Below are 144,179 nucleotides of genomic sequence, written 5' to 3'. Positions count from 1 at the left end.
TGAGGGTCTAAAGGATGCCTGTACCCTTTTTCTTAAGCATACTCCCTCACAGTGTCAGAGCCACCATAAGGCTCAGATTTGGACTGAGCCTTAGACAACTTTGGGAACCAAAGTTTGAAAGGGTCAAATAATTGGCCTGTGAGGGTCTAAAGGATGCCTGTACCCTTTTTCTTAAGCATACTCCCTCACAGTGTCAGGGCCACCTTAAAACCCATAGTCCCGGCCAAAGGGGAAGTGACATGCGAGGAGTGCAGTCAGGTGGGCATGGTCCAGAAGTATAAAAGCCCAGGGCACAGCTGACAGCTAGATTGAGGGGGCCCAGAGGAAAGCAGTGACACCTGATTGCATGTGTCTCTACCACATATCTGTGACTGTGATAGGTAGGCCAAATTCAGAATCTTGGACCCCTACCTGACACTTCATATAAATATTATTTGGTTTACCTTTTGAAATAAAGAGATAGGCCAAACAGGATTGCACTCTGGGCTCCTGCAGTGATGTACCCCAGCATACCAAAAACCGAAAGAAATGTGCCCCAGGGAGGCGATTGCAGTGGTGGCAGAGAGAAGCCCCCCAGGAGTCCCTGGTGTAGCCTCAGGTCAGTTCCTCTGTGGGCTATGACTCTGTTTTCCATACTGGCAGGCCCAGGGCAAGCCCACGTATCCTGCACAGGCCTGAGAACCCACCTTCACTTTAAGGAACATAAAAGTTTCAATGAAGAGTCTTTATTTAAAATACTATATTGCAACAGTAGCAGTCCTTAAAAAAAAAAAAAAAAGTCCTGCTAGATTAAGGGCCTGATTCACTGAGCTTTTCCCTACAGATACAGAATGAGAAATAAGCCTGTCCTGAGCAGCTCCTAAATATGAAAAAGTTGTACTCAGTGCCAAATGAGGTGTCTTTGCTGTTTAACAGCTGTAGGGTAACAGACTAGATGAATCGCTTTAGGAGATACAGGCACATACTCTGACTGAAATGTATTCTCTAAGCAATAGGGATGAAAGCTAAAGTAGAAAATAAATGGGAGAGAAATATTAGAGTGTTGAATATACTTCCCAGGGTAGTGCTGGAGGCAAACACAGGAGTGGAATTCTTGAAAACCTGGGCCAGGCACAGAGGATCTTTAGCTGTGGGAAGTGAGAGGTAAATCCTGAGATAAAGGGGAAAGTGAAATGGGACTTGATTTACCGCCTTTCTAAAGTTTTAGCAACTACATTCAAAGTGGTTTACATATGTTCAGGTACTTATTTTGTACCAGGGGCAATGGAGGGTTAAGTGACTTGCCCAGAGTCACAAGGAGCTGCAGTGGGAAATGAACCCAGTTCCCCAGGATCGAAGTCCGTGGCACTGACCACTAGGCACTCATTCCACCAATAAGAGCCAACCTCATCAGTGATGTCACAATGGCTTGATTGCCCGATACTTGGCTCACTTCTGATATTGTGATGTCATAAGGGAAAGGGGGAAAGGGAAATGGGACTTGATATACCGTCTTTCTGAGGTTTTTGCAACTACATTCAAAGTGGTTTACATATGTTCAGGTACTTATTTTGTACCAGGGGCAATGGAGGGTTAAGTGACTTGCCCAGAGTCACAAGGAGCTGCAGTGGGAAATGAACCCAGTTCCCCAGGATCGAAGTCCGTGGCACTGACCACTAGGCACTCATTCCACCAATAAGAGCCAACCTCATCAGTGATGTCACAATGGCTTGATTGCCCGATACTTGGCTCACTTCTGATATTGTGATGTCATAAGGGAAAGGGGAAAAAGGGAAATGGGACTTGATATACCGTCTTTCTGAGGTTTTTGCAACTACATTCAAAGCGGTTTACATATATTCAGGTACTTATTTTGTACCAGGGGCAATGGAGGGCTAAGTGACTTGCCCAGGGTCACAAGGAGCTGCAGTGGGAATTGAGCTCAGTTCCCCAGGATCGGCACCTGGCCAATTAAATGCCCCATAACCGGCTATCCGCCGATTTTCAGCCCCACTTTAGCGGCAATATGATTATATTGGGCCTGTGTGAATATGTGGGATATGTTTGGGCAGTTAGAAGATAACCAGCTAAGTCTGACTATCAACATAGCCGGTATCTTCTAAACAGCCAAAAATAAACCGGATATTCAATGCTGGTCACCAGAATGGCAGGGCATTGAATATCCAGGTTTAGCAGTGTCACGTCTGTGGCTGTGACCACCCTCAGACCTTATTTCTGGCTTCTGCCTATCCTTTCTGGAGTAGTTTTCCTTCTGTGTGCTGGCTGCTTCCAGCATGGCTCTAATTACTCCACTCTACTCTACGCCTGGAATAAACTTCCTGAGCCCCTATGTCTTGCCCCATCCTTGGCCACCTTTAAATCTAGACTGAAAGCCCACCTCTTTAACATTGCTTTTGACTCGCAACCACTTGTAACCACTCGCCTCCACCTACCCTCCTCTCGTCCTTCCTGTACACATTAATTGATTTGTTTGCTTTATTTTTTGTCTATTAGATTGCAAGCTCTTTGAGCAGGGACTGTCTTTCTTCTATGTTTGTGCAGCGCTGCGTACGCCTTGTAGCGCTATAGAAATGCTAAATAGTAGTAGTAGTAGTCTACTGCACCTGGGGGTGCTGCCTGAGTTAGCTCTACCTCTGTCTCCAGCCTGGCTCTCTTTGCTCCTCTGTGCTGCACCTAGGTATTCTAAGTCTCTCTATGTTCTGTGTGTGCTCTGCCTGCTCCTTGGTTTGTGCTCCTCCCACCCGCTGGTGGCCAGAGCCAGTGGTTGCCATAGTTTGTCTTGCTGTTCCTACCCGTTCCAGACTTTAGCCTAGTCCGGTCCGGTTCTTCCAGGCTGCCGGACTTGTCTCTCTTGTTTTGTGCCTGGACAGCCTTCCTAGTTGCTTACTGATGGCTGCAGCTGCTCCTCAGGTGTTGAAGGGCTTTATTAATCACTTAGAGACTGCAGCCTTGGCCTTTGCATCGTCTAAGGTCCCTGGTATGTTAGAGTGCTCTGTGCACTGCTACCTTATCCAGTTCAGTGTGAGTTTCTAGCTTGTGAGTGACTAGTTAGCTTGGGCATAGCTTTGCTTGTTAGCTTGTGTACAGCTTTACTAGATCTCCTGTGTTTTGCTTAGTGTGAGTTTCTAGCTTGTGACTAGTTAGCCTGGGCATAGCTTTCTTGTTAGCTTGTGTACAGCTTTACTAGTGTTCTTGTGTTTAGCTTTCTGGTTTTCCCGTGTGTGTTTTCCTTTGCTTCTGGAGCTTCAGCCCTAGTCCTGTCCGCTGCTAGTACTCCTTGCTACTGGAGCTACTACTACTATTAAACATTTCTATAGCGCTACTAGACTTACGCAGCGCTGTACAAATTAACATGAAAGACAGTCCCTGCTCAACAGAGCTTACAATCTAAATTGGACAGACGAACAGACAGTTAGGGATGCAGTGGTAGGGGTGATGTGAGGGTGCCGAGCTCCAGCCATAGTCTTGCTGCTTGACCTGACCATTGCCTGAATCTGACTACTCTCTGCCTGTTGTCTTGACCTGACTACTGCCTGTACCCAGATATTCTCTGCCTGCTGCCTGACCCGACTACTGCCTGAACCCCGATATTTGCTGCCTGCTGCCTGACCCGACTACTGCCTGAACCCGGATATTCTCTGCCTGTGGCCAGACCTGACTATTGCCGAAACCCGGACATTCCCTGCCTGTCTGCCTTGCTTTCGCCTAGGTGCCTGGGGGCACGTCTGTATCCTGATTGCTGTTATTCCTGCTTGCTAGTTCCGGTTTTCCTGTAAGCCCTGCCGGCTGCCCGAACCTGAGGGCTCAACCCTTGGGGAATGGTGGCTAAGCGTAGGTGAAGCCTAGGTCCAGTGTGTTCCAGTCCAGCGGGTTTTGGTCCCGTGGGTTCCAGTCCAGTGGGCTCCACTCCAGTGTGTACCAGTCCAGTGGGTTCCAGTCCAGTGCGCACCCGTCCGGTGCGTTCCAGTCCTGTGTATTCCAGTGCAGAACTCCAGTCCAGGGTTCCGGTCCAGCCTTGCCTCGTCTCTGCTTTGAAGGTGACCTTGCCTGCCACTGCCGCTCCACGGTAGTGGTCCAAGGGCTCAGAAACCCAGTGCTTCCAGGGAAGAAGCCTGACAAGCAGTGACCATTGGAGTTAGCCAGGCTAACTCCCGTGGTCAGAATATTGGCCCCAAAAGATCCTTAAATGTGGGTGGAGTGAGGGGTAAAGCCTAGGATAAGTGCAGAGGAACTTGAGCTGTGGGAGGTGAAGTTAAAACAGGAAATTAGTTGTAAGGGCTTCTATATAGAAAAAGTAACCTAGCAGTTAGAGGCAGGGCCACTGAGGGGTGGGGGAAGATTCCTCAGACCTGGCCTTCAAGGGGTCTGTCTCTCTCCTGCTTTTGTGTGTCAGGACCCGGGTGATTACGTTAATGCGATAACCCAGGTCCCAGCACACAGGAGCAGGAGAGTGACAGACTGAGAGAGAAGCAGATACAGGAAGGTAAGGGTTCGGGGGCAGCAATTGGCCAAGTGGGGGGGCAGGGGCAGTAGCGACCCGAGTGTGGGGGTAGGGTGCGGAGGAAGCACCAGCTGCGGCGGCCCTTTCCCGGGCCCTGCTCTGTCTCTTGGTGGTCCTAGTTAGAGGGCGGGGGGGGGGGGGGGGGGGGGGGGGGGGGGGGGGGGGTGAGGCCAAGAACCATGGAAGTCTGGATTTGAGTCTCATTAACACTCCTTGTGACCTTGAGCAAATCATGTCACCCTGCATTACCTCAGGTCCAAACTTATAAGCTCATTTACTAACCTATATTAATATGTTTTTTCATTATTCTCAGTAGGGTCTATTTACTTTCCAAAAAATACAACTTGTGGTCATGCAGGTCAATAATAAGGCCCTTAGTGTGTGAGAAAGAAATCCCAACTCTGCCTGAGTATAGCTCACCTTGATCTACCAGTGAGAGGGTGTGAGTTAAATCCAAATAAATAGTAACTCTATGCCTCTTAATCTGTGCCTCAATGTGACCAGCAGACTGAGGGGAGAGGGAGCAGAAGACGGAGAAATTTCTCACCACTGAACAATGATTTATTTAGATTTACCTTTTTCAGTAGTGGCTCAAGGTGAGTTACATTCAGGTACACTAGGTGGTTAATGTTAATGAAAGGTGAGCATAAGATTCCTAGATGCTTTTCCACTAGAACTCATCTTCTCACGAGTGTCACTCTCTGTGCCCTCATTTAAAAAGATTTTTACCAAATCTGTATAGAAATCATCATTAGGGAATCACACCTTCCATTTACAGCAAAGAAAAGGCTCCCTCACAGGCCTACGTGGTTCGGTTTATAGGACACACAATCTGAAGAAAAATCAGGTCATGTTTTTGTAATGAAATTTACAGAGTTTTACCGGGGACCAGAAACTTGATGCCTGTACCAAAATCAAAACCTAGCCCAATAAAACACTTTGTTTGCCCTCTGGCGTTCAGATGGTGAAATAAAGCCTGATAAGTTTATTTAAAATCTATTATCAGATCGCGAAAGTGTGAGACTGTAGACAGAGAGAGAAATCAGCAATTTGACATTTCCAGCCCAGAGGTTAGGGGCACTGCAATACTTTGCCCACTGTTCTAGAACAAGAAAGGTAAAAATCAGTTTTCATCGCCTCTGTAATCTGCTGGGCCTCTTCACTCGCCTCTATTGGCTCTTAAAATAAGGGACAAAACACAGCCATTTTGTCAGATGGCAGAGAGCAAAACTCTTGAACCCAGAATGAACTTGTACAATTGCATAATTGGACGTCAGCTTTTAAATATTATATTTTGTTTCATAATGAGAGCAATTTGCAAAGTCCTTTACTTTGAGCTCATTGAAAATTACTGCTCACCATCCCTGTGGGTAAAAGTTTCCATCCCTTTTTGGGTTTATCTACCTATTAGATCTTATTCCAGTCACTTTTCAGCTGGCGGCATCAGCAGGTTTTTGAATATCTGACTCTCATCAGACATGTGCTGGCCGCTGGAACTTACGCAGGTCCTGGCTAAATATCAGCTAAGATAGGGGTGATAGTATCTGAGGATCTGAAGGCGACGAAACAGTGTGACAAGGCGGTGGCCGTAGCCAGAAGGTTGCTAGGCTGTATAGAGAGAGGTGTGATCAGCAGAAGAAAGGAAGTGTTGATGCCCCTGTACAAGTCGTTGGTGAGGCCCTACCCTGGAGTATTGTGTTCAGTTTTGGAGGCCGTACCTTGCAAAGGATGTTAAAAAAATGGAAGCGGTGCAAAGAAAAGCTACGAGAATGGTATGGGATTTGCGTTCCAAGACGTATGAAGAGAGACTTGCTGACCTGAACATGTATACCCTGGAGGAAAGGAGGAACAGGGGTGATATGATACAGACGTTTAAATATTTGAAAGGTATTAATCCGCAAACGAATCTTTTCCAGAGATGGGAAGGTGGTAGAACGAGAGGACATGAAATGAGATTGAAGGGGGGCAGACTCAAGAAAAATGTCAGGAAGTATTTTTTTCACGGAGAGGGTGGTGGATGCTTGGAATGCCCTCCCGCGGGAGGTGGTGGAGATGAAAACAGTAACGGAATTCAAACATGCGTGGGATGTGTATAAAGGAATCCTGTGCAGTAGGAATGGATCCTCAGAAGCTTAGCCAAAATTGGATGGCGGAGCAGGTGGGGGAAGAGAGGTTGGTAGTTGGGAGGCGAGGATAGTGGAGGGCAGACCTATACGGTCCGTGCCAGAGCCGGTGATGGGAGGCGGGACTGGTGGTTGGGAGGCGGGAAATACTGCTGGGCAGACTTGTACAGTCTGTGCCCTGAAAAAGGCAAGTACAAATCAAGGTAAGGTATACACATATGAGTTTATCTTGTTGGGCAGACTGGATGGACCATGTAGGTCTTTTTCTGCTGTCATCTACTATGTTACTATGTAAGATCTGCATAAGAGAATTAGTCATTTTCTCCCCCACTACCTTGATTCCAATCCTGTTCCCCCCCCCCCCCACACACACACATGAACCACCTCCTTTAAACAGTTCCTGACCCCCCCCCCCAATAGCAGAAGCTCCTCCCAGTAAACCAGAACTGCCCCTCAATGATCCAGATGTAGCGCCCCCCCCCCCCCCCCCCAGGGCCTACCTTGGTGGTTTAGTGGCTCCAGTTGTAAAATGGCTGCCATGAGCTCTAGCAATATTCTTGAGGTACTACCACTAGAGGTCAGCCTTCCATATATGGAGGAGCCTACAGGTGGGTAGTTGAGGGGGATTTGGAAAGGAGGGGGGGTCAGTTCTCAGGGTCCCAGGAAGGGGGATCTGCTATTGGGGAAGGTGCCAGGAGGGGGAGCACTCAAGGTTGGTGGGGGTGAGGTTGGGTCATGTTGGTAGAGTCGGGAAGGGGTCAGACTTTGTTGGGGCAGGAGGGAGAGGAGTTCAACCACACCTTTGGCCACTGCCCAGAAGCTAAGCGGGCACTCGCTGATATTCAGTGCCTGTATCTGCATAGCTAAGTGTAGATAGTTAGCATTGCTTTTTGTGCAGTTCTGTTGATCTGCTTAATTATACTAAATACTGCCGGCACCTGCATAACCATTGCCTCCTTCTTGACTCCGCCCCCCAGAATGCTCCACCCCTGCCCAGAGTAGTGTTGGCCAGCTAGTGCCAATGTTCAGTGGCACTGCTCGGTTAGGTGCCACTGAATGTTAGCCACTGGCCCACAGAGTGAGATTTAAGTGGCAGGAGCCTGTCCAGCCTGCTTAAATTACTTTGAATGTGAGCCTCGGTTAAAGCCTGAATGAAACCAGGATCCTCGGTTTCTGCTGAAATAGAATCTGTGGCCGAAATTGGACACTTTGGTTTCAGAAGCACTATACAGCAACATTCCACATGCAGATGGCATAGCTGCATGTGGGAGACTCCTAAGAACATCCACACTGGACCATCAATACTCACCAGAAACTATTACAAAATTAATCAAATTTATTTTAACTCACAACTACTTCCGCTTTAACAATGATATCTATGGGCACTGCGATGGGCACCAGGACAGCACCCCAATATGCCAACCTTTTTATGGCTGAGCTGGAAGAGACATTTCTGAATACACACCAGACCAAACCTCTAAAATACTACCGGTACATCGATGACATTTTTATGATTTGGACGGAGGGTGGAGAAACTCTGAAACAATTTTATTCTGCCTTCAATACATACCATCCTACAATCAGATTCAAAATTGACTACTCCCCAGAAAAAGTCAATTTTTTGGACACCACGGTCTCAATCAGTGATGGCTGTATACAAACATCTATATACAAGAAACCCACAGACAGATGTAGCTACCTCCACAACTCCAGCTTCCATCCTTCACATACAAAAAGATCCATCATTTACAGCCAAGCCACAAGATACCACCGTATCTGCTCTGACCCAGGGCACAGAGACAGACACCTTAAAAGCCTGACTGAATCCTTCAAACAGAAGGGCTACAACCCCAAAATAATCTCCAAGAATATTACCTCCTCCCTCAAAACACCCAGGAAGAATCTACTACAGTACAAGGAGAAAAAAGCCACAGACAGAATCCCCCTTGTAGTGACATACAATCCAGCGCTGGAAAAACTGAGGAAAATCATAAGAGATCTACAACCTCTACTCCAGGAGGATGAATTACTGAAAGAGATATTCCCATCCCCACCAGTACTGGCCTTCCGACAGCCACCCAACTTAAAACACAAGCTAATCAGAAGTAAACTTCCATCACAGACTGAAAAGGAACAGAAGGGCACACTTCCCTGTAATTTATCCAGTTGCAAACTATGCCAAAACATTTCACAGGACCCCACAGTCATCCACAAAGGAAAGATATTCAACATAAAGGAATCTTTCACTTGCTCATCTTCCAATGTGGTATATATCATTCAGTATAAAAAATGTAACGAAGGATGCTATATTGGAGAAACAGGCCAGATGCTTAAGACAAGATTCAATTTACATAGACATCACATGAACAATACTGGTGCCAGTAGGGCTCCCACCCCTGTTGGTCAGCATTTTACAGGACCAGGACACTGTACCAGTGATTTCACAGTGAGAATCCTGAAAGGTAACTTTAAAACCATACAAGAACGTAAAACCTTTGAAGTCAGAATGATTGAATATTTTAACACCCAACAGAAAGGACTTAACAAGGATCTGGGTTTCCTAGCCCATTATAAACCATAAAGCTGTAATTCTCTGTTGATCACCCCTTCCCTCACCCATCCTGTTAGAATATCAAAGATATGCTTTGATGTCCCCATGCATACCTCCTACCCACCCCCACCCTCCCACCCTGTCAGACTGTCATAGTAATGCTTGAATGTTTTCACTTATATACACTGTCAGCTAGCACATTTGCTTATTTCCAATCTGACGAAGAAGGGCAACCTTCGAAAGCTAATCAAGAAATGTATTAAGTTATGTCCAATAAAAAAGGTATCATCTTATTTTCTTTTCCATGTTTTATTTTGTTTGATTTCTATTGATAACCTTAAGAGTGGACTAACATGGCTACCACACTCCTCTACTTAGGAGAAACCAAAAATGAAGCTGCCTTCTCCCAACAGCTTCCACTCCCTCCCACACCTAACCAAAAAAAAAAAGCAATCTCCTGAGCTCATTCCCCCCTGGCAGCAGCCCCCTTTCTGAATCCCCACCCCGGAGGCTGTCCCATCCCGAGTCTACCCCCAGAAGTGGTCCCCTCCTGGGCTTACGTTGTCATTGGTGGGTAGTGGGTGCAGGAGCTGGTTCCAATCTCAAAATGGCTACCAGGACTTCCAGTGGAAATTTCATGGGGCTGCTGTGGAGGTCCTGGCCGCTATGTTGACCGAGCAGCGGCACCGAGCAGGAATGAGTTGGGTTTGTTCCTGCCCACGAAGAGGCCACTAGACCACCACAGCTTCTTTTGGTGGGCCCAAAGAGGATGGGGGAGGGGCAGAGAGTGACCAAGGTGGGGGTGAAGGGAAGGGGGAGAGTTTCAGTTTCATCCAAAAATGCACTGGCATTTTCTGCTGCAATCCAAACCAAGATTTTGGGCTGGTTTTGGTGCTGAATCTGAAACTGAACCCAAAATTCGGTTGACCTCTAGGCTCATTGTTATTGTATTTTAACAGGCTTATTTTCGAAAGAGAAGGACACCAATCTTTCAACACAAATTGGAAGATGGGCGTCCTTCTCCCAGGGTCACCCAAATCGGCATTATCGAAAGCCGATTTTGGGCGTCCCCAACTGCTTTCTGTCGCAGGGACGACCAAAGTTCCAGGGGGCGTGTCTGAGGCGTAGCGAAGGTGGGACTTGGGCGTGCCTAACACATGGGAAACCCACATGCTAACAGAAGCATCAGCCACATTTTAATGCAGCTTAGTAAAAAGGCCCCTTAATGTTATATGTGCACGAAAAATGTTCTGGCGAGCGCAAGTCCCGACGTTAGTAAAGCCCACATGTTCTCATGACCTAAAAGCCAACAAATGATATATTCTGAAAATAAAATGAAATAAAGAAAATCAGTGAAAAAGAAACAAAAAAGGAAATCAACATGTTCCAACAATCTTAACATCTAAAAACAAAGAAAAACTACAGCTCCCAGCATCCCTGTCAGTGTTGTCTAAAAATGGAAACTGTGCAGGAAGAGAGGAAACGTCCGGGATCACAAGGTATTAGGAACTGCTTCCCCAGAATCTTCTCTAGAGGTGCAGGATCCCTTTTAAATGGGTTAGAAATGAGGGTGCAGCCTTTTCTCTACACCCTGGTAGATGTTAAGGGCTTTTTATTGGGGTGAATTTCCTGGTATTGTACATACTGCTTAGACAAAATCCTGCCCAGTATCCTGGTCAGTTCTGTGGTGAGAGACCTCTGTGGCCAGGTCAGCAAGAGTAAGTCATTTGGTGTTTCAGGGAAGATCAGAAGGCAGGGCAGGGGAGAAGCAGGCAGGAAGGCAGAAATCTGTGGGATTTGTTTCTGTAACTTATTCAGGAAGAAAAACAAAGTGCTGTGCCCGGAATCAGAGGGTCTGGCGCCTGTGTGTGAAATCTGCATGGTGCACTGCACTCTGAAAACTTGGACAAGCACCCCTGATAAGAGCATTGATTAGCTTGGCATGATTTTCTCTCTCCTGATGCATGTTTGTACCTCATCAGTATCTTCTGTAAATGTGCTCTATAAGGTTCCTGTCCTGGATCGAAATTGCCCCACAATACCAGCAGGTGGCACCAGCTCCCTAACGAATAAGAAAACCAGGGTCCCTGGCAATCTTATCTATACAATGAGGGGGAGAGAGAGGGAAAGAGGGGTGGGGTTCCACTGAATTGCATTTCATCATTTAATAATGCTTAAAAATAAACCCACATTTCTGGGAACCACCTTAGCCTCAGCCCTGGCAACTGATCATCCTGGTGCCAAGGTGCGATTATAGAATTCTAGCGCAAGCAGGGCATTTCTGCATCTGCAGTTAGGCTCTAGTAATTACACTAACCTCCAAATTCTATTTATCGCGCTTTAAGTTCTGTGCGCTAATTTGGCCGCATGGTCAAATTGTGCACGCAACTTAATTTATTAACAAGCCAATCAGTGCTGATAATTGGTACTTAGCGGCAGTGGCGTAGGAAGGGGGGGGCGGTGGGGCGGTCCGCCCCGGGTGCAAGCGCTGGGGGGGGGGGGGGGGGGGGGGGTCAGCTCACTGGTTCCCTGCTCTTTCTGCCCCGGAACAGGTTACTTCCTGTTCCGGGGCAGAGAAAGCAGGGAAGCAGCAGAGCCGATGCAGCTCCCAGTGACGTGCACTGGGGGCGGATCGGCCCTCCCGCCTGCCCCCCGCTGAAAGGTAGGGTGCGTTTCGGGGGGGGGTGCACTCTGGAGGGGGGGCGCCGTGCCCTGCACCCGGGGGGGGTGCGTAGCGGCGACCCGCCCCGGGTGTCAGGCACCCTCGCTACGGCACTGCTTAGCAGCACTAATTGGCTTTAATTAGAATTAATACGCTTAACTTTCTAGATGTATTCTATAACACGGTGGGCAGACAGGAAAAGGAAGTGGGAAATAGACCAGACTGTCCAGGAACAGATGGTAAAACGTTTATTTGGAAGGGCAGGTAGGGTGCAACGAAGGTTTTTTGAGGAGTGGGTGCAACTACAGCATGTCTGACGGCATCAGGAACCGTTGCAGTGGAAAGGGAAAGATTGAGGATGACAGTAGGGGGAGATAGTGCTGAGCAGATGGGTGGGAATAGGATCAGAGGAACAGGTAGTCAGTTTGGAGGAGGAAAGAAAACTTAAGTAAATAACTTCTCACTGCCGCTACAAAACTAGCATTCTGTGCAAAAGCACAGTTCATTTGCCTGTCAACATTATTTGATCGAAACTTTCAACAAACTGCCTCGTGAAATAAGTGGGTTTTCAATTGTTTCATGAAGAAGGAGAGATTATTGTCGTAATCCTAGAAGACCTACTATAAAAAAAAGCATCCATGAGCAATCTTTCTCTAGTCGAACTTGATGGAATGAGGGAACATCTAATAAGCAACTTTCCTTGTGACCTTAGATTTCTAGCAGGATGATAAACTTTTAAGCCCTTTGAAATAACTAACGGGGCATCATTTGACTTTAAATAGCAATAGAAGCATTTTAAACTTAATTTGCCAGGCACTAGGACAGTGATGGGCAACCTTTTGAGCTTGGTGTGTCAAAATTCGCTAAAAAACCGAGCATAACTCGGGTGGTGTGTCACTTCGAGAAAAAAAAAACATAATTTCGCGATATTTATAGTTTAAATAACAAAAACGTATAATTGTAATATATAACTGTATTTAATAAACCAAAAACTAATTATTTAACTTACCTGCCGCTATTTCTAATGGCGGGAAACGGCACCCATGATTTATTCTCCCTTTTTGTTTTCCCTCTCTCATAACAAATTGCTACAAACAAGTAGTGAAAGGAGCATTATAAAAGCAATGAAAAGTGATTTCTTAGCTGGACCGGTATTTTTAGGAACTTCCCAAACAAGTGTGGAGCAGGAGCAGGAGCAGCAGTCAGTGTCCAAGCACAGCTGAGCTAAGGCTGCAACAGGATCACAGAGAGGAAGAAAGCAGCCGCTGACCCGACTTTATTTGTCTGAAGAGAGCAGCAGCTGCCTGGGTTACTCGCACTCAGCACTCAGGTTCGACATTTAATCACAATTGCCTCGAGCCTCAGGCAGTTTTTTCACCTGGCTGAGCTACAACTGCAGTGAGCTGTGATTGGTTGTAGGGAGCCTGTCTGGTGCCTAAAAGGGCACTCCTAATTGGATGATTCTGACGAAGAGGACTGCTGGTTACCAAGGCTGCGAGGTGGGGTGGAGCAGGGGGGTTCCGACTCGGAGGGGGGTTCTGGAGCTGCGATAAGACCACCAACGCCCCTGTCGCCCCTGCCTAAGACCGGCCCTGGCAGTAAGAGCAGGTAGGCTGGGTTCTGTTTGCTGCCAGCTTTCAACCCGCGTGTCATCCAAAATGGCTACGCATGTCAGTGCTGACACGCGTGTCATAGGTTCGCCATCATGGCACTAGGAAGTCAATGAAGTTTGCTAAGCTGGGGAGTAATATGATCCAGCTTACTCATTCCTGCAATTACAAGAGCAGCAGAATTTTGGATTACCTGCAAAGCCCTCAAATATGGCTGGGGAAGACCACAAGAAAAGGGCATTGCGGTAGCACGAAAGTCCCAATTAGTGACGTCAATCACACGTCAGCACTCTGATTCCATAACTTCATGTGCACAGTTGACACATAGGGCCTGGATTCAGTAAATGGCGCTCAAAATTTGGCACTGAAAAAAAAATGAACGCTAAGCGTGATTATATTAAGGGCGTGTTCCCTTTATAGAATTGCGCTTGGCGCCATTTTGTACCTAACTTTAGGCACCAGACTTCTGCCTGCTGAAACCGGGTGTAAGTGCTGGCGGCCAAGTTAGGCGCGTGGAGGCCAAATTCTATAATTCTGCCCATAGCCACACCCCCTTTTGAGTTACGCGCTAGTCGGGTTAGGCATCAAGCTCTAAAGAATGCCTGCGCACATATTAATGAATGCCAATTAACCTCAATAAATGGTTGTTAGCATCCAGTTATCGATGTTAATTGGCTCATTAATCATTTTTTCCTGCGCAATATGGGCACCATATTATTTTTTGTTACATTTGTACCCCGCGCTTTTCCCACTCATGGCAGGCTCAATGCGGCTTACATGGGGCAATGGAGGGTTAAGTGACTTGCCCAGAGTCACAAGGAGCTGCCTGTGCCTGAGTGGGAATTGAACTCAGTTCCCCAGGACCAAAGTCCACCACCCTAACCACTAGGCCACTCCTCCACTGTTGCTACTATTTGAGATTCTACATGGAATGTTGCTATTCCACTAGCAACATTCCATGTAGAATCTCCAAGAGTAGCAACATTCCATGTAGAATCTCCAATAGTATCTATTTTATTTTTGTTACATTTGTACCTCGCGCTTTCCCACTCATGGCAGGCTCAATGCGGCTTACATGGGGCAATGGAGGGTTAAGTGACTTGCCCAGAGTCACAAGGAGCTGCCTGTGCCTGAAGTGGGAATCGAACTCAGTTCCCCAGGACCAAAGTCCACCACCCTAACCACTAGGCCACTCCTCCACAATGTAGAATTTGGGGGATATTGTTCTCTTTTGCCTGTTTTATAGATTCCCTTAAAGCGTCTAGTGTTCTAGAAGTTACTTGTGTATCTCTAGCGTTTAACTTTGCACACTTTACGCCACCTCCACCTGTTACGCTGGTTTTCTCTACGGGAAAGTGGGTGCCTGTGTTATTTTAAAGAACAGCTCTTAGGTGACCTCTAAGCATCTCTTTACAAGTGCACAGTCATAAGATTACCTCCTAAATTAACAAGTTATAGATTTAAAATTAGGCCTGTGAAATAGCAGGTCCAACTTTAAATGGACAGCGCCACTGACTTTATAAATACATTGAGATGCTGATGCCATCGCTTAGGTTTAAGGAAACAACAGGGCAGACGACCTGCAAAATCAGGACTATTTTCTTCAAATCCTTATTCTCTGTGAAGTCTAAAATAAAACAAGTCTGACACTGGCTGTGTTTCGCCCACGCAAGGGCTGAGTCGGGGCTAAATGATGCCAAGTGGTGCTTAAAAGTCACCTCACCAACAAGGCCAGAGCAGCTCTCTCCAAATGATGGCAGACTTCACACAGCAATTAACCTATCTGCGTTTAAAAAAGGTTTGCTCAAGTTCTTGGAGGAAAATTCCATATTCTGTTATTGAGATGGACATGGGGGAAGCCACTACTTGCTCCGAGATTGGTAGCATGGAATATTGCTATTATTTGGGTTTCTGCCAGGTACTTGTGACATAGATTGGCCACTGTTGGAAGCAGGATACTGGGCTAGATGGGCCAGTGGTCTGACCCAATACGGCTATTCTTTTGTTCTTATGTTCATACAAGCAGTAATAATTCCGACAGCACTGCTTGTTTTATTTTAGACTTCACAGAAAATAAAGATTTGAAGAAAATACTCCAGATTTGAATCTGCTTCTTTTTACCATCACTTATGAAAGGGAAAGGGGATGGGACTTGATATAGTGCCTTTCTGTGGTTACGATCAAAGAGGTTTACGTATTATGTGCAGGTACGTATTTTGTACCTGGGGCAATTGAGGGTTAAGTGACTTGTCCAGAGTCACAAGGAGCTACAGTGGGAACTGAACCCAGTTCCCCAGGATCAAAGTCTGCTGCACTAACCACTAGGCTGGGATTATGGAATCTTGCTATTCTTTGGGGTTCTACATGGAATGTTGCTACTCTTTGAGATTGTGCCTGGAGTCTTGTTAATGGGACTTGATACACTGCCTTTCTGTGGTTTTTGCAACTACATTCAAAGCGGTTTACATAGTACATACAGGTACTTATTTGTACCTGGGGCAGTGAAGGGTTAAGTGACTTGCCCAGAGCCACAAGGAGCTGCAGTGGGAATTGAACTCAGTTCTCCAGGATCAAAGTCCATTGCACTAACCACTAGGCTGAGATTATGGAATCTTGCTATTCTTTGGGGTTCTACATAGAATGTTGCTACTCTTTGAGATTGTGCCTGGAATCTTGTTAATGGGACTTGATACACTGCCTTTCTGTGGTTTTTGCAACTACATTGAAAGTGGTTTACATAGTATATACAGGTCCTTATTTGTACCTAGGGAAATGGAGGGTTAAGTGATTTGCCCAGAGTGACAAGGAGCTGCAGTGGGAATCAAGCCTAGTTCACCAGGATCAAAGTCCACTGCACTAACCACTAGGCTACTCCTCCACTAGCAACATTCCATGTAGAATCTCAAATAATAGCAACATTCCAGAATCTCAAATAGTGGCAACATTCCATGTAGCATCTTAAATAGTAGCAACATTCCATGTTACACTGCACTAACCACTAGACTACTCCTCTACTAGCAACATTCCATGTAGAATCTCAAATAATAGCAACATTCCAGAATCTCAAATAGTGGCAACATTCCATGTAGAATCTTAAATAGTAGCAACATTCCATGTTCCACTGCACTAACCACTAGGCTACTCCTCCACTAGCAACGTTCCATGTAGAATCTCAAATAGTGGCAACATTCCATGTAGAATCTCAAATAGTAGCAACATTCCATGTTCCACTACACTAGGCTACTCCTCCACTTCACTTAGGGTTTCACACTGACCATCAGGTGTTGGTGGCTTTCCTCATCCAGGCACACTGCTTTCCACTTGTTTTTCTTCTGTATCTCTACAGTTTGCAGCGGGTCATTGGAGGTTAAAGGATCCAGGATGCATTACCGAATACTTGCGGTGGTTCTTCTCTTTCTGAATGCCATGGTGTCCTCTGGACAGGAATACCCGTTCATGGACCCCTCACTACCCTGGAATGACAGAGTTAATGATCTGGTTAACAGACTGACCCTGGAAGAAATGGTTCTTCAGGTAAGCAGGTGCCTCCCTACCCCCTGCCAGCTTAAATGGGTGTTGCATCGGTAACTGTATTTATTCCACAGCAGAAACAACAAGAAATCACAGCATTTCTAAGAAATAATACAAAAGAGTACAGGAAAATTGGACCTCCCGGTGGACTATTATCCAGGATAGAACACAGGTGGTTGCATTTCCACTGTAGGGTTTTAGATTTTATATACCCCCGATAGAGACTTACACACATACAACCCCCACCCCCCAACCTCTTCTCATCACTTCTTGTTCTGGTGGTGAATCTCCTCACCAGCCACATACTGGAGATCACTGTCCCTTCCTCTTTAAGTTGAATGTACTAGATTATTAATTTCCTCTTCTTTTTCTTTTCCCTTTCATTGTTGATTTTAAAGATTGTACATTTTGAAACTTTATAATTTTGCAAAGTTGGAGAAAAGTCAAACTACATATCATAGAAAGCAAGGAAGCAGCTCTGAAAAATCACACGTATCAGAACTACCGTAATTCTGCTATGTGTACATTCAAAGCATTTTCAAAAGGGCTTGGAATCATTGGATTGAAAATGCACGGTACCTCTTGTACAAGTGTCAGGAACAAATAATATTAATGATCAATAACCTAGCTCTGATGTATCACAAAAAGCGCTATGTAGTCACAATACAAGCCACTGCTCTGTCCTCCAAGCCCCAGAAGAAAGAACTGTTAATAAATAAAGTTCTTAAATTCACAGATGGCCAGAGGAGGTGCAAAAAAGAATGGTCCTGCCCCTCCCATTCAGCGGCTAGGTATAAAACCCTATTCCTGGAACACGGAGTGTCTGAGGGGAGACGTAGGTGCCCCAGGATGGGCAACATCATTCCCACAAGCTCTAGGGCTAGCAGCTTCCTTCAGGTACTGTATCTTCTGTGTTCTTGTCTTTGTGGGAGCATCGCGTTGACCTGTTCAAGGCCAGCCCTTACCAATGAGTGACTGTGTTTTTCGCACATGGCCCTCTTTTTGGCCCTACTTTTTAGTCCCTACTGATTTATGCAAATGAGGCCCTGAGGTGAGTCTCTGCACATGGATCCGTAAGCTGACACTGGGCCTACTACAATGACCTGTAGGCTACAACAGTTTTCTGCCTCATGGTTGAATCTCATCCAGCAATGGCAATCATAAATATTCCAATGATCTAGGTAATAAATAGAAATAAAACAAAACATTGAAAAGAAAATAAGATGATACCTTTTTTATTAGACTAATTTAATACATTTTTGATTAGCTTTTGAAGGTAACCCTTCTTCTTCAGATCAGAACCCAATGATCTAGAAATGCAAGGTTGGCAGGAGCCAACCTCTGTAGGCCTTTGTTATCATTTGGGAGTTGTGCCAATGGAAATGGGCATGAGGGGCATTTTGTCTGCTCATGGCATTGGTTCACCATTTGATCAGAGCTCTGCAGAGGGCTTCTGATGTTCTAAATATATATTTTTAAAAACCTCAGCATCATTGATGTATTCATACAGATTTCTCCTGACCTTTTCTCTTCAGTCAATAACCGAGTTTAATTACAGTATGTAAACTGCCTTAGAAAGAGATGAATTGTGTATTACGTGCATGCTGAAATTTCAATCCTCAGTACCATGTAGCTACGTGTCCTTGGATACAGACTCCACGGCTAAAGCAGCATTTCTGTCTCTCCTCCCTTGTTATATTTGACCTGTCCCAGTTTTCACTCTCTTTCTCTTTCTTCCAGCACTGACCTGATCTACCGTGTTGCCAATGCCACAGCAACAGAGGTCCGAGCAAAACACAACTACTTCATATCCATTGGTAACTATGATGACCACACTGGCCTGAGCTGCTTCAGCCCTGTCATAAACATCATGAGACATCCACTCTGGGGGAGGAACCAGGTAGTGCTTATAGATAAGTATCTGGAGGTATCAGTTCTGTGGCATTTGGTTATCCAAATTCCTCAAGAACTTCTGTCTGCTTTCTTCTAAGGAGACCTTTGGTGAGGACCCTTTCTTGAGTGGAGCTCTTTCAACAGCCTTTGTAAAGGGACTTCAGGGAGATCACCCTCGATACATCAAAGCAAATGCTGGTTGCAAACATTTCGATGTCCATGGTGGGCCTGAGAATATACCTGTATCCAGATTCAGCTTTGATGCCAAGGTAAGAGCTTCAGCAACCATAGGGGACATCTAAAGAGTTAATGGAGAAAAAGAGAGAGCGAGACAGAGAGACAAAACCATAAGTCCTCAATCTTAGAATAGCTTAGCTCAAAATAATCCCTCCTCTCAGTACCCTTCTCCACCACTGCAAACTCCAGACTCCGCCCATTCTGCCTCACCTCACCCTATGCTTGGAATAAACTTCCTGAGCCCCTACGCCAAGCCTCCTCCCTACCCATCTTCAAATCCTTGCTCAAAGCCCACCTCTTCAATGTTGCTTTCGGCACCTAACCTTTATACCTTTCAGGAAATCTAGACTGCCCCAATTTGACTGCCCCTACTTGACTGACTGTACATTTGTCCATTAGATTATAAGCTCTTTGAGCAGGGACTGCCCTTCTATGTTAAATTGTACAGCGCTGCGTAACCCTAGTAGCGCTTTAGAAATGTTAAATAGTAGTAGTAGTAGTAAGTCCTCAATCTTAGGATAGCTTAGCTCAAAATAAAGCTTTTCTCAAGCTCCGATGGATCCCTCAACTCTCATAAATAGCAATAATAAAGTATTATCCCTGGTTTTTTGCTTTGCAATTAGGGATCTTTCATGTAAGTGATTTTTCAACACAAGTTCAATCTGTATGGTATCTTGTTTCATTTGAAGACTTTGAGTAAATGATTGCTTATTTTTATGTTTATTGCCAAACTTTCTATTCTGCCCAGTCTTGCTGACTGTGTGAGTGTTTGATGTGTATGTGTTGACCGTGTGCACTGAACGTATGAGTGCTTGGTACATGGTACAGAGTGAAGATCTGCCGTTCCTGTGCCTGCAGGTTGAGGAGAGGGATTGGAGAATGACCTTCCTCCCACAGTTCCAGGCCTGTGTCCGAGCTGGGACCTACAGTATAATGTGCAGCTACAACAGGTAGGGAGGATCCTTGGCTGAGGACAGCACACCTCAGGCAATTATGCCCCATGTTCTGCTGTATTCCGAAGACAAGATTACAGATTTCTCGTAAGAACAAAAGCCAAAACCTAGCTGCAGGCAGTCCAGGTCTTGATAGCAGTGCTAGATGGGAGAAGCACTGTGGAACAGGAGTGGCAGTGCTGGCTTCTGTGGGCACTACAGCACTTGGGACTTAGATTCAGTGACAACATCATGTCATTGTTTGCTTTCTTAGGCTGCTACTGTGGCCACCTTGGAGAGCTGTGTCTGAGCCATAATTAGAAAGAACATAGCTCATCTGTTCTTGGCTTTTGTTGATTTTGGCCCCTTATGACCAAAACTGAGCTTCTCATTTCCCCCCCCCAAACCCACCTCCCCGCTCCCCCCGTTTTCTATTTCTGTTAATGGCTCTCTCATTCTCCGTCTCCTCAGCTCGAAACCTTGGGGTCATCTTTGACTCTTCTCTCTCCTTCTCTGCTCATATCCAGCAGACCGCCAAGACCTGTCGTTTCTTTCTTTACAACATCCGTAAAATCCGCCCCTTTCTTTCCGAGCACTCTACCAAAACCCTCATCCACACCCTTGTCACCTCTCGCTTAGACTACTGCAATCTGCTTCTTGCTGGCCTCCCACTTAGTCACCTCTCCCCTCTCCAATCGGTTCAAAACTCTGCTGCCCGTCTCGTCTTCCGCCAGGGTCGCTTTACTCATACTACCCCTCTCCTCAAGACCCTTCACTGGCTCCCTATCCGTTTTCGCATCCTGTTCAAACTTCTTCTACTAACCTATAAATGTACTCACTCTGCTGCTCCCCAGTATCTCTCCACACTCGTCCATCCCTACACCCCTTCCCGTGCACTCCGCTCCATGGATAAATCCTTCTTATCTGTTCCCTTCTCCACCACTGCCAACTCCAGACTTCGCGCCTTCTGTCTCGCTGCACCCTACGCCTGGAATAAACTTCCTGAGCCCCTACGTCTTGCCCCATCCTTGGCCACCTTTAAATCTAGACTGAAAGCCCACCTCTTTAACATTGCTTTTGACTCGTAACCATTCGCCTCCACCTACCCTCCTCTCCTCCTTCCTGTACACATTAATTGATTTGATTTGCTTACTTTATTTTTTGTCTATTAGATTGTAAGCTCTTTGAGCAGGGACTGTCTTTCTTCTATGTTTGTGCAGCGCTGCGTATGCCTTGTAGCGCTATAGAAATGCTAAATAGTAGTAGTTATGGCTTGGCTAGCAAATGTCTGACAAAGTCACTACTTTGCCAAGGAAAAGGTGGGTATATGTTGGTATTACGTTTAGTTACCTTTCATTGTATCATGTTTTGGAGATCAGTTGTAAAGTTATGTAATCAAATAAATATTATTATTATTAGCTTATATTGTCTTGGGATAGTAAGAAGCTTCTTAGCTGCTTACATTTCATTGGCTAGGGACCTGCCAAGGCTGGGAAGCATGCCATGCTCTGTGGGTGATCTAATTTTTTTCCTGTATTAGGGTGAATGGTATTCCAGCCTGTATGAACAAGAAGCTGCTGACGGACATTCTACGAACAGAGTGGGGTTTCCCAGGCTATGTGGTGAGCGACGAAGGAGCGATAGAATTCATCTTAATGGAGCACAAATACACAAAGAGCTTCCTGGAAACAGCCATTGGTTAGTATGACAGCCAGAAGTACGCAGTAAGGGACAGAAAGTGACTGTGCATGGTCTGCACTGGACTTGTGATGAGTTTTGAAGCAGAGGCTCTTAAGCTGCAGTGACCCTGTTTTCTTCTCACCAGCTTCAGTATCTGCAGGATGCAACCTTGAACTGTCCTTCAGTCTGGCAGATAATGTCTTCATGAAAATCCAGGAAGCTGTAGCAGAGGGGAACATCAGTGTGCAGGTAACCACTGTCATTAGGACTGATTGGTAGCACCAGCCACCTTATGTAGACTCATAGACAACCCTCATTTCATGATGTTCATACAGAAACTCTTAGGGGTCCTTTTACAAAGGCGCACTGAAAAATGACTTGTGGTAGTGTAGGCGCGGGTTTTGGGAGCGCACCGATCCATTTTTTAGCACACCTGTAAAAAAGGCCTCTTTTTTTTTTTTTGCTGAAAATGGACGTGCGGCAAAATCAAAATTGCCACACATCCATTTTCGGTCTCAGACCTTACTGTCAGCCATTGACCTAGTGGTTAAGAATCTGGGCGGTAATGACCTTTGCACGTCAAATGCCACTTGGCACGCGTCTGTTACGTGCGCAAGAAAATAAAAAATATTTTTCAGACGCATGTAGTGCGGACGCGCGCCAAAATTGAAATTACCGCAAGGGCCATGTGGTAACTAGGTGGTAACTCCAATTTGGTGTGCGTGCTCTCAGCATTTTTTTATGGGACACTATTGGTTTTCAATTTCAATATGCCAGATCTATTTTTAGGGAAAGGAAAACAATGTTTGCACTTTTATATGACCTCCTGGTGACGTTCCAGTGGTGTCCTGGCTTTAAACCATTTCTTTGAGCAATCATTTTTATATGATCATAGCTTTACCCTTTCTTCTCACATTGCTTTGATATTGGATGTGAAGTCAGCTCCCCTGACCAATCCTGTAGGTCCCCAGGGTTTCTTTTTCTTGGAAATTGCTCAGTTTTCTTCAGTAAATCCAAGTGCCAGATGTTGAATACATTGTTCCAACAGCATGAATAGAGAAAGAAGGATCTGCTGAGCTAAGGGTTCAAGAGGAAATGGCTTGACACCAGGATACCCAAGGGAGGAAAATATAGCAGAACGTTTATTTAGTTAAATAATTTCAATCTCTCTCAACATCTAAAAATCATGGTGGGTAGCTTACAGTATACACATAGTGATATGAAAAATGTATCACAGACAAAAATCATAAAACAATAAACTCAGTCTTGTAATTTAAAATAACAACTATCAAGATAACACAATCAAAACAATAAAACAAATAGCATTCCCATTGAAAAGTGGGAAAATCTGATTTCATTTGTTTTAATCTAAAGTCTCTTCGGAAAGCTAATTTTTAAGTATCTTACACTAGACGATTTAACATGTTTGTCTTTAGTGGAAAATTATCTTCCAACACTGAGGCCAGCTAGACCTGGAAGCCACAAACACTGTTCAGTGCTGGTCAGTTTGCTTTGGGTGTTGATTCTATCTGTGATTGCAGCTGGTGAAGGAGCGAGTGAAGCCACTGTTCTACACACGAATGCGCCTGGGGGAGTTTGACCCACCCGACATGAACCCTTACAGCACCTATGACCAAAGCTTGGTACAGAGTGAGGAACACAGGACGTTGTCCTTGGAGGCTGCCATTCAGAGCTTTGTCCTACTGAAGAACCTCAAGGGCACTCTGCCCTTCAGCCTTGGAGACGTCACTGGCAGAAGAATTGCAGTAAGGCTTCCAGTTCTCCTAGTCATGTTGCCAACGTGTGTGGGCTCTAATTGCATAGCAGAGGACTGGCTGTGGGACTGCCATGGCTGGATAGGAACTAGGATTCGTCAATAAGTATGCTGACTCATTCAGGGATCGAATAATCACATACACCTCTCTTCCGCTTTCTGCAGGTTGTTGGCCCATTTGCTGATAATGCACACGTGCTCTTTGGGGACTATTCGCCTGTCCCTGATCCTCAATATGTTTCCACACCCAGGTATAGTATGAAGAAACAATGCACAAGATTTTCTCTTCTGCTTTGTCAATAGCGAAACTCTTTAGAACAGAGAACACTCCCCCCTCCCCCAGACCTTTGGCATTCATTGACTGTACTAGGTAAGGTTTTCAGGATGTCCCTACTTTATTATAACATTTATATCCCACAATATCCCAAACAGAGGTCAGGTTCAATGTGGCTTACAATCCCATTATAAGCAGCTACTATCTCTGTCCCTAGGGGACTCACAATTTTGTTTTTTGTACCTTTAGGCAATGGAGGGTTAAGTGACTTGCCTAGGGTCACAAGGAGCTGCAGTGGGAATTGAACCCAGTATGCTGGGATCAAAGCCTGCTACACTTAACAATTAGGCCACTCCTCCACTCCCATATATAAACTTTATCAAAAATAACTATGACAATTTATAAACCAATTAACATTCAAAACTTTAATTACAAAAATCATGATTCAAAACCTTCATTACACATTGAAGATACCCTGTTTTTATTGACGTGAATGAACCACCAAATACGTAACCGTCTCAGCATTGTGTCTTGTCCTTCTATGGATTGATTTAGCGCATCGGCGCCTTACTGCATACAAGATTTTCTTTTGTTACTCTTTATATTTTTTGAATGACTGCTCAATTGAAGGTGATATTTGCAGGAGCATGTCTAGCGATGTGTGACTATTTCTGACGTAATTTCAGCGGTTGCTCTGGTATAAGGGATATCTCAGTGCTAAACCCAAGCAATATGAGCAGGAAATTCACAGACCTGATCTACTCCATCATCTCATTCTGACAAAGTGGCTCACCACTTACTAAATTATGATTAGATGAGAGATTATTGGTTCCTTCTCGCAACCATAATCCGCTCTTCTCAGGACAGGTGAAATTTAAGATTAGAACTGGAATTTGTGTTTGGCTTGATCTCGGGTCAGGACTTTTTCATCCATCTCTCTGTTCTGGAAAGGAAGGGCCTGGAAACCCTGCCAGCTGATATCCACTTCGCTGCAGGGTGCAGCAACCCCAAGTGTGACCAGTACTCCCCCACTGAGGTCAAGACAGTGGTACAGTCTGCTGACATCATTGTTGTGTGCCTGGGAACAGGTAATGCAAATCAGCATACCACTCACACCCTATTCTCAGGGACTGTCACTTGCATGTTCGGGTTGACTTCTGGGCTATGGACTGAGAATTAAACCAGGAAGGATGAAATAGCTCGGTAGCCCTTGCCTATGCAGTGTGTCCTTTAATTGTTTCAGGAGGGAAGTGGGGTACATGAGGGGAAGGGTAGCAACTCTATAAGGAATACTTTGACATAATATTTCCTGGTGATAGAAGTATGAAAAATGCAAAGAAACAAATTTCCAAAAGACAGACCTGAAGTACTACTACTACTACTTCACATTTCTAGAGCGCTACTAGGGTTACGCAGCGCTGTACAAATTAACAAGGAAGGAAGGTCCCTGCTCAAAGGAGTTTACAATCTAAAGGACGAAATGTCAAGTTGGGGCAGTCTAGATTTCCTGAGTAGAGGTGTAGTGGTTAGGTGCCGAAGGCGACATTGAAGAGGTGGGCTTTGAGCAATGATTTGAAGATGGGCAGGGAGGGGGGCCTGTTCATATAATGTGAGATATTCAGTGATTTATGGAACTCAGGAATGTTTGCAGAATGTGAAGGGTGATAGTGAGGTGCATCAGATATGTATCTTGCACTCCGAACAGGAGGCAGCACTGTGTCACTGTTACAGAATGTATGACGAGACCTGGACTCTGTTATTCTTCATGCATGGAAAAAGCTAATTGTCACTTCTCTGCAGGAACAGGCTTAGAGGCTGAAGGGAATGATCGCAGGAACCTCTCCCTCCCGGGACATCAGGGGGATCTACTGAAGGATGTGGTCAGTGCAGGTAGGTTCAACCTGAGGCTTGCAGTGTTCATAATCTGAACTCCCAGACCACAAAAATCACACAACTTCAAGGAATAAAGCGGGGTCTTAGGCTACGCCCTTAATTTAATTAAAAAACTTACTTTCATTTTACCTTTTGATGGAATGTACATCACATTTAAGTATACGCAGTTTAATCCTACTTATACAATCATTCATTTTCAAACAAAAAATAAAATCAATAAAACTTGATAACCTCCCCAACTCATCCCATACCTTTACTATCCACCTATTTTAAGCAACATTCCAAGTAACCCTGTCTGTGCTGCCTGCCTACAGTCAGATAAGCTGAAATCATTTCACTGTCAGGGCACTCCAGAAATCAGGAATTATTTATGTATGTATTAATTTATGCATTCTTCTATCCCACTATTATCCAGAAACAAGTTTCAGTTCAAAGTGGCTTATAATTTACATTTTGGTGGAATTACAATAGTGTTGTTCAATGTGGAGAGGGCATCTATAGTTCGTGTGGTTATTCATAAGAGTTTTTTGAAGAGATAGATTTGAAGTGGAAAAGGTAGTGGTAGCTTTTGTGTTCAGTTGTAGAGTTTTGGTGATATTTATTCATATAGTTTTTGAAGAGGTAGATTTGAAAAGCCCAAGTACTCATCTTTACCACCTTTCTATTCTTTATCCCTAATGACTAGAGCTCAGCGGCTGCCGAGGGCAATATCCTTCCAGCTTCTCTTTCAAATAGGGAGTCCCAAATGAGGAGCACTTTTCCAAAACTCACTCCAGCCATTTATTTGTCAGTTTTGAGTGATGCCATTAATTTTGTTCATCAAGGCAAGATTCATTTACTGTAGTTTATTCCTGTGCTGGAACTCACGTAAGTTCATGGTATTTTCATGACTTTCAGGCTTATTTTCGAAAGAGAAGGACGTCCAGCTTTCGACACAAATCGCAAGATGGGCGTCCTTCTCACAGGGTCGCCCAAATCGGCATAATCGAAAACCGATTTTGGGCGTCCTCAACTGCTTTCCGTTGCAGGGACGACCAAAGTTCATGGGGGCTTGTTGGAGGCGTAGCAAAGGCGGGACTGAGGTGTGCCTCACACATGGGCATCCTCGACCCATAATCGAAAAAAGAAGGGCGTCCCTGACGAACACTTAGACAACTTTACCGGGTCCTTTTGTTTTTACAACCAAGCCACGAAAATGTGCCCTAAATGACCAGATAGCCACCAGAGGGAATCGGGGATGACCTCCCCTTACTCCCCCAGTGGTCACTAACCCCCTCCCACCCTCAAAAAAATTAAAAAAAATATTTTTTCCAGCCTCTATGCCAGCCTCAAATATCATACCCAGCTCCATGACAGCAGTATGCAGGTCCCTGGAGCAGTTTTAGTGGGTGCAGTGCACTTCAGGCAGGCAGACCCAGGCCCATCCCCCCTACCTGTTACACTTGTGGTGGTAAATGTGAGCCCTTCAAAACCCACCAGAAACCCACTGTACCCACACTTAGGTGCCCCCACTTCACCCCCTAGGGCTATGGTAGTGGTGTACAGTTGTGGGGAGTGGGTTTGGGGGGGGGGTCAGTTACAAAATTAGCTCTTTAGGGCAGTGGTTCTCAATCTCAACCCAGTCCTCAGGGCACACCCAGTCAGTGGGGGTGTACAGAATATCCACAATGAATACGCATGAGATAGATTTGCATACCAAGATGGTGGTACATGCAAATCTATCTCATGCATATTCATTGTGGATATTCTGAAAGCCTGACTAGCTTGGTGGACCCCTAAGAACTGGGTCAAGAACCACTGCTCAAGGGACTATATAGTGTACCTGAATGTGAGCTACTAGTGAAAATGCGTCAGCTAAAACCAAATTAATAACAATAAGAGAGTCCTTTAATGACATGTCCTTTACTCACAGTACTTGAGGGCCACCAAAGGGTCTGGTTTCAATGATATCCGAAATGCATATGCATGAGAGAGATTTGCTACATGCAACTCTATCTCATGCATATTCGTTGTGGGTATCCTCGAGGACTGGATTTAGAAGCAGTGCTGTAGGTACTCAGATGTACTGATGCTTTTTCAGTATTAGCAGTGCAGTTTGTGCTTCTGTGCCGGATTCAATGCTGGTGTAGTGTGGTATCAGTACCAGAGCTGTTATTGAAGTTTTTTTTCTGTAGGTTAATGAGAAGACAGGAGATAGTGCGCACTGTGTCCTGCTCAGCTGATTCAGCATCACTCTACCTCACTGAGTATGAATCTTACTATACCCTCTGTCCATTCCCTCAGCCGCAGGTCATCCAGTTGTCCTACTTTTGTTCAACGCTGGCCCGCTGGACATCTTGTGGGCCAAGGCCAGCGAGAGTGTGAATGCAATCTTGGAATGCTTCTTCCCAGCACAGGCCACGGGCATGGCTATTGTCAAAACCCTGGTTGATTTGGACAATGTAAACCCAGCCGGCAGGCTTCCTGCTACCTGGCCAGCAGGGATAGAGCAGGTGGGTTACTGTGTGTCTCTGTCTTCTTAAGCCTTGGGTTTCTTAACTCTGTAATATTCTTTCCGTCCCCTCTGCACATAGTTGTACAGCTCACACAGTGGGAATGTGTTGCCTGAGGTGACTAAATGTGCTTCTCATTAATAAGCATATTTGAGTCCACTGTCACGAATGCAAATGAATACCACTGCTTATTAATATTATTATTATTGTTAACCAAGGGGTCCTTTTACAAAGGGACACTGAAAATGGCTTGCGGTAGGGTAGGCGCAGGTTTTGAGCACGCGCTGATCCATTTTTTAGCGAGCCTGTACATTTTTTTTTTTTGCTGAAAATGGACATGCAGCAAAATCAAAATTGCCGCGTGTCCATTTTGGGTCTGAGACATTACAGCCAGCCATTGACCTAGCGGTGAAGAGTCTGGGCAGAAATGACCTACATGTGTCAAATGCCACTTGGCCCGCGTCCGTTACACACTCCAGAAAATAAAAAATATTTTTCAGACGTGCGCCAAAATGTAAATTACCCCAAGGGCCACACGGTTTAGTAAAAGGGCCCCCGAGCAATGTGCCTGGAGACCAACCACTTTTTCTCTGCATTGATGAAGGTACCTGCAATGGAAAATTACACCATGGAAGGTCGGACATATCGTTACTATGGTGACCAAGTCCCTCTCTACCCCTTTGGATACGGGCTCTCCTACACCACCTTCCACTACAGCAACTTAATAATAGTAGAAACCTCTGTGCCCATCTGTGGGAATCTCACCGTGTCTGTGGAAGTGGAGAACACGGGCCAGAGAGATGGAGATGAGGTGAGGAGTAACAAAACTGAGTAGAGAGCTTAAGATGTTTCCTTGTACGAGAAGAGTCTCTTGGGTTAGTACAGAGCACAGGAGAGCTCCCATGTATAGGACAAAGGATTTCTAATCAGTTTTGCTGATGAAATGTTACTCTTTTTGCCTTCCCTCCTGTGATGAAGTTTATTTACTGTTGTTCAGTTGGAGGTAATTGAAGCCGTGTCTTAAAGAAAGAGTTCATCCTTTTCTCGTAAACATCATCAGAACTGTAGCGTAGGTCTGCCTGCTTGTCTCAGCAAAACACCCTACGTCATCCAGCAGCAAAGTAAATCGGAGAAGGGATGAACCACGGGCATCCAACACAAGAGAAAAGAGGTAACAAAAAAGTCCATAATACTTTAATAAATTCCAGGGGTAAGGCAATATCAATCAAAAAACATTAAGTCATAATAGAGCAGAACTGTGGTCTGTCCAGCTGCCATATAGAGTCCACCATCCGACGCATGGACCCGACGTTATGTTTTTTGACTGATGCTGCCATACTTCTTGGATTGTATTAAAGTACTGGTAAAAAAAAACCCGTTTCTTATTGAAATGAAACGGGCGCTGGCAAGGTAATCACCTTCTGTCATTAATGTTTTTAAGGGAAGTTCCAGCATTTCCCCCCCATCCCAATTCCAGGGTCCCCCCCCTCTCTCCCTCCGAGTTCCAGGGTCCCCCCTCCCTTCTTCCCAGTTCCAGGGTTGTCGTCCCTCCCTCCGAGTTCCAGGGTCATTGTCCCTCCCTCCCTCCCTTCCAGTTCCAGGCCCCTTCCCTCTGAATTTTAAAAGTCATCCTGACTTACCTCGTCGGGGTTATGGCGGCCGGCAGCAGCAGTAAAAAGCGTGCAGGCTCGGCACTTACTTCAGTTTTCCCTCCTCTGTCTCTCAGCTCTGGTCCCGCCCTCATTTCCTGTTTCCGCAAGGGCGGGACCAGAGCTGAGAGACAGAGAAGGGAAAACTGAAGTAAGTGCCGAGCGTGCACACTTTTTACCGTGCGAGGTAAGTCAGGATGACTTTTAAAATTGGGAGGGAGGGGGCCTGGAACTGGAAGGGAGAGAGGGAGGGACGACGACCCTGGAACTGGGAGGGAGGGGGGACCCTAGAATTGGGAGGGAGGGAGGGGGGACGCTGGAATTGGGAGGGAGGGGGGGACAGACGACGACCCTGGAACTCGGAGGGAGGGAATGAACTTCTGGTGGGTGAACATTATATGCAGCCTTCCCTTCCCTCCGAGGGCGGGGCACTGAGAGCGAGTGCGAGGCCTGTGGTTGGTCCCTTCTCCTTCTGCCGTCGCGTTTCTTTCCCTGGCAACTATACAGAGTTCCCTCGAGGGCGGGGCGATTACGAACCCTATGAACACTACATGGCTTCACTGCCACGGAGTCAGCTTCAGAACGTTGGAGGTGCGAATTATTAGATTATGGACTTTTTTTGTTACCTCTAGTGCCTGTTTTCTCTCGTGTTGGATACCCGTGGTTTATCCCTACTCCTATTTATTTTGTCTCAGAATTTGCATATTAATGCGTGTGTGTGTGTGTGTGTGTGTGTTAAATATATGTTGGCGTATGTATGTGAGATGGAATAAAACCTCACTTGCCAGCTTTGCGCAGACACACAGTATTTCTGCTCTCTGCCTCAAGAATTTGCCTGTGCTGCCGTGAGCGGTTCAGACCCACTCATGTCGCACTATACCGCGTTTGCCCTGTCTGCCTGCTTACTGTTTCTGATGCAACACTTCTCCTGTAGGTGGTGCAGCTCTACATCCACTGGGCTCAGGCATCAGTGCCAGTCCCTCGCTGGCAGCTGGTCGGCACCCGCCGCATCTCCATCCCTGCTGGCCAATCCGTGAAAGCGCATTTCCAGGTGACAAATGAGCAGCGAGCGGTCTGGGCAGACCAGTGGCTGCTGGAGCCCGGCTCCTTCACACTCTATGTTGGCGGACAACAGCCATTCCAGGAGACAAGGCCAAGCTCTAACGTGCTCCAAGCTGACTTCAGAGTATCAGGAGCAGCCCAACCCCTCAAGCAGTGCTAGCAGTCGAATACAAAATTCCTGCCCCTTGACAGCAAAAGGTACTTTTTTGTAACAATGGACTTTCAATTATACCATCACATCAAACAATGCAATTCTTAGCAAAACAAAAATATACAATCAAGAAATATAAATTTCTTATCAGGCTGCTAAAATAGGTAAAGAGGTTTCTTCCTTGATAGTTCAGGCATCAAGTTTTGCAGATTTTAGACACTTACTTAAGACATATTTGTTTCAGAATAATGGAAGGAAATTAATGTATTAGTTTAATTGATGGTTACGTTTCGCTGTATTTCCTGGTTTGTCCAGACTCTTTGTATGTAACCCGCATAGAACTGTGAGGTTTTGCGGGCAATTGAAATCATGTAAATATAGGGAAAGAAAACAATAAAGCAATCATCACCCACATTGGCAGGTAATGGAACCAAGAAAAAGACAAAATATCTTAAGGAAAAGTCTAATAACAATACAGGGCAAACAGACAAAATAGACATGTCAGCCTGCAGTAAGAGTAACCCAGTTCTAGGGGACTATCATGTTATCACTCTCAACTCTTCCTTTGAAACCACAAAATCTATTAACTGTTTAGATTCACTAAAGACAACACCCCCCCCCCCACCCCAATATTCAGCTGGCTGCAGGCAGCGCAGTTGGCTGCTGCCACTGGCGCTGTATCTGGCAATCGGCATTGAATATCCAGTTTTAGTTTTGGCCGCAGCACGTTAACCGGCTAAGCGAATTTTCAGTGATAGCGGATTAAGTTAATAGTGGTTAAAGATACCCCTGCTATTTAAGCGGCCTACTTTAACCGCTCAACTTAGCCGGTTTAACGCTGAATGGGTCACGCTTAGCTGGCTAAGTTGTGCGACATAGACGGTTAAAGGTTAGCTGGTTAAATAGTACTGAATATGGGGCCCATGAGATTTTACCTTCACAGGTAACACAACATAAACAAGGAAATTGTAACAAATAAAGATAGCCCCAGAGACTGCACCTTAGGCCGCAGTGCCAGGAATTCCTGGCAACGCTTCTAGGTACTCTTCGACATATCAGGAAATATTCTGATCTTGGAACCTAAAAACATCTGGTCTATATGATGGAAAAAACAATTTTAGAGCTACATTCCTGTCTGGTTCCAAGGCAAAAGTCACAAGCAAGGGGATTATCTGGGTCACTACTTCTACTGATGACTCCAAAAATTCAGTCAAATTTAACCCAGATACAGACGTTCCACGTGGGTCATCTCCTTCCTTAGATCTTGGTAAGGACAAGCGCTGAGCTCTCACAGTAGCTGGTGTCATTACAGATGGCATCAACAAAGCTTCCCTCAAATATTTTCTAACCATAATCAACCAGTATTACTAACGGTGATTTGGGGAAGTTTAGAAATCTCAAAGTGTTTTTCCTTGACTGGTTTTCTAAATACTCCATTTTCCTTGCCTAAAGGTCTTAACCAAAGCATTGCAAACCTCTTACAACTCAGAAACCTTAGGGCTCCTTTTACTAAGTGGCAGTAAGCCCAACGGGGGCTTACCGCTCGCTATACAGGAAATACCGCTGGGCTACCGCAGCAGCCTGGTAGTACTTCCCACCCCTAGAGTACCATTATTTCCAGTGCTACAAGAGTTTATTTATTTTTGCAGCGCCAGAGTGTACCCGGCAGTAATCGGGTTAACGCATGAGCCCTTACCGCCACCACAATGGGTGGTGGTAAGGCCTCTCCCCCCCCCCCCCCCCAAATGGCCTCGCAGCAAGTGCTTTACTTGCTGCCAGCCATTTCCTGTAGGAAAGCGAGATTTCCCTTGTACCAGTTGCGGTAGAAGGGGGCCTCGGCGTGCGTATAAAACATTCGCCAATGCCAGCACCAGCCCCCTTTTGCCGCAACTTGGTAAAAGGGTCCCTTACTGTCCAGAGCAGTTACCTGACCTTGCTGATTTGCTACTTCGCGGAAGCTGTGAAGATTATTTAAAGCTCAGTGAGGCAGTATTAAGAAACATTTGGTCTTCCAAAGTGCTGTGATTGTGGAGCTGCCGGGTGGAAGGGTCTGTTAACCAACAGCTGAATAGACTTCTGACTCCTAACCCCCTGTCTCTCTATTGTACAGTGTAACACATTTCTACTGATACTAAGTAGAGGAGTGTGGTAGCCGTGTTAGTCCACTCTTAAGGTTATCAATAGAAATCAAACAAAATAAAACATGGAAAAGAAAATAAGATGATCCCTTTTTTATTGGACATAACTTAATACATTTCTTGATTAGCTTTCGAAGGTTGCCCTTCTTCCTCCGATATGAGGAAGAAGGGCAACCTTCAAAAGCTAATCAAGAAATGTTTGATTTCTATTGATATACTGATACTAACAGTGTCCACCACTGAAGTAAATAGAACTTGTTATAATTACAAGAAAGAGAGGAGACAGGCTCAGAAGGCTTTCAGATTGTATGAGAAGAAGCAAATTTATTATTACAATTCCATCACTTACCAATATAAGTGTACAATGAATGTTTCAGTTATCTCATACAGCATAAGGTTGCAGCATCAATCAAAATACATATTTCATTTAGAGTTGTAAGACCTGTAAAATTTGTAGTGAAGAACTCATTTTGAAGGACTATTGCATTTTGATATTCCACGTGTATAAAAAAGATTATTGCTCTATTGATTTATGCTATATTAGTGCTTTTTCACAGTGTGCTCGTTCAAGTTTGTTTGCTGTTCTACACTGTTTGTTTGTTTTTGTGTGTGAAGGGAACATTGGTTAAGGGTTTGGTTTGCTGTGTGAAGGACCCAATGCATGAAAAAACTTGTCCACCCTGTTTAGCTACCACATTTCTGGTAAGCTGCATGGGTGAGTTATATATTTTTTTGAGGGTCTCAAGTGTTGAATTTCAATGTTAAATGATTACACTGTGTATGCACATTATTGTATAAGTTATGTGATTGACTTTGATTCCCTTGGTTTGTGGATATTATGTGATTTGCTACTTGAGCCTGGACATCCAATGTTCCAATCATATTAGTCATCTCTGAACAAAAAAATCATTAACTACTTGAGACAAAGAAGAATTTAAGGTTTGCACGATGACACATAGCGAATCTAAAGTCACAAGCACAGCCATCGCACCCAAAGAAGTTCCTTCCCCTGAGGATTGAGGGGTACTCACTGTTAGGTGACTGTGCTCTCAGCTCTTCCCCTCCAGCAATGTTAACACTGGGGGAGTGTTCCAAGACTGGGAGGTCCTCCAGTTGAAGCTTGGACAAATCAACATCTGCGAGGTATTCACTTATCAAACCAGCATTTGTAGAGCTTCTGGGTTGCCGACACGGAAGCGGGAGTCAAAGAAACCCCATTGACACTGCTGCCAATAGAATCCTCCCTCGGCAGAGCTGAAGAGACCGCCCTCCAATGTAGTCTGTTTCATAGGTAGGGTGGAGGCCAGAGCTGGAGGCTACTGCTGGACCTTCCCCCTTTTCCTCTCCATTGGGGATGCCAACAAAACAGTATTCAATAGGTAAGATGCGGAGCTCCCGCTCAAGTGTCTGCTCAAGACACCATCTTGGTTCCTGCCAGCAAAAGGTACTTTTTAACTGATTAGCCCCCATAGAACAGGATCTCCATCTGGCCTTTTTGCTGGAGGTTTATGCATTTCCCCTCTAAGTGTAATGAATGGAAATAAAACAGAATAAAAAAATGAGATGATACCTTTTTTTATTGGACTAACTAAATACATTTTTGATTAGCTTTCAAAGGCAAATACCTTCTTCAGATCAGAAATTCTCCTCTAAATTTGTCCCTTACAAAGTTGCATAGTTTGGTTGAAGGAAAACATTAGTTTGCTTGGTTCAGCTGATTTCAAATAAAGATTTGTGCTGATTCAATGGAAAACAGCGGAGTTCTTCTTTCTGGTGCTATATACAGTACTGGCGGTGGGAAGTGTTGCCCATGGCTTCTACAAGGATCCCTTGTGCTTTCCATGTAGCTATATCTAGTGCTAAAAATGTTCAATTCCCCTCTCAGTCCACTGAGTGGCACGCCTGCCTAAAATCAGATTTGAGGGCAAGACTGATCATTCTCTGCAACTTCAGGCCAATTATAAGTAGCTTCTCCCTCTTCCTGAACCTGTTTTTGTAAATCAGAAGTTTTGATATCATGTAGATCTAGTCAATGTGTTCCTTTTAGCTTGCAAATGAAAATAATCAAACACAACAGGAAGTGGAACTAGCAATGGTAAAAACAATTGAAACATATGAACAAAAAGCATTAAAAGAGCTTTCTCCAGAGCAGCCCCACAGTCAGGAATGCCCTCTCCGAAAGGCTTTGCTCAGCACAAGACTATCTACATAAGTACATAAGTAATGCCATACTGGGAAAAGACCAAAGGCCCATCAAGCCCAGCATCCTGTCCCCGACAGCAGCCAATCCAGGTCAAGGGCACCTGGCAGCTTCCCAAACGTACAAACATTCTATACATGTTATTCCCGAAATTGTGGATTTTTCCCAAGTCCATTTAGTAGCAGTCTATGGACTTGTCCTTTGGGAAACCGTCCAAACCCTTTTTAAACTCTGCCAAGCTAACCGCCTTCACAATGTTCTCCAGCAACAAATTCCAGAGTTTAATTACGCGTTGGGTGAAGAAAACTTTTCTCCGATTTGTTTTAAATGTACTACACTGTAGTTTCATCGCATGCCCCCTAGTCCTACTATTTTTGGAAAGCGTGAACAGACGCTTCACATCCGCCTGTTCCACTCCACTCATTATTTTATATACCTCTATCATGTCACCCCTCAGCCCCTCTGTCCTTCAGAAAGCAGGTGAAAGTCTGGTTCTTCTCCCAAGCTTTAATGGAAGAAGCAACTAACTGAATAGTTACACACACAAGGACTAACCTCAGCTGTGTATGTTATTTGAATATTTTCTTCTGCTGTAATTGTCTATTGCCTATGTCCAGCTTATTCATGAATGAATAGCTTCAAAAAGATGGTAAATAAATGAATAAACTAACAAAATAAATAAATACAAAAATAGTCTTGAAGTAAAACAACATAACACATTGGGGAGGTGTTGAGCAGATGGGGCTCTAATTGTTTTATTTGGATTTTGCTCACACCTTTTTTAGTGGTAGCCCAAGTACACTGGGTATTTCCCTGTCCCTGGATGGCTCCTGATCTAAGTTTGTAGCTAAGGCAATGGAGGGTTGCACCTAACCACTACACCTCTACTCAGGAAAGCTAGACTACCCCAACTTGACATTTCGTCTTTTAGATTCTAAGCTCCTTTGAGCAGGGACCGTCCCTTTGTTAATTTGTACAGCGCTGCGTAACCCTAGTAGTGCTCTAGAAATGTTAAGTAGTAGTAGTAGTAGTGACTTGCCCAAGATTGCAAGAAGCAGCAGCATTCAAACCTGCCACCTCCAGATATCAAGCCCAGTGCTCTAACCTCTAGGCCACTCCTCCACTCCACCAATGTTGGGGGTGTTTAACTACCCTGAAAACCCACAGAGTTGACACCTGTATCTCTGCAGGGAAAAAATGCCTGACTTGGAGCTCCTGCTGGGATATCCTTCCTCCCATCCTGATTTAGGAATGTTGCATAGAAAGTCACAGAAATCCACAGCACTTAACCGCATTAAGCGGTGACTCCACCCCAGGACCACGCATAAATTAGTTGCAGCATAATCTGGCTAAATATCACTGAATATTTAGTCTCGGACCAGTGACTTAAATGGCCTGGAGCCTTTCTTGGCTGCTTAAATCACTCTGAGTAGAATCCGTTTTGTCCAGATCTCTGAATCCCTTATTGCGCACATCCACCGACAGTGCAACAGCTAAGAAGGTTGGTTGTGTGACCCTAGGAGATGACAGTTGTAGCTCATGAGACTCTGATCAGCCTGCTAACATTGCTTGTAATCACACATCAGCTCTTAACTGCCGTGTCACATGCAGGAGGGCCTGAGCACTGTTATGGATGCCCCACTAATACAACCTCAGCTCTACTACTACTACTAATCACTTCTATAGCGCTACAAGGCATACGCAGCGCTGTACACCATACATGAAAAGACAGTCCCAGCTCAAAGAGCTCACAAGTTCAAGGTAGAGGCGTAGCTAGGTAGGTTGCCAGGCGAGCTGCCACCCCCCCCCTCATGAATTTCCAACAGCGACGGTACTTATTTCTCACATGATCTGTCACATTTAAAATATGCGCTGGCACCATTGGCAGTCCACTCTCTGCTCTCCCCCCACGCCCTCAACCTGGCTACGCTTGTGGTTCAAGAGACTCTGTATTTACCTTTTAAATTTATGTATATTTGATGTTCCGCTTTTTCCCAGGGTAAGGCACAATGTGGATCACAGAAAATACATGAGAGAAGCAGAAAGAAAGAACATTAAACACAAGAAAGATGCAAAGCATAAGAACACAAGCGTTGCCATACTGGGACAGACCGAAGGTGCATCAAGCCCAGCATCCTGTTTCCAACAGTGGCCAACGCAGGTCACAAGTACCTGGCAAGATCCCAAAATAGTCCAATACATTTCATGCTGCTTATCACAGAAGCACAATGAGAATAATGGGGGGATAAAAAGCCTGAAAAGTGTTGTGTTGGGAAGTGCATCTCTGTTAAGAGTCCAGGGCAGGGGTTTTCAACCCAGTCCTCAGGACACACCTAACCAGTCAGGTTTTCAGGATATCCACAATGAATATGCATGAGTGTAGATTTTTTTTTCCTGCCCCTCTATGTGGTCTGGATCTCCAGAAGTAAATAGATTCTCCATTTGCACATGTATGGAGTCTACACATGTAAATGCTGCTACTGACATGTGGAAATGCTTCTAAAAATAACCCCCTTAGCTCTGAAACAACACGTCCATAATTCAGACTTTTCTGCAGCTTGCCACATGGTCCTGGAGCACTGATAAATATTGAAGTGGCAATTCGAGAAAATGGTGTCAACAGGCACTTTGGACTAAATTCTATAAATGGTGGCTATAAAATCGGTGCTGAAAAACCCATGATTAGCGCTATTCTATAAACCTCGCCTAAAGTTAGGTGCAGTATAGAGAATACGCATAGGAGCAGATCCTATATATGGTGCCTAAAAAATTGGCGCTGAAATCAGTGCCAACTAAGCATATTCTATAATCGGCATAGGCGCTGACTCCGTGGGTGCTCGAGCACCCCCAACATTTCACCCACTAGAAGTTCGTTTCCTCCCTCCCTCCCTCCGAGTTCCAGGGTCGTCGTCCCCCCTCCGAGTTCCAGGGTCATCGTCCCTCCCTTCCTCCCTCCCTTCGTGTTCCAGGCCCCTCCCTCCAAATTTTAAGTAATCTTGACTTACCTTGTCGTGGTTACGGCGGCCGGCAGCAGCAGTAAAAGAGCTGAGAGGGAGAGAGAAGGGAAGACTGAACTAAGCACCGAGCTGGCACGCTTTTCACCGCTGCTGCCGCCGTAACCCTGACGAGGTAAGATGACTTTTAAAATTCGGAGGGAGGGGGCCTGGAACTCGAAGGGAGAGACAATGACCCTGGAACTCGGAGGGAGGAGGGACCCTGGAACTCGGAGGGAAGGAAAGAGGGGGGGATGAGAGGGAGGGGGGATGAGGGGGAGGGAGGGGGGAATGCACCATCTGTAAAAAAAAAAATTTCAGCACCCCCAATCATTTTGAAAAGTTAGCTCCTATGATAATCAGCACCCAAATCTGCACATCCATTTACACCAAGTAAAACATGGCTTAAATTCCGGCACTCAGATTTAGGCACACTGGGCCATACTTTATAACTAGGTGCCTACATTTTCGAACGCCCACAAAATGCCCATTTACCCAGCGCACATCAGTACAGAATATGCTTAGTGAGTTGTGCGCCTAAACTCTAATCACTGCCAATTAATGCTCTTTTTTGCTTGTTAAGTGCTGTTATTATCCAATTAAGTTACATGCAATATTATAGAATCCACGCCGATTTTGGTGCCTAAATCTAGGCGCACTAAATAGAATTTGGTTAATTCAAAAGGAGTGAAGCCTTTGAAACTGGGATTACCTTAATCAGTGGGAATTGGATTAGAGACTCAAGTGTTTGTATTGTTAAATAATTTCTGGTTTAAAAGAGAAAAAAATGAAATCAGGTGTATTATTTCCACTAATATTGGACAATAAATTGAAATAAAGTGACTATACACTGGTTTGGGTTTGAAGAAGCCAACCAGACAATCAATGTGGAATAATGATTCAGATAAATAATAACTGGGGATAAACAGGTTAATACCACGTTTTCTTTGTTTACTGTTGTTTAATTGATCTCCCTGTCTTGTTTCACTCTCCCTATTTTGTGGTCTAAGGAAGAGTACAGAATTACCTGATTGAAATAATTCTTGTGTGTTATTTTCTCTGTATTTCTGGCAAATTATTTTAGTGCTTTTAAAATTAAGTTGTTATAAATAAAATAAAATAAAATAAAAACATTTCGGGGGATAGCGCCTGTCCCTGTGACTAAAATTTAGGAGTGACCATTTATACCAACTAAAACCTGGTATAACTGGCCAGGCCTAATTTATGTGCGGATCGGGTATATTTTATAACAGTGCGCATAATTTTTAGAAACACCCATGACCCGCCCATGCTCCTCCCGTGGCCACGCCCCTTTTGTGATCCATGCATTAGAATTTACACACACCACTTTAGAAAGCTGTACACGCCTTGTAGCGCTATAGAAATGCTAAATAGTAGTAGTAGTAGTAGTAATTAGTGCCAATTAGTGATGATAATTACTTATAGTGGCCAATTATCGGTGCTGATTAGCTTTTTTAGCAATTAAGCTGTTAGTGCCAATGATATAACCACTTCTTAGCGCCAACATTTCGTTATAGAATACTGGAGTAAATTGGCATTGGTGCACCTAAAGCTAGGTGTCAACAGTTAACGTCAAGTCAATGGCAGTTGTAAATGTTGGTGTGTAATTGTGCTCTGATGGCTGCATAACTTATAGTAATCTACAAGTTATGTGCGTAACTCAGAGACACGCCCATGACTCACCCATACTCCGCCTATATTTATGCCCCCTCGCACTTATGCACTAAATAATGTTGGTGCTTATGTTACAGAACAGCACCTAGAAGTTACACATGTAATTTGCCAATTAGTGGCGCCGATCATGCACGTGCTATTATTCTAGAACTTACATGCACAATTGCCCTCAGATTCTATAGGGGGTCATCCAAATTTGGGAGCAGATCCCAGATTTGTGTGCACAATAATTAGTTAATGAGCTCCAATGATTTATTAGGGGCCCCTTATGAAAGGGTTGCTGTGCGGCAACCTGGAACTACCGCCAGCCCAACGTGCCCACCTCTGGTAGTTCTGCCTTGAGCGCAATGCCATTTCCACTGCTACAGAAAATAATGACATCATTTCTACTGTGGTGCTTCACGGTTACCGCCAGGTTACTGTGGGACCCCTTACCGCCATTTCAATGGGTGGTGGTAAGTGCTCCCATATGGCCATGTGGTAAGAATAATCTTAAAGCGTTACCATGTCTTTTTTGAGGACTTTTTACCTGCTGCAGCAAAAACGGCACCTGCTGCTACCGCAGGGCCCTTTTTACCACATCTTGGTAAAAAGACCCCCCCCCATAATTGGCACTAATTACGATTTGTGTGCAGATGTGTCTGCATGCTATTCTAGAACAATGAACACCTACGTTGGAACTTGTGTAACTAAAAAGTTTGTGTCGCCATGGAGGGGGGGCATGGGCGGGTCAGGGGTGTTTACAAGATTTAGGCATAAGTCCTTGCACTCAAAATTAAGCACTGAAATCTGCACTAGAAATTATTGAATACAAATGCTCACCCCGGAGCTCCGTTATTGAATAGCGCTGAACACGGATTTTTCCCTGTACCTAATTTTTCGTGTCATTTATAGACTTGCCATTATAGGACGATATGTCCACGCACCTTTACCCCAGTGGCAAAATCCCTCAATCCTGTCTGCTTTGCCTGGATTAATTTTCCCTTAGATGGCAAGGCTGTGTTTTTTGACAGAGACAGAACTGCGAAATCCACCCTGGGAATTCCAGACTCTGTTCCTTTTATTTTGCCGCACCATATGCCTGGAATAGACTTCCTGAGCCGGTACGGCAAGCCTCATCTCTGGCCATCTTCAAATCTAAGCTAAAAACCCACCTTTTTGATGCTGCTTTTAACTCCTAACCCCCACTCGCCCATTCAGAACCCTCACCTTATCCTCACTTCAACTGTCTCTTATCCCTTATATGTCCTGTCTGTCCTAACCCTTATCCCTTACCTGTCCTGTCTGTCTGTCCTAATTAGATTGTAAGCTCTGTCGAGCAGGTACTGTATCTCCATGTTCAAGTGTAAAACGCTGCGTACATCCAGTAGAGCTATAGAAATGATAAGTAATAGTAGGGAACCAAGCAAAGACCAGGATTACACAATTGCTGAGTCACCAGCTGGCACAAAGTCGCACGTGTGCTGCTCACACAGGATCTACTGAAATCACCAGCACTTGAAGGAAACAACAACTAACCATCCTAGTCCTTGACATTCTTAGAAAGAGGATAGAGAAGCCTCATCCCCCCCTCCATCCCCCCAAATAGTCAGATTCTTCTCAGAGAGAAGTTCCCAAATTTGCAGCCAACTAGGGGAATGGGTTGACTTCCCTTCTATGGCCTTTTATGACATGTGAGGGATAATTTTGCATGCAGAAGTGTTTTACGAGCTCAAGTACTTTAGGTGTTTCAAAGATTGTCCTGGCAAACACATGTGCTAGACAACATATCGCCCCCTTTTATGTAATACATGCATAGATGTTCCTGTGGGCGGAGCTGGGCTGGGAGGGGCAAACGCAGGTATTTTATCAGATATACTGAAAGTTACGCCTGCCTCAGCAGCTTTCCACGGGCTAATTTACAAAGGCGCGAAGGCACATAAGTTGCTGATGTGGTTTCCTTACCTAAGTGCCCTGTCATGAAATTACCCTCTTAAAATAATTACCACAAGTTCTTTGAAGATGTGGCAATTAATAGAACTGACTAACTAATAATTAGAAACTCCAGGTGCTGACATGTGAATGCTTTTAGCAGTAAGAAGTTATGGAATAAAAAAAAGTCCTTTAATGTTATCAACGTGCACTAAAATAGTGTGTGAAAAGAGGGCTGTTGAGACAAGACCCTCCTAAGGAGGGGTCTTTGGCAGTTTAGCAATGTTGCTGTACTGAATTCTTCCTTATACCAGGGCCTCCTCTAAGATGTGACAGTTGTTCTCAGTCACTGGAGTATTCACATATTATTTTATTTATTTGGATTTTACTCACACCTTTTTCACTAGTAGCTCAAGGTGAGTTACATTCAGGGACTGGATATTTCTCTGTCCCAGGAGGGCTCACAATCTAAGTTTGTACCTGAGGCAATGGAGGGTTAAGTGACTTGCCCAAGATCACAAGGAGCAGCAGTGGGATTTGAACCTGGTGCTCTAACCACTAGGCCACTCCTCCACCCCAAAGAATCTTGTTGGTCGTTGGGGTTCTTCATGGAATGTTGCTACACTTTGAAATTCTGCATGGAATCTTGTTATTCTTTAGAATTCTAGAATCTTTATTTATTTAGATTTTGCTCACACCTTTTTCAGTAGTAGCTCAAGGTGAGTTACATTCAGGTACTCTGGATATTTCTCTGTCCCAGGAGGGCTCACAATCTAAGTTTGTACCTGAGGCAATGGAGGGTTAAGTGACTTGCCCAGGATCACAAGGAGCAGCAGTGGGATTTGAACCTGGTGCTCTAACCACTAGGCCACTCCTCCACCCCAAAGAATCTTGTTGGTCGTTGGGGTTCTTCATGGAATGTTGCTACACTTTGAAATTCTGCATGGAATCTTGTTATTCTTTAGAATTCTAGAATCTTTATTTATTTAGATTTTGCTCACACCTTTTTCAGTAGTAGCTCAAGGTGAGTTACATTCAGGGACTGGATATTTCTCTGTCCCAGGAGGGCTCACAATCTAAGTTTGTACCTGAGGCAATGGAGGGTTAAGTGACTTGCCCAAGATCACAAGGAGCAGCAGTGGGATTTGAACCTGGTGCTCTAACCACTAGGCCACTCCTCCACCCCAAAGAATCTTGTTGGTCGTTGGGGTTCTTCATGGAATGTTGCTACACTTTGAAATTCTGCATGGAATCTTGTTATTCTTTAGAATTCTAGAATCTTTATTTATTTAGATTTTGCTCACACCTTTTTCAGTAGTAGCTCAAGGTGAGTTACATTCAGGTACTCTGGATATTACTCTGTCCCAGGAGGGCTCACAATCTAAGTTTCTACCTGAAGCAATGGAGGGTTAAGTGACTTGCCCAGGATCACAAGGAGCAGCAGTAGGATTTGAACCAGCCACCTCTGGATTGCAAGACCAGTGCTCTAACCACTAGGCCACTCCTATTGTCCCCCCCCTTCACAAAATGCATGAGAGAGATGCACACACACCTCTGAAAACTGCATGGCAGATGAAGAAGAGGCACTGGTTATTTAACTGCATGTGATTGCAGATGAGTCACTAACCTGAGGTTGACGTTATAATTCATGCTTAGATCGTATGAAGACATTTCTGACCAATTTGCATTCCTGCTGATGGTAGACAAGAAGAGTGACAGTGAATTAATATGCTTAATAGTTAAGCGATGTCAAGTGCATGTCACAGACTCTAGGACAGAGACAGAAGCCTTGCCCCTCCCCCTGCCATAAAGTTGATTGCACTGGGTTATATAATGTTTTCCAGCAGGCCATCAAAAACATGCATGGAGGTGGATGGTGAGTTGCCAATCTGGGTATAAATACTGTACAGCACTGGTTGGGCTAAAAGAAGACCAGAGATTCATTGAGTCTAAACCTTCGTCTGATAATATAACCACTCTCTCGCGTATTAATCCGTGAGAAGGCAAAGAAATCTCTCTGCATCCAAACCAGTTCAGCGGCCATGAAACACCTTCCTTGGAGACTCCCAGGTATGATGATCAGTTTAAGTACTGGTCTAAGCATATTTTAACATCTAACATTGTGGTTTCCCTCTGGAAATATCTTCAGTCTTCTTTGAACGTCATTGGGGGAGGGGAAATTGTTAATGTGGGCTACCGTTAAGACTGGTTAGTTTACCACAACTTGTACTATTTTAGCACAGGTGCCCATGAGGTTAGTAATAACTAATGGTAGCCGACATTGATAACTCCCCCCTCCCCCCCCCCCCCCCCCAACCCTCCTTGGTGAGTTCTGTGCCGGAATTGTCTATTCTGTAGCAAAGAACAAGAAAGAAGAAATGGCAGGACTGGAACAAGTTTGAGGATGGGCATTTTTGCAATCTTATAATCACCTGTACCTTTTTCTCTCTTTCTTGCCAAAATTTCAATGCATAAATTTATACCAAAAACAGTTATTTATTTATTGCATTTGTATCCCACATTTTCCCACCTATTTGCAGGCTCAATGTGGCTTACATAGAACCGTAACAGCGTTCACCAATTCCGGTATAGACAGTTACACAGTGATATTGTGGTAGAATAAGGTTAATGTGGAAACAAACATATAAGGAACCGTTCTAATTTACTTCTGTAATAAGCGACGGTCTAGTAAATGAATAAACGATAGAGGAAGAGTTTCGTTATGTCCATTGTGTGTGAGAGAACATTTCATAAGTTGTTCACCTTTTGAAATAATGGGGACAGGACTGGTGGCTAAAGTGTGGGAGACAAAAGGAGAATTTCTGAAGAGATGGAAATCATGGACCCAGGCCCAAACTTTCATGAGATTATTTAATATTTCATTACAGACTGGTGAATCCATTCTTCAGAAACTCAAAGGAGTGGCAGGAAAGCCATAACCTTTCCTGTATACTCCAAAGATCTTTCTTTGGGTCTCTCACATAACTTAGAACCATTGCCTTTCCATTGCCATGCCCTCCTGGGTTTTTGCTTCCCACCACAGCCCAGGCTATGACCTGGCAGCTGCACCACCCAAATGTCAGAATACATCCCTCCTGCAGAAGCTAGCAGCAGGCACTGTCGCCAGCCCTGCCTTGGTACCTTTCGGAAACCTCTGTGGGTGAGCATTCTAGATGTTGATAAAGCTGTGTTCTGAGATGGAGGGGAAGAGAGACCCCTTGTCCTCTTTGAGCTCAATCTCTTTCAACACACTCTTCAACTTGAAAATTTACTCCCCATCATTGGCTTGTCACTCAATGCAAATTTCGTCCCAGACTCCAGGGTGTCAGAGCCTCAAGGGCAACACCAACAGGGGCTCATGTCAGATGGCTGCATGAGTTTATGGGTCTCTTTGATATTTATTACTGTTATCCTGGTCTGAAGTGTTCACTAGCCAAGGACTTGCTATGAATCACAGGGACCTGCGTCTCCCGCCTTATGTTAACCAGTCTTTTCTCTCTGCCAGGAGTGGCATAGGCTACTCCTTTTGCAGATACAGGAGTTAACAGACCGTTCCAGGTCACAATGGAGAGGCTCGGTGAGACCTGGCCTTTACCCCTTTTTAATTAGATGCTCCTTCTCCCGTCCATATTTTACCCACTGAGGGCTAGATGCACTAACACCACGTAATGAGCCCATTCCTTACCGATCCCTTAGTGAATCAGTAAGGAAAGGGCATGCACGAAGGAAATCGCATGCAAATGAGCTGCTCGCTGTTAGCTCATTTGCATGTGATTTCCTTCCTAAGGAGGGGAAGCCAGTCGGCCATCTGAGCATGCGCAAAGCAGCCAATCGTTATGCTGGCTGCTCTGCGCATGCCAAAGATGTCCTTCACAAAAAAAAGGACGTCCCTGACGAGCACCTGGACGTTTTCTTTCAGTTTTTGTGATGGACGTCCTTCTCGGACGTGTTTTTCTTATGTGCCTGAAATGACCAAGGTTCTCTCAACATTCCCCGTCCCCTCCAAGGTTGTTTTCAGCTTCTGCCCCCTCCCCCCCCAGGATTGGGACATGCGAGGACGTCCAAATCAAAGCTATTTGGACATCCCTCCCACCAGGTCTCTCTCAGCCAATCACAGCGTGTTTAGCTATCACCGGTATCAGCTAAACGTGCTGTGATTGGCTGAGAGAGACCTGGGGGGGGGGGGAGCGCAAGCTGAAAACAACCTTGGAGGGGACGAGGAGAATGTTGAGAGAATCTCCATGGCTGTGGTCATTTCAGGCACGTAAGAAAAACACATCTCAGAAGGACGCCCATCACAAAAGCTGAAGGAAAACGTCCAGTTGCTCGTCAGGGACGTCCTTGTTTTTGAGTGAAGGATGTCCATGTTAGGCAGAAGGACGTCCCTAACGAGCACTTGGACATTTTTTTCCTTCCAATTCCCTCATAGCAGCCCCAACGAGAGGTGCAGACCTCCCGTTAAGTTTTCCACGGTAAGGGGATCGGAAAACGGTAGTACATCGCATCGCATACACATTATAACACTAATTTGCTCATTTGCATTCCATTTTTTGTCTGCTGCTACCGTGACAGTAAAATGGCTCGAAGAACCCTTTTGTGCATGTCCCGGTTTACTACTTGCGCGCTAAACTGGCTAGAACCAGTTTAAAAACCACGTTGCTAGCTCGTTAAGTTTAGTGCATCTAGCCCTGAGAGTTTGGGAACTACTTTCAAGTTGGATTTAAAAACCACAAAACTGGCTGGCTTCAGCCATCATGGAATGCACCCAAAGCTGTGCTGAAACCAATTTATTTATTTGGATTTTGCTCATGCCTTTTTCAGTAGTAGCTCAAGGTGAGTTACATTCAGGTGCCCTGGGTCATGTGCACAGCATAGGATTGTGCTGTAATTCTGTTTCCCTTCATACACCTCTGCAAGAATGTTCATGTGTCTGCGTATAAGGTTATCAGTATTTTCATTATGGGTCCTTTTCAGTGAGTTGCAAAGAATTGATATTAAAATCTATGATTTTTAGAATCTGGAGTTGTAAAAGATGGGGAACTTTCTGGGTTGGATTTGAGCATCAGAAGTTCTTTTATTTTTTAGTTCTGTTATTCAACAGTTGTAGGGGTCGTTTTACAAAGGTGCGCTGAAACATGGGGCTGTGCTCGTGTTTTGGGCACGCACAGATCCATTTTTCAGCACGCCTGTATAAAAGGCCTTTTTAAAATTTTTGCCGAAAATGGATGTGCGGCAAAATAAAAATTGGTGCGTGTCTATTTTGGGTCTGAGACCTTACTGCCAGCCGTTGACTTAGCGGAAAGGTCTCACGCGTTAACCGTGCGGTAATTGTCTACACACGTAGAATGACAATTACTGCCTGGTGTCTGCCACGCACCTGAAAATAAAAATTATACTGAGACACACGATGTGAGATTTCATACCACCGCTAAGATGAAGGCAAGCTGCAGACGGTCTGCAGGTTTAAACCCCACTCGAAAGGCCTAGAATGAAAGTCAGAGACTGTCTAATCATGTCAGAAATGCCGACTGTCGGAAGGCTCATGCAATTACAAATTCTCTAATTACAGCCTTCTCAGGATAATTACAGCTCCTTATGCAGACAGGCAACGATCTCTTCATTGCTGTTCATAAATTTCCTTCCGTACACTTGCACTAATGCGACAAAATACGAGGATATTAATTAGGATGTTTCCACTATGTTGCTAGTTGCCTTTGAAACACAGAGAACAAACATTTAGCCTGCAAATAGTTAATTACAGACATCAACAAGGATCCAGACAGGATGGAGGAACCAAGCCTGTCTAGAAATCTCCTTATATGAAGCCATCTAAATGCAAGGGAAACCAAGAGACTTGAAGCAGCAAGTGGCATGCCTCTATTATCCAATTATTCTCAGTAAAGAAGACAAAGTTACTAAATCCAATGTTGTCCTGCCTCCTGCAGGGTCATAGTTTAGAAGAAACAGAGAATCATGAGGGCAGATAAGGGCCAAGTGGCCCATCCAGTCTCTCCATCCTCTGTAACCGCTGACTCCTCCTCTTCCTAAGAGATCCCACATGCCTGTCCCACACTTTCTTCAATTCTGACACAGTTCCCGTCTCCACGACCTCCACCGGGAGGGAGGTCATTCCATGCATCCACCACCCTTTCCGTGAAAAAGTATTTTCTTAGACTCCTTCTAAGCCTATTTCCTCTTAACTTCATCCTATGCCCTCTCATTGCAGAATTGTCCTTCATTTGAAAAAGGCTCACCTCCTGTACATTAATTTAAACGTCTATATCAAATCCCCCGTCTCCCGCCTTTCTTTCAGCGTATACATGTTGAGGTCCATAAGCCTGTCCCTCTATACGTTTTATGACAGAGACCATTTATCAATTTGGTAGCCGCCCTCTGGACCGACTCCATCCTGTTTTATATCTATCTCTCCGTAGGTGCGGTCTCCAGAATTGCACCCAGTACTCCAAATGGGGCCTCACCAGAGACTTATACAAATGCACTATCACATTAGAATGGGCAGAATAGTAGCACTTCACTGGAGGACCCTTCATTTTGTCTAGGACACTGCAGCACATGGTGTCATCTGCAAGGAGGTCACTGTAGCTCAGTAGCGATTTCCTTCTTTCCTTCCTTCCTTCCTTCGCAACTCAAAGAAAGAATGCAGCAGACATAGCCTTAGGAATAACTTTGCTGTCTGATTGCCAGCATGTTATTTGTTTTAAGAAGGTCTGACATCTCCTCCTTAGCTGTTTCTTCCCCCCCCTCCCCCCCAGCCACTTTGTTTCACTGGCTGGGCAAACCCTATTGTGATCAGCCCACTCAGCCTTCTGTAGACTTTGGGCTGGAAGCTTTGCAGTAGGAAATGAAATGAGCAGAAGAGAATGCATTGGCAGGCATCCATCTTCCAGTCTCAGCCCTACTGTGCTTGAGTAGGTGAGTTGCATAACGGGGTCACAGCAGAGACAGGGAGTGCAGTGTATAATCTAGTAGCTGGACCTGGGTTACTTGCTCCCAAAAGATGCCAGCTAGGAAAACATCCCAGACTCAACTGTAGCCTGTGTGTGTTTCTCCCCTTAATGGAAGCGTTTATTTTTTCCACTGGGTTTGAGGGAGAATCAATACATTTACAAGGCACATCCATTTCAGTTTTTGTTTAATCTGATTTTATGTTCATATAGTAACATAGTAGATGACGGCAGAAAAAGACCTGCATGGTCCATCCAGTCTGCCCAACAAGATAAACTCACATGTGCTACTTTTTGTGTATACCTTACCTTGATTTGTACCTGTCCTTTTCAGGGCACAGACCGTATAAGTCTGCCCAGCACTATCCCCGCCTCCCATCCACCAGCCCCGCCTCCCACCACCGGTTCTGGCACAGACCGTATAAGTCTGGCCAGCACTTTCCCCGCCTCCCACCACCGGTTCTGGCACAGACCGTATAAGTCTGCCCAGCACTATCCCCGCCTCCCAACCACCAGTCCCGCCTCCCACCACCGGTTCTGGCACAGACCGTATAAGTCTGCCCAGCACTATCCCCGCCTCCCAACCACCAGTCCCGCCTCCCACCACCGGTTCCGGCACAGACCGTATAAGTCTGCCCAGCACAATCCCCGCCTCCCAACCACCAGTCCCGCCTCCCACCACCGGCTCTGGCACAGACCGTATAAGTCTGCCCAGCACCATCTCCACCTCCCGCCACCGGCTCTGCCACCCAATCTCGGCTAAGCTCCTTAAGATCCATTCCTTCTGAACAGGATTCCTTTATGTTTATCCCACGCATGTTTGAATTCCGTTACCGTTTTCATCTCCACCACCTCCCGCGGGAGGGCATTCCAAACATCTACTACTCTCTCCGTGAAAAAATACTTCCTGACATTTTTCTTGAGTCTGCCCCCCTTCAATCTCATTTCATGTCCTATTGGTGTTTGTTGCCAAGACAAGAAATGCAGAAACACTCGTGCTGAAAAGAAGTATCAGAAGTTGAAGCAATGCTCAGCCTCCTCTTCTGTGCCACTGCTGGGGGTGGAATAATGGGAGCCCAGGATCATTCTGAGGATGGGGGGGGGGGGGGGGGGTCACAAATCCTGCAGATCCAAACAAAATACTACAAGACGAGGATCAAGATGAGTAAGAATGGAAGAAAGCTTTTGTAAAACAGGGTTATAATCAGCTGAAGCTGAAAATGAAGGGTCCATAATGTGCATTTAGGGCCTGATTTCGCAACAGGATGCCTTAGTTGTATACAGATAACATAGGTGCCCCTGCAGTGGCACATTTACAGTTGCTCTGAAGTTGGTATACCTGTGAGCATCTATAGTACACATGTACCTGGATAGTTTATAAAATGCAAATACACTGCAACATCATACTTATCAAAGTCCTGTTCCTCTATTTTATAGGGAAAGGGGAGGGGACTTGATATATCACATTTATGTTGTTACAAAGTGGTTTGCAAACTATATACAGGTTCTGATTTTGTATCAGGGGCAATGGAGAGTTAAGTGACTTACAAAGAGTAGGGGGTGAACCACAAAGACTGTCACAGCCGAATAGGTATATAATCCTTTATCAAGCACTCTTGCAGCAGACCCGACACGGGGCCATGTTTCGATGGGAAACACCCATCTGCATCAGGGGTCATACACTGTGGAAGAGCAAAAAATGAGATGAGTTGGTGCGGAAACAAAATAGTGAAATATCAAAAATCTATAGCACTGCAAACCCGCCGTCAAGCTCACCAGAGGTATAGATTTTTGATATTTCACTGTTTTGTTTCTGCACCAACTCATACCATTTTCTAGCTCTTCCAGAGTGTATGACCCCTGATGCAGTCGGGCGTTTCCCATCAAAACATAGCCCTGTGTCGGGTCTGCTGCAAGACTGGTGCCCAATGAAGATTTAAAGACTAACCATTTGGTCGTGGCAGTCTTTATGGTTCACCCCTACTCTTGGATTTGTTTGTACGTAGGGTGTTCCTTTACCTTTTGTTTAAGTGACTTCCCCAAAGTCACAAAGAGCTGAAGTGGGAACCAAGCCCTGTTCCCCTGGTTCTTAGGCCAGTGCACTAACCATTAGGCTACTCCTCTACTCTGCCAGGCTACATGATCCACCTCTGTTTACCCCTTGCTGTTTTCTGTAAAGATGTTTTAATGGGTTGCATTGACACTGGTAGTAGCACATGATCTCATAGAGTGTACTGTTATTTCAATACTTTTACTGCTGTAATTTTTTTCTTGCCTGTGTCCGTGTTATTCTTGCTGTCCACTGCCTTCACTGACTTTCTTCAAAAAGGCAGTCAATAAATCCTAATAGATAAATAAAATAAAACTCCACCACTGCACCACCCAAATTACACCCCTGGCACACAGAACATGTAAAGACAGGTGCAAGCTTTCTGTCAAAATACATTTTACATGTGTATGCAGATTACTGAAGACCCATCTATTTGAAACAATTTATGGAAAGAACCAAAACACATAGAGTCCACACTCACTGTTCATCAATGCATCATACATCCACTTATGATCTCCCATCCCCCATAATTCAACACTACTCATACACTTACTCACAGAAATATGTACACCACATGCCCTTGTGACTTAACACTGCCCTTAAGCTTCATGTTGACGTCCCATTGTGATATTCCTAATGATAATTCGATTATCTCGCATAACTTGTACAATATAACCCATAACCAATTTGTAACAAATGTATTTTCATTATTCTTATCTTATTGTAAGCCACACTGAGCCCGCAAAGAGGTGGGAAAATGTGGGATACAAATGCAAACAATAAATGCAAACAATAAATATGTGGTCATGCAATTTTACAAATGTCCTTTACAAGCGCACATTACTTTTAAGTTAGCTTGCTTGCAGTGGCGTAGCTAGGGGGGTGCGCCAGGGGAGCGGCTGCTCCCCTACACGGACTTGTGATGGCGCTGGCGCCTATTTTTTATGCAATCTGTCGCGTTTAAAACACGCGCTGGCACCGTCGGCAGTTCTCTGCTCCCCCTGAGCCTTCAGCCTGGCTACGCTTCTGCTTGCTTAATATCTACCCCCTTCAAGGAGCTGACCAATCCTATTTAATAGAATGCACCTCCAACATTCTGAAGCCAAGAAACCTCGTGTGGTTGGTCACTTCTGCTTTTGACGAACCCGGAGGTACGTGATGTCAATTCAGGAGATGGATACAGAGAGCAGGAATGCCTCAGCCATGCAGTCAGCTTCAGAATGTTGGAGGTGCATTTTATTATATAGGATGAACCTCATTAGACTACAACATCACTATGTATTTGTTTCTCTACCGGAGTTGGTGAACGCCTTCACGGTACTATGTAAGCCACATTGAGCCTGCAAATAGGTGGGGAAATGTGGGATACAAATGTAACAAATAAATAAATAAAATAAATATAATAATGCCTTTGTATTGCTCCATGGTGTGACTGCACCTCGAATCTGGTCACCGCATCCCAAAATAGATACAGGAGAGTGGCCTAATAGTACAGCGGGCTTTGATCCTAACAACCTGGATTCAATTCCCACTACAGCTACTTGTGACCTTGCGCAAATCACCCAACCCTCCATTGCCCCAGGTACAAAAACTTAGATTGTGCGCCCTCTAGGGACAGAGAAAGTACCTGCATGTATGTCTAGTAGTGCTATAGAAATTATTAGTATTAGTAGTACTAGTTGTAGTAGAATTAAAGAAGGGCAAGGAAAATGATAAAGGGGGTGGGATAACTTCCCTATGAGGAAAGACTTAAGCAGCAAGAGCTGTTCAGCTTGGAGAAGAAACAGCTGAGGAGACCTATGATAGAGGTCTGTGGAGTGGAATAGGTAGATGTGAATCACTTGTTTACTCTTTCCAAAAATACTAGGACTAGGGGGCACACAATGAAGCTACTATGTAGTAAATTTAAAATAAACCAGAGAAAATATTTCTTCACTTATGTAATTAAGCTCTGGAATTCATTTCCAGAGAATATGGTATATGTAGTTAGCTTAGCAGGGTTTAAAAAAAAAAAGGTTTGGATAATTTCCTAAAAGAAAAGTCCATAAGCCATTATTAAGATGGACTTGGGAACATTCACTGCTTATTTCTAGCATAAGCAGCATAAATTCTGTTTTACTGTTTTGGGATCTTGCCTGGATTGGCCACTGTTGGAAACAGGATACTGGGCTTGACGGACCTTCGTTCTGTCCCAGTATGGCAACACTTATGTTCTTATGTTCCCCATTTCTCTGTTATGTATGATGAGAATACAAGAATGTAAATCTTCTGTCATAACTTCAAACTCTGGGATGGGATCTGGTTTTATGGATGAAGGAATTTTAGTTCAGAGATGCATGATGGGACAAAGGCTCTGGTGAAAAAGACACACCTAAATGATAATTTTCATTTCATTTTATTTACTTTCTATATCGCCTTTACTGACTTAGACCCGATCTCATACCTCTATCCAGAGCTAATCTTTTGCTGAAGGCCACATCTGCTTCCTTCAGATGTCAATGACATCACAGAGGAGACCTCCCTTAGCGATCTGTCCCCAGAGAGGCCCAGAAGGCCTGTGGTTTACAGAGCAAAAAGTTTCTTTCCAAGCAGCCAGAGCTGAGCTGCACTGCTGGGCATTGTCATGGTAATGAGGGGCTTTCGCCTGCTAAAGACCCCCAAAGACTGAGTGGCAGGTACAAAGACATCTGTAAGCAATGCTCCTAAATCATGCCCTGTGCTAACAGCCAGTGCTCCTCCAAGCCTTTCATCAAAAGAGAGAAGTGCAGAGGCATCTAGCAGAACAGAACTCACCAGTGAGAGCCATAGCCCAGAGGATGACAAACATTTCACAGGCAGTGCGAATCTCATGACAAAGGGAGCAGCAAGAAGGTGGGATAAACAGGAACCACAGACTTTGATAATGCCAGAAAAGACTTTATGAAGAGATGGAAATGTGACTTGGCCCAAGGTAGACAAGACACGGTGCAGGGTGGCATAATTGTTCCATTTTCTTGAATTACTCCAGACTGGTTGAGTTCTTGAATTTTATGTACATCTGTCCAGCATGTGCAGTGAGCATCCGGGGTCTAAAATGTAACTATGTTTTGGAAAACTCATTCTGAATCTCCGAATTCAGGGTCAGCAGTATGCAGCATAAAATGTACTGTTTTGGGATCTTGCCAGGTACTTGTGACCTGGATTGGCCACTGTTGGAAACAGGATGCTGGGCTCGATGGACCTTTGGTCTGTCCCAGTATGGCAACACTTATGTACTATGTACTTATGGCTATAAATGTGTAAACATCAGGTTTGCCCAAAGAATCTGTTTGGAAAAAGATTTCCATTTTTGACTTGTGAGTCATATAGACCCAGCCTTGGTAAACATCCTTTGAGCCCAGAGGGAAATTTGTGGGCAGTTGTTGGTAAATATCTATTAAGATGAACCTGGGGTCAAAATGTAGCAGAAGCTCTTACTCCTAATTCCTAAGGTCATGACCTCTAGCACACTCTAGCACCTCTGCAAATGAATACAGTGAGACTGCCCAGTGCATTCTTGACTTCTTGGAAGATTATTTGGTTGGAAAAGAAAAAGAAATTAGAGAAATCTGATCAAATATTGAAATCCATGCATAAAATATTTTCTTGATTCATTACCATTTGGACTGGATGGTGGCAATATGGCTTTAAGGGACCTTGGCAATATGACATCATAGTACTATTGAGCTCTGACATTTTGGTGCTAGGACAACGTGGAACTACAAGGCACCCTGGCGTTATAACATTCACAGTATTGTGGCACAATAATGAAACTGAAGTTCTGATTGGTGCTTCACAAGGGTTCGAAGGTCTGCTGAACGTGAAAATCTTCAGACATGTTTAGTTTGAGTTGAATAGCAATACAGTAACACAGTCGATGGTGCCAAATAGTTCTAAAAATGGCCCATTCAGTGGGCCCAGTATGGAGGCTCTGGTCATAACTGCTGTTCCACATACATAACTACTACTATTACTACTTAACATTTCTAGAGCGCTACTAGGGTTACACAGTGCTGTACAAATTAATAACTAAGGATGGTCCCTGCTCAGAAGAGCTTACAGTCTAAAGGATGAAATGTCATAACCCCCCCCCCCCATACCTTTATGTAGTGTTCTAACTGCTGCTCCAAGCAGGTCCCCCTCCCTCCAAGCCTCCTTAAGAGTTGCAAAGGTAATTTCACTGCTGTTTGAGTGAAAGTGCTCAACACTTGGTTCATTTGGCTTTTTAGGGATTCTCCCACTCCTTTTTGACTGCCATTACCTTCTCCTGGTAAGGAATTCCTTTTCTTCAGAAGCTGCATCTCTCTCACTCCACTTGCTCAAGATCCCTTTAATACAAAAAGATTGTGGCTTTTGCCTTTAAGAATTCATTGTGAAATAACTCCTAGAAGAACCTTCTGATCTAGGCACCAGGGTGACAATCTGCCAGGAAGCCAGGGGTTACCTTCCTAGTTACATAAGACTGCCAGCCAGGCAATAGTAATAATGATCTCAGGTGTTTATTCATTCTGTCAATGGCTGATGAATTGCTGTGTCTGTCATACCAGGCTTCCTCTTTGTAACACATAGACTGGGAGCCAGGAAGTCCCTGTCAGTGACACTGGGGCAAGAGTCGATATGAGTCACATAGGAAAGGAGTGCTGGGGTTTGCAAATTCAAGTATTTGCTTTACTTTTTCTAATTTCTTACACTTATTTATTTATTAGGATTTACATACCACCTTTTTGAAAAAGTTCACCCAAGGAGGGAGGTGTACAGCAAGAATAAGTTGAACGAAGACAACAGACAATTACAGCAGTGAAAATATTCAAATAACAGTACATAGTATGGCCTAGTATGCTACTTAAATTGTCAACGCAGTACGCATTAAAACATTTGAATAAACATCATAAGGTGTAAACAAACGTGGAACACACAAATAAGATAGTTGGAAAGGCAAAGGACTAATTTATACACAGTTGCACACAGTGGCGTAGCTACGTGGGGCCGGGGGGGGGGGGCTGGCCTCCATAGATTTGGCCTTGGACCCCCCTGCTGAAGACCCTCTCGACCACCCCCCTCCTGCCGTCACCTGCCTTTGCTGGCGGGGGACCCCAACCCCTGCCAGCCGAGGTCCTCTTCTTCCCGCAAAAGGCTTCCCGTAGGACGTCAGAAACAGAAGGAAGCCTTTTGCGGGAAGAAGAGGACCTCGGCTGGCGGGGGCTGGGGTCCCCCGCCAGCAAAGGTAGGCGACAGTGGGTTGGCGGCGGGAGGGGGGGTCAAGAGGGTCGTCAGCAGGGGGGGCAAAGTTGGTGGTGGTGGCAGCAATGGCAGGGGGGGTCGGTGGCATGGGGGGGGGGGCTAAAATATGCCCCCTCACCTCGGGCTCTGGACCCCCCTCCCGCCAAAGTCTGGCTACGCCCCTGGTTGCACATGAGGTGACAAAGTTCTATGAATATGATCTCAGCTAGAGGAATGCATAAGCATGTCCTGCTACCATAGGAGTCAACTCTGTGGGTGCTCGAGCACCCCCGGTATTGAGCAAACTCCTTGACTATGTCCAGGAAGGGCTGATTTCCATTGGATTTAACAGCCCCAATCATTTTGAAACATTGGCTTCTGTATCTGCTATAGAATGTGCAGTCAGCATCATTCTTTGTGTGTGAGACTAGCACGTTAGTTACTTCTTCCATTAAAGGCCTGATTGAAGAGCCAAGCTTTCACCTGCTTCCTGAAGTAGAGATAGTCTTGCATTAAGTAAAGCCGTTCAGGGAGTGCATTAGAGTGTGGGGGCCACTCTGGAGAAAGCTCGTTTACGGGTATCACATCATGTAATGTCCTTGGGAGAGGGTATGGTTAGGGATACTCCTTGGGAGGACCTTAGTGACCTTGGAGGTGTGTAGAGGGTGATCCTGTTCTTCAAGTACTCCGACCCATTTCCTTTAAGGGCCTTGAAAGTCAGACACAGAGCTTTTAGCCCTGTATTATACAAGTAGCCAATGAAGCTTTTGCAGAGATGGTATGATATGATCATGTTGCTTAGAACCTTCTCTCGGTCTTGCTGCAGCATTACATAGCACCTGCAAGCCCAAAGGTTATTGAAGAAGTGTACATTCAGGTAGAGGAGGTATTTTTCTGTCTCTGGAGAGCTTGCAATCTAACTTTGTAGCAAGATAATGTAATGGAGGGTTAAGTGACGTGCTGAAGATCACAAAGAGCTTCCCTATTCATGATACCTACACTGACTACATAGCTTGTTACCTTTAAATTGTAAGCTCTCTTGAGCAGGGACTGTCCTTCCCCATGTTTTAACTTGTACAGTGCTGCGTAACCCTTGTAGCGCTATAGAAATGCTAAGTAGTAGTAGTAGTAGCTGGATTTGAACTGTGCGCCCCTTGTTCTCAGCCTGCTGCACTAAATATTAGGTTATGCCACACATGAGAGCTAACTGGTTGATAATAGTTTAAAATAAAGGTATAAATGATCATGTAAAAGGAAGAGATTTAATGACCTGCCTTTAACATACTGATCTTCTTGTGAAGACTGATGACTTGGTGGGCAGGTAGAGGGACCTCTGTGATCCTGAGGTCCTAGACATTGAAGGGGGGCCCCCTCCTGAATCTGTCTCACTTCTGGCACATCACAGGTGGAAGCAAAAAACCAGGAGATGAAATCTCTACAATTTTAAACAGATAGGAACCCAGCCATGCACTATTCCCCACTCCCCCAAACCAGAACTTTTTCATCCTTTGCCAAAGGTGCGCCACCGATTAACTGAACTCAAAAGAGAAGCAGCTTAACGGTAAGGATGCATTGAGGCGAGTGACCTGCAGGGTCAGGGGAACAGCCCTATTGCACAAAGTTTAATCTGATCACACTGAGCCCAGACTACAAAGCTAAGAAAGATGACTTGATGGGGGCTGGGGGATGAGGGCTGTGCTACAGTTTTTGCTCAACCCCTTCCACAGTCCTGAGGTATTAGCAGTCAAGCCCCACCCCAAGCTTCTCCAAGGAAATACCCCAGCAGCAGACATAACAAAATGCAACAGCCGGACTTCTATCTGTTCTAGTTCTTCTAAGGTTATCTACTTGAGGTGTAAAGACATCATTTTAACCCCTGCTATTCCCTTTGGTATTATTGATGTGGTATGGAAAGGCATAGCCAAGACCCCCCCCCCCTCCCCCCCGGAAAGCCAGAGCCACATCTGACTCTCCACATTACTGCTTTAAAGATGGAGGAGTGGCCTAGTGGTTAGAACATCAGTCTTAACATCCAGAGGTGGCTGGTTCAAATCCCACTGCTGCACCTTGTGACCTTGGGCAAGTCACTTAATCCTCCACTGCCTCAGGTACCAATTTAGAAGATTGTGAGCCTAACAAGAAAATACCTAATGTACCTGAATGTAACTCCAAAAAAACAAAAAGGGGTTCACAGTTTCCACAAATAATACAACAACACAGAAAAAAAGTGGAAAAGGAACTTCAAGAGATCAATCCAAACGTGGCCTAGTGGTTAGGGTGGTGGACTTTGGTCCTGAGGAACTGAGTTCGATTCCCACTTCAGGCACAGGCAGCTCCTTGTGACTCTGGAGAAGTCACTTAACCCTCCATTGCCCCAGGTACAAATAATAAGTACCTGTATATAATATGTAAGCCGCATTGAGCCTGCCATGAGTGGGAAAGCGCGGGGTACAAATGTAATAAAAAATAAACACCCGGGTAAGATGCTCCCAAAACAAACTTTATTTGGACCCTACACAGTCCATGTTTCGGCTTTAGAAAGCCTTCATCAGGGGTCGATCAGTGAGTGCATAATTGAATACTGATTGACGTTGGAGCGCATGAGCAAATATCTCTGGGTAAAGGAAAGTATACCATCTCACAACAGCTGAAAAGGTTGGCGCCAAAACATCCACGTTTAAATGACGCGATATGAAGACGTGGATATATCTGATAGGACAAACACAGACTCAAAACGCTAGATTGGCAGGCGTAATAACTAATAGAGTATGATCCACCTCTTCATATTGCGTCATTTAAACGTGGATGTTTTGGCGCCAACTTTTTCAGCTGGTGTGAGATGGTATACTTTCCTTTACCCAGAGATATTTGCTCATGCGCTCCAACGTCAATCAGTATACAATTGTGCTCTCACTGATCGACCCCTGATGAAGGCTTTCTAAAGCCGAAACACGGACCGTGTAGGGTCCAAATAAAGTTTGTTTTGGGAGCATCTTACCTGGGTGTTTGGATTGATCTCTTGAAGTTCCTTTTCCACTTTATTTCTGTGTTCCTGAATGTAACTCACCTTGAGCTACTACTGAAAAGGTATGAGCAAAATCCAAATAAATTAAAGTCACTTAAAGGTCAACACATGCTTTGCTGGGTCAGTTAGGGATTAGAGACTAAAGGGAGCAGTCAAAATACAACAGATGGGCCCTTCTGGTTCTTAACCATCCTCAGACTTTACCTGTACAAAGCTTGGAGCTCTGTCAAGGCATCACAGCCCTATTACTGTGAAAACATATTTTTTAAAAGTTATTTTTTCCTTAGCGGGGTGTGTGACTGAGTAGCTAAGTCTCTCTAAAAGGAATTTCATAAGTCAAATTCCTTCTGCCTTAGTGAGACAGGCCTGCTGGGGATTCAGTCAGAGCAAATGACCCATCTGGCTATGAGAGGTTAGAACAAGCTGCAATTAATACAAATAATTATTAATAATGCTCGTGTTTGCTGCTCCTGCTGCTGCTATGGCAAAGCACAGAGAGAAGAAATTCTTATAGAGAACTGGCAGTGAAATAACTGTGTGTGATGGGGGAGGGGGGGGAGGGGAGGAACAAATACCACTGGGTTACTTGTACCTTGCAAATATTTCTTTATGGAACACATCTGGAAGAGGCACGAGTTATTTCTGAGCTTCCCAGGAGCATTACACAGAAGGAAGCATCACTTCTTCTGAGGGTTTTAAAGTAAAGGGGGCAATTTCTACAAAATGGGTTACTTTTGTGCATACGAACCTCATTCCTAAGCCAGAGCACGTGGAATATGATCTCAGTCTCTCAAATATATTCAAAGTAAAATCTGCAGAAGGCCATGTGGTCCCTCGTCATTTTCCCGCTCAGTCTTGTCCTCTGAGCTGTGGTATAAGAGGGTAGCAGAGACCCCTCTTACACCCCATGAACCGAATAATGGGCCTTGGAAATGAGAAAGCAGAATCTGTAGGAACATGTGTGAATACTGTGCACCCTGAGGAAATGACCCCCCAAGTGACACAGTATCCACAACTCTCAGGGGCCAATGCAGAAAGGCTCACTGTACAGCTGCCATGTGGATGTCTGAGTGTGTGGCCTCTACCACGAGAGCAATACCACAGAATGCAGTAAGTTACATATATCCAGTTTTTATGTGCGAAATCCCTGTGACCAACACGGGATAGAAAACGAATACATGAAATGAAATGGCAGATAAGGACCGACTGACCCACACCATAGGAGCCGGCTCTGTGGGTGCTTGAGCACCCCCAATATTGAGAGAATTCCTTGTATGTGTCCAGGGAGGGGTTATTGCCATTGGGCTTAGCACACCCAAGAATTCTAAAAAGTTGTCTCCTATGACCCACACCACCTGCCTATTTGTCTTCAACTCTGATTTCCTTCCACTTCCAGTTCAAGTTAGAAGTACTAGGGGTCTGAGAAAAGTAAGAGACCCTGAAGGATGCTGCTCTCCTGTTCGAGAGCCCACCATGTGATCTCGGGTAGAGACAGAGACTTAATAAGAATGGCAGTTTGTTTTAATATATTGTTACTGTTATTTTTTGGTGTGGGACTTCCCCATCAGATCCCAATGTTAAAAGCTAGGACGAAATGCTGGCAAAGCCACCATAATATCCAGTAACCCAAGTTACCTAATTGGCTAATAAAAGAGTACAGTTACTAACCAAAGACTGTGACACCTTACCAGGATGGTGCTCGAACCCTCTCTCAGATGCCTCTTAGACAGTCAGGTTTTCAGGATATCCTTAATGAACATATATGAGATGTTGTATCTCCTTACACTAGAGGCAATTTGCAGAAATATTCATCAGGGATATCCTGAAATCCTGAGTGAGCTGGTTGCCAGATATGAATAGTAATATATTTCATGAATTGCTTTGGGCCTTTTTTACTTAGTAGTGTAGTAGATGGCTTTAAATTATAATAATTATTCTTATCTGTATCAGACTGTTTCGGCAGCCAACCTACAAGAAGGTTATGGGGTTTGGGGATGGACTTCTATGGAGGTATTGAATTTTTCAGATTTATTTTTATTATTTATTGCATTTGTATCCCCCGTTTTCCCACCTCTTTGCAGGCTCAATGTGGTTTACAATACATCATGGATAGTGGAATGAGAAGAGAATAGATATTTAGTATGACAGAAGGATTTTGAGTAGAATGGTAATGGAATATATCATAATGATATAATAGAAGGCGTTATTAACGTTTCTGGATGTATGTGGGAGTTTCATGATGGTTGTATATTTTATTGACTATAGGTGATTTTTTTGTTGTATTAAAATGTTTTATGGATTTTGGTGGGGTTTATTTGTAGGTCCTCCTCTCCAGCAGTGAAGTAAATATTAAAAACAAAACAATGATTGAGGTAGAAGCCTCTCAGGAGAGTTCACATTTTGTTAAGCTGTGGTAAGCGCTAGAGCGTGCTTACAGCAGCTTAAAAAGGCTTACTGCGGGGTGAGCTCAGGCATCCTGCGGTAAGTCCCAGGTTAGTGCATGCACACAACATGTGCTAAAACATCATTTTTATCATACTGTGGAGGGGGCATATCTGGGGGGGGGGGGGGGGCAAAGACACGTGGTAATCAGTTAGCGCAGCTAAATTGCCGTGCACTGATTAGCATGTGATTAGCACGTGAACCCTTACGGTCTACAAAATAGGTGGTGGTAGGTACAGGCTCAAGTGCGAATCTTTTTTAATGGCAACATTAGCGCACACCATGAATACAAAAATTAGAAAACTGGCCATTTTACTGCTGCACTAAAAATGGTCTTAGCGCACAGGAAAGACCCTCACTAACTTTTTAGGGGCCCCTTGTTCAGTTTCCAATGCTTTTCTGCATAGGCTATTTTGAGTGGGCATGGAAGGGGGGTGCCTTCAAATGTTCCACATGCTAATACTGAATTGGTCTCCCTACCCCCCCTCCGAAAAAAAAAAAAACCAGTAAACAGGCAACGTCCACCCTTTTCTGGTGATTTTCTAAGCATCTCTGATCCACTAAGCCATGATTTCATTTCCCGTTTGTTCTGATTTGGATGAGATGCAGTGTCATAGGAGGAAAGCCCTGCACGCCATTCTCACTGCTCTCTGCTGGGGTGGGGTGGGGGGTGGGGGGGCTGCTGCCCCGATGAAGCAATGCAAATCCAACGCTCCCTGACAGAGCAGCACCATCACCCGTCCCGTCCCCAGTGACTCACCAGCTGCTGCTTCCAGCCGGGGAGAGGCAACTTTCCCTACATAGTCTGAAGCACTGTCGGACTGCACCAAGGCAGGGAATGAAAGGGGGGGCGGAGGATGGGTCCTGAGTTACCCATTCGTGCCCCCTGCCCAGAGCTGTACAGCCGGATCTGCCCCCACTGTGGCTCTGGAGTGCAGTTTCCCAGTGGGAATTAATTCCCCCCCCCCAGTCTGTACACGGTGGAGTGTCTGCTGAAGGAGGGATCGAGAACACCCCGTCCCAGCCGGGCACTTTGGTAGGAACCTGGTTTAGAGGCCAGGCGGGGACTAGGGCTCCCATACTAACCGCTGGGAGGCGGCGAGCGGCCAGCCGGCTCCGGGGATTTCTTTTTTTTTGTTGTTGTTGTTAAATTGTAGGTCTTTTGGGCTTGATCAGATTTTGGCCAGGACTCGGGGAGGGATGAAATTTGCTTCTGATCTACGGGAGAGGTTCAGTCTGTAAAGGAGAGCGAGCATGGAGCGCCGGGAAGAGCCGGACGGGGCCGGAGGTAAGCGCGCTAAATCCATTGTAGCGCGGGGTAGGGATGAGCCTTTGTGCCGGAGGGGGCGGCTGGGTCCACAGCCCGATCGGAGGCTGAAAGCCGCTGGATCCTGCCCTTACAGGGGCTTTGGGGCGGGGGCTGTTCCCTTTTGCATGGCCGCCCGCTATTGTTCAGTCTCCATTCAGCCCCCCCCCCCCACCCCCGCCTAGCAGCGGCTCTGTATGTATGGGAGGCTCCTGGCAGCACCTCCCTGCTCTCCCCTTAACTCCATGTAATGTGTGCGCCCCTCTTTGCTTGGTTTTAGGGGGAGATCCTGGTGGGGGGGGAGGGGGTCAGATGGGGTAGAATCACAGGCCAGCTCTGGGGTGAGGAGGGGGGGGGGGGGTCTGGGCTACTACTGGAGTGTCTGTGTTTTTATTAGGTTATGTTATATTGTTTGTTATTCTGTTGTATTTGTATTAGTCTGCAGTAAATTGCTTTGAGTCACATTGCGTGTAACTAAGACATCTATAAATGTACACTGCAGTGACAAAGGTTGGGCATCTAGAAGTCTGAGTATTTGGGAGGGACAGGCTGGATGAGCTTTGTGAGTTGTTGTTTTTTTTAGTTGTCCTTGAATTTTACGTGTCTTAAGAGCATCTTGGCACAATATTCTAAAAACCTAGTGTCCTCCACAAACTTAACAAAGGATCAAAGGCTTCTTTCCCAATGACTTATTTTGTGAATCGAGTTTATTTTTTGTCTGGCCACTTAGAAACCCCCCTTCCTTTGGCAGGGACTGTGATCCCATTCCTCTGTTCGCTGAGGCCTAACTTGGGCCCTTGGCAGCCAGAGACAAGGCCACAAAGCAAAGCTTGGGCACATCTCCTTGCTGAGGGGTGAACTTTTAAAAAGAGGCAGTGCCTTACTGAACCTTTGGCAGGCATTCGGGCATTAATGCAGCCAGGACTGACTTTAGACTAAGTAAATCTGGAGTTTTTAGGGGGGGGGGGTGTTATTTGTACCTTTCTAAAGAGAAAAATAAAATAAGGTATAATTTTTGATGTTAACATCATGGCAATAAATGATGTAGAACTGGAGGTGCCCCCCCCCCCTTTTGGAATGGAAAAGGGACCCCTGACCATGGAATGTTGTTAGCACAACTGCACAATCCTGCGCATTGAAGCGGTTTCTGTTTTGTTTATGATATCAGGATTACTTACATTTCAAGGGCATCTGCTGCCCTTCCCCATTGCTAGGGATGGGATAGATGAGGGGGCGGATGAGCAGCATCCTCTGGTGGGATGCCTGTGATGTGGGGGAGGAGGGAAGGAAATGCTTTGATTTGGGAAGCCACAAGGGCTGTTCCCTTTTGCATGGCCACCCGCTATAAAGCCTCTTTTCATCCCCACCACCCATCAGTGGTTCTGCGTGCATGGGACTGGCTGCACTTCTCTGCTTCCCCCCCCCCCTTCTAAATCCAGCTCTAGATAATGTGTGTGGTCCTCCTTGCCGGGTTATATTCAGAACCCAATTCTGGATCCAAAGTCAGCTCAGGCAGAATAAAAGGCCAGCCCTGGATCCCAGAGTTAGAATTCTTTTTGTCAGAGGCAAAATGCTGGTGTTTAAAGATCTGAGGGTTTTTTTGGAATGCCCTGAATGCTGCAGTGTTCTGTGTGCAACAGCTGTGCAGGCCGGACAGATGCAGCAGCCACAAAGCATTGTATTAGGACATGCATTTCATCAAATGAATGTGAGTTGTGATTCTAATGCCATGCATGGCCCTTATGCTTCTGCATTTGGAAAGCTAAACATGCCGATTGTTTTGTCTGAACAGGGATGGCCTGCTTCTAGTGAGGTTTCTAGGATGTTTTCTGTGTTGTGTGTGATTCTCTGATGAGCTGTGCCACATCACTGTCACATGTTGCGTGTCAACACTGCCTCTTGCCAGCTCTGCGCTTTCAGAGCCAGGGCTGCTGCTGTCTCCCTTGTGTAACCATTATGCTGCAAATGGGTTTCCAAAAGATTCAAAGGATAAATTGTATTAATTGTTCACATACCCTGCTTGGTTTTGTGCAGCTGTGACAGCGAAAAGGGGTTTTCTGTAAGAAATGCCCAGGTTGTGTAAGCATAATGGAGGAAGGGAAAGCACCTTTTATTCCCAAAAGAGAAAAAGTGAAACAAAATATATGAAACCATCTGGACGGCACTGATCAGCTGATATTTGAGAAGTGTATCTTAGCACAACAGTGTCTGAAGATCAGTTACTGACTAAAGTTATTCCTCTGGACTTGAGGTGAATTGCGCTGCGTCTGCCTTGAAAATAGAGAGCTCGGATAATTCCAGCCTAGCACACGCAAGCTTTTGACGTAGTATTTTGACAGCTGGGGTGGGAAAAATGTATTGCAGTTTTCCTTGAATTATGATTTTAGATTTGTTTAGCAGCTTTTCTACATCCGAATTGCACACGGGTACGACGGATATTTCCTATCCCTGGAGGGCTTAATATCTAAAGCTTGTACCTGAGGCTGTGGAGTTTGTGACTTGCTGAAGCTCACAAGGAATATGAGTGGCAAAGATGGGCTTTGAACCCTGGCTTTCCTGTTACTTGGTCCATTCTTCTTCATTGTATTTCACATTTCACCTTCGTCTTGAATAAGGTTAGCTCTCCGTTAACGGGATTCTATGGAAGAATTATCTCTCCACGAACAGACTTGGATTTATCCTTTTTTGGCTCTGTCCCCCTCCCCCCCCCCCCCCCCCCCCCCCCCCCCGCCCATATTATTGAAAAGGGTGGGAATTCTCCTCTGCCCCTTTAATGGATTTTCATAGGTAGCATATGTTGACTGTTTACATCAGGGATATCAATGTGGATATCCTGAAAAGCCCTGACTGGCTGGGTGTGCCCTGAAGACACGGTTGAAAACTTCTGGTCTACTTGGAGGAAGCGGACTTATGAATGTCAACATTCCACAGCAGAACTCTACGCTCCGTAGTTCAGGCATGGGTCAGTGTAGGCATATACCTCTGGAGAGGAAGTGAAAGAGGAAAGAGGCTGTTCTGGAAATACAGCTGAGTCGCCAGGGGACTGTTAAGACAATAAAATGCTTGGAGGAGTTAGCCTAGTGGTTAGAGCAGAATGCTGAAAACCAGGGAAGCCTGGGTTCCAATCCTACTGATGATCCTTGTGACTTTGCGCAAGATAGTTAACCGTCCGTAGGATTTTGAGCTCACTAGGGATAGGGAAATGATGCCTTCTGTACCTTGACTCGAGCTACTGTGGAAAAAGGTGAAAGCTAAATCCAAAATCCCTTCTCTAGGTGTTGCCTATCCCAGGGGTAGGCAATTCCGGTCCTAAAGAGTTTCAGGATATCCACAATGAATATGCAGGAGGTAGATTTGCAAGCACCGCCTCCTTGGTATGCATATTCATTGTGGATATCCTGAAGACCTGACCTGCCTGGGGTTCTCGAACACTGGATTGCCTACATCTGATCTATCCCATCTATCTCGGCCAGTTATTTCCTGGCATATAGCCATATAGATCCCATGAGCTTTTCTGCACCACTTTGCAGCTGAGGATTATCTGTGCTTATCCCAAACCATTTATGAATTCTTTGTTCTATTGTTGCTTCTTGGGGGCCAGTACATGCATCCACCATCCTTTCCATTAAGACTATTTGGAGGTGCCAAGATATTCAAGTCCTGAAGTCTCATCTCAAGGTGTTATGTAAAGATCCTGCATCGCTTTGGTCCCTTTCTCTGGACAACCTTCATCTGCGTCAATGCTTTTGGAGGAACTGGGCAGAGAGGAGTAAATCCTTTTATTCTCGCTGAATCCCTATATTGTCTTTTAAAGACTTGGAACTGTATTATTTGCTTTACAGCCAACATACCAAAATCAGAAACCAGTAAATAACATTAATAGCAATAGAAACAACAAATAAAATATTCAAAATCAGTATGGAAAATGTTTCCCAAAGATTTCACTGTAAGTCAACCATTGTCCAATCAAAGTTCTGCCTAAATTAAATTATCCATGCTCAAGAACGCAATGTGAATGCTTGTCTAAATAAAAATGCCGTAAGTTATCCATAGAATCAGAAGGCACATGTCAGTCTTCTTGTGGTCAGGTTTCCCTTTACTCAGCTCTCTGAAGCGATGCTACCTTTGCTTGCATTTCTCTGTCTCCCTACTCGCTCTCTTGGGCTCTTAAACCAGTTTTCTTAAGAACCATCTTCCCTAGCACACCAGATCGTTTTACCAAAGCTTCCTTTGCAGAAATGATACATTGCTTCCTATTGTCTGGTATTCTGTTCAATAGATCCAGTGAGTCCAGATCATACTGAAACGACAGAAAATGACAGCATTCCAGGCCTGCCACTGGAAATAATGTTCTTGCCAAAAGGCTCTATAGAAGGGTTGTCCAACCTCGGTTCTTGAGGGCCACAATCCAGTTGGGTTTTCAAGATTTCCTCAATGAATATGCATGAGATCTATTTGCATCCACTTTCTCCGTTGTATGCAAATAGATATCATGCATATTCATTGGGGAAAACCCGACCTGGCGAGGGCTGAGGTTGGACACCCCTGCCCTACAGGATCACCAATTACTGTAGAAGGCTTTTACACATACACATCTCCCCCTACCCAGTGATGATTGGGGGAGGGGGGGTCTTTGGAGAGAGTGGTCATTTCAGGCACTCGTCTGTTGGTAGCTTTGCTTAAGTATGTGGTAAACTGGTTTTGGTATTCTACACCAGTTGAGGTTCCTGGTGTCCCATCTTAACAGTTGACTTCCCTTGGGCTCTGAGACCTAGAAAATGTCAGTGTTGATGGCTTCTTTAGATGTTGTTGCTTCCTTGTCGATGGCCAGTAAGATTAATGACCCTAAGAAAGGACAACATGGGAAGGAGAGTTGCCATGGCATCAATTGCATGGGTTTGCATTTGAGGCACTCCTGAGGTGTTGGATTACTCATGTCAGCTGAGGAACCTTGTCAAGTAATGGCAGGTGTTCCTGTGACTCAGGACTTGCTGAGGTGCTGACTAATGAGCTAACCAGGAGGAGACAGATAGGGGGAAGGAAGGGTATGTGGGAAGATCTGTGCTGAAATCTCGGATGCTTGTGAGGGGGGAGTGTGATGCTGCTTGTGGCAGTAATCATCACAGGTATGTGCGCCGAGCCCTTTCAAAGGGGACTACAGTTTTCTTCAAAGCTATGACAAACTGTGTTGGCAACAGAATAAATGTTTTGTAATCCGAGTCAGTTCCCCCTCCAGCAGTATCTTTATTTGCTGAATTATTGCATCCTTTTAGACTTTTTCTCATCAATCCATAGCAAACTTCACATTTCAGAGGATGTAACGGCATCTGATTGTAAAGTGGAGCAAAACGGACCATTTTCAATTGACTTGTGTTGGAGTTGGCCATGACTGATGTTTTCAGTGACTTGACTAGTCAACAAAATGAATGACAGAGGAGCGTAAAAAATAATTCTGTCACTGTGAATTCGCCCATCAACGTGGGTGATAAGGGAGGAAGGTGCACTTTTCCAGTAACTCTTCAAAGCTAGGCTTTCTAAATGATTTGGGGATGAGGATAAGGAAGGGTGACACGCTAACATCTCCCGTTTTTCTGTTTCTGTCCTGTCCTCTGTAATGGTACGTTTCCCATCTTGAGTTTACTTGCAGCGATGATTCATTTCCTTTCATGTCTATATAATTTCCAGTTTCCTACCTGGGTTGTGTCCTGGCTTGCATTATTTATAGTGACACATGAGATAAGTTGGGAGCAGGGCAGTGAGGAGGAGCTGTTGTGGAAGGACTGGCAGAAGGAGATGGCAAGCAGAGGCTTTTCTGCAGTGTGTGAGGCAGAGGCTGCTGGGGACTGTGGTGGTCACTACATGTCTTAGCTTGGTTTTCATCTTGTAATGTCCTTGTAAGGCACATCATGGCGCTTTCTTATAAATCTACACCAGTGTTTCTCAATCCTTTTCTGGAGTCACACCTGAGGCTATCTGGATTTTCATAATTAATATACATAAACAAAATGTTCTTTCATGTATTTTCATTATGAAAATCCTGAGAGCCCGACTGGCTAGGTAGAGGGCTGAGAAACACTGCATTGCACTTGCTTTGGAAGGGAACATATTTTCCTTTTGTAAAGTTGCTAACATCTATTTTTTTTGTTTATTTATTTATGACCATTTATAGCCCACTTTTTTCCACTTGAAGCAGACTCAAAGTGGCTTACAATGCACAGATGAATCAATTACAATTACATTAGATAGGGGAGAAAGAACAGGGTAAGAAGGAAAAGGGAAGAGAGACTAAAATGGACGGTGGAAATCCAGATGCTGAGGTGGACCAGAGTGGCTCGAACAGTTCTCGGCAAGGCGACCACAATTGGGAAACTGTAGCAATACCCAGGAAGCGCAGAAGAAACAGCAGTATGCGGCCAGGAGAGTGCTAGTGATCACCAGAGGCAGACGACAGCAGCTGGAGGCAGACAATGCCGGCGGGGCCCAGGATGTCAACGGGCCCGACAATACCACCACAGAGGAATAGGGTCCGCAGCTTGCCCGCGCACTCCGGCACCCTGGATCGCAACGGGAAGGGTATGCTAGTTCCACCGTAGGGAAGTTGAAACGAAGACCCAGCTGTTCGCGTCAGCTGCTGGTTTAGCTTTGAAGGATTGTGGGCTAGATAGGAGCCGCTGGACTGCAACCGACGATGCAGGTGCTATGGAGAGGGATCCATAGTGGCACAGGTTCAAACGTTCCTCCTCCATAATCTCAACCGACGAGGCCCTCCAGACCAGGGACAACCGTCTCTGCTCCGTCAGACTGGCAAAAGAGAAAGAGCCGCACAGCTGATCGGCTGGTGGTGTAGGCGGGGAGGACAACTCTGATGTAATGGCCAGAAGCTTGCTTGGGTCAGGGCAGCAGATTCTCCACAGAAAAAGATGAACAACAGGGAAGAGGCGGCCGTGGCTTGCCGGCAGTTGGTTCACGAACACGACGGCAACGTACAGACCCGACTTGCCTTTCTATAACGAACGGGCTCCCTACGGTACTCCGAACCTGTTTAGTTATCCAAATACAGTTGGCGCCATTTTGGTTTGAAAAAAGATTTTTTAACTATCACCTGTTCTTGATAAGATCCCAGAACCCCCTGCCTCTTACGTTCCCTCTGTGAACAGACTGCCGGTGTTGGCGTTTCCTTCAATTTCTGGGCATTCAGTTTTGAATATTGCTCTTGAGAAGTAGAATTGCAAGTCCCATGCTGCACTGGGAAAATCCAGGATGAGTTCAGTCTATCCCTGCTGACCTGGAGTAAGTTGGTGACCCTTATCGTAACATGCTGTGTTCATAAACACTGGTGCAGCTGCTTAACATGAATTTGTTAATAATGCTCCACGGCAGATGAGTAAGAAGTTTTCCTGAACTGGAGAATAGCATAGATTGGAATGAGAAGGCTTCAATGCACAGTGGTTTGGAGATGCACATCTAGTTTATAAAATTGTGAAGAAAAATGAAGTCTTCCCCCCCCCCCCCCCCCCAACTGTATCATGTGACAGTGATGCACGGACAGGATATCGTGACGCCCTGGCCAATGGCAAGGTGCCTTTAATAAAGTTTATTCACATCACAGGGTGTTCAGATTCCACTGAAGGCTGAACTGAGGCGTATGAGAGGGTCGCTTGCAAAGCCAAACATGTTGAGACTACGCCAGACCCTTTATAGAGTGAAGTAGTGGACAGTTCATCGTATGCATTTGGTGTTCTCTGTGTGTAGTTCTGGGGCAGCATTTCCAAATGGGTTTGTTTTGCACATACCATGACAGTAATGAACCTCACTCTTAACCCCAGGGTATGTGGCGCTCGAGCTTGGTCTCTGTAATTTGCTGCTAATGCTTGCTGTAGTACTTAGGTTGTGTCAGAGTTCCCTTCTGGAGTTCATAGGCAACCTGTCTAGGTGTACTTGGAAATGGCTTTGAATTGAGGTTGTGGGACCAATACAATGGGAACAACTACTGTATTCTTCTGCATTGCTTGGTACCTGCAGATTCTTCCCTACTTGCTAGGGAATTTCTACGTATAGCATTATGTGCTATTTCTTCCGATTTTTTGGCACAGAAAAGCAATATAAAGGCATCAAGGTGCTGAAATGGCCCCAAATGGCAGATTTGCACGGAATTACCCTTACACGGCCAGTTATAGAATATTGCCTGTTTCTGCGCGGATCTGAAAAGGGGGCATAAGGATGGGGGGGGGGGGGGGGGTTGGGGCGTTCTGCAGTGTGATAGAATTCAGGGACTCGGTGCCCGACTTTGCACTGGGATTTACCCCTAGTTTCTCTGCTTTGGTGCTCGGTGCATTGTGCATCATTCTTGTAGGCAGTCTGCTTCTCCTGCTTTGTTAGATCGTTCTGGTTGGAGTTCTTGCTTCATTCTTGTATCCAATTGTAAATGTATTAATCTGCGTAGTTATAAAATTCAGCTTGTGCCTTAACCAGGAAAAGGTGCAATGTCGTATGTGTATAAATATTAAGATAAAGCATTCCTGCTTGCTTTCTTTACTTCACCTACAAGAGCAGGGAGACTGGCGCCAAGGGAACAAGGGACTGGGGACCAGGCACTGACTGAAATGTGCTTTTAGCAATACGTATCTGTCAAACGTTCTATAATTTGGGATTTGATGATAGCAGTATGAAAACGCCAGCTCGTCTCTTGTGAGTTATTGCCTGTGCTACAAATTGGGCACCACATCTGTCTCCAGAGTTTGAGCAGGGCAGTTTTCCTGGGTGCTAAGTATCAAGAGCAGCTTTTGGGATCACCATGCAGCCCCTGCTGATGTAGCTCATCTCCTCTGTCTTGAATGTACTCAAATCTGAAGCAGTGTATGCTTCCCTCCTCCCCCCCCCTTATTGGGAGAAACCCAGCTGAGCACGAGGGGGGGGGGGGAGGGAGTGCTAACAGATTTGGGTATAGGCAGGTGTATCCAGATCTCTGAGCTAGGGTTGCAGGTCTGACTATCCCTCTCTTACTGTTTTGGGATCTTGCCAGGTGCTTGTGACCTGGATTGGCCACTGTTAGAAACAGGATACTGGGCTAGATGGACCATTGACCTGATCCAGTATGGCAACACTTATCATCTTCTTATGTTACATTATCATGTGCAGAATGAGGACATGATGCTGTGTGTGTGTTTTTAATCCTGAATCATTTGCCACGTCCTACAGGTCAGAGTCCACCCAGAGGGCAGAGGAAATTTTATTTATGTATTAGACATTTCTATTCCACTGAACACCTAAGTGGATTACAAGGATTTTAGCAGTCAGTTACTCTCCATATTCACTGGCCTAGAGTTGGGCATTTCAGTTCCTTTGTCGTGATTTCCTGCTATGACATCAAGTGCTGAGGAAGAAAGAGATGCAGGTTTCTGGGCCACTGTCCCCTGTGGAATGATCCTGTGAGCAGACGTGTAACAAAGCTACCTCAAAACCCATTTTAAATCATGGTGGGAGCTCATCTGAACCTGTAGGCTCACCCCCTCATAAACGGCAATTCTATAAACTACGGCCAGATTTACGCATGAGCCCGAGATGCACGTGCAACTAAACTGGTGAACAAGCCAATTCGTACTAATTGGGTGCTGATTATTGGTGTTGGCAACAATTTGGTTTTGTCCGCATCTTGCTACTCGTTCTGTAAATAACTGTGCACAACTCAGGGTGCACAGGTTGGGGGCGTAAAAATGCACACCGCATTACAGAATTCTGTGGTTCCACACTTAAGTTAACACACCAAGATCTACACCAGGTTTCGGTTGGTGTAAATCCTCATGCCCAAAGTAAGGAATGGAAATTGGCTCTAAGCATTGTTCTATAAATAGCGCACAATAGTGCTCTGCTGATTTTGTTTTTTTGTATTTTTTTGGCATCCAAATTTGAGCACCATTTACTGAATTTAGTTCATTTTACATCCCTTTTACATGAGACTTTCAAGAAATTCAGTTAGTGATTAATTGTTCAGACCTGATGGCATCTTGGGCATCTGATTTCAAATTAAAATTGAATGAGGAAAAAACAAGAGTTCCTGGTCCTCACTAATCCTTTTGATCATACACCTTTAGACAGTTTTACAATCGATCACGCTTCTTGTCCGTTGGCGTCTACACTAAGAGTACTGGGAATGGTTGTTGATCATCACTTTTGAGCCACAAGTATCCAATGCTGTGTCCAAATCTTTTAAAACCTTATGGAAACTGAGGAGAATTAAATCCTTCTTTCCTACTGTGACCTTGAGACTAAGTGCAGACGCTCGTTTTGGCACAGTTGGCCAATTGCAATGCAATCTATACTGGTTGCAAGGAACTGCTGTTAAGAAAACTGCAAACTGCCCAAAACACCGCAGTCAGCTTGTCTGTAAAGTTTCACGTTTTGAGAGGACATCTCCACTGCTAGTTAAGCTGCATTGGCTCCCAATAAAAACAAGGGTCACTTTTAAACTAATACCAAATATTGTATGTTATGGCTATATGATATCTCTTGTTGATCTTCCACCACATAATGCTGTTCTTGGGTCTAGAGATTATCCAAGTTGTAAGAAAATTGTTTACAAATTGGTTCTTGCAGCGGGATTTGCTTATCGTGGCATGAAATGTTGGAACTCCTTGTTGAAGTCAATTAGGGGTCAGTGTGATTACTCGATACTTCGTAAAATGTTAATAACTTTCCTCTTTGGAAAAGTTTTAGGTGTGGATACTGATCCCCTCCCTAGTCAATTTTTGGTTACTGAATCTTGTTTTCACTGTTCTGGTGTTCATGAAATGCAGGAAAACTCAAGAAGAGGAACACAGAAAAGTATACCCGGGGAATCTGAAAGAAGCCAAGAGGGAGATACATCTAGTGAAAGCAGAGGTGGAACAGCAAACCACAGGTGTAATTAATTAAAAAAAAAAAAAAAAAAAGCATCTATCCCCTGTACAGCATCACTTCCACCACAGTGTAACAGTAAACCATTTCTTAAACACCCTCATCAGATTACGAAGCTCGCTAAAACACGAGGTACGGCATCTCGTGTCCTCAATCACTCAGGAGGATAGATAAAAGCCACACAGATAAGGATGGATATCCTAGTGGTCACTGTGTGGGCAACAGCTGAGATATATCCTCAAAAAGTACACCAATATAACTGAGTGAACTAATGGCCCAACTGGAGTTTCTTTTGTCATCTACCATGTTACACTTACATGGTGCCAGACATCAGCCACAGTATAAAACCACCCAGGGTGTGTGTCTGCTGCCATCACTGCAGGAAAAGATGGCAAGGGAGAGAGACGATAGAGTTTTCCAAGTTCAGTGCAAAAGAGTAAAGTGGCGTGCCAGCTGTTTCAGCACTTTTCAACTCAACTCACGTCACAAGTCCACTTTCAATAAACAGAAAGCTGAAAAAAAGTGTTGGGAGTCCAAATGCATGCAAGATTTTTCGACTGAGAGAAGACACCTTAGCGAAGCAGAGCTTCCCAAACAATGGATCCAGTCCCACACTGGAGACTTTGGGCTTTAACACATCGGTATAAATGATTAACAATCTGTATCCCTTTTAAAGGGGATATAGTAGGTATAATACCAATCGGGCATTGTTGTGTTTGGAGAGCTGGGGTGTGCCATCTAAATTAAAGCTGAATGCAGAAAAAAACAAATTATTATTGTTAATTAGTCATCTGCATAAGCCCCGACGATGAGATCGTAGTTAATGGGTTAAGTTGGAACCTCATTTGAGGATTTGGGGGATTTTGCTGGATAAGCATCTTACTTTTGAATTTCATGTCTGTCAGTTTCTGAGGTATTTAGGCTTCTTTGGAAGTTGAAACGGGTAAAGTCATGTTTTGAATTAAATGTTTTCCAGTTAATTGTGCAAACATTTAGTTTTAGGACATCTGGACTATTGTAATGTTATTTACATTGGTTGCAATTTATCCATTCATCGGAGTTCAGTTACTCCAGAGTACAATGGCAAGGCTTATATTCAGATATGATGTTGGTTCAAGGCACTTCCGACCATTTTAGGAGCTGTACTTTTTTTGACCATCAAGCCCTCGAGGAAAGGGAGTGAAACTTCAAAATACCTTGTGAGAAGTATGAACTCCCTCTAAAATCACAGGTCTGGAATCTTGGGATACTGCTAGACTCATGACTCACTCTGATGGCGCAAATTCAAACAACCTTTAAAAATTGTCTCCCTCACCTATGGCAGCGACGCAATCTCTCTCCATATATTGGAAAGACGAGTCTGATAAACATCATGACTAGACTATTGAAATGCCCTGTACACTGGTCAAACCAAAAAGAGCTTGTACCAACTCCAGATAATTCAGAATGCTGCAGCACGACTGATAAAAGGCTGCAAGTGGCGTGACCACATCACACCCTTCCTGCAAAATCTGCACTGGCTACCAGTACCTTACAGAGCTAAATTTAAACTGTTTGATTTTCAAGGCCCTCAGACAAAATGGGCCAGAGTACTTAAAGAATAAGTTAGCTCTTTTCACACCTTTGAGACCTCTAAGATCCTCTCAAGGATTATCACTATCCGTCCCCTCATCAAAGCAAATTGTAGGATGTGAAATCTGCCAGCGAGCTTAACATAGGCAACGGAGACCCCTCGGGCCTAAGGGTATTCGTGATATTGCATAACAACAAACGAGACACATGGTATTTTCTTAACATGGCACAACTTGGCCGCAGCTTTATTTTAAATACAAACAACATCATAACCCTGGGTATACCCAAGCCAATCACCTTCCGGCTTAGTAGCCAACCCAGTCCGTCGTCATAGCAAGACTGACCAATCGTAAACAGAGCTCCCCGCCGTACAGCAAGGGAGCTCAACCGTAAGCCCAGCTATCCCAGCTGCCTAGCTTACACCATCAGGCTTGGGTACCCCGCCAAAGCTGCGAGAAATATAAACAGGTACATATCCACGTTAACTCGGGGGGGGGGGGGGGCTGGGTGCAGGCTGCTGCCCGGACGCTGGAAGAGGGCGTCCGGGCTCCGCCCAGGGGTTTTTAAACCCCCTTTTCTTCCAGCCCTTCTCAGCGGGGAGCGTCTCGCGAGGCGGGAACTAGCCCACTGCGCCTCGCTCGCTCCTCCCGCTGTCTTTGGCACGCAGGCCCGTCGGGGCACGGCGCCATGTTAGTGGCGGCTCCGTGCACCCGGGGGGCACTGCGCCTTGCTTTTCTCAGAAGTAGCCCCCATGCTCTGGAATGCAATCCTAGAGGGGCTGCGTATAACTCAAGACTATCTCTACTTCAGGAAGCAGGTTGAAAGCCTGGCTGTTCTCCCAAGCCTTTAATACATAGGGTTACTATACACCCATTCTTCACCTGGAGTAGCTTACTACACACATTGCAACTTAGACCAGTTCCTTATAATTTGATTTAACTATACAACGAAATTGCCTTTAGTTTAGCCACCCATTTACTTATCCCAACTGACTCTGTACCACGCCTCTTGTCCCCATCTATATGTCAGCCTTTGGCCCCTCAGCTATATGGTAAGCTGTATTGTAGAAAAGCATTAGTATCATAGCAATGTTATTTGAATGTTCTAATTGTGTGCTTATTAGATATTCTACTACTACTACTTAACATTTCTAGAGCGCTACTAGGGTTACGCAGCGCTGTACAGTTTAACTTTTGCTTACATCGTATTATATCTCTGTTATTTGAATTTCAGTGCTGGTAAATGTGTACCGTATTTTTCGGACTATAAGTCGCACTTTTTCCCCCCCAAATTTGGGAGGAAAATGGGGGGTGCGTCTTATAGTCCGAAGGTAGCGATTTCCCTCCCTCCCGCCCTCCCCCCGAGTTCGGGATCGCCCTCCCCCCGGCCCTGTCACCACTTCTCCCTACTCATGTCACGCGATCTTCCCTGGTGGTCTAGTGACGTCGGGGCAGGAAAGAGCCCCCTCTTTCATGCCCAGCGCGCTGCTCTCCGTCCTCCTGTATGCTGCCTGACGGTCTCGGCGAGATTCAAAATGGCCGCCGAGAATTGAAGTCTCGGCGGCCATTTTGAATCTCGCCGAGACCGTCAGGCAGCATACAGGAAGACGGAGAGCAGCGCGCTTGGCAGGAAAGAGGGGGCTCTTTCCTGCCCCGACGTCACTAGACCACCAGGGAAGATCGCGTGACGTGAGTAGGGAGAAGTGGTGACAGGGCCGTGGGGAGGGCGATCCCGAACTCGGACAAGACGCACCGGAGCACCTAGGTTTTAGAGGAAGGAAAAAGGAAAATTTTTTTTTTCCTATTTCCCTCCTCTAAAACCTAGGTGCGTCTTATGGTCCGGTGCGTCTTATAGTCCGAAAAATACGGTATATGTTTGATCCTGTTCCATGGTAGTCTCATTATTAGGTTTCAAATTGCTGTATGTATTGTTATTTGTTTATACTTGTACATTTTACTATTGTTATGCTGTTAACAAAATTGTAAGTTTTTGATGTTAAACTGTATCTGCTGTACACTGCCTTGGGTGAATCTCTTCATAAAGGCAGTTAATAAATCCCAGTATATAAATAAAATAAAAATATGTTCCCCTGGTAGGAGAAGGAGTTTGCTCTGACAGCAGCTGTCTGCTCACCCTTGAGCTCTTTAGATCGTTACAGTATTGGTTGGGTTGGAAGGCAGGAACATTTTGTTCTGCAGAGTGAAAGCATTTGCTGCTGTGGCAGTGTCCGCTGTGGTTTGGTCGCCTGGGTGATGAAAAGAACAGGGGCTGGCACAGTATGGGAACGCTGCCTGCTCTAATGGCACTTACTGGGAGTCCAGTTATTCAGAGAAGAGCTCGTCGGGAAGCACTGGTCCCATTCACCATTGGGTACTTCTTTCAACTAGAAATATTTTCCATTTGTACCCTAAATATCCCATGGTCCTTGCTTTTCATGTACTCCATGACGTGAGCTGTTTTCTGTGCTGGTCTGGGTGTTAAATAGCCATGGATCCCCTCGAGTGAGTTTCTCCCAGCCAGTGCAAGTGAGTCTAGTGCTCTTCAGAATAAACCACCAGGATCTGTGGCGGTATAGCTTCTCTCGTACCAATTGGCTTCCGTTCAGAACCTTGTGTGCAGCCACCACCAGCGTGTGTGGCTGTGTGTAGTGTCTTGTCCTGTATTTTCCAGCCCTTTGGATGGTAGTGTTAACGGTGTTGCTCTGTGCTGGGTGAGGTGGCCTTGTTAACTATTTGTCCTAAGCTGCTCAGTTATCTCCTTTTGGAGAGTAGAGGAGTAGAGTTGAGCAGTTCTGTTTTTCATACTATTTCCTTTTGAATTTAAAAAACCAGGGACGCTCTCTTCTAAGCTGGGTTAGAAGGCTTGGGTGCAGGGTAATCTGGGCATTTGTCACCTGGTGACTAAAATTCAGTAAAGCAAACAAAATAAAATCAAAGAAGTGGGACGGACCCCCCCCCCCCCCCCCCCCGAAAAAACAGGTACAAAAAATCCAAGCAAAATTAATAACAAAGGGCCCTGTTTATTAAGGTGCACTAGCGTTTTCAGCGTGCGCTAATGCTAGACACCCACAGCAATCGATGGGTGTCTATGGGTGTGAGGATGTTATAATGCCGTTGTATCACTTGATGGTGCAACCGCACCTTGATTATTGTGTTCATTTCTGGTCGCTGCATCTGAAGAAAGATATATAGTAGAATTGGAAAAGGTGCAGCGAAGGGCGACGAAAATGATAGCGGGGATGGGACGACTTCCCTATGAAGAAAGACTGCTAGGGCTATACAGCTTGGAGAAGAGACGGCTGAGGGGAGACATGATAGAGGTATATAAAATAATGAGTGGAGTGGAACAGGTGGATGTGAAGCGTCTGTTCACGCGTTCCAAAAATACTAGGACTAGTGAGAGATAGCACATCACAAATTAAATCCGGAAAATCACATTGTGGAAAGTATATGAATTTATTTGCATTCTGCAGAGGGAAATAAGTATTTGATCCCCCACCAACCAGTAAGAGATCTGGCCCCTACAGACCAGGTAGATGCTCCAAATCAACTCGTTACCTGCATGACAGACAGCTGTCGGCAATGGTCACCTGTATGAAAGACACCTGTCCACAGACTCAGTGAATCAGTCAGACTCTAACCTCTACAAAATGGCCAAGAGCAAGGAGCTGTCTAAGGATGTCAGGGACAAGATCATACACCTGCACAAGGCTGGAATGGGCTACAAAACCATCAGTAAGACGCTGGGCGAGAAGGAGACAACTGTTGGTGCCATAGTAAGAAAATGGAAGAAGTACAAAATGACTGTCAATCGACAAAGATCTGGGGCTGCACGCAAAATCTCACCTCGTGGGGTATCCTTGATCATGAGGAAGGTTAGAAATCAGCCTACAACTACAAGGGGGGAACTTGTCAATGATCTCAAGGCAGCTGGGACCACTGTCACCACGAAAACCATTGGTAACACATTACGACATAACGGATTGCAATCCTGCAGTGCCCGCAAGATCCCCCTGCTCCGGAAGGCACATGTGACGGCCCGTCTGAAGTTTGCCAGTGAACACCTGGATGATGCCGAGAGTGATTGGGAGAAGGTGCTGTGGTCAGATGAGACAAAAATTGAGCTCTTTGGCATGAACTCAACTCGCCGTGTTTGGAGGAAGAGAAATGCTGCCTATGACCCAAAGAACACCGTCCCCACTGTCAAGCATGGAGGTGGAAATGTTATGTTTTGGGGGTGTTTCTCTGCTAAGGGCACAGGACTACTTCACCGCATCAATGGGAGAATGGATGGGGCCATGTACCGTACAATTCTGAGTGACAACCTCCTTCCCTCCGCCAGGGCCTTAAAAATGGGTCGTGGCTGGGTCTTCCAGCACGACAATGACCCAAAACATACAGCCAAGGCAACAAAGGAGTGGCTCAGGAAGAAGCACATTAGGGTCATGGAGTGGCCTAGCCAGTCACCAGACCTTAATCCCATTGAAAACTTATGGAGGGAGCTGAAGCTGCGAGTTGCCAAGCGACAGCCCAGAACTCTTAATGATTTAGAGATGATCTGCAAAGAGGAGTGGACCAAAATTCCTCCTGACATGTGTGCAAACCTCATCATCAACTACAGAAGACGTCTGACCGCTGTGCTTGCCAACAAGGGTTTTGCCACCAAGTATTAGGTCTTGTTTGCCAGAGGGATTAAATACTTATTTCCCTCTGCAGAATGCAAATAAATTCATATACTTTCCACAATGTGATTTTCCAGATTTAATTTGTGATGTGCTATCTCTCACTGTTACCAATAACCTACCCTTCAATTATGGGCTGCTCATGTCTTTGTCAGTGGGCAAACTTACAAAATCAGCAAGGGATCAAATACTTATTTCCACCACTGTACTTATGTACTAAAAACACTAGTGCGCCTACAGCGCGGTTTAGTAAACGGGACTCATAGTGAAAAATTGAGAGTACCTTTCTCCTAAAGCTTTTTTCCCTAGCTCCTAAGTTTTCTAAATCTTTCCACTCCTGCTTTTTGAGGTCTCTGATCACACCTCAAGATGGCAGGGCACCGAAAGCTCAGGATATCTGTTCTGTTGAATTGCATCATGTGGTCCTGTACTCCACATGTTACACCACAGAGACGCATCTCGTTCATCTGCAGGGTCAACACCTTAAGGGACTTTTTCTTGATTTTTATCTCCGGTAATGGTAGCGTGATCAAGTACTTGATGGATTTCAATTGTGGTGGCCACATTCAACATCTTTAACTTTTCTGACCTGGCAGTTTCCTTGTAGTCAGGACTTCAGCTCTGAGCCTTCCTTTCCAAATAGCTGGAGATTTTTTTTTCCCCCTTCTGTCTTTTTCTGCTCACTTCCTCATATCTTAGTCCTTGTAACTAGACCTCCATTTTTTTTCCAGTTTCTGATGAGCTCTTTTGGTAAATTCTCTCATATTAAGCCGTGTGTGCTACAAACCATCTATTTATCTCCTAATCTTCAGTGATCTCTGTAACTGGGCTTAGTCTTTTTTTTCCATTTTTTTTCTCCTGCTGCAGTGGCTCTGTGTACAGGTCCACCATATAGAGACTTCCGCCACTTCCAGCTGGAATGCACTAGGAGGGTTATCAGTGGCGGAAGTCTCTATATTATGGCTGTCAACATCATTAGCCCTAGTGCTTGGGTTGACACCTTGGCAGTGAGTGACCAAGTGGGTCTTTTACTAAGCCAGGGTAGAAATCAGCTGGTGATAAATGCCAAGACATCCATTATATTACTAAGGGCATCTCTGTGTTTACTGAGAGCAAAAAAAGCTATCACAGCTTAGTGAAAGACCCCCCTCCCCCCCCCCCCCCCCCCCAAAAAAAAAAAAGTGTCTGTGTTTTTTTTTTTTTTCTTTTTCTGCAGCGGACTCTGATCCTGGGGAACTGGAACTGGGTTCGATTCCCACTGCAGATCCTTGAGACTCTGGGCAAGTCACTTAACCCTCCATTGTCCCAGGTACAAATAAGTACCTGTGCATAATATGTAAACCGCTTTGAATGTAGTTGGAAAAACCACAGAAAGGCGGTATATAAGTCCCATTCCCTTGCCTTTCTGTCATACGGATGATACTAAACTCTGCAACAGGGTGGACACCATGGAGGGTGTGAATGACATGAGGAAGGACCTAGAGGCAGGGTCATGCACTTGGGTCACAAAAATCTGAGGGAACGGTACAGTATAGGGGGTGTAGCGCTTCAGTGTGCAAAGGAAGAGCAGGACTTGTGGGTGATTGTGTCGGACGACCTTAAAGCTTTCAAACAGGTAGAAAAAGCGACGGCCAAAGCCAGAAGGATGCTTGGGTGCATAAAGAGAGGCATGACCAGCAGGAAAAAGGAGGTGATAGTGCCGTTGTATAAGTCTCTGGTGAGGCCCCATTTGGAGTACTGCGTGCAGTTCTGGAGACCGCACCTAAGGAAAGATATAAACAGGATGGAGTCGGTCCAGAGGGCGGCCACGAAATTAGTAAGCGGTCTTGAATGCAAAAATTATAGGGACAGGCTTATGAACCTTAACATGTATACGCTGGGAGAGAGGAGACATGATAGAAACGTTTAAATATCTGAAGGGCATTTATGTTCAGGAAGAGACTTTTTCAAAGGAAGGAGAGCTCTGGAATGAGGGGCCATATGACAAAGATAAGAGGGAATAGGCTTAGGAGTAACCTAAGGAAGTATTTTTTCACAGAAAGAGTGGTGGAGGCGTGGAATGGCCTCCCGGTGGAGGTGGTGGAGTCGAGGACTGTTCCAGAATTTAAAAAGGCATGGGATAAACATGTGGGATCACTTAGGAACAGGAAGAATTAGGGATTACAGAGGATGGGCAGGCTGGATGGGTCATATGGCCTTTATCTGCTGTCATGCTTCTATAATGGTTGTCTGTCTTCTAAGACTTGCATCTCTCCCTCTGCAATTTTGACTCAAAGATAGTAAATGGCTGCAGATGGTCTATCCAGTCTGCCCAGTAAGGTGGTGCCAGCCGCCTGGGGTTACCCCACAGCCACTTAGAGGGTCTATCCCCAGCACAGCTCAGGTCTGCCTGTACCTGCCGCTTGTGCTCTACTCTAGCACCCTCCTCCCACCGATTGGGTCACAACCGCCTCTTGAGTCTCCCACTCTCAAATTATCCCCAGTGATACCTAGGTTACTGGGGCCACACTCCCAGTGGTCCCACAGTTCCCAGCAAACACTCACAGATCCAACACACAAACCACCAGGACAGGCAGAGACTGTAAACAATTATTTATTGCCTTAAAAAACAATGAAAAAACAAAATGTGCAATCAGCAAACAGGTAACTGAAATATGGATCAATTATATGGATCAGTACCTGGGAAGATCAGGATATATAACTGTTCACAGAGCCTCAGCAAAGAGATCTGTCTCTCTTTTCTCCCTGGCTAAGACTGAAGCAACAGCCAGCAACTACTGGGTAATTTCAAACTCCAGGCCAATCAGAGCCTAGTCAACAAGTTTTTAAACTATACTGCTCACAGTACTGTAGATTCACTTCTTCACTGAGTGAAACTGAGGGCATTCACTTTTCTTTAACAGATTTAAGCATAAACATGCACCACCTGCTGGCCAAACTAGAAAAATACATTAATTTAGGCAGTTTACAGGCTTAAAACACACTGTTCTGTCATAGTAACATAGTAGATGACGGCAGAAAAAGACCTGCACGGTCCATCCAGTCTGCCCAACAAGATAACTCATATGTGCTACTTTTTGTGTATACCCTACTTTGATTTGTACCTGTGTTCTTCAGGGCACAGACCGTATAAGTCTGCCCATAGGTGGCTTGGGTGATAACAGCAGCCCTGGGTATTTTATTCCCCCCCTTTACCCCCCCCCCCCCGCAGTCTTAATATTTCATTCTATTAAACAGTCTTGGAGGAGAGGGTATTGGAAGTTGACTTCTACAGAGGGGACCAATGACCTGGAAGAGAGGTTATCCTGTCTTCTGTGAAAAGGTTCCCTCATGTAACGCCATTAAATGGGATTTTCCTTTCCTCCTCCTGGTTGGTGACTATTGGGCTTGTGATGTCCAGTCTGGTTCTAGGTCAGAGGGAGTTGCAAATTGTTAATTATAAAGGCATTTTTTAACAGGTGAAACCCAACCTTGACATTTATCTGAGGTGGTTCTTTCCCAGTCGGCCATGAAACAAAGGAAAAACTTCCTCTCCTAGGTTACTGGTTCCTCTGGCAAACATGAATAAGCTGAGAGAATATTGGGTCTCTGTCCTGTCACAGCAGACATTGGCAAACAAGTGCTGTCTGGGCCTTGGAAAGGCAAAAGCACAAGGTCCTGGGAGTGCACAGACCTTGCAACACATGTTTGAGATGTGCTGGGCAACCAGAAGAGGTTTTTTATTGTTTCATGCAATAAAATGCTGAACAAAGTAGTTCAGGTGTAGCATTGTGGGATTTTAAGAGGAATTTCATGTAAAAGGTTCCTCCCCCCCCCCTTTTTTTTTTTTAAAGTTTATTCTAAGAGGTGCAAGTTTTTTTTTTTTTTTGTTTTTTTTTCCCCCTGATTAAGAGGAATGGTCAATGCATGGTGCTCAAAGCCAGCCTGGATGGTTTGTTTGTTTTTTTGTTTTCTTTATCCAGGGTTGGAAATATAGTTAGCAAACGTAGGTGATGTACACAAATTTTTAGGAGCCTTGGAAACTTTCTACTTTTTTTTTTTTCTCTTTACTTTTTGCTATTCTTTTTCGTTTTGCTATCTTATTTATATTTTTCTAAAACTTTAGCTGTTTGCCTCTTAATTATTTGCAATTCCATATTTTAGGGACTGAGTGCCCAGGGAACCTGGTATCTGGTTCTCTAGCCCTGCCTTTATTCACTTTATTTTCTGTGACCTTGAAAAAGCCACTTAACCTTCCACATGTGCAAAGCTCAATCACCGCTGTGAGAGGCAGGAGCCTCATAACTGTGTGAATGACCTTGTGCAGTATTTTCTAGTATATTCTAGTGACGCTAGGCAGTACAAGGGATATATGGTGATATATATGTGCCCTTTTCCATTTGAACTTCTGACAGCCTTGTCCTTTTCAGAGTTGGCATTCTCATTTGAAGCCTTTATAAATGTCTCTAGGCTTTTACACTTGGTATGGCAAAGCTCTAGAGCAGGGAGCAGTCTTGCTATAGCCACAGTATTGGTAGGGTCACTATAAGAACCCTGCATCTAATTTGCATACTTGCAAAATTTCCCTTTGAAAATGTGGGGCTGGAAAGCACAAAGTCAGCAGCGCCATAAACTACATGGGAGAATTTCAAAATCAAAATACTTGAGCATTGTCCGCTGGCTCCTCTTTCTTCAAGGGTGGAAGTAAAGAGAGAGCACAGGTACCTTACAAAGGAAAGAGTAGTTTTCATCTGAGTGTTTTACCTGGGTAGAATTGACAATGGGCCTTCTGAGCATGTGATGTGACCTGAGAGGAGCAGATTCTTACTGTATTACAGATATGAAACAAAAATTGAAGGAGAGTTAGGAGGAGGAGTGGCCTAGTGGTTAGGGTGGTGGACTCTGGTCCTGGGGAACTGAGTTCGATTCCCACTTCAGGCACAGGCAGCTCCTTGTGACTCTGGGTAAGTCACTTAACCCTCCATTGCCCCAGGTACAAATAAGTACCTGTATATGTAAGCCGCATTGAGCCTGCCATGAGTGGGAAAGCGCGGGGTACAAATGTAACAAAAATAAGATTAATGGTGTGAGAAGCAGACTAAGTGACTGGGAAGATAATTTGTTAAGATGCATTTAATTTCTGCTAAGTAGGCCTAAAATGCACTGGTGGTGAAAGTGAGAGTGTTACTTTCAGGATTTGTTTTGTAAGAGTTGCATGTTGCAAGCTGAGACGTCTTTTTATTCAAAAGTGTGCCTTTGGGCACTGAAGGAGTGCGTTTGTGCTGAGCACTGTGTTCTCCCGGGCTGCCTTCCCTTTTCTCTTCTGGCAGTGGGTTAGCTTTTTGCATGTGTTTTCCTCCCAAAACACCAAAAGTGACTTGAAGACTTCTGGTGGGATCCAGAGCTGAAGGGAGCTGTATGGTCTTGAATTGGGGGATTGCTCATTACTGAGGTTGTGTGGGAACAGGCATCAGTGTGGCTGGGAAAGGGTTAATGTAGGCCCTAAGCAGGAGATGACTTGTGTTGTGGTTCCCAGCAAAATAAACAGGTTGGGGAACTCTTTGGCAGGCACTCTAATCCCAGCTCTGCCATGGATACTCTGTGACCCTGGGCCCGTCCGGTTCTGTCTGACTTCAGTTCTGATCCCAGCTCTGCTCTGGCTACTGTGCGGCCCTGAGCCACTGCCTCTTTACCTTTTGGTTGTCCTCACTTTAGGACATTCTGTTCAGAAGCAATTGATGAGTTCAGACACGGCAAAGCGTGGACTGAAGTGCATTCCATATGATCTGTAGGTGAATCTTCGTAACTGTCATTGCACTGGAGAGTTTGCTTTGTAGTTTTCAGTTTTGGAGAAAAGACTTGAGATATTCATACCCTGATTATTCAGCGATGCACAGAACTCTGACCAGAATTAATCCAGTTCAACTTGATTATTTGTGTACAGGTGAAATATTAGGCAGCCCAGGTGGTTCAGAATAGTTCCATTCAGACTCCAAAAGATATCTAGTGCTTAAGGAGTTAAGCACTTGACAGTGCTTCTGCCAGGATTCCACGAGGTCGTCACTGATTTAGTAGACTAAAGGAAATGTACCTTTTGCCCCATCCTGGGACAGCAAGAAGAAAAGCATCTATGTAGGCCACGTCTTCAAGCCAGTGGCAGGTAAGCAAATGCCTCCATGTGTGCCATGGGATCCCTGCAGCAGGTCTGAGAGCCTTGCTCAGCATCCACACACGTGCGAGGTGTAATTGGCTTCAGTGATGAAATGTTTTGCTACGCTCCTGGACAAGCCTGTGCTAGACAGCCGAGGCGGGACAGAAGCGATTTTACTCGCACTTGCTGCTGCCAAATCTTCTTTAATTAAAGGGTAAACGAGTAATGCAGCTATTATGTTCTGACGGCATCTTTGTCTGGCAGATTAATCCCAGGAAACTGTATGAATTTGGGAAAGTAGTGCAGTAGTAACTTCAGAAAGAAGGTGAGGGTTTAGTGGCATGACTTGATGTATAGCTATGGTGGTTCTACAGTGAAAGGCTGGGCCTACTAAACATGTACTGTGACACTATAGCTAGTCAGGTTTTCAGGATAGCCACAATGATTATATGCAGGGCTTACTTTCTGGGGACAACAGCCTGGAACACGGTTCTGCCACTTTTCAGACACCTGAGTAATAGCAGGTGTTGTGATCTAGCCCCTCCGTTCCAGGAAGCCTGCAGGGAAGGGGAGGGGGTGAGCCCACTACTGCCAACTCCAGACTTCGCGCCTTCTGTCTCGCTGCACCCTACGCCTGGAATAAACTTCCTGAGCCCCTACGTCTTTCCCCATCCTTGGCCACCTTTAAATCTAGACTGAAAGCCCACCTCTTTAACATTGCTTTTGACTCGTAACCACTTGTAACCACTCGCCTCCACCTACCCTCCTCTCTTCCTTCCCGTTCACATTAATTGATTTGATTTGCTTACTTTATTTATTTTTTGTCTATTAGATTGTAAGCTCTTTGAGCAGGGACTGTCTTTCTTCTATGTTTGTGCAGCGCTGCGTACGCCTTGTAGCGCTATAGAAATGCTAAATAGTAGTAGTAGTAAATGGCCCTTCTCCACTAGTGCCAGCTCCAGACTTCGCACCTTCTGTCTCGCTGCACCCTACGCCTGGAATAAACTTCCTGAGCCCCTACGTCTTGCCCCATCCTTGGCCACCTTTAAATCTAGACTGAAAGCCCACCTCTTTAACATTGCTTTTGACTTGTAACCACTTGTAACCACTCGCCTCCACCTACCCTCCTCTCTTCCTTCCCGTTCACATTAATTGATTTGATTTGCTTACTTTATTTATTTTTTGTCTATTAGATTGTAAGCTCTTTGAGCAGGGACTGTCTTTCTTCTATGTTTCTGCAGCGCTGCGTATGCCTTGTAGCGCTATAGAAATGCTAAATAGTAGTAGTAGTAGTCTCTTGTAACCAGAGCTAATATTGTGATGTCATAATGCCTCAGGCCACCAATAAGAGCCAACCTCATCAGTGATGTCACAATGGCTTGATTGTCCTAAACTTGGTTCACTTTTATTACATAGCTCTTTGAGCAGGGACTGTCTTTCTTCTATGTTTCTGCAGCGCTGCGTACGCCTTGTAGCGCTATAGAAATGCTAAATAGTAGTAGTAGTAGTCTCTTGTAATCAGAGGTGATATTGTGATGTCATAATGCCTCAGGCCACCAATAAGAGCCAACCTCATCAGTGATGTCACAATGGCTTGATTGTCCTATACTTGGCTCACTTTTATTACATAGCTCTTTGAGCAGGGACTGTCTTTCTTCTATGTTTGTGCAGCGCTGCGTATGCCTTGTAGCGCTATAGAAATGCTAAATAGTAGTAGTAGTAGAGAACAATCGCCCTACTCCCTAATCCTGCGCTTCATTTCCTGTTTCTTCTCTACTATTCCGCTTCCTTTTCGTCTACTCGCTGTATGTGCCTTGGAAATCAGTGTATGCAAACTTATTTCATGCATAGCCGTGATGGGTCACTAGGAAAGGAAGTCCTACTGTAAAGGCCTATTAAAACATGAGGTGGTGGTACGTTGCTTGCGGAGACACAGCAGTGCAGGAGGTGCTGCTTTATGAAAGGCTAGCACAGAAAGGCAGGTGTTAAGAGCCAGGATGATGTGGCAGAATGCACGTTTTTAATGCAGATGTAATGCAAAAGTTTATTTATTTGCGCTCTGATTTATGCAGATTACTGCTGTGTTAAAAAAAATGTGCGCTGTCAGAAAAAAAACAGCACACACACTGGCAGCCATTTGTTGTTGAGAAGCATTAAAAAAAGTATCTTCCTGTCGCGGTGATTGGATCACATACTGACAGGAAGGGAGACGTAAAAAAACCTCACTGCTGCATGAAGGGTCATCTCCATGCTCTCCAATGCACCAAAAAAATTATCCTTGGTAGTCTATTGAACCCCCTTTATGTACCTCGAAGAGAGATCTTCCACATTATTAAAGCAAAAATTCCCTTTATTTATTCATTCGTTCTTATATCCCACAATTATCCAAAAACAAGTTTCGCTTCAGTGTGGCTTACAATTGTCAGTTAGGAGATGCTACATTCTTTTTATATTTACCATTACATTACAATCTGTGTCGAACATTTGTATCGTATGTGGTTTAACCCATCAAATTTCTTGAAGAGAGGTTTTTAGACCTTTCCTGAAATGAAGGTATTTGGTAATGCTTCTTATGGTCTTTTAATTTCTTATATACTGCCTGAAAGCTATTGAACTGGTGCACATTCAAGTGAAGGAGACGACACTGTGTAGTGCGTCCCAGCATGCACTGTGGTGCTCAAACGCTGCTATTTCGGAAGATGGCAGTGTTGGAAGCAGGAGTGAGTGGGTATTGCTCCTGCCTCCTCTTCATGGTATGTGGTGGGGGAGGGGTGCTTACTTCCCAGGGGGAGAGAGAGAGAGGAGTCGCAGGTGGGGGGGGGGGGGGGGCATTAGATACCAGGGATTTCCATAGCATCCCACAGATCAATCCAGAGACGGAGTGGGTTATGTCCCTCTAGCAGCAGGTGAACGCCAGAGCTCTGCCATAAAGGGTACTGTGCAACATCCTCTCTTTCATTCTATCTCAGCAGGTGGATGGACATATCCTATGCAGCTGTATGAATTGAGATTTGCTCCTTGCCCGTTCCCTTGGGTGTATTTGAGCTTAGAATATACTACTACTACTACTACTATTTAGCATTTCTATAGCGCTACAAGGCATACGCAGCGCTGCACAAACATAGAAGAAAGACAGTCCCTGCTCAAAGAGCTTACAATCTAATAGACAAAAAAATAAATAAAGTAAGCAAATCAAATCAATTAATGTGAACGGGAAGGAAGAGAGGAGGGTAGGTGGAGGCGAGTGGTTACAAGTGGTTACGAGTCAAAAGCAATGTTAAAGAGGTGGGCTTTCAGTCTAGATTTAAAGGTGGCCAAGGATGGGGCAAGACGTAGGGGCTCAGGAAGTTTATTCCAGGCGTAGGGTGCAGCGAGACAGAAGGCGCGAAGTCTGGAGTTGGCAGTAGTGGAGAAGGGAACAGATAAGAAGGATTTATCCATGGAGCGGAGTGCACGGGAAGGGGTGTAGGGAAGGACGAGTGTGGAGAGATACTGGGGAGCAGCAGCTATACTGGGTCAGACCAATGGTCCATCTAGCCCAGTGTCCTGTTTCCAGCAGTGTCCAAACCATGTCACAAATACCTGGCAGAACCCAAATTGTGGCTGCACTCCATTCAATCAATCCCAGGGCAAGCAGTTGCTTCCCCACATCTGTCTCAGTAGCAGACTGTAGACTTTTTTCTTCCAGGAACTTATCCAAACCCTTTTTTTAAACCCAGATACGCTAACCGCTGATACTACATCCTCCGGCAAAGAGATCCAGAGCTTAACTATTCGTTGAGTGAAAAAATATTTCAAGTATTTCCATGTAACTTCATTGAGTATCCCTTAGTCTTTGTACCTTTGGAACGAGCAAAAAATCAATTTACTTCTACTTGTTCTATACCACTCAGCATTTTGTAGACCTCGGTCATATCAGTTTCTTCCCATGTATCATTTTGGTCGTTTTTTATTTATTTTTTATTTTTTGTTACATTTGTACCCTGCGCTTTCCCACTCATGGCAGGCTCAATGCGGCTTACATGGGGCAATGGAGGGTTAAGTGACTTGCCCAGAGTCACAAGGAGCTGCCTGTGCTTGAAGTGGGAATCGAACTCAGTTCCTCAGTTCCCCAGGACCAAAGTCCACCACCCTAACCACTAGGCCACTCCTTTTCTAATTCCGCTATATCTGTTTTGAGATACAGTAACCAGAACTGAACGCAGTACTCAAGGTGAGGTCACACCATGGAGTGATACAGAGGCATTATAGTATTTTCGGTCTTAGTCACCATCCCTTTCCTAATAATTCCTAGCATCCTGTTTTGCTTTTTTTGGCTGCCACTGCACATTAAGCATAAGATTTCAGTGTATTATCTACAGTGACACCTAGATCTTTTTCTTGGTTGCTGGACCCCCAAGCGTGGGGATTGTGACTGTACTTGGCCAGTGAGGGGTACTCCTGGTGGTGCCAGGTCCCTCCCCTTCCCCTTCACTGCCTCCTATCTCTGATGGCGGCATTCCAGTGCTCTAATCCTTTTTTTTTGAGTGCGGGTGTTAATGCCAGGTATGTAGCTAATTTCTAGATCAACTAGCCCAGGTGCAGTAGGGGAAAACAGACTGCTGTCTTTCACTCCTGACGTGCACACATCTTCAGGGGCTGAGGTTTTGCATATTAGATTTTTGTAGCCCTCTAGATACATTTTTAGCATGGCTTGATTCTTGGCTCTGTATGTTTCCTAAGAAAGTGTTGGTGAGGTGGGGGAGTGGCCAAGATGGCGGTGTAAGCCTGTCCATGTTTACAGTGCATCTTACTTGCACTAGCATTTGCTTCTTTGTATTGCTATGTCTCATACTAAAAGGAAAGAGTGGTGAAAACTATTCCCCCCAACCACCATATCCTCCTCTCTGGTACAGCAGTCAATTGCACGACATGTAGCCAGGACCCCCACTCAGTGACCTGGAGGTGAATACCTGGCAGTGGCTTTGTGTGAAGATCTTGTAGCCCTTAGGTTGGATGTGTCACTCGTCCCTTCAGTGCTCAAACCACCGCCATGCCCTTCTAACTCTACTGCATGCCCCAGTTGGAGGTGATTCCACTGCATATATCAGTAAGAGGGAAACTTGTGGTAGTGATTCGCTGAAAAGTACCTCCAGCTGAGGCTTCCATGGTGGTGTTCATAAGCTGCTGGTTACACTCAAAAAATCCATGACGGAAATATCTGTGCTTGTGAGTAAATTTGATGATCTATCTTAGAACTTTGGAAGGGACAAAAACAAGAGTGTTTTTTTGTACAGTTAGTGTCAAGGATGAAGTTTAATCTTTACAAGAGATGTCTGTGACCATAATTAAAGATAAATTGATACTCCATAGGAAAATTGAACAGATAGAAAATAACAAGATTAAATTTGAGACTGTTGAACTTTCCTATGGCTCCGGGGTTTTCAAGTTTCTTTTTGATGGACGGTATAGCAAATAAAAAATGTCTGAGCTGTTTACATATACAAATATAATTTAGTATAGTAGAACATTGAAAAGAATTCCATTTGGATAGAAAAGATAAGCACATTTTGATAGCACATCACAGAAATACTGCCTTGGTCATCCTCATTTCACCTGTTGATGTTTCTTTATAGAAAATATTTAATTGAAGTTCTAAAATGTTCCCCAGGAAACATTCCTCCTTTGAATAAATTGTATTCTTTCAACAAAAACTGGTGGCCTCAAGACCCCCCCTGATTAGTGAACGGTGATGGGGGGGGGGGGGGAGACTGACGTTCAAATCTTCCTATTTCTCTTCTCCTCTTCAATTAATCTGCTGTACTTGAGTCATCTGAGGATTCAGAAAGAGCGACTTTGGTTGTGTCTTTTTGTTTTTGAACAATGCGGTTTTGCAGTTGTAGTTTTGGATTTCTTAGACTTTTTTGTTTTATATCCTGATGTGACTAAGCAGACACAAGATCGCAGGAAGGCCTTTTTGGTTTTAAGGCAGGAGGCGCTCTCTTTGGAAGCAGCTTTCCTGTTAGCCTATCCATGTAAATGTTTGATAAAAGCATTTGGAAGTAAAGTGGAGGAGTGGCCCAGTGGTTAGGGTGGTGGACTTTGGTCCTGGGAACTGAGGAACTGAGTTCGATTCCCGGCACAGGCAGCTCCTTGTGACTCTGGGCAAGTCACTTAACCCTCCATTGCCCCATGTAAGCCGCATTGAGCCTGCCATGAGTTGGAAAGCGCAGGGTACAAATGTAACAAAAAGAAAATAGATACTATTGGAGATTCTACATGGAATGTTGCTACTATTGGAGATTCTACATGGAATGTTGCTATTCCACTAGCAACATTCCATGTAGAAGTCTGCGCGGCCACATTGGTGATCTGCAAGGGCCGACTTCTACATGGAATGTTGCTAGTGGAATAGCAACATTCCATGTAGAATCTCAAATAGTAGCAACAGTGGAGGAGTGGCCTAGTGGTTAGGGTGGTGGACTTTGGTCCTGGGGAACTGAGTTCGATTCCCACTTCAGGCACAGGCAGCTCCTTGTGACTCTGGGCAAGTCACTTAACCCTCCATTGCCCCATGTAAGCCGCAATGAGCCTGCCATGAGTGGGAAAGCGCGGGGTACAAATGTAATAAAAATAAGTATGCATTATTTTTCAACCAGAACTAACTAAGAAGGTCTCAACTGCAACAGTTGTTCCAGTTTAATTTGATTGACAATATTATCTTTTGATGGGGAATTAATTTGCATTAATGGCCTTGTGATTGTTTACTTTTCTTTTATGATCTCCTTATCTTACTAGCTTTTCTCCCATCTTTAGTGGTCTAAGGAAGAAAGTTTTTTTTTTTCTTTGCTATTTTTCCTAAATATGTTTCATTTCTGATTTTCTTTAGCAAGTGGTTAACTTGTAATATATTTTAAAAATACTATATAATAATTCTCACCTCCAACAGGATGTGCCTGCCGGAAGTGGTCTGCTAGGCAGGCACGCAGTGACCTCAGTGACAGACAATTTGGCAAAGCAAAACTATCTGAGTGCTGGCCATTAGTACACAGGGTTGATAGGAGAATTTTAAAAGACTGAAGGAACCGAAAGTGTTGGGGGGGGGGGGGGGGGGGGGGCAAGTTCTGAATGAATGAAAATTTACGAGAGGAACACAATCTGAATGCCGGGCATTTGTACACAGGGTAGATAGGACATTTAAAAAAAAAAAAAAGAAGGACGTGAAAGTATTACATCTTGGGGGAGGGGTGAGGAGGAAAGCGGTGGGGTATCTGGATACTGGGTGTTAGGGCCACGGGGGTACATAGACCTTTGAAAGCCTTAAGGAACCCAAAGTGTAGGAAGGAGGAGGAAAAGGAGGGGAGGAAATAGGGTGAGGGGCATTAGGAACAGGGGAGGGGGCCCTGTCACACACTCTCATTCTCACACACACACCCGCACATTCACTCTGGCTGTCTCTCTCAAACATGCACACTCCCAGGAAAACCTTGCTAGCGCCCGTTTCATTCGTTCCAGAAACTGGCCTTTTTTACTAGTTAATAAATAAAATTAAAAAATTTTTTTAGCTCCCACCCTAAGGCAGCTCGGAGCCTGGACAAAGCTTAGCTTGGGATTCTTCAGCCTTGACTACATTCCTGTGGTGTTCACTCAGCACCGCCTGCACTGCATTTGTCCTCCTGGTTTTGTGATTTTCAGTTGCCTGTGGTGATAACTGAAGTGAGGCAGGCTAGACTAAGGCCATATTACGTAATGCCCAGCTGCAGGACGTCATGTGATCTATCAACCTGGTCAACACAGCAGCTTGGTGCAGGCAGCACAGCGCAATGATGTACGTGATATGGCTGATACAGCACATTCCAAGGACTTGACAGCTGGACGCAAAGAAATATTGGAGGCATAAAAACAAATCGGGCCTATGGTTTTGCAATAGGGAAGAGAGAACAGGCAGACAGGGCCTGGATGCCTGTGCCACCGTTTCCCCTCCGTGTAAGGGACTCTAGAACTGGTGCTGACTAGTGTAGAAGAAGTGCCGGGCCTCGGAAGTGAGCAAGTAAAGGTCACAGACCAGCCAGAGACAGGGAGTGAAACTGGGGTGGAGGGTTCCAGATCTGGGCTGAAGTAGGTCCTGTGTGGATTTTGGAACCAACTTCTGAAGTTCTTCTAGCAGCAGTGGGGAAGAGATGCCTTTGGATAAGGTGGGAGGAGGATTCTCTGCTACATTTAGGACAGATGTTGCTGCATTCCACAGCTGATTTCTAGCAGTTTTCATGGCTCGCAACATCTGCATAGGTGGGCAGGTGCTCTGGCCTCAAATAAGAAGCGAAAGGCCTGAAAAACCATGCCATTTTACAGTCCGGCTTAGTCACTGGCATCGGCTTCCTCTGTCGCCCTCCTTTACCTCTTCACAAACCACGTGATGCTTCTGGGTGTCTTTATGCCCTCCACCATACGAATATAAACACATTGCTGAGAGGGGCAGCAAGGGGCAAGTGCTGGCATTCATCAGCTGCTTAGCATGCTCGTGAATTCCTGAGGGTATGTGCTATTAATGTATTTTTGAGTCACAGTAGATCTCCAGAGCCCTGAGAATACAATACTTCTCCTCTCTGAAAATGATTCTGTGCAGAAGGCCAACTATGAGAAAAGAAATAAGGCAAACAAAAGATTCAAAGCCCACAAAGTGCAGAGTGTGAGAAGTCCCTGCCTCCAAGAGCTTCTATACTAAGCATAGTAAAGATGAACAAGTTTGCACGTGTGTGTGAATCGTTGGTGCTGGGATTCCTAGTCATATGTACATAAGTACTGCCATACTGAGACAGACTGAAGATCCTTCAAGCCCAGTATCCTGTTTCCAACAGTGGACAATCCAGGTCATAAGTACCTGGCAAGATCCTAAAAAAAGTACAATACATTTTATGCTGCTTATCCTAGAAATGGGACTTGATATACCGCCTTTCTGTGGTATTTTGCAACTATATTCAAAGCGGTTTACATATATACAGTTACTAATTTTGCACCTGGGGCAATGGAGGGTTAAGTGACTTGCCCACCCAGTTTCCCAGGATCAAAGTCCGCTGCACTAACCACTAGGCTACTCCTCCACGCCACTGGATTTTTCCCCGTCCATTTTAATAATGGTCTATGGACTTTTCCTTTAGGAAGCCATGTTCCCAAGTTGATCAGCTCACCCAGACTACTTAATCACCTTCTGTTACATGAGTATAAAGTGTAACAGACCTTGGTTGACACCCCCCAATGGAAAAAAAATGCTAACTTTGGACCCCCTGCATCTCCTTCCATATAATTAAAGTGGATGTCTGTCATATCCCCCTTCCCCCACCCCCTGAAGGACTTGGCTCCATAGAAAGTATGGTGGAGCTTTTTATCTGATGTTAATGGTGCTTAATGAATGTAGAGTTGTCGGGTGCAGCTTGGTTGGTTTATTCTGATGAAATGTAATTGTCATCTGGTAATGTGGCTCATGCAGACTGCTTTCTGTTCTGTTAATTTTTATATGCACCCACTTTTGGCCCATGATTATTTAGGGAAGCACTTTGTAAATATACACACATTCACACACACACACTCCCTGTTGTCTGATAACCCAAAGCCGTGTAGGAAGAGGCTATGTGAAACGGGGTGATGATTCCCACTGATCTGTTGCGTTATCCTGAATTTATACTTGTCAGTCTGCTGTCCTCTAGGAGGTGCCAGAGTCCACACATTGCAATGCATGGAGGCAGCATTTTGATTGGCTTTTCTGACTTGAGCCACTTGGTACCCTTTCATGTTTCTACTTGACCTTCACATGCAGATTTATCTGCAGCTGTGAGAGATGTCTCTCTTTCCGTAGTCTGAGGTTTTCTCCATATGTGCCACCAGTTGGTGGCCGTGTCATTAACAGTTGCCATGAAGGATTAAAGCAGGAATCCTGCTCCAAGCCTGAGACATGTCTGTAGAGATGCCCCCGTGCCACTGCAGTTAATCTTTATGCTGGTGCTCTGAAAGGGTTAGGTCAGCTGCTGGTGTCACACAGCATTTGTGAAGCCCAATGACATGTGGTTTATTCTAGTTGAGCAGATCCAATTTTAAGAAGCAAGGGTCATGGGTCACTGTTTCCCCATAGCATGCTTGAGAGAGAGAGATGCTTTCCCAGCTGAAGATGCCATGCTCTAAACTTCGGTGTTAATGTCTGGCCCTACAAGATTTGCTTCCTTACTTTGAAAGTGTTAAGAAGGGTCAATGCCTTGCAGTAGTTTAATGGCTGGTCTGATTTATAACTGGTGCCGCTTGAAGGAAGATATTAAGAGATACAGGACTTTACTAGTGCTACTAATTATTCATAGCATGTGTTAGTGCAAGTTTCTCAGTGGAATGGAGGAGTAGCAAAGTAGTTACAGCAGTGGTCTTAAAGCCAGGAAGGCCTGGTGTTGAAATCACACTTCCGACACGCCTTGTGACTTCGGGCAAGTCACTTCATCCTCTTAGGGGATTTATGAACAGTACTCCAAATAGTTAACTCACCTTGAGCTCAGATTTGGAAAAGGCAAGTAAAAATACAGTAGAATGTATTAAGGGGTACATGCTAATTTGAGAGAGCCTGGAGATGCTGTGCTGTGATCAGGGATCCGTCAGGCAGCTCCAAAGACTGGAGGAGGAGCTGTAGGGTGGACCAGATTTCCCAAGACTTACTGCTCCCTAGTTATGTCGTTTGTGCACATCAGCATTCTCCTTATTTATGTCCTACATGGTGTGTAGCTATGGGTGTCCGAGTAACAGGCATGACCAAAGTAGAGTGACCCTTTGGTGGTTCTTGGTCATTTTTAAAAAGACCTGTTGGAGATGGGGGTGGGGGGGAAAGAAGCCCAAAGCCAAGCCAGCATCTTTTGGTTCTAAGCTGATATGAGTGGCTCAGTAGATATGTTGTCCAAGTATGTGATGTGAACTCCTCCCTCTATCCATTGCTTCTTTGAGCCTCCTTGAGAGAACTACTCCATCTCCACCTACTTGGCTCCCAGGGACTGCTGTAGGTCAGGAAGTTTTCTCTGTTCCAAGTGGTTCCTTTTGGTTCTTGTGTCGGATTCTGATTCTTGAAGCTTTAAGAAAGAGAGCCCTGTCTCTCTAAAGCAGGGGGTTCTCAACCCAGTCCTTGGGTTTTCAAGATATCCACAATAAATATGCATATGAGAGATTTACATACAATGGAGACAGTGAATGGAAATTTATCTCATGCATATTCATTGTAAGGATCCTAAAAACCTGACTGGCTGGTATGTCCTGAGGACTGGGTTGAGAACCCCTGCTCTAAAGTGATTATATTGTCTGTTTTGGTGCCGTTCCAAGGAGGCAGAACATCTGGAGGCAATGTGTCCTTATTGTACATATACGACTGTCTATAGAGGTCCAGATTCAGAGCTTCAAGTCTCAAGACTTTTTATTTCTTGGGATATTACGTATTGCATTAACATCTAGGTGGTTTACAATGGGGGTCAATATTGAAAGGGCTCTAATGGGGCAGGAGAGACTTCTGCTTACTTAAACCCCACTGAGCAGGCTGGCCGCCTGTATTCAGTGTCACTTAAGCAGGTAGTTCTGCCAAACACTGGCTATAATTGGGTAGGTTAGGTGCAATCCAGGGATGGAGCCGCTGATTAGTGGTGATATTCATTCTGCTAACTAGCTACGTAAGCGGATAAAGTTAGGCCGGGGAAAAGGTTGGCCTAACTTTATCAGCTGCATAAACCGGGCACCAGCCTGAATATTGGCCTTGGCCCAGAATTGAATATCCAGGGTTGTTTCAGCCTATGGCTGTGAGAGGGTTAAAAGCCGCTTATACAGGCTGAACAACATGTCCAATGAATAAAAAAATCATGTCTCAAATTATACAAAAAAAGACAGAAACTACATCAGTTCTTAGAAAAGAAGATAAAGGAGAGTGTGCTCCAGTCAGTTTGCATTCATTCCAGTGCCCATAATGCCATCTTAAGTCAAAGCAGCGGTAAATAACTTATTTTTTTAAATGTGGCCTCAAATCTTTGATAGGATGTTTTTTTTATGTGATGAATTGCTTTTTTTTAAACATATAAATAAAAACGACATAAATTATAAAAGCTAAAAATGGTAAAAAGAATGCTAATAATAAAAAGGAAAGAATCCAGAGACAACCAAAAATAAACAACTTCTACTGCTGTGTACCCGTCTGGTGCAACTGCTCCGTACCACAGAGACACATTATGAAAGAAATCTATTTAAAAAAAAAAAAAGTTTTCAAAGCAGCCCTAAATGTTTTTTTTTATTTTATTTTTTTTTATTTTATTTATTTATCATTTAAAGTTTTTACATGCGGAACATGCAATATGTAATACACTGTACAGCCTGTTCAAAAAAACAAAGGTAAACATAACGTTGAACTTACAATACTTTCAATAAGAAAAAAGAGCAAGCTATACAATTAATTAGACCACAATTCTACCTTAAGGGGGAAGTGATTTAGACAATAGGAGATCTTAAACAAAAAGAAAAAGAAAATGCATATATGGCCTGGCCTTCTACCCCCATTACTTTAATAGTTAAATGATATCGATTACTCTACAGGTTTATCAACTAGTTTTTTCATCTCCAAGAATGCTAGCCCTAAATGTTTTTAAGAGGTTCTGATCTAATATTCAAGGACAGACCAGCCCAGATAAAAGGGGCCACAAAGTAAAAAGTACTTTCTTGGTACTTCGTAATAGGCTTGCCTGGGATTTGGTAGGACAAGTCGATGGTCACTGAGGGAATGTAAACAGTGGGTTGGTGTAGAAAAGAAGATGAAGGTCTTCCGTAAAGTGAGGCCAATTACTGAGAAAATAGTGTTAGGAGTGCTGGCCTGTCGAATTTGACAGAATGAAGGGACCTGCACAGTTTTGCTGAAAGGATGTACTTTTGCAAGATGCTCTTGCTAAGCGCAGAGGGAGACTCAGCCTGGTGTAAGCTCAAGTCTCCATATCGGGACTCCACATGCTGATTCTTGAGGCTATGGGAATGGCCAATGTCTTAAGAGCTTTGCAGTCCAATGTCAGGCTGAGTCAATGGAGAATTTGAATTCCTAGGAAACTGCAGGTTTTTGAATTTGGGAGTTAAGAAATGTGTATGAATTGCTAAATTTTCCTGATGTTATTACAACTCGAATATACCTATACTTTCATGCCGAGGGAAGAGGGCTGGGATGCAGTGGCAGGCTCCTGATAGTCTTGAGCTATCTCATTTTTTTTTTTTTAGAATCTTCATTTCATGAGATTTCCCATCTGTCACGCTTCATACTGAACTGGAAAAGACACGTTTTGACATTTTATTTTTTGAGGAGATGATTCCTTCTGTGATCTGAAAATGTCTGCCTGCTGTTGTGTGTAGGGTAACTCGGGCATGTAAGAGATTTGCTTCAATTAAAACATCAGGTGCAACTTTCTTTTAGGGTTTCTTTGTAAATGCCTGGTGTCCTGTTAGAGACTGAGTGATTTCCCTCTCATTTAACAGATTTCCTTAAGGATTAAAATGCAGTTGATTTTACTACTTTGGAGGTAGCCTGGGGTCAATCATGGGTAGGCCTGAGGTATTAATGGACAGGTTCTGGGCTTCTGCTTTTCCTTTGGGTTTGTTCCTTTTCCCTCCTTGATGTAGGCTGGTATATACAGTGTAAACAGTGAAATAATGAAAGGGGGTGGGTGTTTCATTTTATGGATGGTCATCACTTGATTCTACTTGAAGTTTCTGGAATTCTATATTATATGCAAGTTTTACGTGTTTGCATGGAGGGGGGTGGAGGAGGAAATAAATTTTACCCTTTAAAAAAAATCTGTTACCTTACCCAGTGCAGTTTTTTTTTTTTTGGGGGGGGGGGGAGACAGGGTGTGCACACTGAAAGCCCTGTGCCAGCAGCTGGCGACTTGACACTGAGAGAGTCTTTTTACTAAAGGTTAGCTTGAGTTATCTGCAGCAGGTCCCATATGAATAAAATGAGACCTGCTGCAGATAACTCAAGCTAACCTTTAGTAAAAGAACCCCTGAATATGTGGGGAGGACCATTTTCAAAGGCATTGATCATGTCAATAGCATAACTAGATTACCCAATTTACACTTCCCCCCCCCCCCCCTTCCAAGTGCCATAAATCTTTTTACAAAAGAGAGGGGAAAGTACCTGGAGGATTTCATTCCCCCATCTTTTATGAAAACATCGTTTAAAATCTGCTTGTGATTTCCTTCTATTATTAAACATAGGTGCAAAGTCAGCCAATATCTTAGAAAGTAGGGTCCCAAATTCTGCTTCTGGAGCTATGTAGTTATAGTCCTGAATCTGGCCAGTAGATGATGGTGGTCTTTGCTTATCATGAGATCCCCCCCCCCCCCCAGGCTCCGAACACTGACTCTACAGCATCCCCAGCTGATCCAGAAAGCAGAACTGATTTGGGAATCAAAACGGAAACCTTTTGGTCCAGGTGGGGGTTTCTCCAACACAAAGTGTTTTATGGTTTTGTACCAAAAATGATTTCATTAATGTATTCTTCATTAGGATTTGTAAGAGCTGGATAAATGGTTCCATCCAGTGTGTCTGAAATAACATGAGATACTGTGCTGTGAAAATAGCAGTAGGATCCCAGACAACATTTTCTACCAAATGTTGTGAGACCTAATGATGAAAACAAAGGAGGCGTAGCTTGCCAGTGCACAGTTGTTGTCAGACATTGCTAAAAAAATCATTTCCATTTTTTATTCTCATCCCACAGGAATGTCTAGAGGCAGTAACTCTCCAATGACTGATTGAAATGGAACCAAATTTGGCATGGGAGGGTCAGATCAGAAATGTCCCAGAGAAAGTCCCCTAAAAATGTTCCAATGCATTTCTGTGGAAGAGAAAGTCCAGCACCTGCAGCACAGAAACATGAATGTGTTGGAAAATAGTTGTTAAGGAATTGCTCGTTTGAAACTGCCCCTCCCCTCCTATCCTCTCCAAGTCAGGCAGACACTGATGCAGTCAGAAATATACAGATGCATACGTGTGCATGCACACACACCCACGTGCAGAGGTGTTTTGAAAGTATTCCATGAAGCATGCTGTGCATGCTTTTCCCCACAACAAAGCCTCTCCTCCCCAGCCGCCATATCTTTTTTTTCCCTGTTGGGTTAGTCCTAGGCAAGGAGATTTGGTGAACAGGAGACAGCAGGAGTATGCTTGGCCTATTATCTGGACTGAAGCCAGTAGGCGGAGCTTGTTGCCCTATTAATTGCATTATTTTGGGTGTACCAAGATGGTGGCAGCAGCTGCATTGGGGAGAATGAAAATCTCTTTGGATGGACCAGCTTCAGCTCTGTGATGTCATGCCATCTCCAGGTCATCAAACCATCTTGGTCCTAGGTGATTCAGATGTGTGCATTTTCTCTGTTGCAAATTCTACTGACTGAAATCTGTACCTTTCTTAATGGTTCCCATAGTGGCTGAACTGTGTAGTTTGCCACTAGTTGATGTCTACTGCCAACTAGAGGTGTCATATGGAAATTCCTGTTGCCTTGTACAGTGGCAGCCTGTGGTTAAAACAGTAAAATCCATCCTTTGAAATCAGAGAGTGACATCTAATGGTTAGATATATTAATCACACTAGATTTCATTCTATTCTTTACAAACTAGTGGAATTGTTTGGGAGCTGCCGCATTCAGAACAACCCCCCTTCCCTCTCCTTTCTGTCAGAAACCACATGCCTTCCCCACTTGTTACCTTCTGCCCTCCTTAAAACTGTTGGAAGAAAGATGCATTCTCTCCTGTTTGCCTCCCATGGCAGGGTGTATTGTAGCTGTCAAAATTGTTTTATTTATACAGACATGTTCCTGCTTCATTGCCACTAAAAATAGGTTCTTTAGCAGAATTAGGAACAGTTCTACGTGTTTTTCATGGTGCAGACTGTGTTCTGTGATGGGAAGATTAATTCCTCCCGGGGGGGTCGTGTGTATACACAGCAGGATCTTTCTGCTCAGTACAGTTCTAAAGAGGAAGTGTTCTTGTCTGACTGTATTGAAAGTTGCCACCACCCCCTTCATGTGAGGCATTGATTCTGCACCTTGTTAATAATGGATTTTTGCACTTTTAAAACCCTTTACTTTGCCTGCAATTACCTCATTCTCCCCAGGGATTGTGGTGTTTGTGCTCCAGGATGATTTATGCATTAAGTAGTCAGACCATAGATTTGGTTTGCTTTGTTTTTCTGCCTTCCAGCTTCAGAAGAGACCCTGAAAGAGGAGGGGGAGAGGAACGTCCTAAAAGACAAAGTTCCACAGAGTACTGAAGCGTTGCCGATCCCCTCTGCTTCTCCTGTGACCTCAGCCACCAGTTGTAAACAGAAGCAAGGTGGGTTTCATATGTGATGAAAATCTTTCTCCTCATAGCATTGTGGGTCATTCCTACCCCCTTCTTCCTCCATCAGTCTCTTAGCCTGTCACAAAGTGTGTAGGCTTGGTTTATGTGGTCTTTTTCTTCTGGGGTACAGCAGTTTGCCTTTCCCTCCTCAACAGAGTGAGGGACTCTTTCCCCTTCCCAGACCTGACTGAGGGACACAAAGTGCCACTGGGGACACTGCATCACAAAGTTCCTCTGACTTACATAGCAATAGAGTAGATGACAGTAAATTTATTTATTTGTAACATTTGTATCCCACATTTTCCCACCCATTAGCAGGCTCAATGTGGCTTACATAATACCGTAAAGGCAATCGCCAAGTCCGGTAGATGTTAAATACAATTTAAAATAAGGGTTAGGTAAAGTTAGAGTAAACAGGTACAAAAAGGGACAAGGAAATAAAGGAATATATAATATCCAATGCGATGTAAGGTATTGATGTATTGCAGAGTTGAGGCATTTAAGTAGGGCCAGTAGGGTAGGCCTTGCAAAACAGATAGGTCTTTAATGATCGCCTGAAGTTTTGATGAGTTAGCCCATGAATCCATGATGTTCAGACAGCGCGTGATTTCATTGGAGATTGCAGAAAGGTCATGTCTGAAGGGGATATAAATTGTGACATCGTCTGCAATGAGTGAAGTCTTTGACTGGATATGAAGTTGGCCAAAGGGGACATCATTATATTGAAGAGTATTGGTGATAATGGGGAACCTTGAGGTACTCCACAATATGCATTCCATGGTGATGAAATGTTTTTGATTTAACTTGGTATGTTCTGGTGGTTAAGAAACCCTTGATCCAAATAAAGACCTGCAGGGTCCATTCAGTCTGCTCAACAAGATAAACTTGTAGCATAAGGTATGATGTGATACTAAATATGCATAATTAATCTTGATCTGTCTTTGCCGTTTTCAGGGTACAAACTGTAGAATCTGCCTATCACTGGCCTTAGCCCTACTGTAGTCCATTCAGGTCTGTTCAGCCGTGATCAGGGCACAGATCATAGTAGTCTGCCCAGCACTGGCCTTATTCCCCAATTAGTGGAGCTGCCATCTAAGCACCACCAATTTTGATTTGATTCCATAATTCTCTTGGCACCTTCCTCTTCTCTATCTCCCATCACCCTATCTTTCAACCTCTAACATCTAGCTTAACTGCCCCAGCAATAGTTCTAGGCAAGGGACCATGAACCATGACCCTATAAAGAGCAACTTCCAAATACACCTGAAGTCTGGCTACTAAGTGCTGCCATTGTATCATGGCTGACCTCCCCACTCATGTCTCTGAAGCACCTCCAGCCTTGGCTGTCCCAAAGAACAAAGCTGGACTCGGAGGTTCAGTTCCAGGCTCCTGTGCGACACCTCTGTCAAAAAGTTGGATAATATGGAGGGGCATAATCGAAAGGGGCGCCCAAGTTTTCCTGAGGATGTCCTTGCAGGACGTCCCAGCAAAGGGGCGGGGAAACCTGTATTATCGAAAAAAGATGGGTGTCCATCTTTCGTTTTGATAATACGGTCGGGGACGCCCAAATCTTGACATTTAGGTCGTCCCTAGAGATGGCCGGCCTTAGACTTGGTCGTTTCTGATTTTCGGCGATAACGAAAACTAAGGATGCCCATCTCAGAAACGACCAAATGCAAACCCTTTGGTCGTGGGGGGAGCCAGCATTCATAGTGCACTGGTCCCCCTGACATGCCAGGACACCAACCAGGTACCCTAGGGGACACAGCAGTGGATTTCATAAATTGCTTCCAGGTACATAACTCCCTTACCTTGTGTGCTGAGCCCCCCAAAACCCACTACCCACCACTGTACACCACTACCATATCCCTTACGGGTGAATGGGGGCACCTAGATGTGGGTACAGTGGGTTTGTGGTGGGTTTTGGAGGGCTCACATTTACCACCACAAGTGTAACAGGTGGGGGGGGGGGGGGTGCCTGGGTCCGTCTGCCTGAAGTGCACTGCACCCACTAAAACTGCTCCAGGGACCTGCATACTGCTGTCATGGAGCTGGGTATGATATATTTGAGGCTGGCATAGAGGCTGGCACAAAATATTTTTAAACTATTATTTTGAGGGTGGGAGGGGGTTAGTGACCACTGGAGGAGTAAGGGGAGGTCATCCCCGATTCCCTCCGGTGGTCATCTGGTCAGTTCTGGCACATTTTCGTGGCTTGGTCGTAAGAAAAAAAGGACCAAGTAAAGTCGTCCAAGTGTTCGTCAGGGACGCCCTTTTTTTTTTCCATTATGGGTCGAGGACACCCATGTGTTAGGCATGCCCAAGACCCGCCTTCACTATGCTTCCGACACGCCCCCGGGAACTTTGGTTGTCCCCGCGACGGAAAGCAGTTGGGGACGCCCAAAATCGGCTTTTGATTATGCCAATTTGGGCAACCCTGGGAGAAGGAAGCCCATCTCCCGATTTGTGTTGAAAGATGGGCGTCCTTCTCTTTCGAAAATAAGCCTGATGGTCTGTTACACTGGATTCATGCAGCCCCTCAGAGTGTGTTCCTTTGCATTGAGAAGATACAGGTGTAATTGAAAGTGCGGGAGAGAGGAATTTGATCTATATATGCTTGTATTCTTTTACTCTCCACGTTACTATTTTTGACACACGATCTAGTTTACTGTTAGAACACAGGGAAATGCTTCCTCCTTGCACTCTTGCGCAGAAATTTGACGTGCATACGATAGGATAATTTTATTTATTTTTATTTTATTTAATTGCATTTGTATCCCACATTTTCCCACCTATTTGCGGGCTCAGTGTGGCTTACAATACATTGTTAATGATGGAAATACAGTTTGTTACATTACGAATATGGGTTACATTGTGAATAGTTAAGGAAGACAGAGTCATATCAATCACCTTTGGGGCGTAGAAACTAAAGGATATGACGTTGGGGAATTACTACGCTGATCTAATAATAGCAAGAGAGCGATGGGGTAAACATTTTTTATCTGTGGGTAGATTATTGAATGGGAGAGAGTATGGGGAAGTGGAGTACATGGGTAATATCTTGAGGCGTTGTTATGGTGTATATGGGATTTATATGTTTTGATCCTTGCGGTATGTTTTGTCAAAGAGATGGGTCTTCAGTCGTTTGCGGAAGTCTGTCAACTCATAGACCGCTCTCAGGCCGCGTGGCAGTGCGTTCCAGAGTTGCGTGCTCTTGTAGGAGAAGGTTGATGCATGTAGTACTTTATACTTTATGCCTTTGCACTTAGGGAAGTGGAGGTTGAGGAAAGTTCTGGATGATTTTTTGGCGTTTCTAGGTGGCAGGTCTACCAAGTCAGACATGTATGCAGGGGCTTCACCGTGAATGATTTTGTGCACTAACGTGCATATTTTAAAGGTGACACGTTCCCTGAGTGGGAGCCAGTGTAGTTTCTCGCGTAATGGTGCTGCGCTTTCGTATTTTGGTTTTCCGAAGATGAGTCTGGCTGCTGTATTCTGGGCTGTCTGAAGTTTTCTCATTATTTGTTCTTTGCAGCCTGCGTATAATGAGTTGCAGTAGTCTAGATGGCTTAATACGAGTGATTGTACCAGGTTGCGGAAGACAGATCTTGGAAAGAATGGTTTTATTCTTTTCAGCTTCCACATGGCGAAGAGCATCTTTTTTTGGTTGTGTTGTTCGCGTGAGTCTCAAGTGTAAGGTAGCGGTCGATTGTTACTCCAAGGATTTTTAAATTTTCTGAAATTGGCAAGCATTTTATCTTTAATTTGGTAGATGTAGTTCCTTTCTTAATTCTCATTTTGGAATTGTAAACCACCTTGGTATCATGTTAAAGTCAGTATATAAAGAATAAATATAACATTAAATATTGTAGATTGTAAAGGGAGCAGAAGAAAAGTACCATAATCCGGGAGGTATTTTTGAATCCGGGAGTTGCGACTATGGATGTTACCATCAAAACATGATTGATTTATTTGGTGCAGATCAGTGGTCAGCTGTATTTGTGCAGGCACATGAACTGCAGCGCTCAGCGGTTTGATTTACTGCATTGGCAGGCCTGGTGGTGTTAAGCAGACGCACTCATTTGCCAGTTCTCCATTACCAAGCAGTACTCTTAGGGCCCTGTTTCACTAACCTGTGCTAGAGGTGCGTTAGCGTTTTTAGCTTGCGCTAACCATGAAGATGCCCATAATAATCCTATGGGCGTCTACACGGTTAGCGCAGGCCAATTTTTAGCACGCGCTAAAAACACTAGCGCACCTTTAGTAAACAGGGCCCTTAGGCTTGATTTTTTTTTTTTTTTTTTTTCATTTTTGCTTATTGTGGGGTAATATCTAATAAAAACTGTTTTGTACACAGATACCCAAAAAGCAGCGGAAGAGAGACACAAGCAAGCAAAAGAGCGAAGAGAAGAGAGAGCAAAATATTTAGGTGAGTGGAGGGTCTCTCTAATTATTTCTGGTGGGGAGAGAAGCGACTGGTGTGTGTCACAGTGAGGTTCTCATACAGCATGGAGCTCTGCTATTCAATCATCTCGTAGTCCTGCGTGACTCGGGATGGTCTTCTATACAGATGGTATAACTCGATGTCGGAGTTGACCGCTGCTAACCATTAGCCAGTGAGCCCATGGTCTAAAGGCAGTGTCTGCCAGTAAGTGGAAAAGATATAGTACTCAATTGCTCGTGGTGTTCAAGCAGCTCCTATAATTGTTCTCCGAATGCTCCTCTTGTCATAGACCTGATTTAATGAGGCTTTGGATCCGATACCCTATTGGGAACTCTAGACATTTTCCTTTTCTAGCCAGACAATGCCTGGACAGTTTGTTTTTAAACACACTGAGTTTTTAGGGGGGAGGGGAGGTTGTCTGGGCTACTTATGGATTGGATATAGCTCATTTCTGACAGGACTTGGAGCCATGTTACCGGGATTGGCATCTCCTGCATGGATGAGCTCCAAGAATATTTAATTTGTTTCTGGAAGCCAGAGAGCCCACACTTCATAAATATTTCACCTGCTTTTTTATTGTTTTTAAATTCAGAGAGAAGGATGACTGGTATTATAGGACTAACAGAATGGTGGGGAGGGCCTGAGGAAGCTAGAGGGGTCACTCATCCTAAGGACACTGTAGGTTCTGGTCACAGGGGCCAGTGATGAAATCAGTGGGGCTTGGGGAATCTTTGGAGACATGAGTCCCCTTCATTTCTTAACCAGTACCTTCTGACTTAAATTCTGTTCTACATGGGGATTTTTAATCCACCTTTAAACCTTAAGGTGCAAAGTGGAGAACAAATCAAGATACTTCCCAAGAGGAAGGAATTTACATAATTGTCACTATAAACCTATAACACTTCAAATAGAAATTACATCATTGAATCGGATCGAAGCACTTGTCTAGTAAAAAGATATGTGTTTTTAGTTTTTACGAAAAAGAATATAAGAAGGTGTAGTTCATTTATCAGTTGGAATACTAGTCCAGATTCTGCTTGCTTGGAAACCAAATGACCGCTTCTAACAAACTTTAGAAACCATTCCTTTTACTGAAGGGAGTATCAAGTGACAGATTTGTCTTCTTAAAACGGAAGAATCCCTCCCACCGATTCTGAATTCTGGCCATGAAAGCATTTGAACACTAGGCAAACAATTTTAAAATGAATCCTACAATCAGTAAAAGCCAGTGTAACTCATTTAACAGAGGTGTGGCTTCGTGGAATTTACCCTTATTAAAAATTAGCCTTGCTGAGGTATTAAGCAATAATTAGAGCTGCTTTCTTCCTCTCATATATGATCTACCAGAGGTTTGTACTCTTCAGAGGGGCACTGTTCCTTCTTCTGATCCCTTAGGCCAATTAGGTGCATTCCAGAAAGCAGCAAAGTTTACCCCATGATTACTGGTGGAGGGTCTCGAGAGAAGCATCATAGGCTCCCCACTTTATAATAGACCCTTGTCACTGCAGACTAAAGTTCAATTACACTGTTCTGTTGTAACAAGTTTGATCCCCAATGTGCTATAAAGAGGGATTACTATGTTCTTCACAATATACCGATAGAAAAAAACCACAAAAAAACTGCCTCACCAAACCATGATCCCTGCTTAAGCAAGTGAGATGGTGGAGACCCTCATAAGCTGCCCCACATTTCATACAGATTCTCCTCCCGAGACTAACACGCCTTTAATACCCCGGCTCTGATTTAGGAGGAATCCACAGTCCCTGCTGACCCCTGCCCTGTCTGCTGGTTTCTGAATTCTAGTAACATGAGCAGGCCCCTAACTGGAGCCTAAGAATACATCCAGATGCACTCAGTCTTTTATATTTTATGAGAAGGACACTCTAGGGAACCGCTTTAACTTTAATGCAATCACCTGTGGCCATTGTTTTTGTTTCTGGAAATCTTGCTTTTCATGCTGCATGTTAATGCTGATGCCTGATATCTTTTGTTAATGTCCTCTTCTCTGACCTGCTTAATTGTCCCGGGAATCCAGTTTAGCACCTTTTTGGGCTCATCTGCCTTGTGAATGAGAAATTGCCCTTGGTTTAAACCCATTCAGGCTTTGCAGAGACTGTATAGTTGCTGTTGGTGAACAGAGCTGTGCATGCTGCATCTTTTTCAGCCCTATGAAAAAATTCAGTGGTTAAGACAAACTGCAGCAAAGCTTCCCCCCACCCCCCCCCCCCCCCCAATTAACAAAGCTGCTCGGCATTGCCGACACAACCCATTCAGTACCGCACCGCAAGCTGCTATCGTGGCTTTGTAAACAGGGGGGTTAATATGTTGATTCCACATGAACCAAATTTGAGTCAACCTTGAAATTTCCCCTGCTTTGCCATCCCTGTAGAGCCTTAAAGGGGACAGTCTTCTGTATATAACCTTCTCTAGCTTATTAAATTCAGGGCTCTGGTGCTGAGCCCAGGGCTGGTGGGCAGACTGTGATCATTCCAGGAGGCAGGATCTGTCTCACAGGCTGTTGTGTTCTGCTGGTGAAATACATTGGACCCCACTGTAAAGAAGGGCAAGATTTGCTTGCTGCTTGTGGCACAAAGCCCTCTGGAGCAGAAAAAAATCACCGCAAGTGTGGTCTGGCAGATGGAACAGCCAGAGGTGGAGGAAATGGGAGAAAAAGAAACGGGGGATCAAAATAGATGTGGTAGAGAGGGAAGGGGAACGAGGAATAGGGAGGGGACTTAGGAGGTGTACTACACTTGGCTGCTGTGGCCATTCAGATGCTTAATTACAGCTTTGGAAACCAGTCACTGCATCCGGTGTTCATGGTGAAGTGCGTAAGCTGTGGACTGAGATTCCAGTCCTCCTTGAGCGCGTTACCTTGCACAATTGCTAGGTCTGACTGACATCTGTTGCGTTTTTGTTTTTAAAGCTGCCAAAAAAGCTGTCTGGTTGGAAAAAGAAGAGCGGGCAAAAGTTCTGCGGGAGAAGCAGATAGAGGAGAGAAGGAAGCGGCTGGAGGAGCAGAGGCTGAAGGCTGAGAAAAGGCGAGCGGCTCTAGAAGAGAGGCAGAGGCAGAAACTAGAGAAGAACAAGGTATGTAGAAAGCGCACGGGGTGGTCTTTCCACCTGCTTTGAACGGAACTTCAAAATGAAGGGAAAGAGTTCTTTTTACGAATGCCCAGCTGTTGAGAATGGATTTGCAGATTTGAGACATCCTTTTTTTAGGTCATGATGTGGGATGCCTCTGTATCACTCTGTGGTGCAACCTCACCTTGAGTATTGCGTTCAGTTCTGGTCACCATATCTCAAAAAAGATATTGCAGAATTAGACAAGGTTCAAAGAAGAGTGACCAAAATGATAACAGGGATGGATGGAACTCTTCTCATATGAGGAAAGGTTAAAGAGGTTAGAGCTTTTCAGCTTGGAAAAGGGATGTCTTGAGGTGGGGATATGTTTGAGGTCCACAAAATCCTGAGTGGTGTAGAACAAGTAGAAGTGAATTGATTAGGTATGTTTCGGGGCTATCCAGAAGCTTTGGCTATTTGCTCAGAAAGACTTGTCTCCATAGCATGAGTCCAACTGAATTTTGGATATCCCTGTGCTGGTAATGTTCACTGTAGGAAGTGATTGAACTCCTTCCCTCTGTAGGATTACAGGATAGTTATATTTAAGAATGTCGATTGACATCAGCCTCTGGTGTGCAGAGTTGGCTTTGGGTTTGTGGACACACTCGACCAGCCTTAGCTCAGACCCCTGTTTCCCTCTGGTTCTGCAGGAACGCTATGAGTCGGCAATCCAGAGATCGACTAAGAAGACCTGGGCAGAAATCCGGCAACAGAGGTGGTCCTGGGCTGGAGCGTTCAACCAGAATTCGGCAGTGCCAAAAGATGGTGAGTCAGCCATTCCTGCAAATGCAGCCCAGTGTCAGGTCATCCTAATGCTTTCTGCAAGGCTGGAGAGCCTCGCTAGAGACTGGAGGAGTCATGGAGCACTAAGACATGCTGATTCCAGTGCCCTGGTTCCATTATCCCCCTTATAATTAAATTAATACCTGACTCTGAGATTTGCTGAGTGCAGACTTAGTCATTGGGAGGGAGGAGAGGAGCACTCAAGTTCTCAGATTGTGAAAGGTGCAGTAGAATTTCAAATTCTTCTAAATAAGGTGATTTTCCTCTCAGGTAGGTAAAAGGTTGATGACTTTTTCTTTTGCTCTGGGTGTGCATCTGTAGCTAACCCAAGCAGTTTCCTTTCGGTTTTGCTAATTGTTCTAGTACATACCTGATGGCTTTGGTTAGCTCAGTCTTTTGGGAGGAGGGTGGAATCAGACAGAGCTGGCTTAACCACTGGGTGATGATCATGTTTCATTATCAAAACCTCAGGAGAGATGGGGGGGGGGGGGGGGGGGGGGGTTGAAGGTTTGTCTAGGTCGTCTCATATTCTGGCCCTGGGTGCAGATCTCGTACTGGAAGCACTTCAGTGTGTTGACGTCATTGCTGGTACTGAGTTTACTGAAAGGGTCAGTCCAGGCTCCTTGTGAACACTCGGTGATTCAGGTTAATAGCTGTGTCAGACAGTGCTGGTACCTCTGAATCTGGTCTGCAGTTGAGCTCCGGTTTCTGCCAAGTTCTGCATTAGGGCTGTAGAAATCCCAGGAGAAGAGCACATGATGGTGGGTAAGATTGACAATCTTTGAAAAGTGGCATCGTGGGTAGGGTCAGGGAGGTATGAGCACCTCAAAGTTGCAAAGCTGTGTGAGGTGAAGCAGACAGGGAATGTATAAAGTGGCATAACCAGCAGGAATAAAGAGAGTTGACTATATGTGTATGGATCATTGTGACAACCACTGCACTATTTTCAGAAATCAGAGCCAGACTTCTAGCTGCCCTTTGACCAGTGACTTTCTGTTGCTGACTCGATTAGTTAAACCCAGAAAAACAAAACCCATGCTAGTCTGGATATATTCTGAAACCTTCCCCTTCTTGCATATGCCCTCTCGCCAAATAAAGGTTTAGAATAATTAATATAAATTCTACTAACATTTCTAAATGGAATTTCCTCCTCTCAGCCCATTTGGTTTGGTTTTTTGCTCAGAAATTATTCACCTGGCCTCCTTTTGGGCAAGTGTTCTATACCTTCCTTTTGTGCCTGGTTTCCCTTTTCCATTTATCCCCTCGAGCTTGTGGGTCTGATCTGCATGAGTTGGTTTAGTGGATTTTTTTTTCCACATAAGTATAGACTTCCCATTCTGTTTTCCATGCTCATGCTCTTCCAGAGAAATTTCCTTCCCTAGAAGTTTCTTAAAATTGGCCAGCACTATTTTGACGATACTAGAAAAGTATCTTAAACTCAGCAGGCTTCTTTTTTAGTGTGGTCTAACTGTGTAGATCATCTGATGCCTATTTCTTCTGGAGCTGCTCTAAGGTTTTTAACCCGGGTCCCCTTTCTGCAGAAGGAGCTGGAAGGGAAACCATGCTGGTGCTCCTTCCCGGGCTTTATACCATAGTCCAGTGAATTCTGCTGTTTTTAGATCCTGCAGCTGCTGTGGCTCGTCCTGTAGAGGAATGCATGCCAGGCTTTCAGGGCTGGGCGGCTTCTCTACACGTCTGAACATTTTCTATGCAACTGTGCAGCTGCTTTAGGAAATCTCCTCGGAAGAGAGAGCACGCTGTGATCAATTGCTCGACCCAATGCATGCATATATGTAGAGAATGAAATTCCCAATGGGTGTTTTTCTGTAATGCCCATCTTACAAGATCTGACACTATAGAAACCTGGGCTAATATATATATATATATATATAGAGAGAGAGAGAGAGAGGAGCCTCTGGGATGATGTACCCTACAGTACATGGTAATCATGTGTGTTCACATTTCTAGGCACTCTGTGATTAAATGTATCCGCTCAATTTGGATCAGCTTTAAATTGGATCAACGGAGGTATATAAAACACCACTAGTGAGAGGAGGACCATCAGATTTACAGTTCAAACAAGCAAGAAGACTTTTGGGGATTATTTGGCACTGAATCTTTTTTTTTTTTTTTTTTGCCAGCCCCACAAGGAGCATGGCTTTCCATACATAGAAGCCCCATCATTCTCACAGGACATAACAAGCTTTTGTGTTCTCCTGCTTCAGATATGTTCTGAAGGCCCATGGCATTTGATTTTTGGCATTTCTGCTCTCTGGTGTACAAGTGTCTGAATGCTAAAGAGGTACAATCAACCTTGCTGCATGAAAGACAAGTCATCTAATAATAACCATATTTTCTCCCTTTTTAGGTACAAACAGGTGTTCTATATCAGCCGTAAACCTTCCCAAACATGTGGACTCTATAATCAACAAGAGACTGTCTAAATCCTCTGCTACTCTCTGGAACTCTCCTAATAGAAGTAAGAATTCTTACTACCTGTAGCCATGGGATGGGGAGGGCAGGGGAGTCAGCTGGTGTCGTGATAATGGACACAGGAGCTCCATGCAAAGTCTGCAGGGGAACATGGCGTGCGTTAGCTGTGAATCACAGCCTTCTGTGGGGGATTTCTCCCTGATCGGAGGTCTCTAAATCTTGCGTAGGTGTTATGATCTCTTGAGATTGGTTCTGTAGGATTCCCTTGCAAGATCTTTTTTTATAAATCAAGCATGAATGTTTTCTTCACAGTCCCCTATTGATTCATCCTCTGTTCTGCATGGCAGATCCCATTCCTTTCTTTGATTCTATTCAGTTCTACTTTAATTTGATAAAACCTTTTTTTTTTCACCTGTTTAATTCCAAATGTACAAGTGTGCTATGTGGCAGGTTACTTTTTGCTTCCTTGAATCATCTGGGCTTCTGCATGACTCTTCCCTAATGCAGCGCAAAGTTCGATCCTTGTGCCATGTTAAGCCTCAAAACCTGCTGTAGATCTAGCACCTGAGTTGGTTTCATTCCCCTCACAGTAACAGGAAAAGGAGGATTGTTCTGGAGATGGTCTAAGGTTCTTTTTTTACTTGGGCTTCTGCAGGACAGTCATGTTCCAAGGGCAACTTCAAGCTCATTTACTGAATGCTGTGTTTAGACTCTTGGTGAAGAGTAGTCATGCTGTTGTTGGCTTTGTGTCATCTTGAGCGTTATGGTCAGAGCTTCTTGGAAGCATCAGTGCCTGACAGCTGTGGAAGTGTGGCCTCAAAGCTTTGAATTTTTCGCATTCATTTGAACTTTCTTCCTTAGTAGATCTATGAGAGCCTGAAACAGTTAGATGGATGATATGCATTTTGTATTTATAGACCTGAGCTGAACGGACCTTTTGCCTCCTATTACTGGCTGCATGTTACTTTTGTAGTCTGGTGTAAAAATTCGGGCCATAGCCCTACATGAGCAACCCTTGAAGGGAAGGTGGTCCTGTTGAGCCATCACACCTGCTCTGCCCCTGCTTGCCTTCATACGGAGGTTCCCTGGCTTGTCAAAAACGGGGGAGCATGGAACTTCAGACCTTGGTCATTGTTCCACTTGAAAGCAAGCTGGTATGTAATTACAAACATCTTATTACTAGGCTAGATTTTGAAAGCTCTGTTCCCTTCATCAGATGAATGCAAAAAATGCTCTCATTTAACCACTAGGCTCTTGGCGTCAGTATCTCTGAGAAACCACACGACATCCATGCTCGGTGGCACTTTTCATTGCGCATTTTATAAACCTAAGATGGGACTGAAAAACAGTGAGAGTTAAAGCTTATAATATTGGCATGCCTGATTTTATTTCTGCCAACCCCCAAGTATTTTGCCTCCCCCACCCCAGATGCTGTCCTCGCCTATCTGTGTGTCCATCCTGCAAAGACTGTTGTGAAGCCACCAGGGGCAGCCAAATAAATTGATGCCATGTTTTGATGACCCTGCCTTTATTTTGTTGCTCGGTTGCTTGGTGATGTAGTTGACAGCCTGTTCAAGCTGTCCAGACGCTCCTGCTGGAAAATTAACCCCAGAAGTGGTTGTGGAAGAGCTGGCCAAGGGTTTGAGATATTGCCAGTGACCTTCCGACTGAACAAGAGAGTGGCCGTGCTGTAGGTCACTTGAAAGTAAAGAGGCGTAGGAAAGAAATACAGGAAATTTTGTGCTCCTTAGAGTTCATCAAGGCATAATGGACAGACTTTTTTTTTTCCTCTTGGTATTTTTATTGTAGGATATTTTAAGAATACAATACAGAAAAAGCAACTATATCAAAACATAACAAGATCAAACTAACAGAGCATGGGTTCTATAATGCATACATTCTTGAAGAAAAGGATATATTTCAAATCTATAAGTTAGCATACTAAATTCCACAATTTAGTATAGTTTACTAGAGTCAAATCTTTCCAGGAGGCTACAACAATTTCGAGAGCAATGAAAAGAGACACTTTAAGTGTAGACTTAAAATGAGATGTCTATAGCAGAGGATCCTAAATACCAAAACTATTACATACAGTAGACCAAACTGAAGTCCAGAACTTGTGTACACGAGTCGGAGATTAAGGGCCCTGTTTACTATTAGCACGTGCTAAAAACCCTAGCGCACCTTAGGAAACAGGGCCCTAAATGTTTAAATGTACCTAATTGAGCCTTACAAGACCAACAATCCCTAGACATAGAAAGGTCAATGTAGTGAAACATTCTAGGAGTTCATAAGGATCTGTGAGCTGGGAAACGCATTGATTGGACTACAGAAGATCTAGATGAGCGAAACACAAGCTTCCAAAATGTTTCCCCAATAAAACATACTCTTGTTTCTTTCCAGCTCTTTCGCAGTCCAGTGCTTCTGAAGGGAGTCAGACTGTGAAGTTTATAAAATTGGGATGCAGTATGACACAATTTATGAAATTTTCTACAAATAAGAGACGAGGTCAGGTACTTTAGATCACTAGAGGGAAGGTTACATTTACGTATAGCAGTTAGTAGTTGAAGACACCTGAAAAACTGAGATTAATGTAAATGATGAGGAGATTGCATCTCTGCAAAAGTATACCATGTATTGGAAGAAGGATTAATGTCCCAAGTACCTTGTTTTTGCCAAGTAATCAAGGACACTTGTTTTCTATCGATAAATACATAGGGATTATTCCAGATAGAAAAAGTGTGTGTATCCATGGTGGTTTTAACTTATGATCTATCATTTTAAAGATATTACAGATAGTTCGAATAATAGGAATGTGCTGTCCTTTACTGGGTAAGGAAATTCCAATCAGCCTGGATAAGGGTGAGAGGTGAGAGCGTGGATGTCTCAGACAGCATCCAATATGGAGTGAGTAATGAATGTGATCTAAAAAAAAAAATTCAATTAGATCACTGGCATAAAATAAAGGCTTTGCAATAAAGCAACAATTCTGGAACATTTACTCCCAAGGTGTAAATCCATTGAAAAAAAATTACCCATTTTTCTCTGGCAGAACAAGCCTCCTAGAATCTCTGAGTTAAAAGCCCCCCAAATTCAAGGTGTTGGGGGGGCTTTTAACTTAGAGATTCTAGGAGGTTTGTTCTGCCAGAGAAAAATGGTTAATATTTTTTCAATGGATTTATAGAATGATAGGGGAACATACTTACATAAGTAATGCCACGCTGGGAAAAGACCAAGGGTCCATCGAGCCCAGCATCCTGTCCACGACTGCGGCCAATCCAGGCCCAGGGCATCTGGTGAGCTTCCCAAACGTACAAACGTTCTATACATGTTGTTCCTGGAATTGTGGATTTTTCCCAAGTCCATTTAGTAGTGGTTTAGGAAACCGTCTAACCCCTTTTTAAACTCTGCCAAGCTAACCGCCTTAGAAGAATATATGTAATATTTGGGACAATCGTCATTTTGAATGAGTCAAGTCTTCCCCACCAAGGTAAGCATACAGGTGACCAAGGCATAATGGCTTTCTTTTCCATGTTAATTTTGGAGGATCATAATAAGTCTTCCTTTTAATGGCTCAGTGTTTCATGTCCTGTGTTTTAGCCAACATGTTTGAAGTGCCTACCAAAGGGTTAACCCTGTCAAGATTAGAGAATGTACAAGGACCACAAACAGCAGTTTTTTGGGGGGGGGAACTGAATATTTCACGAATATGTATGTGCAGTTATGCCTGCTTATACCACTTAAACCTTTTGCACCCAATGCATCCTGAATTTTCAGGCGGTATCTTACTGTACACCGCCTTGACTGAATTCTTAAAAAAAAAAAATGTGGTGGTAAATATCAGGTGTAGGGAGGGCTCAGCAGAACATATGGGTATCTTCTTCCCCCCCCCCCCCCCCCCCCAGATCTCAGAAGGCATGTTTGCACATATCGGAACTAAAGTTTCTTTAATTCTGTGTGATGCCTCAAATAAAAGGCGTATATTTATTTTGTTTTTTTTCACAAGTGCATGCCTTTTTAGTTATCTTTTTTTTGTTTGTTTTGTTCCTGGAGGAGGAAGGCTAACTGGCCTGAGAATCAGAGCCATCCCTTTGCTACTGCCTCCTTTCTCTCCTTGCACTACCAGGACTTAGAAAGAAGATGCTTGCCTTAATTGGCTTCTCTAAAGCCGAAAAGAAAAGGATATATGCTACTTTCTATGTTTGTGCAGCGCTGCGTACGCCTTGTAGCGCTATAGAAATGCTAAATAGTAGTAGTAGTAGTACTTTACTTCATGACCTCTGTGTGGGGGCACCATTTGCTTAGATTCATATTGGGTGGGTGGATGTTAAGAGAATATTCAGAGTCTTTCAAAACTTATTCAGGATTGAAATGAGTCCTAGAAGGAAGGATCTTCAGATGTTTGAAACATTTCATTCCTTGTGGTGGTCAGTAAAAGCCATACAAAAATGGGAGGCTATAATGAGCTTGTGTTAATTGCTCTGAGTTATTGAACAATTTGTAATTATTTCTGTTTGCTGCTGTTTTTGAACACTGAAAACCCATCTGCCATTGATGGGTATTAAGTTTTCTTTGACTTGCTGATGTGGTCTGGAATCCCTGTGTTCAGCCTGCGCAGGCATTGGATAGGTTAAACCTCGCCAGGCATCGTCCATGTGCAGATTCACTGTGTCCAACTAACTTCTAGAATCACAGGTGCCGACTTCCTCCCATGGGTCTCTTGGTTACTGTCCATTGAGAAATGACTTAAATTCCCTTGTGTGTGTATTAGTGATAAGGAGCTGCCCCTTCCCCCAACAGGAGAATTTTTATAGTAAGATCAGCCTTCCTAATGTAGGAGAAATGAAGTCTATTTGACGAATATGTGCTGTGATGTAAATCAAACGTGTTGGAAGGGGTGGATGGAAAGGTTTGATTAGCTGCAGAACAACCATTGAAAATGCAAATATACCACCAGTGGGCCTACTGAGCCCTGCTCCCTGGGGAACGTGGAACTGCTAATTGAGCTGTGCATTGTCCTATCAGGAAGGAGGTAATACACTGGAGTTAGTACTTTGTGGGCAATGCCCTTCACAGCAGCTGGTATTATGTATGATATCTGCATGCTCCCTGTTTGCATAGAATAAACTGCTCGCACTGTATTTTTAATGGGCGAGACCCTGGGCCTGTTTATCGAACAAGGAAGAGGGGACAGGGTGTGTAGGTGGTGAGAGTTGTGGAAGGAGCTCTGAAGGCGAATCCACAACCTTTAAAATTACCGCTGCAGTGACTTGTTGGGCTTTCTGACCAATGGCTGTTGGTTAGAAGCCTTGAATGAGCATCATGAAAATGGAAACCCTCCTCCTCCACCCCCCCCCCCAAGAGGAGCTTTAAGATTTGGACTGATGACAGGAGCTGTGAACCAATGACTTGGCTTACTGGATATTCACTAGCAGGTTAAATAGCTGCACCACTTTGACCAAGTCATGTACGTCTGTCCATGGACCTTGCATGCAAAAACCTGAATGGCAATGAGATTATGGTACTTCCATAAAGCCCAATCCGCACAAGAGTTCTCAAAATGTGGTTGATGTCAGCGGTCCCGTCTAAAATGAAGCATTTATGAGAATACCATTGAACACAATGTAAAAGCTTGAACAGAGTATATTATGAGGTTGATATACAAAGCGATTTAAACAGCTAGGAGAGGCTCCTAGACATTTAAATCGCTTGTCCAGGGCAAACCAAGTATAACGTAGTAACATAGTAGATGACGGCAGAAAAAGACCTGCATGGTCCATCCAGTCTGCCCAAGATAAACTTATGTATATACCTTACCTTGATTTGTACCGGTCTTTCTCAGGGCACAGACCGTATAAGTCTGCCCAGCAGTTTTTCCCGCCTCCCAACCATCTGTCCCGCCTCCCATCACCGGCTCTGGTACAGACCGTATAAGTCTGCCCTCCCCTATCCTAGCCTCCCAACCACCAACCCCTCTTCCCCCCACCTGCTCCGCCACCCAATTTCAGCTAAGCTTCTGAGGATCCATTCCTTCTGCACAGGATTCCTTTATGCATATCCCACGCATGTTTGAATTGCGTTACCGTTTTCATCTCCACCACCTCCCGTGGGAGGGCATTCCAAGCATCCACCACCCTCTCCGTGAAAAAATACTTCCTGACATCTTTCCTGAGTCTGCCCCCCTTCAATCTCATTTCATGTCCTCTCGTTCTACCGCCTTCCCATCTCCGGAAAAGATTCGTTTGTGGATTAATACCTTTTAAATATTTAAACGTCTGTATCATATCACCCCTGTTTCTTCTTTCCTCCAGGGTATACATGTTCAGGTCAGCAAGTCTCTCTTCATACGTCTTGGAACGTATATTCATTGGCACTTAAATAGTGCCGCTGAAAATGTCCGGTAAACGCCAAAACTAGCTATTTTGAGGGCGTTCTAGGGATGGAATCAGAACGTGGCCGGTCAAGTGCCGATGTTCAGTATTTGGCTGAACAAGATAATGATGTAAATTGGACTTTTGTGTGGTAGCCCATAGCGGGTCAAATGCTGAATATCGCACTTAATTGGCTGTGTTTTTGCTGCCCTCATATACCTGGAAATTCCGTGCCAGAGCCTGGACGTTGCCTGGCATTGAATTTCCAGGGGAAGTGCTTGTGGTGGTCAGCAAAAATATTGGGCTCTGTGTATAGTATTGGCTGATTTTAGGTTGATTGAAGGGATGTCAAATGAGCAATAAATTGAAGTTAGGGTTGAACAAAGAATCTTTCCATTGTGTGTTGTCCCACGTTGTGCCAGGTGAGCACTGTGAATACATTTTCTCTGTACGGAGTCACAAGGGAAACGCCACACACCTGGGATCGTCCTGGGGGCCTGTGCAATGCAGTGACCTGTCAAATGTTTACCGTGTACAAGATCAGCTGTGCTGTACTGAAATAAAACCACCTGCCTTCCATGACCTCTGAATGGTGAGGATGCAATTAAAGAAATGGAGAATGTGTCGGCTGAGCAGAGGATTCATTAATAGCTCTAACTGTAGGTCAAAAATATGCCTACCCGGAAGAGATCCCTTTTCTCAACAGAATAAGGGCACTGGTTTGGAATGTGAGCTGCAGGTTTCATCTTGGGAGAAGGAGTTTATTCCCCTGTATGGGTAGAGCTGTGGAACATGGTGTTGGAGAATTGCATCTGAGGTGCAACAGTGAATTTGCTGGATGTGAAGGAATGGCCTAAGACCAAAATATGATTCTTGCTCTGATAGTTTGTGTCCAGCATTTTCTGATTAGTGCTACGTGATCAGTGAGTTGACAACACACATACAAGTAGGACTCCTCGTTTTGCATTTACTACTTGGTGTATTTATTGACCCCTGATGCAGACGCTTTTTTAGCGTCGAAACACAGCCTGTGTCGGGTCGTTATCATTGATATAATAAAGACTGTTGGACTCGCGTCTCCAGTGGTGAATCGTCTTTTAGTCTCTACTTTTGCCTTCTGGAATGGCCTAAGACCCAGGGGAACCCATTTTTCTCCCAAATGCAGCTCCTTATGACCTTGGGCAAGTCACTTAACCCTCCACTGCCCCAGGTACAAAATAAGAACCTGCACATACTATGTCAACTGCTTTGATTGTAGAGCAGGCAGCAAAGTCACACGTCTGATATACTTCCTTCGTGTGGTTACAGTGTCTTACTTTTCCTCCCTATCTTACTGATTCTGCTTCTTCATGTCTTCTTTCTTTCCCTTTTATTTTATTTATTTTTTTACTGTTTCATTTATTTCGTTTGATATATTGCTGATTGCCACATGGCAGCTAAGCAGTTAATAATAAAAGCTAAAGAGGAGCACAAACAAAGGAGAAGGGATGGGAAATAGGCTGAATTAGGAAGGAAAAGCTTGAGTACAAAGCCAAGTGTCACAAAACAATGGGTTTTAAGCCTGTAAACTGTATTACTTGGCTGTATTACTTATTAGATTGTAAGCTCTTTGAGCAGGGACTGTCTTTCTTCTATGTTTGTGCAGCGCTGCGTACGCCTTGTAGCGCTTTAGAAATGCTAAATAGTAGTAGTAGTAGTCTCTTGTAACCAGAGCTAATATTGTGATGTCATAATGCCTCAGTCCACCAATAAGAGCCAACCTCATCAGTGATGTCACAATGGCTTGATTGTCCTATACTTGGCTCACTTTTATTACATAGCTCTTTGAGCAGGGACTGTCTTTCTTCTATGTTTGTGCAGCGCTGCGTACGCCTTGTAGCGCTTTAGAAATGCTAAATAGTAGTAGTAGTAGTCTCTTGTAACCAGAGCTAATATTGTGATGTCATAATGCCTCAGTCCACCAATAAGAGCCAACCTCATCAGTGATGTCACAATGGCTTGATTGTCCTATACTTGGCTCACTTTTATTACATAGCTCTTTGAGCAGGGACTGTCTTTCTTCTATGTTTGTGCAGCGCTGCATATGCCTTGTAGCGCTTTAGAAATGCTAAATAGTAGTAGTAGTAGTCTCTTGTAACCAGAGCTAATATTGTGATGTCATAATGCCTCAGTCCACCAATAAGAGCCAACCTCATCAGTGATGTCACAATGGCTTGATTGTCCTATACTTGGCTCACTTTTATTACATAGCTCTTTGAGCAGGGACTGTCTTTCTTCTATGTTTGTGCAGCGCTGCGTATGCCTTGTAGCGCTATAGAAATGCTAAATAGTAGTAGTAGTAGTCTCTTGTAACCAGAGCTAATATTGTGATGTCATAATGCCTCAGTCCACCAATAAGAGCCAACCTCATCAGTGATGTCACAATGGCTTGATTGTCCTATACTTGGCTCACTTTTATTACATAGCTCTTTGAGCAGGGACTGTCTTTCTTCTATGTTTGTGCAGCGCTGCGTATGCCTTGTAGCGCTATAGAAATGCTAAATAGTAGTAGTAGTAGTCTCTTGTAACCAGAGCTAATATTGTGATGTCATAATGCCTCAGTCCACCAATAAGAGCCAACCTCATCAGTGATGTCACAATGGCTTGATTGTCCTATACTTGGCTCACTTTTATTACATAGCTCTTTGAGCAGGGACTGTCTTTCTTCTATGTTTGTGCAGCGCTGCGTATGCCTTGTAACGCTATAGAAATGCTAAATAGTAGTAGTAGTAGTAATTACTTCTTGAAGTGTATTTTTCTAGTTTGGCCAGCAGGTGGTGCATGTTTGTTTAAAGCTGTTACAGACAAAAGACTGTTCCTTCTTTAGGGGCCCTGTTACTAAGGTGCGCCCAAAAGCGGCCTGCACTGGTTTAGGTACGTGTTTTGGATGTGCGCTGGTCTGTTTCCTGAGCGCTCCAGAAGAAAGGGGTTTTTAAATGTGCCGGAAAATGGATGTGCGGCAAAACGAAAACCAGCACGTGTCCACTTTCAGCCTGAGACCTTAACGCCACCCATTGACTTACGCTAACTAGGTGGTAAGTGTGCAGTGCACGCCAACTGCCGATTACCACTGGGTAACGGCCCTGTGGTAGAAAACAGAAAACATTTTCTACCTCGTGTGCTCGGCATGCAATAAAAATGGAATTACCGCCCGATGCATGCGGTAGCCAGGCAGTAATGCCAATTTTGAAGTGCACTGGACGCCCATAGGCGCCTATGCACCTTTGTAAATAGGCCCCTTAGTTAGCACACACAGAAGAAGTAACTTGCAGTGATGTGGCCTGCTAATTAAAAAATAAATGTGGTTCTGGGCTCTGATTAGCCCAGGAGCTCAAATTCAGTCTTGAAATGCTGGATTTTTCTCCGGCCTCAGATTGGGAGGGAAGAGAGAAAGATCTCTTCATTGAGACCCTGTGAGTAGTTATATTCTGTGAGCAGCTATATTTCCTATACTCTCCAGGCACTATTCAGGTAGTGAACAAATATTTAGATAGTTTTATAATTGATCCATATTCAGTTATCTGTTGTTGTTTGCCGATTGCACCTTTCCTGTTTCCCTGTTCTAAATTTTCATGACAATAACTTCTTTAGTTTATTGCCTCTGCTTGTCTGGACTGACTAAGAATCCTGGTGGTTTGTGTGTTGGGGTCTGTGAGTGCTTTGTAGGAACTGTGGGACCACTGTGAGTGTGGCCCAAATCCCCTGTGATTTCTAGGTTAATACCTGGAGAGTGGGAAACTCACCCAGAGGCGGTTGGGACCCAGTTGGTAGGAGGAGGATGCTAGTGTAGAGCACATGCCCAGGTGTAGGCGAACCTGAGCTGTGCTGGGGATAGACCGTCTAAGTGGCCACAGGGTTAACCCCAGGCGGGTGGCTAGACATTTCGTCACACAAACATTTTAAGGTTTTGGTTTTTTTTCTTGTTGCTGCTGCTGCTTTTAAAGGAAGGATATGACTGTTCAGATTTAATATGAAATGGCAGAGTGCTCCAGAGTTTGGGCCTGAATATTGTCCAGTCTCCTAGACTGGGGGAGAAGGAAGATGAAGGGACCGCTGAGAGGAGAGTAGAGGAGTTTGGAATGAGAAGATTGGAGAGAGATTCTGGAGTAGATGGAAGTAAACCTTTATAAACCAGGAGAAGTACTTCATAGGTAATGCGGTAGGATAGCCAGTGTTCGTTTGAGGAAAGGCATGACATGATCGAATCTGTGGGCATGGTGTAAAGGTTTGACAGCAATAGATTGTACAAGCTGGAGGTGCTTTAATGATTCGAGAGGTAAACCAGAAAGGAGTGCATTACATTAATCCAGATGGGTAATAACAGAGACAAGAAAAGTCTGGATACATGAGGTTGGGAGATGAGGCTTAACTGAGAGAATTCGTTATAGGGCAAAAAAGAATGAGTGAATAATTTTATTAATGTGGTGTTTGAATGTGAGCATGGAGTCAAGTGACTTCTAAAACTCGATGTTGTCAGTGTAAGTCATGATGTGACCATGGAGGGAAGGCAGTGGGGGAATGATAAAATAGGGATTATGAAAGTGCATTGTAAACCACTCTGAAAGTGTCTCTTATGGGCAGTATATCAAATAATGAAACTTAATATTCCATCCTCCCATGTGTAATGGGAGGGAAAATTTCAATGGGTATCGAGAGCAGCTGATGCAGGAGGCTGCAAGCTTTAGGCCTCACAAATAGTTCTTTCACTGGAAAACAAAGCTGGGGGGGGGGGGGGGGGGGACGGTTTTGGCTTCCTCTGGGTTAGTGCTGAAGATGGCTGTATACAATGGATGTTCTGAATAGGATTCCTTTAACAGAAGCTTTTTATTTATAAAGTGTGGGGCATGCATGACTGAACAGTACCCAGAAAGTACAAAACAGAAGCCTGACCTGCCTGAGGAACTGCTTCATGTTAACCTGCCTCTCTTGATTTTAAGGTTCATTAATGACCAGACACTATCAAAAAGAAAAATTGTAGAAAAAGGGCAAGCACGTCATAGGTTTTTTGTTTCTATCCTAGCCCGAAGCTTGCAGCTGAGTCCCTGGGAGAGCAGCATTGTGGACAGGCTGATGACCCCCACCCTCTCATTCCTGGCACGGAGCAGGAGTGCAGCCACACTTTCAGGCAGTGGAAAGGAGCTGGGTAAGCGGCATCCAGCAAGGTGTCCAGGTCAGAATCGCTTAATGCATGAAGAATGAAACCCCAGGCCTCCTGGGGTGGGAGGTTGGGGTCTGAGGGAACCCCAGGTCAGAATTGCTGCACACATGGACCAGTCATTGAGATGTAGATATCAGCAGGTCAGATCCTGACAGAGGTCAAGCCTCAGCTTATCTTGTAAAGGTAGATGATTCCGTTATGATGTCTGACAAATCTTTTCATCCATTAGATAAACTCACATTAAGTGTGGGTGATTAAACGTACGGGTTCCTAACTTTCAAGGCTAGAGGTAAGGGCATTGGGCTGGGATCCAGGGAAGTCAGCATCCAAATCCAGCTTCCTTATCAGTAGCAGACGAATCCAGAGACTTGTGTTTATGACCATCTACCAGCAGGTGGAGATAGAGTACCAAACTGAACTCTGCCACATAGGACGATATGCTCCTTGGTCAGTCAGTATTCTCTATCTACAGCAGGTGGTGGATGGTCTCACAAGCTCCTGGTTTCTCCTGCTTCTGTGGCTCCTGTTCTGGGTTCCCTGGTTCACTTCATCTTAGGAGTGCCTATCATGTGTTCTCAAACTGGGGCAAGTTGCACTCTTCCCAGTGCCTCAGGTACCCACTTGGATTGTAAGCACTTTTGTACTCCTGGGGGAATTCTGTGCATCTGTGTAATGTAAAAATCTGCTCATGCACTAGTGTTGGCAGCTGTCTATCCTTCCTTCCTCCCGTGCAGAGATCGCAGTGATGACGAGGAGGAGGTAAGCAACTGTACATCGAGCTGTGTCCTCCTCTACCATCCTAAGCCCGATTGTTCATTTGAAGCACGCAGGCCTCCATACAGCCTCATGATTCAAATGAACAGTTGGGCCTAAGATGGCAGAGAAGGAGGAGGGGAGGGAGAAGCAGTTGGAGCAAGCTGGATGAGGTGTGCCATGGGGGAAGGGGGTATAGGTGTTGAAAGAGAGAGCTGGGTCCCGGGGGGGGGGGGGGGGGGGGTGCTGTAGAAGCAATCTGGGGGCATGTGCCTTGGGAGTAGAGGGTCACATGAACAAGGTAGGGTGAGGGAGTTGCTGAGGGAAGTGTACCACAGGGGTTGAGGAATTGCTGGAGCAAGTTAGATAATGTTGGAGGCAGACCAGAGATATGGATATTGGGGGGGGGGGGGGGAAGGAGAGGTTATGGTATGTGTGTGAGGGGTTAGAGGGGAAAAAAAGGCAAGAAAGGAGTATATTCGGAAAGGGGAAAGATGGAGAGGTTGGTATATGCCTGGAGCAGGGTTGAGGAGAAGAAAAGGTGGGGGGGGGGGGGGGTATGTGCATTGGGGGAAACATTGGGGACTAGGATTGAATGACTTATAGGGAAGGCTGAGGGGTAGGCAAAGAACTGCAGTTGAACAAAGAGAAAGTTGAGGGGGGAGGGCGATATTGGGTCTTATGATGGAGTTCTGCACAAAAAAATAAATTACATAGTAACATAGTAGATGACGGCAGAAAAAGACCTGCATGGTCCATCCAGTCTGCCCAACAAGATAACTCATATGTGCTAATTTTGTGTATACCCTACTTTGATTTGTACCTGTGCTCTTCAGGGCACAGACCGTATAAGTCTGCCCAGCACTATCCCCGCCTCCCAACCACCAGCCCCGCCTCCCAACCACTGGCTCTGGCACAGACCGTACAAGTCTGCCCAGCACTATCCCCGCCTCCCAACCACCAGTCCCGCTTCCCACCACCGGCTCTGGCACAGACCATACAAGTCTGCCCAGCACTATCCCCGCCTCCCAACCACCAGTCCCGCTTCCCACCACCGGCTCTGGCACAGACTGTATAAGTCTTCTCAGCACTATCCCCCTTTTCATAATAAAACATACATTACTGTAAGCTTGACTATAGCTTTACTTTTAGCTTTAACTTGTTTAAACCCTATTCTGTAACTATAGAAATGAACTCCTGCTACAACACTAATAAATAACTTTACCCCCCCCCCCCCGTTTACAAAGTCACGCTAGCAGCTGCCGGTACGCTAATGCCGACACAGCCCACTCACTTTGAATGGGCTGTGTCGGTGTTGCCATGCAGCTTTGTAAACGGGGGGGGGGGGGGGGGGGGGGGGGTTAGTTACAATTAGTGAGCAGAATTTGAAGAATTTTTAAAAATATTTTGCACAGAATTCTTCCAGGAGTAACTTCTGGCAAAGAAACTTGTACCTGAAAACTGATCCTTGTACAGTGCTCTTAAAAATAGAGCAGCTTTATTTCAGAGAGTACAGTTCCCTGCAGTGAAAATAACTTGGAGCACTTCTTTTAGTCCAGTAGTTTCCCATTGCTGCTGGTTTTCTGTTCTCCAGAAGCTGTTTTGGCTGGAAGAGGACAGGACTGTGGGCCTAAAGGGCTGCAGGGAGTCCCTTGGAGGCTACTAGGTTTGCAATGAAGTGAGGAGACACCATACCCCATTCTCCACCCCAATTAAAAAAAAGTCACTGCCCAAAAGCATACTCTCTGCAGTTTGATCAATATATTTTCTCTGCCTCCTTCATCATTAAATTAGTCTTCACCCAAATCTGCAGTATTGGAAAAGGTTATTTTGTATTTTACTGTGATGTGTGGGCGTTTATGAAAATAACTCAAACAGCTGAATTCCAGTCTGGTTTTGAATTAAAATTTTATCGGTTCACTGGGGTAATCTCCAAACTAAAAATTTAAAAAATCAAAGGCAATTTGGATTTTTTTTTTTTACCCAAAATATTTTTTATTGAAATGCAAGAAAAAAAAGTTACACTCTACAAATCAGAACAATCCCATAACTCCCAACCCTCCACCCCAGGACAGCAGTGGTATCGGAAAGATAAACCTGTATAAAAAGATTACTACTATTAATAAATCTCCTTATGAACATGCTGGACGAAATATGGCTTTCCAAGTTTCATAAGGCTGCAAAACCCAATAAAAGTTAAAGTCCAATTAACCCGAGATATGGAAGGCAAACCAGGCCTGCTTTTATGCCTGCGCTAAAGCCAATTTCAGCCGTAAAGAGCGATTATTGACAGCTTACGTTGCTCAACATTGATTTCTGAATGTTTAAAATGAAGCAAGGAACACTCTGCTCTTTGCAGATATGACTTTTCAAAAGTGTCAAAACAGAAATACAATTTGGAAAATTAATAAAAATCCCATTTGTATTTCCAAAAGATTTGAGTTTTCTAAATTGATCTTGTTTTGAAGATGTGCGTTCATTTTTACCCTATATCTAAAGCGCCTCTGGTGATGTGGACTATTAGCAACTCTTGTTATGCGTAAATTAGCCGTCTGAAAGCACTCTCCTCAGTTTGTGGTACTCTTGCAAGCATGTGCTTGCAGTCTCATTTGCAGGGTATTCCTGGGTGGGATCAGAAAATAACATGCAGAAATTTATTTTCAAATCTGCCTCTGCAAAACTGCATAGGTACTTTTGAATCCAGGGCAGATTTCAAAGTCAAAGCAGGCACATTAAATTTGGTGCAAAATCTACAGGGGAAAAAGTACCCAGAGACTAGGGGACAGCTGCCCCCATAAAGGCAGGGAGAGTTTAATTGAACAGTGAATGCCAGATTGCTGTCTTTGTAACTCATTTCCTACCTTCCTCTGCCTGGGGTGCTTGCTGTTTCCTGCAGAAGTCTCTGGTGGTGATGCTGCTCTGTTTTTGTGATGGGACAGAAATTTCAGGTTTGTATGCCCTGCACTCTAGCACATGAAGATAGCTGAGGATGCTCATCACCATCTTTTTCTTCTCAGCCATCCCTGTGTGCCCGCGTTCTGCCTCTGCCAATCCACTCACCCCCTGCAACAACCACAGACCTCACCACTGGTGTTCGGAGCGACAGAGAACTGCTGCTGGCAGCCCCAGTGTCACTCCTCGGAAAAGGCAGGATCTGTCACCGGTGAGTTGCGCCTGTCTGCTACATCTATCTTGCTGGTAAATGGTGTGGGTTTCTTCCTGCCATAGGTGAATCCATGTAGTGTCATGTGCCCTGTGTGCAGAGTGGGTGGCAGCAGAGCTGGTCTCAGTGCAGGAGGTGTGTTTGCATTCTGAGACACGTTTAGTGACTTTGTTTACATTCTTTAGACAAATGAACTGGAGTATTCACGCACAAAAAAATACTATTTTAATGTGTTCTCTCTTTTTCTCTCTTCCTCTTTGAATTTTTTTCTATTTGCGCTTGAAAAAGAAAAAGGAGAAACGGGACAAAGAGCGGGAGAATGAGAAGGAGAAGAGCGTCCTTGCACGAGAGAGAGCCCTGAAGAAGCGTCACTCTGCTCCCATTAGCCGAACCTTGATCTCTGCAACAGTTGACATGAGGTTAGACTGAATTCTGAAAAATCAAGGGGTTAAGACATCCAGCCACCAAGTGAAGCCAAGATGCTTCAGATGTAGACTCCAGACCCCCTTTTAGGTGTTAGTTCCTTCAAGGTTCAGGGAAAGATGTGTACTTTTAGTGATAACAACATGCGTGGAAGTCTCTTCTCATCCACAGAAGTCTGTTCTGTATCGCCTCTCCATGCCAGAGTATGCAGGAATGGAGTTCTCATGGTAACCAGGAATTAGGTTGACAGATGATGGGGCCTGACTGCACTGAGAGTACAGCTGCAAAACCAAAAATGGACTAATCTCTCAGTGAGGGAGCAGAGCATTCCAAGATACACATTAACATGAGCATTGCCATACTGGGACAGACCAAAGGTCCATCAAGCCCATTATCCTATTTCCAACAGTGGCCCATCCAGGTCACAGGTACCTTGCAAGATCCCAGAAGAGTAAAACAGATTTTATACTGCTTATCCTAGAAATAAGCAGTGGATTTTCCCAAGTCCATCTTAATGGCTTATGGACTTTTCTTTTAGGAAACTATCCAAACCTTTTTTTTTTTTTTTTTTAAACCCTGCTGCTTTTACCATGCTCTCAGACAACGTATTCCAGAGGCTAGACAGAGAATCTAATGTACATTTATTTATCATGATTTATATTCTGTTCCTCCCATCACAAAGATCAGAGAGGATTACACTAAAAATTTTTAAATATACAGAAATGTAAAATTTTGGAGTTGATTGTTAATATTTTAAAAAAAAGAGGAGTCTAGCTTCTTTCCAAAAGTCCGGCTTCAGTCTGGGTGTTTGTGATGAGAAATTAGTTACCATTGAGGATCGGTCCAAGGTGTTGGGTAGATGCTGCAGCTTATGACAGGTGCCTCTAACATCTGGAGTTTTCAGATTTCACTGCATAATCATGAGTAATCAAGGACCTCATCTGCGGGATTTTAAACATCAAAGTGTTCCAGTGAATGCGCCAGATAACTGGCAGCCAGTGTAGCTCTTTAAGGAGTCATGTGATCGCATAAATAGATAAGTATTTATTTTGTATTGATTGTAGGACATGAAGCAAATTAAGGAAACCTCTGGAATGAGAGGGCATAAGATGAAGCTAAGAGGAAATGGGCTTAGGACGAATCTGAGGAAATACTCTTTCACGGAAAGGGTGGCGGATGCGTGGAATGGCCTCCCGGTGGAGGTCGTGGAGACGAAGACTGTGTCAGAGTTTAAGAAGGCATGGGACAGACATGTGGGATCTCTTAGGAAAACAAAGAGTTAATGGTTACTGAGGATAGGCAGACTGGATGGGCCCTTTGGCCCTTATCTGTTGTCATGTTTCTATTCAGGAGCTCCTATGTAAACAGAATTATAATAATCCAGATTTACTAAGACCAGAAATTGCAAAATGTTTGTTTGAAAGCAGTCTAAAGGTAAAACATGTTTTGTATATAAATGCTTCTCTTTTTTTTTTTTTTTCCAAGCAGTCCTCGGTCCAGAAATCGTCCATCCTTGCCCTCCAGTCCCAGACCACGACCCGTGACCCCTAGCCTTGCTTCACTCTCTGGGACTCGCAAGGCCCTCTCCCCAAAGCATATTCAGGTCACACCCAAAGCAAAGGCAAAGCGGGAGTCAGCAAAGGATGAACAGAAAGAGGTAGAGAGCCCGGAGAGATCAAAGGACCAGAGAGACGAACGAGCACATTCCCCATTCGTTTCTGCTGCAGATGAGGAGCCGGCCTCTGTCCCAGACACAGCAGAGCAACACCCAGGTCTGTGGCTTGCTCCTAATTCATAGCATCTCTGGGTTTACAGCAAGGGCAGCAACTCTGGTGTGACCTGGTCCAAGCTCAGCTGTTGCTGGAGTTGGTGAGACAGTGGGAGTTTGCCTGGGCTTTGATTAACATAACTTTGGGTGTTTTAGAGTAGATCATATTGGCAAGAAATATAGATTCTGTTTCGGTCTTCTAGATTTTTCTGACATCCTGGACCTGAAACAGCTGCAGTTTGGCTCCAAGGGGCTCAACTTGTGCAAATAGGTTGGAATTCTAGGTTGAGAAGCTGGAGGGTCAGGACTCGAGGATGTAGAGTGCTGGGCGTTGTTGGGAGGATACATGAAGTGCACAAGCCATGAGGCTCCCAAGGGCAGGTGCCAGGAGATTTCTGCTTTACTGGAGATTACATTCTTGGGATGTTGTGCAGAGGAGTAGGAGTAAGCCACGGTCTCTGGAGTTGGCAGCTCTTTGATCTCCTTTTGTAGAATTATTAATTTTGTGATTTGTAGTGGCTGGAGGAAGGATGGTGAGTGCAGGAATTGTGGGAGCTCCCAGTTAAGACTAATAAAATCTGGTGCATCTTCATTTCATACCTCTAAGAATAAACAAACATCTTTAAAAAAAAAAATTCTGGGAAGCCTTCCATAATAAAGTGGGGGGCTCAAAAACATTAGAATGGAGCGAAGTCAAAATTCACCTGAGCTAAAATATCCTTCACTGTAGCACTAAGAGGGATAAGTTGCAACTGTAGTGAAATTCTTGTTTTAACTCATTCATCACTTTAAATGTGATTTGTGAAATAAGCACGTAACCAAGAAAACAAAATATCTTTTTTTTTTTTTTTTTCTTTTTGCTGCTTCCCAGGTGCTACTGCTGTTGTCGCCACCGTCCCTGCCATCCCTGCTCCAGCTGTGACCCCCCTCCCAGCTCCTTTGCCTGTCCCTGCGCCCATCTCTGCTTCCTCCCCCAGCAAACCCTTGGCAGGTACCACAGACCCAGAGGAGGCTGTCAGACTTCTCACCGAGAAGCGACGTCAGGCCCGTGAGCAGAGGGAACGTGAGGAGCAGGAGAAGAGGGAGCAGGAGGAGCGGGAGAAGTAAGTTCTTAAAGCAAACCTGCTGACCTTCAGATAAGGGCAGAAGCTCGGAGGAAAGTACAGTTAGCGGAGTCTGTGAAATCGGCCAAGCAGGCACGCTCTGGGCACAATGCCTGTCCTCATTCTGTGCAGCTCTGCTCTCCTTTCCAGTGGGCCTGGGTCAGACTAGGGGTTGATGCTCTGTACTGCTGGGTGAGAGATGTCTCTTCATTTCTCTGCACCTAGGGTAAGGGGAGGAGGTCGCTGACTTCAGACTCTAGATTCTACAGTTGCCCAGACAGTGGAATGGAAGAGTAGCCTAATGTTAGTGCAGTGGGCTGAGAACCTGGGGAACTGGGTTTGATTCCCACCGCAGCTCCTTGTGATCATGGGCAGTGCCCCAGGTACACACAAGTTTAGATTTGAGCTCACCAGGGACAGATAAAGTGCCTGAATGCAATATGTTAAAACTGCTTTGTACCACAGATAGATGGTACATCAAGAATCTAATAATAAATAAATAATCCATATCTCCTCTCTTCTTGAAAACTGCAGGAGGTAACCAAGTCCAAGGTGGGGGGGGGGGGGGGGGGGTTGGTCTCTGTAGATAAAGGGGGAAAGGGAATGGGACTTGATATACTGCCTTTCTGTGGATTTTGCAACTACAGTCAGCGGTTTACATAGTATATACAGGTCCTTATTTGTACCTGGGGCAATGGAGGGTTAAGTGACTTGCCCAGAGTCACAAGGAGCTGCAGTGGGAATCGAACCCACTTCTCCAGGATCAAAGTCAACTGCACTAACCATTAGGCTACTCCTACACTCATTCCACCAATAAGAGCCAACCTCATCAGTGATGTCACAATGGCTTAAAGTCCATTGCACTAACCACTAGGCTACTCCTCCACTCATTCCACCAATAAGAGCCAACCTCATCAGTGATGTCACAATGGCTTGATTGCCCTATACAGTTCCCCAGGATCAAAGTCCACTGCACTAACCACTAGGCTACTCCTCCACTCAGTCCACCAATAAGAGCCAACCTCATCAGTGATGTCACAATGGCTTGACTGCCCAACACTTGGCTCACTTCTGATATTGTGATGTCATAAGGGAAAGGGAAATGGGACTTGATATACTGCCTTTCTGTGGTTTTTGCAACTACAGTCAGCGGTTTACATAGTATATACAGGTCCTTATTTGTACCCGGGGCAATGGAGGGTTAAGTGACTTGACCAGAGTCACAAGGAGCTGCGGTGGGAATTGAACCCAGTTCCCCAGGATCAAAGTCAACTGCACTAACCATTAGGCTACTCCTACACTCATTCCACCAATAAGAGCCAACCTCATCAGTGATGTCACAATGGCTTAAAGTCCATTGCACTAACCACTAGGCTACTCCTCCACTCATTCCACCAATAAGAGCCAACCTCATCAGTGATGTCACAATGGCTTGATTGCCCTATACAGTTCCCCAGGATCAAAGTCCACTGCACTAACCACTAGGCTACTCCTCCACTCAGTCCACCAATAAGAGCCAACCTCATCAGTGATGTCACAATGGCTTGACTGCCCAACACTTGGCTCACTTCTGATATTGTGATGTCATAAGGGAAAGGGAAATGGGACTTGATATACTGCCTTTCTGTGGTTTTTGCAACTACAGTCAGCGGTTTACATAGTATATACAGGTCCTTATTTGTACCCGGGGCAATGGAGGGTTAAGTGACTTGACCAGAGTCACAAGGAGCTGCGGTGGGAATTGAACCCAGTTCCCCAGGATCAAAGTCAACTGCACTAACCATTAGGCTACTCCTACACTCATTCCACCAATAAGAGCCAACCTCATCAGTGATGTCACAATGGCTTAAAGTCCATTGCACTAACCACTAGGCTACTCCTCCACTCATTCCACCAATAAGAGCCAACCTCATCAGTGATGTCACAATGGCTTGATTGCCCTATACAGTTCCCCAGGATCAAAGTCCACTGCACTAACCACTAGGCTACTCCTCCACTCAGTCCACCAATAAGAGCCAACCTCATCAGTGATGTCACAATGGCTTGACTGCCCAACACTTGGCTCACTTCTGATATTGTGATGTCATAAGGGAAAGGGAAATGGGACTTGATATACTGCCTTTCTGTGGTTTTTGCAACTACAGTCAGCGGTTTACATAGTATATACAGGTCCTTATTTGTACCTGGGGCAATGGAGGGTTAAGTGACTTGCCCAGATTCATAAGGAGCTGCAGTGGAAATTGAACCCAGTTCTCCAGGATCAAAGTCTGCTGCACTAACCAGTAGGCTACTCCTCCACTCCACTTGCTCTATGCCAGGGGTCCACAATAAACATATATGAGATCTGTTTGCATGCAGTGAATGCAAATAGATCTCATACATAGTCATTGTGGAAATCCTGAAAACCAGGCTGGGTTGTGAACCTCGAGGACTGCATTTGAGGATCCCTGCTCTAAGCCAACATCTGTGGTTTTACTCTATTCCTATTATACTCTTGGGTACTAAATCACAAGAGGTTTGTTTTTGAGAGTCAGCCTAAGTTTTTGTACTTGTCCCTATCCTCTCCCCCCCACCCCCCCCGCCAGCTAGTTTTGTGAAGGCAGGAGTGTAGAAACTTGCAGCTGCTTGTCAATGGTTATGATAAAAGTGGAAGTGAAGGTTCTAAAGACAACTAGTATATTGAAGACATCCATAGACAAGAAACTTTTTTGCCTAATTTGTAGGTAGGTAATGTCTGTAAAAGCTATTTCCACACTAGCTTCTGTATGGCCAATGAAGGTGTTAATGATGCATTGGCTAGAATATAAGTGTTGCCATGCTGGGACAGACCGAAGGTCCATCAAGCCCAGTATCCTGTTTCCAACAGTGGCCAATCCAGGTCACAAGTACCTGGCAAGATCCCAAAACAGTAAAACAGATTTTATGCTGCTTATCCTAAAATAAACAGTGGACTTTTATGGCATATGGATTTTTCTTTTGGGAAATTATCCAAACCTTTTTAAAACCCTGCTAATCTAACTGCTTTTACCACATTCTATGGCACCAAAATGCCTTTTGAAAATCCAGACATAAAATAGTGACCTCCACGTGTTTGTTCAGCCCTGCAAAGAATACTTTGTATAGTTGTTATTTGAATAATTTTACTGCTGTAATTGCCTATTGCTCATGTTTGATCTGTTCTTACTGTACACCGCCTTGAATGAATTCCTTCAAAAAGGCGATAAATTCTAATAAATAAATGTAGTAGATTGGTGAGGCAAGATTTCCCTTGACGTTATCCATGTTGGCTTTGTCTCTTTAATCCATTCTTATATATATGCTCTGTAATTTTGTTGTTTATTGTCTCTACCATTTTGCCTGGCAACATCATCAGGCTCACCAGTCTATAATTTCCCGGATCACCTCTGGAACCCTTAAAAAACAAACAAACCAAAAACAAAAAAAAAAACTGGCATTGATGTTAAAGATAAATTATATATTACTAACAGTAGCTCTGGAAGTTTATTTTTCAATTCTGTCAGTACTCTGGGATGTATACCATCCGGTCCAGGCAGTTTGCTACTCTTCAGTTTGTCAAATTGCCCCATTACATTCTCCAGGTTTACAGAGATTTGTTTTTGGGGGGTTTTTTTCCCCCCTGACTCATCAGTATTGAATACCATTTCTGGCACTGGTATCTGTCCTATATCTTCCTCAGTGAAGACCGAAGCAAAGAATTCATTTAATCTCTCCACTATGGTCTTGTCTTCCCCCCCGTGCCCCCTTTTACCCCTTTGTCATATAGTAGTCCATTTACTTCTCATCCTCCAACATGGTTGTTGTCTGCCTATATGGAGGGACATTTACTTGTCTCATCAGGACTGAATTCTCTATTTTGTCACCAGGCGCCTGAAGGAGGAGAAGGCTCAGCGGGAAGCTGAAGAGAGAATCCAGCGGGAGGCTGAGAACCAGAGGCGGGAGGAAGAGAGGAGAAAACAGGAGGAGGAGAAGCGCCTTCAGGAAGAGGCCCAGCAGAAGAAAGAGGCTGAGGAGAGGGCAAGAGTAGAACAGGAAGAAATGGAGCGTGTCCAGAGACAGGTGAGCAATAAGAGGAGGCATGTTAGGTCATAGGACAGGCTCTCTTGACTTTGGGGACATTTGTTGCTGACAGAAAACCAGAACGATGGTCTTGTAATGTGCTCTACTGGTTCTCTGACCTGCCTGGAGGAAAAGTGATTAGTGGAGAAGGGAGACTGATAAAAGATGAAAAATAATATCCAGACTCTTGTCAGCTGAGAGCCCTTACAAGGTTGATTTTGGAAAGTTCATAGAAGCAGAGAACATGATGGCAGCTGAGGGATTTTAAAGCTCTCAGTTTGCCCAATTCCTGCTCCAATGTCATACTCTGATCTCTAGCCTCCCTCTCAGTTCTTTGAAACTAGAGAACCTGGGAGATGCACAGACGAGTTCTTTGAATTTGTACTCCAGGGAACATTATATTAAAAAAAAATTCTGAAAATCTTTTATGCACAATATTTTTAAGTCTGCAAAATTCTGCACAATTTTTGTAAACTTTTAGTGCAGAATTCTTCCATCAGTCCTGCTTTCCCCCTGAACCCTTTTTTTGCACCAACTGCAGTTCTTTCCCTCTCCAACTCCCAAAAAGACCTTGGTACGCATGCCCCCCATGTCTTGTTAGTCCCCCTGCATATACCCCATCTCTCCCCCCTCGGCACATACTCGTATCTTGCCTTCTCTCATGTACATACCCCAACCTCTCCTTTCTCCCCACCACCATAGTACATGCCCCCCACGTCTTGTTAGTCCCCCTGCATATACCCCATCTCTCCCCCCTTGGCACATACTCGTATCTTGCCTTCTCTCATGTACATACTCCAACCTCTCCTTTCGCCCTACCACCATAGTACATACGCTTCTGTTCTTCTTCTCTCCCCCCCCCCCCCCCCCCCCCCCCCACAACACATTTAGCTTGATTTCTTTGATTCTTGGTTTGCTTCAGCACCCTTCTTCTCCCACCCACCTGTTTCCAGTGACAATCCTTTGCCCCCTTGCTCAAGCAACTCCTCCCCCAGTTACTTCTACCAATACCTATACTTCCTTCTACACTGAACCCTGTCCCCCATGGCATAAATCACTCAGCTTGTTCCAGCTGCTTCTCCTCCCCTCCCCCACAACTCTACATCAGTCTGCTGGGTTTTCCTCCCAGCCCCAATTGCAATGCAAGAGGAGGTTGTAAGCAGCTGCGCATCAGGCCCCATCTCTCTCCTGCATAAGTATTGCCACACTGGAACAGACCAAAGGTCCATCAAGCCCAGCATCCTGTTTCCAACAGTGGCCAATCCAGATCACAAATAACTGGCAAGATCCCCAAAAAGTTCAATACATTTTATGCTGCTTATCCCAGAAATAAGCAGTGGATTTTCCCCAAGTCACTTTAATAATGGGTCTATGGACTTTTCCTTCAGGAAGCCGTCCAGACCTTTTTTAAACCCCGCTAAACTAACCGCCTTTACCACATTCTCTGGCAATGAATTCCAGAGTTTAATTACACGTTGAGTGAAGAGAAATTTTCTCTGACTCGTATTAAATTTACTACTTTGTAGCTTCATCGCATGCCCCCTAGTCCTAGTATTTTTGGAAAGAGTAAACGATTCACGTCTACCCTTTCCACTCCACTCATTATTTTACTGGGCCCATCTGTTCATTTGATCTGCACAGCCTCGCAGTTGAAACCGGGGCATGCTAGGCTGTGATGTATGACTTCTAGATCATGTGCCTTGACACACGCTGTAGAAGATGAGGGGTAGCTGTATATGGGTCATTTCTTCTATGACTGGTATATCCCGAATATGCAGAGAAACGTGGTTGAACCACTGATGTGTGCAGGTAGCTTGCTATATAATGCTTTGCTGCCACCGACAGGTAGAAGGCTGTTTTTACACTTTCCTCTGTCAATGGAAATTTAATGCTGGGAGTTGTTCTTGCAGAAGGAGGAAGTGGAGGCTCGCGCTCGAGAAGAAGCTGAAAAGCAGCGACTGGAACGTGAGAAGCATTTCCAGAGGGAAGAGCAGGAGCGTCTGGAGAGAAAAAAGGTACCGTGGCGAAGGGGTGGGTGAATCTGACCTGATCGAAGAAGCCATTTAATAACGTACCAAATGGACAAATTCCATATATGCTGAATGTGTATTCTGGTGGTGATCTTCTGGATATAGCTGAGTTTTTTTAAAAGGGGTTTGGACAAGTAGACTTGAGAAAGTCACCAGTCAGCTATGGAGTGAGCAACAAGGAATGTATCCCTTCTCCAGGATCAGCCGGCTGCTTAACTGGCCTCCGTCAGAGATTGAATGATGGGCTTGATGGATCTTTTGGTCTGACCCAATTTGTTATGTCTTTATGTAATTCCTCTGTGAGATCAGATGCTGAACGTTCACCTTCTCTTTGTATCTGTGTTCCAGCGCCTGGAAGAGATTATGAAAAGGACGCGGAAATCCGACGCCACTGACAAAGTAAGTTGGAAGCTGTTATAGAATGTTCCTTACACTTAGTGGGGGCCCCCAGTTAACTCGGAAGGAAACAATACCTGCCCAGAGATTTTGTGGACAGATACATCTACTGCTGCTGCTACTACTACTCACATCTAGAGAGCTACCAGACATATGCAGCACTGAACACACACATAAAACTACAGATCAGTATGTGTCCTGGGAAGCAAGTGCTGCTGCTTGTAATAAGACACTGGGATTTTTCATTGCAGAAGGAGGAGAAAGACCTGAACAGCAAAGAATATAAACAAGAGGCAGACCCCATCACAGGTAAAGAAAAAAGGTGGCGGGGGAGAGGAGCACTTCTGGGCAGTTCTAAGAAGCGCGCACTCATCTGGGTCTGTGAATTGCCCACTAAGGTCTGCTGTCCGAGGACCTGCCTGGGTTTTTCCACAGATTTGCCAATCAAACCCCAGGAAGCTGTTAATGCCTGAAGTTTACCTCAGGGGAGACGGGTAGAAAAGTGGTGATGTGCCCAAAGGGGTCTTGCGGCTCTTGCTGGTGATGGGACAGTGAGAGAACAGCCTCACATCGCCTCTGCTTTTTTTTTTTTTTCCTCACTCAGAGTCAACAGATCTCCTAGCAAGAGTGACAATGCCAGGGAAGGTGGCACCTGACACTCAAAAGGAGTGTACAACAGAAACTCCCCAGCAAAGGTACGGTGAGAGGTACAAAGTGCCAGCTTCCAACAGAGTACTAAAATATAGCCTACTTGTCACTTTTTTTTCTGAAATGAGAAGTTCTCACCTTGTATAATCTTCTGTACCTATAAATGCAAATGACTTGATATTTCCAACTTAGGAGCCCTTACACTAAAACATAGCGCATAGTAATGTCAAGTGCCATGTGGCCCATAAGTATAAAATAAGACGCATAGCATTTAGTGTGTGCTAAGCTTTAGTAAAAGGATCCTTTAATGCTGCTTGAACTTCTCTAAATGAAAAAAAAGAAAAAAAAATTGTCAGCAATATCAGTCTTTTGCATATATTGGTTTTAAATAGCTTTATCAACAGTTATTTTGTTCATGAATAGTAACGAATCAAGAATATCAACCTTTTTTTTGTGGATTAATCTTGGGTACAAAGCAAGAAGCTAGGAGAAGAACCCAGAGTGCACAAAAAGTTCTGGCACTGCTCATAAGAATGGTTTGATATAAAGATGGAGGAACATTGTGCAGACAGGCAGTTAGTTCCCTTTGAGGGAATTGGTGACCGAAGCTGTTGGCAAGAAAAATCCATGAAAAAGTAGCATGCGTCTAGCCAGAGGCGTGTTCTCTGCATTTTTTTCAACCTTGTCGGTATTCAGCAAGCTTAGCTTTAATGTCTGACTTTGTTGGCTGTTTGTTTTTAAATCTATCTTTCTTGTATTGTTCTGATTTGATTTGCTTTAATGATTATACATGTAGAATTCTAATCTGCTTTGGAAATTAGATGGAATATAAATAAATAAATCTTGATAGTTTGGAGACTGCAACTGGACCTTTGCTCGGTTAAGATCCAGAATTTACCAGGAAGGTTTTTTACAAAAATCATGTCGTATATGGCTTCAAATGGAAGCTGCTAAAAATTTCAAGATGACATGTACATTTTTTTTTAAACTAAATGAACATTAATTGGTTCTCAAGATTGTGAGCAATTAAAGAAAAGTGAAACTAGTGCCTGATAGGGTATGTTTTTGTGGAGGGGATGGGTTGGTCCTTTAATTGGTTTAATTCTCTGCCCCTCCCAGCCTCCAGCTGAAAGATCCAGTGGCTCTGGTGAATGGCGTACAGCCTGTAAAGCATGAGAATGGTTTCACTTCCAACCAATCTGTGCAGGACTTTGAAGAGGTCATCCACCTCTCCAATCACATGAGCACCAACGGCAGTGGCGAGAAAGGGTTGGGGATCCCTAGTGACCCCATCATTGCGTTCGGAGACAAAGAGCCCTTCCTGAAGAAGGCAGTGGTGCAGACGCAGCAAGTAACAGGTATGAGAAGACAAAGTCTCTCCTCAGAGCTAGAACAGAAAAGCAGCAGGACTTCTAGGTGATGATGTATTTTGGAGCAGGGGGTTTGAGGAAGGAGGATACCCATTCTCTGAGGTCTGTCTGACTGGGAGACGAGAGTAGGGTCACAGTTTTGGCTCCAACCTTTTTTTTTTTTTTTTTTTTTACTTCTCACCATTAGACAGCGTTGCAGAGCAGGAGAGCCATCAGCTCATACTCGAGGCTGCGGTGCTGGCAATATGAGATCACAGCATGTCTGATTTCCAATCCCCGCAACCATTTTTACTTTTGGTGCCTATTTTTTCTGCCACTGCATGGTCATTCATTCATCCTTTATACAGCCCAGTAACCCCCGTTTCCAGCTGCTGGCCTCTTCTCTATCACCCATAGCTCTAACTGGTGTTCCTGTCATTGCTGGTCCCGGTTACCACACTGCTGCTGTCGCATCCATTCCTAGTCTCAAGGGTGAAGGAACTTGCAACTACTGCTGTTTTAATGCTGGCTTTCGGACCCAGTGCTCTCAGCCCCTGCTTATGACTTGATCTGAGTAAGACTTACTCTTGTGACTTAATGCTACTGTTGTCCTTGCTGCCATGTATGGAGTGTGGCTTCACTCCTGGCAACTCCCATTTTGCTCGCTGCTGCTGTATTGCAGTTCATGATCCAGGCTTAGACTGCTATAACTCTCTTCTGGTTTTCCTAATGGCTTGGGCTTTGTACTGATGTGGCTGTTTTTTTTTTTTTTTAAGCTTTCCTCCTTCCTTTACACCACAAGCTTTCCTGGCAATAGCTCATTTGGCACCAGCTTGCCAAAGAGATGATGGTGCTGCCATGGACAGGAGCATGAGGCCACCAGGAGATGGTGGAAGTAGAATTGCCAACTGAATCCTACTTCTACTTTATTTAAGGAGAATTCACAACTATACTGTTATGGGGATTATCTCAAGACTTGCCAACTTAAAAATGGTTGCGAGGAATATTATTTGTCTACCTGTTTTGTTTTGTTTTTCCTTTGAGCCACACTGAACCTACTTTGGGTAGCTGCGGAATAAATGAAGCTTATGTAACGTAAACTTGATTCACCTGACAGGATTGATCAGTCCTGGGTTTACCCCATTGCAAGCAGGACTTGTAGTTCCTGATCCCCCCCCCCCCCCCAATTGCATTCCTTAAGAAAAGCAAGAGCTTGCATGCAATGGGATAAATCAAGGACTGGATCAACCTTATCGGGTGAACCTAGATCCAGCTGGCAACCCTCGATGGGGGGGGGGGGGGGGGGTGGGGAAGGCAGATGGGGTTTATGGAGTGTAGTTTGCCAACCTCTGTTCTAGATCAGGTGCTTCTAGATCAGCAAATATATTCTGATTAGTTGTAGATAACTTTCTCTAGAATATCCTTAGATTAATGGCTCATAAGGCTTTGGGTAATATAATTATTTGGCTGTTCTACAGTCTCTGCTTAATGTTTTCAGCTCCTGAGCCACGAGCACAGTCTGGAAGTTACAAGCACTTGGACAGTGTAGTGGCAACGCTATAACATACATTTGCTGGAGAGGAGCTTCTTAGAATGAACTGTTACAGAAGTGGGATTCACTCCCAGTCCTTGAAGGCTAAAAATGGGTCAGCAGATATGCAAGAGATTTTGCATGCATGCATGCCACTTCAATCTATGCAACTCTGCCCTTTATATTCATTAGGGATATGTTAAAAAAAAACACATGAGCTATGAGGACTGGTGGTGAGTACCACAGTTCTGTAGATTCTTATCTACTAGAACCCTACAGAAAACGGGAGTGATGTTCCACAGAACTAACAGATCTCCTGGAGAACCATCGTTAGCAGCACTACCTTTTCTTTTCACTTACCTATTCTCTTCTGCCTCCACAGAAGTCCTTTGAGTGACCTACTGGCATCTGCGTGCAAAGCCTTTGTCTCCATCTGGAGGAGGTGCTGCATCTTCAAAGCAAAGCTGAGGTTACAAGTGCCAAGTCTGAACCCGCGCTCGGTTTTTAAATGACTGTAGATGTTTCCAATAAAATACTTCCAAAAACAATGAAACCCCCATCATGAATTAACCAAGAGGGATGCAGAAGTGTGGGCATTGCAGGAAGGGTGCAGCGATGCAATGTCCCATGTTGCAGTCCCCATGAACTGTGCTTTAATGCTATTCTGTTTTTAATATGCACCTTATAAGACTGACTGTTTCATTCAATGTAGAGATTAAGTGAAAGCCACAAGGACAGGCCAGCAGACATGTGGTGTTATAATATAGTAGTTATTTAACTTTGAGCTTCAAAGCAGTTTGCTGGGTACAATGTATATGTATGATGTAAATAAAGCTTCAGTATTACAGCAGAGACTAGCATCAGGCTGGACTCTGGTTATCTGTTGATAGTAGGGCATGACCTTTGAATTTAGATACTTGACCTCTACTGCAGCCTATGACCTAAAGTCAAAAGTTGCAGGTTTTGTTTTTTTGTTGGTTTGTATTTTGCTTTTTTGTACTTTTTGTGGGGTTTACGGAGGTGCTCGAGGGTGATGAATCACTGGTCTACGGAGAAGTGAGGCTGCCTTTTATCACAATGGGTCAAACTTGGAGCAGATGAGTTTTTTATGGGCCAAGATTGATCTTAATAAATGCCACTATTTCAACTGTATTTTATCTGTATTAAAAAAGCAAACAAACGCACCTCACTCACCTTGTCTTCTGCACATATGTGATTCCTTGTCTGTGGCTACGCTGTACTCTATGGTGTCTGTTTTCTCAGGCATTGTGTGAAGGCCATGTATCCCTCTCATCACAGTACCTATGATGTGAGTGTAATACGTTGAGATGCCCCTGAGATGTCTCACAATGATACGATACTGAAATAAAATGATACCCTACCACATCCTGCAGTCTTGCCTTTCTATGTGTTGGGTAAAAGGGGTGAAGATGGTAAGGGTATGCTCTGGTGTGTTGGTATAGTTAAACTTGTGTAGAGCTAGGAAAGTGGGACTTAACCTTTTTTTCCAAAATCTGATTTCAAGATGAGTTTTTACTAAGTCAGGTAATTTCCTGGTCGGAGGGTGAAGGGAATTGCCCCCAGTCAAATAGCATCAGCGACATTTGAACTTGGCTTCTCTGGTTCTAATCCAACAATGGCAGCAGGCTTGAGGCCATGGTTCAAATATGCTTCCTCTCCCCGTGACCTTAGGTCAGTCACTTTGTACTTGAGGCAAGTGAGGGCAAACTTAGATTGTACGTCCTCCAGAGGTAGGGAAATAATTCCTGTAGCTGAATGTGCTGTACCTTGAGCTCTTAAAGGAAATGTGAAATTTTAATAATGGACTAGCAGAAATAAAACTCCATTAATAGGGACATGGACAAGCCTTTCTCAGGGCTTGGATGCAACCTTAGAGAGAATTGGAGCACTGCAGGCATCCTACTGCTGTCTCGTTTACTATTCTTGTGCTGAAAAACACGTGTGCACATG

The 144,179-nt window shown here is 44.6% G+C and overlaps 2 protein-coding genes across 11 annotated transcripts; both read left to right on the top strand.

The window, feature by feature from the left end:
* Nucleotides 1-10,631: 10,631 nt before the first annotated feature.
* LOC115479922 (xylan 1,4-beta-xylosidase-like) lies at nucleotides 10,632-32,573 on the top strand. Of its 2 annotated transcripts, none has more exons than XM_030218254.1 (15): nucleotides 10,632-10,674; nucleotides 16,794-16,981; nucleotides 17,715-17,875; nucleotides 18,719-18,878; nucleotides 18,970-19,140; nucleotides 19,967-20,058; nucleotides 21,581-21,738; nucleotides 21,866-21,969; nucleotides 23,262-23,486; nucleotides 23,660-23,745; nucleotides 24,720-24,856; nucleotides 25,575-25,658; nucleotides 27,945-28,153; nucleotides 28,758-28,964; nucleotides 30,737-32,573. In XM_030218254.1, the coding sequence occupies exons 1-15, from the start codon at nucleotides 10,632-10,634 to the stop codon at nucleotides 31,022-31,024; spliced, it is 2,313 nt and encodes a 770-aa protein (XP_030074114.1). In that variant the 3' UTR covers nucleotides 31,025-32,573. The 2 variants fall into 2 exon arrangements, with proteins under 2 accessions (XP_030074114.1, XP_030074113.1); XM_030218253.1 differs by having other exon boundaries at nucleotides 25,569-25,658.
* A 30,108-nt stretch (nucleotides 32,574-62,681) lies between these two features.
* On the top strand, nucleotides 62,682-143,379 carry MAP7D1 (MAP7 domain containing 1). Of its 9 annotated transcripts, none has more exons than XM_030217903.1 (18): nucleotides 62,685-62,960; nucleotides 102,477-102,608; nucleotides 106,974-107,045; nucleotides 109,987-110,150; nucleotides 110,834-110,948; nucleotides 113,335-113,445; nucleotides 124,830-124,979; nucleotides 128,738-128,883; nucleotides 129,172-129,302; nucleotides 130,792-131,078; nucleotides 131,946-132,177; nucleotides 136,062-136,254; nucleotides 138,165-138,269; nucleotides 138,633-138,683; nucleotides 138,932-138,989; nucleotides 139,285-139,375; nucleotides 140,448-140,686; nucleotides 142,591-143,379. In XM_030217903.1, exons 1-18 carry the CDS (start codon nucleotides 62,927-62,929, stop codon nucleotides 142,599-142,601), a joined length of 2,322 nt encoding a protein of 773 aa, XP_030073763.1. In that variant the 5' UTR covers nucleotides 62,685-62,926; the 3' UTR covers nucleotides 142,602-143,379. The 9 variants fall into 9 exon arrangements, 7 of the variants coding, with proteins under 7 accessions (XP_030073763.1, XP_030073760.1, XP_030073765.1 ...); XM_030217900.1 differs by having other exon boundaries at nucleotides 138,929-138,989; XM_030217907.1 differs by having other exon boundaries at nucleotides 62,686-62,960; nucleotides 124,830-124,952; nucleotides 130,795-131,078; nucleotides 138,929-138,989.
* The last annotated feature ends 800 nt before the right edge of the window (nucleotides 143,380-144,179 follow it).

The sequence above is a fragment of the Microcaecilia unicolor genome, chromosome 11 (assembly GCF_901765095.1).
Source record: "Microcaecilia unicolor chromosome 11, aMicUni1.1, whole genome shotgun sequence".
NCBI classification, from domain to species: Eukaryota; Metazoa; Chordata; class Amphibia; order Gymnophiona; family Siphonopidae; genus Microcaecilia; species Microcaecilia unicolor.
The sequence above is the reverse complement of the archived record's forward strand: the minus strand, read 5'-3'. Positions and strand labels throughout refer to the sequence as shown.

What these genes read in the sequence shown, in the direction of transcription:
- MAP7D1 (XM_030217900.1), top strand. Translation starts at nt 62,927, where the DNA reads ATGGAGCGCCGGGAAGAGCCGGACGGGGCCGGAG. An exon ending in AAAGGCAGGATCTGTCACCG is followed by an intron (nt 128,884 to 129,171) that starts GTGAGTTGCGCC and finishes CGCTTGAAAAAG; the next exon opens with AAAAAGGAGAAACGGGACAA. An exon ending in GAGCAGGAGGAGCGGGAGAA is followed by an intron (nt 132,178 to 136,061) that starts GTAAGTTCTTAA and finishes TTTTGTCACCAG; the next exon opens with GCGCCTGAAGGAGGAGAAGG.
- LOC115479922 (XM_030218253.1), top strand. Translation starts at nt 10,632, where the DNA reads ATGGAAACTGTGCAGGAAGAGAGGAAACGTCCGGGATCACAAG. An exon ending in GATTCAGCTTTGATGCCAAG is followed by an intron (nt 19,141 to 19,966) that starts GTAAGAGCTTCA and finishes CTGTGCCTGCAG; the next exon opens with GTTGAGGAGAGGGATTGGAG. An exon ending in GCCAGAGAGATGGAGATGAG is followed by an intron (nt 28,965 to 30,736) that starts GTGAGGAGTAAC and finishes CTTCTCCTGTAG; the next exon opens with GTGGTGCAGCTCTACATCCA.